Source organism: Ursus arctos, unplaced genomic scaffold, assembly GCF_023065955.2.
Source record: "Ursus arctos isolate Adak ecotype North America unplaced genomic scaffold, UrsArc2.0 scaffold_10, whole genome shotgun sequence".
Taxonomy (NCBI): domain Eukaryota; kingdom Metazoa; phylum Chordata; class Mammalia; order Carnivora; family Ursidae; genus Ursus; species Ursus arctos.
In genome coordinates, this window is record NW_026622764.1 from 45,958,042 (window position 1) to 46,102,220 (window position 144,179).

A 144,179-nucleotide genomic window follows, 5' to 3' on the forward strand; every position below is an offset into this window, starting at 1 on the left:
ACTGTCTCTTTAATAAGATGTTCTTCGGAAATGGCAAGGAAGCAGTAACAGGAGATCTAAATGAGAGTACTGACAGTGACATGTCAAGAACATTTGGTCCTTAAAGAAAGGAAGGCACAAGTATTCTGGGCGTCTCTGGAAGCCAGTGAGATGAGCAGTGGGCACACTGGGACCCATTATGTCCAAGAAAATCAGAGTGGAGAGCAATTTCTGTAGGCAATTTGTGGGTAAGGTTATCGAGTCCAGGAATAGCATTGAAAAAAGAACTATCAGTGCCAATTTGAGAAGAGGCGTAATTAACCATACAAGTAGAGTTGAACTGATGTACTAAGAAATACTTTTATAATGTGGAAAGTCAGAAAAATAAGCAAAATATGGGATTATGAATATTGTCTGCTTATTAAGATATTTCTAATTATTTTTGACAAGTTTCCTTGACAATGCATTTGGCATTGCATGTAAATCAAGGTTAACATTGAATCCTCTCAATTCATATCTTAAACAATTAGTTGTCTTCACAGCATTACTGATATGGAATAAGAATGTTGTTTGATTCAATATTGATTAATAAAATGTGTTTTTAACCTCTTTTAAGATTCAGCTACATGCTATATATGCTGTACATAGGTTCCTTTTCCTTCTTCTTCCTTTTTTAATCTGTAGTAGAGTCTGTTGGTCAGGTTTTGATTCTGGGCTCTTCAATTTCTTTGACTAGAGACATTGAAGAAGTCACTGTAAGTGACCTGGAGTAATTTTGCCAGAGATTCAATTGTCTTATACATAAAAAGTAGATAATCTAATCTGTCTTTAACCTCACAGGAGGGTAAGTACTGAATTAAAATATTTGGAAGAACTTTCTAAATATAAAATATATATGACCATTAGATGGTCATAAAACTTGTGCATATAATAATGCCATTGTCACTATTAGCACTAATAGTGAAGGCTCAACTTCAGACAAGCACCTCATAAAGATAATCATATCAAGTTCATATAGGAAAAAGCAGTTGTTTTACTTACTATCACCTCTCTTTAAAGAAGAAATAATTACATTTATAGTGTTCAAGTAAAATGTCCAAGGTCACAAAATTAATCTAACGGATTCTAAACACGATCTGCCAATCTCCATATCTGTGATCTCTAATTCCATAATATGATAATTAAATTGAATATTATATCTATAAATATGTACAATAAATATTTTGTTGAATATCCGTAGATTGCAGAGATCAGCAGTTTTCAACTTCCAATTATAATATCCAAGTACAACACTGTGGCAGTCATTATTGCTATTTGCCAAGTATCCCTAATTTTCCTTCTGGGCACATAATAAAATTGCAGTTCCTGGCCTCTTAGCGGTTGAATGGAATCATGTCCAAGTAGTTGTGAAAAACAGTCATTTCCAGGCTACGGTATTTACGTGCCATTGTAAGCTACTCTCTTCAGACAAGACTGACAACATTCAAGATGATAGTTTCTTCATCAGCTCATGTTTCATAGGGACTGCAATGGAACAGAAACCTCTCTAAACCTCATAAGGAGTTTAGCATGAGTTAGAAAAAGAGCTTATTAGGGGCGACTGAGTGGCTCAGTCGTTAGGCGTCTGCCTTTGGCTCAGGGTGTGATCCCTGCGTTCTGGGATCGAGCCCCGCATCAGGCTCCTCTGCTGGGAGCGGCTTCTTCCTCTCCCACTCCCCCTGCTTGTGTTCCCTCTCTCGCTGGCCTTTTCTCTCTCTCTCTCTCTGTTAAATAAATAAATAAAATCTTAAAAAAAAAAAAAAAAAAAAAAGGAAAAGAGCTTATTATAAGCCACTAATATTTTTGAGGGTTTTTCTCCTGTAGCCTATTTTGATGTTAGAAACACACTCCATTTACATATCCAATTCCATACAACATTTAAAAGTACTAGCTATAATTCTACCACTTCCTTTCGCATTCAAAAACAAATATTGAATCCGTGGGAGGAAGAGGAACGTTCCAACAGAGGAAATCCAGACCCTAATCTCATTTTTTTAGAAATAGATTATTCAAAATTATTCTTCTTTAATAATCCAACATATTGTGATAAACTTCAAAACTGATTAGGATAAACCAAGATATTGCAGTTGAGAAAAGTTGATATAAGTAATATAGTTCTACGTAGAACTGGTACTTTTGCTTTGGTTTTCAGCAACTTTTGTGTAAACATAACACATATATTGTCATTATAAAAGAATCAAGCTATACATAATAATTCAAAACAAAAAATGAAATTCCTCCTTCATTCCTTTTCCAGTCATCTTCTTCCTTCCAGTCCTCTTACTGTGTATTTATATATATATAAATATATTAAATATATATATATATTACAGATGCTTACAATTATTTTTCTTTATATAAATGCTGTGATTCTACCTGTGCTGCTGTTCTTGGACTTTCTTTTATCTCTTAAAAATATGCCTGAGAATTGTTACATGTTATTATTTATAGGTCTCTATCATTCTGCTAAACCTTGTGATAGTTTTCCATAGATTGGATGTACCATATTTTATTCAACCACTGTCATATTGATGAGATTTAAGAAGCTTTTACTCTTAGCATTATAAACAAAGCAATGCTGGGTTGCATATCCTCTAAATAAATCTTTGTCTGGTTTTATTCTGAGTTACTTTAACCTCATGAACCTCATGAGTTTTCAGGTTTCTGTTATGCCTTATCCTCTGAAACTTTTTTTTAATATAACATAGAATTTATATCTGAGTCACTTGGAGATTTGCCATATGCCCTTAGACACTCTGGACCTCTTGAGGTTTTTTTATTTTTTAAACTAGGTTGATTATTTTTAATTTCTTTTATCGTTATTGAATTATTCACATTTTCTTCTCCCTAGTTGAAACAAACTTAGTAAAATATTTTTTTTAAGTGGGTTGCCCATTTGTCTAGATTCTTAAGGTTGCCCTAAAGTTGTACATCCGATTCTGTTATAATTTATTTAACTTCCTCTCTATCAGTAGTATATTCTTATTATAATTTTTCATATTCTTTCTTATCTTTTCTTTTTTTAATATTTGAATATAGTTCGTGCACAGAACCTTGGGTTTTTATTGATGTTGGAATTCAACTGCTTTTAATTTATTTTGAACTTTGAACTGCGGTTGGATGCATTTAACTGAGAATGTTAAACACTTCTGACATCTGTGTTTTTGTAAGTGTTCTTCATACATAAATGAAAACTTTGCTCTCAGAGTAGCTTGGAATCACATTTTTTTTTTTAACCTTCACAATTCTTTAGCTACTGCAACATTAACTTTTTGGTGTTCAGTTTATCAGAAAAAAAGTGTGCTGATATTATTTTTGTCCCTGTGTTGGGTCTTATTTATTTCTCCATAAATTACATGTATTTTTATCTCTTCATTTAAAGTGATGAATTGAGAGGATTTAATTACTTTTACCTGAAAGAGTTAATTCTTTTAATTTGCAAATTCGGGATGTCTTCCAGCTTAGATACATTTTAATAGATTTTGATCTGGGTAATTTTCTCTGCTTCAATGTCCTAATTTCAACTACAGAAGGATCTTATTTTTCTGGTTTAGATTTTGCAACTTTTATCATCCATATATTTCTTACATTTACTAATCCATTTTAATTACTTCTTCTTGTGTTTTGTTTTCTTTCCTTTCTGGGACAGTAACTCAAGTTAAACCATCATAACAAGTATTTGATTTTCTCTTTTACTGGTTCTACTCTTCACTAATGAAAACACCAATTTCCTTTCTATTTATTCACTTAAGTTTCTTTGTACTTTATACTTTTCTGATTCAATTTCTTTTCATTTTTGTCTGTCTCTCTGTTTTTCTAGTATTCATTCTTGGAACTCAACTTTCTTATTCCTATAGAGACTGTCAAATATTCTTGCTAATCTCTTATTCCATTTTCTATAGCGAATAAATTCCTTAGATCTATCTGAGACTTTAGCATAATGTTAATTGTATACAAGGACAACCAACCACCTTTCTTACCGTTACACAAAACATTAGAATCTATTATAATATGGCATTATAATGTCAAAAGACTTTCAAAGGGATTATGCAATCTAGTTTTTACTCTAAGTATTTTTATGAAATAGCTCCCGTTTTATCAAGAACTATAAAAGCATTTATGGATAATTATATTTAATATTAATAATAGTGGAAATATATTTTTTCATAATTTATAGACAGGCAAACTATGGCTCAGAAAATTAAATGACTTGCTCAAGATCTCTTAGCCAGTATAATGAAAAAGTTCAGATTCATAAAACATAACCTTGTCTTTATTTTTTCTTTATATCTCATGAAGCTATTCAGTAAAAGTAATTTTATAGATTATTTTGAGCAAAAATGGGTGAATACAAAGTTAAATATTTTCTTTGCCATTTCAGGACAATAGTATTTGCATTTATATAACCATTCAACTTAGAATTTTATTTCTAATGTCTAAAAAGTTGGTCATTATTACTTTTATTATTATTTTTAGTGTTATATACTTGAATGTAAATATCAGGGGTAAATATTTTTCTTTGACCAGAATTCATGGAACTGAAAAAAAAATATTACCAAGGAATAAGGTTTTAATATTTTTAAAAACAATACTTCAATATTAATAGTGACTTAAAAATTTTAAATAAATGCTTAAAGGAAAAAGCAATGTAAAATAGTACAAATTAAAACCATGAAAAGACAATTTTGTATGAAGAAAATTGTGGTCATAATCAAAGCTGACCAATTGCTTTATTTTTAGAATGTTTTAAAGATTAATGCTCAAAATTATAAAGTGAATTAAGTATTAAGTATAATTCTAATATTGTAGTAAACCAAAACAACATACAAAACAAGTGGCCTTTAGATATTTTAGTGCATACTTTCTGGTTTTTATTTTATTTTTTTTATTTTTCTCATCTCCAAAATAATAATTCTTACTTCATAATGTATTGTGACCATTAAGTTAGTGCTTACTGGGTTTATAATATTATGAATTTCAGTAGGACCACTAGAATGCATATTTAAAAATTAATTATTATCAGTCAATAGCATAAAAAAGCTGTTAAATATAGGCAAGACCATGGTATGCTAAAATATCAACAGGGCTAAGTGTGGTGATGTGTTTATTTTTCATGTTTCTATTTAAAAGTGAATCAGATAATGAATAAGAATAAACTGTTGGCTTTTAGAATATTAGATTGATAGATTTTTCTTATTCTTACATATAATGCAAACAGGAGCAAATTATACCTTTAAGTTATTATACATTAAAATACTTGTACCTTAACGTAATAAGAATAACAAAAATCATTTATATATACATTATACTTATTGATTGATTATATAAATAAAACTATCTGAAGGTCATGGTGAGAGGCAAAATAAATATAATTATAACCTTTACAACAATTAGTTATTAAGGATTTCAAGATATATTGGTGAAATATGTTGACAATTTGTTATGATATGGAAACACCATTAAATGGCAGAACAGATGCTTTAGATGACTTTTTCCTTGAATGACATATGACACTGTCAGGAAAAAAGGTGAAATTTGCCTCCAGAACTGAGGGGGAAAACATTTTGCATGGAGTGAAAAAGATAAAATCATTTGAATGTATAACTGGTCAAGGTTAAATCTGAAAGCCAATTCTCCAAAGAGCTAAACTTAGGTCAATCTAATTTTTTATGTATAAAGGTGATGAAAAAATTATACGATATCTTCAAATGACTTTAAGCCATTACAAAATCAAAACATTCCTCTACCCTCCCCAAGTAGTGGATGCTCTGGAGATATATTGCAAAGCCATTGCTGAAGTGGGCCATCTTGGAATGCAGAACACAATTCTCCAGAATGGTTTCTATCTGGAAGAATACTAAATGATACCTTAATAGGCTGGGAAGTAATTAAAATCTATCCATGTTCATAGAAGCTATTCTACTGCATATGCCTTGCCTGCAACAGTTAGAGAATTTAAAATTTCTTGATTTCGAGATATTGTTTGACCACCACTACTTGCTCTAGTGTGTTTGATAATACGTTGCAACTCTGTTAGGTCAGTGTTTTTCAAGAGGTCATGAAACTTATTCCTTGGTTTAAAATAAGCATATCACCTAAAGAATTCTAGGCAGAACAAAATCTATCTGTTGGTTTGCAAGTTCCTTAGGAGCCTCCCAGGTATAATTTGCAATCAGCCCTTGTAGGTGGAGGATAGAAAGAGACAAGAAGGAGATTGGTAAGTGGCAGATTTAATAAGGAACAAAACTTACATACGAGGTTTGCTATGGCGGCCATAAGATGAGTACGTCTCCTACTCACCCACTTAATTTTAAAAGTTTATATTGTGGCCTTAACTGGGTTCAGTCATGTATACTGTCTGGATAGTTTCAAGGTCTCAAGTGATGCAATACCACATCATTATCTTAAGGCTATGTCCTTGGAGCAGGCTCTGGGAGCAGGGAAGGCAAGCAGAATGCATTTTCACTGATGGGGAGGTAAGGACCCCCAACTGCTGGGGTCCAGCTTATGGGTCAACCTATGGTCACAACTGTCTTGATGACCTCCCCAACACTATCTTATTTTACTAACTTTCAGGTTTTATTATGAGAGGGGAAGCCAATCAAATATTTTGAACACAGCATATACTTTAGTGAGTGTATCTGTTATCTATGGCTGCCTAATAAATCATGCCTAAACTCAGTAACTTAAATTGACAGTGACTATTTTTTATGATTCTGTGAGCTGACTGAGCTCAGGTTGGCTGATTTTCTGCTCCACATTGTATAGGATGAGATTACTTTGATTGAATCAGCTGGATTCCCAGCTGAGGCTGGAATGTCCACCTTGCTCCATGTGGCCTCTTAACAGTTTAGTTCTGGTGTGGACTTTCTCACTGCATGATGCCTAGCCTTCAAGATGGAGGGGTAGAAGCTTACAGTTCTCTTAAAGCTTGAACTCAGCTATTCCAAAACATCACTTTAGTTTCATTTTCTTGAACATAAGGCTGGCTCAGACTCTGCCACTTGATCTAAGTGGTGACATGCGTGTACGGAATTGGAAGGAATTACAGGTTACCCTGTTACAAGACTTCCTAGTGCTGAGCAGGTGCAAAAACAAAGAAGGAAGTTGCTGTCTTGGGCTTAGTTATTTTCAAATTATTTTTCTTTGGAGGCCTGACATGAAACATGAGGAAAATCTTAATTACATGAGTAATTAAGATTACTTTTAACCCTACTAATTATTCTGATTTTAAAATAATACCATCTAATGGAAAAATCTAATTAAAAAATGAAAAAGTATAAAGAAGAAATTTATCTGTAGTTCCATCATCTAATGGTAATCACTGTTAATTAGCATTTTATTAAATGCCACTCTAGAAATGGTAGTTACACTTTTTTCAATTATAGAATTATAATATGATTAAAATTAAATATAAAGATATAGAATATAATTAGATATTTTCTACTTTGCTGTCTCTAATTGTAATCATATTTAAGAATTTCACCTTGTTACATAAGCAACCATAGAAAAGAAATAAAAGTACAGCATTCATCTACTATGTATGATGAGGAAATTATCACCTTCTTAGAAACTTTAGAGTAATTTCATGCTTTTTCCCTTAAAAGGCTTATCAGCTGGACCATGATTGTATATTTTAACTTTTAAAAATCTAATTATTATTATTTTTGAGAGAGAGAGAGAGTGTATGTGCTTGGGAGGTCAGAGGGTGAGGGACAGAATCCCAAGCAGGCTCCAGGCCCAGCATGGAAACCAAAGTGGGCTCGATCTCACAACTCTGACATCATGACCTAAGAGGAAATCAAGAGTCCAATGGCTCAAACGACTGAACCACCCAGGCACCCCCTAAAATTATTTTTAGATATGCACGTTCAAATATTGTCATTCTTTTAATTTTAATTTTTCAAGTTTGCTTATAGGTTGCTTCTAAAAATTGAAAATCAATAGTGGGATTTATGATATTTTTGCAGAAACGAGTCAATTGTTTGGACCAATAGGAAGCAAATTCAATGTTAGTCACTATTTCTATGTAGGGTGAAAAATGATCCAAATCACAAAGTTGAATGGATTTTCTTTTCGTAGTCAACAAAACATTACCACGTTTTAGTTTTCTTTATTACTTGAAAACTTTTTCTTTTTTATATTTTTGTTATCTTTCTCACATTTTTCTAAATGCTTTTTTTCTTTTTGTGCATAGGAAAGGTATAGGTCTTCATCATACCATTATCTTCCAGGTTCAAAGTTGTAGCATATTTAAAATGGAATACACTTACTTCTTGAATAAATTTTTCATAGAATACACTTAAGTTCTTTGTTCAACTTGAACCTTTGTTGTTGCTCTCGTTATTTTTACCTGATGTCCAGCTGTCACTCTGGAATTTCTATTCAGCATATAGAGCAGGTATATGATGTGTTGGACTGCTTATCTTATTTTGGTTTTGTGTGGTCCTTTTCCATTGTGCCAGAGTATGTCCTCAAATGATACTTTTTTTTTTCTTCGCCAGAAAGAGTTGGTAAGATGTAAGTGTTCTGATCTCTTATGGTTTTTTATTTTAGTGTTACAGCTTTTTATTAGATTGGCAAGGTAAAGAAAGTATATGTTCAAAACATTTTTGTCTCAAATTTGAAAATTTTTCATCACCATAGTGAATAATAAATTCACTATTATTGATTAGATGGCTGATTCTAATCTGATAATTTTTCCATCCAGGCTCTGTATAAGCCATTGGATCTCCATAAAGTTAGGATACCCTTTATTGTGTATATGTGTGAAACAAGTAACTAGTCTCTAGGCATCTATAGTCTAAGGAGGATTGTCAGGTTATGGATCTGGATCTATTTTGAGAGTAGATCAAAGAATATTTGCTGACAAACTGGATGTGGAGTACAAGAGAAAACATCAGTTTTAACCTTATGCTTTTTGGCCTGAGCAGTTAGAAGAATCTATTTGCCCTTTATTCAGATATATATATTCTTTAAAGATTACATTAAGAGAAAAGAGGGAGCTATTCATTCATAGTCATTCATTTAGCAGTTATTTGTTGAGCATCTGCTGTTGGCTAAGCATTTTTTTTCTAGGCTCAATTTTGTCAATATTGTGTTGTCTCTTAGACATCCAAGTACAGTTGATGTAAAAGGCCTTGTTTTAAAATATAAATTTGTAAACCATCATCATTCACATGTATTAAAATCTGGCTGAATGTGATCCACTAAAGACTAAATATAACTAGAGAACAGGCCGAAGGACAGAGCCCTGAGTCACTCTGATACTTAGTGATTAGAGATATAAGAGACCAGCAAAAGAGATTGAAAACCAGTTGCCTGAGTGGTAGAAGTCGGGCATGTGACCTGAAAACCACATATTTTTGGAAAGGTGACCAGTTATCTCAAATGCTATTGATAGGTCAAACAATATGAATTTTGAAATATGATCATTAGATTTAACAATATGGAGCTGTTGAGATATTGATAAGAATAGTTTTCATGTAGAAATGGAAGTGAGGGGTGCCTGGGTGGCTCAGTAGGTTAAGCATCCAACTCTTGGATTTGACTTAGGTCCTGATCTCATGGCTCGTGAGATTGAGTCCCGCATCAGGTATCCTGCTCAGAGGGAGTCTGCTTTGACATTCTCTCCCTCTACCCCTTCACCCAGGCTCTCTTTCTCAAATAAATAAATAAATAAATAAATAAATAAATAAATAAATAAATCTTTTTTAAAGAAAAAATTGGGGTACCTGGGTGGCTCAGTCAGTTAAGTGTTTGCCTTTGGTCTAGGTCATGATCCCAGGGCCCTAGGATGGAGCCCCACATTGGGCTCCTTGCTCAGCAGGGAGTCTGATTCTCCTTCTCCCTCTGCCCTTTTCCCCACTCATGGCCACTCACACGCTCTCTCTCGTGTTCTCTTTCTCAAATAAATAAATAAATAAGTCTTTAAAAAACAAATTAATTAAAAATTTAAAAAATTTTTAAAAAGGAAATAAAGAAGTTCCTTAGAGAAACAAAAACAAATAATGTAAGATGAGAAATGAGATACCATATATAGATAACCATTTCAATAAAAATCTTTCAAGGAAGGAAAGTTATACTAGAAGGCATATCCTTCAACTCAACAATTTTGTCTGATCATTTTATTATAATTCAGACAGGTATATCTGTATAAGAGAGAGAAACACATTTCTCAGTAACTGAGCTTATAGTATCTGAGGAGAACAAAGCAAAAATTAGTATTTAAGTCTTTAATGATGAAGCTTATATCAACCCCAAGAAAAGGATCTGAAAAAAGTTAATGGCTCAAAGTAAACTCCATCCACTTGAGAATTATTCTGCTCTGAACTTCAGCAAGCTAATTTTAATCATAGGTCAATGATATGTTAGTACTATAAATTCATTTCTTGACAATGGAGGAAGAGTTCAAGACAAAATATTAGCCTATAATATGGCTGTATCATAAACATGTGGTGAAATTATGACATAGTGTAATATACACTATGGCATAATGTTTAAAAAGGCATTTTTCTGGGGCACCTGGGTGGCGTGATCCCGGTGTTCCGGGATCGAGTCCCACATCAGGCTCCTCTGCTGGGAGTCTGCTTCTTCCTCTCCCACTCCCCTGCTGTGTTCCCTCTCTCGCTGGCTGTCTCTCTGTCACATAAATAAAATCTTTAAAAAAATAAAAATAAAAATAAGTAAATAAAAAGGCATTTTTCTAATGGTTGTACAAGCCCATTTCAGATCATCTGAGGGAATATGGCAATATGGGATAAGATAGTGATTAGAGGGATGTGGTCTTGAAAAGGGCTTCCGCTCTCATGGCAGTTTATTAGATTTCCATTTAAATCGTGGTTAAAGAAATATTTTCATGGATAAACAAAGTTTAAAATAATTTGAAGTAGTGAAGAAACAAGTATTGCATTTAAGCTATAGAGAGTCACACAATGTAGGTTTAAAAATTGCAGAGGAACCATCTAGAACAAAGGCACTATGGTGGGAACAATCTTCTTCCTATATGGCTAGAGCACAGTGAGCATGGGGTTGGGGATTATAAGATGAGGGTTGTGAGATAATGAAGGGCCAAACGATGAGAACACTGTTTACCCTAACCTTACTGGTTGGTAGGTCTAAGTTCCAAGGGGTGGATTTGAACATGGGGAATAACATGATCTGATTGACAGTTCAAAAAGAGCAGTCTGACCTCTGCACAGAATGTGGGCAATTGACATAGACACAAAGATTAGTTAGGAGGGTATTCTGTCTCTCAATGGAGAGATAGCAAAGGTTTGGATCAATGCTGTCAAGTTTCATTAAGAGTGTGGAGTGAATGCCCCTTCCATATTCAGGCAGAGCTCTCAGGAAAAATGGCAGTGCCCAGGAAAAATGATGTCAGGACAAAGGAGAAAACCCTTTAAAAAGCAGGAGGAAGTGAAAAACTGGCTACATATACTAGAAAAGTAAAGAATATGAAGAAGTGATAAAATTATAAAATAGAGACATCAGATAGGTTTTCTTTCCCCTGTGAATTCTCAAGGAAGGGGCAGAGTAGAATATTCGCTTGGACATCAGGGATACTGTGCTCTCTGGACACGAAACTATGATGGCTCCTCATTGGCATGTTTCCTCGGGGGAAACTGGAGAGGTTACACAACTCAGGGGCAAAACTTTCTTCCAACCAAAGATGATGAGCTATTGGTAGGTCATCATCGGCATTATAAAAATACAGTAAAACAAAACAATACAAAATAAACTGCAAAGTCTTCATTGTGTTTTGAATACATGAGGCGATGAGTTTTGAACACATGTCTGCTAATATCTAGCTACATGTAAAAGATTACTTTCCTTTCCCTCAACCACATTGAACACTATCCTGCCCATCCAGCCCCAACATTAGCTTTGAACAGCAACAAAAGCATTCTGATAAATGATACTCGGGAGCCCCTGGACAAAGATGAACTACAGCTAAACATCCCTTGCTCATTTGCTTCCCTAACAAACTTCCTGGAGAAACACTGTCTCCAATATGATTTTATTCATTGCTGACAGTTGAATAAATTTACCTGAGGTACTCATTTTGTTGTCCTTTCTAACCTTCTCATTAGTTCTCTATCTTGCCCTCAGGATAATAATGAGCCAAAAACTTACTTAATTGTGGCTAAGTATAAGAGAAGTATGAGCAAAAGCAGTATATTCAGAAAGAAGAAAACCCACATATTGTCATGCAAAATTGAACATAATAATAAATCTGTAAAATTTTTGTTAGTTAAAAGCCTTTTTGAGAATATTTTCTAAAACATCCATCCACTCCCTTTTCTTAAAAATCTCTTGTCTTACTCAAACATTAGCATTCGGGATATATTAATAATCTATTTCTGCTTTAATTCAATAAATTCTGCTTGCTCTAGAAATAACTGAAGGTAACTAATCAATATCCCTTGATGTAGCAACTATATTTTAATAGTTTTATTTACTATATTAAAAAGCACAAATATCTCTTTTAGGTATAAAATTATTTTGTTTGTTTACAAAACTACCCTTCATATATGTTACTGTTCCTATGGAAACCTGCATACACAAATTGTACCAAAATAATTTTACAATATACTACTTTTATTTTTCTCTGTCATTCTACTTTTATTTTTATTTCTATATGTTCAGTATAGAAAATTGTTATGCCGCATGTTTGGTCTCCTAGTGATACAATTTTCCATGAGACAGTAGGAGCTTAACTTCACAGTAGAAGAGGAACAGAGCAACATATGGTCCAACACTTTCATGCTGGGAAAGGACAGCTTCACCCTGTGAGGAAAAGAATGGATGGAGAGCTTGAACTATGGTTTAGTCTAGGGTTTTCAAAGGTGAAAAGAAGAGATTCACTGAATACAAATATAGAGAAGCAACAGATTCAGTTTGAGCAAAGGAAAGCCACCATTTTAGTTGTTTGTTAGTCAGATTTTTTCCCATTGTTTTAACTAATTTCCTAGAGTAAGTCAGGACTTTTAGAAGCGCATCAATTTCTCCCATACACTGTCATTATATCTGAAACTATTTGAAAATGCTTTACTAATTATGCTGAGATTTTTTGTGGTTGGTATTCCTCTTGGGAAATAATGTAGGTACTGGGTAATAACCTGAACAGCAATTAGTATATTTAATTAAAATATTAAAAATATCTCAGGGGTGCCTGGATGGCAGAGTCGGTTGAATGTGGGACCCTTAGTTTCCACTCAGGTCATGATCTCAGGGTCCTGAGATCAAGCCCCGAGTCAACCTCCATGCTCACTGGGGAGTCTGCTTGAGATTCTGTCTCACCCTCTCCCTCTCCCTTTGCCCCTACCCCCACTCACACACACTCTCTCTCTCTCTAAAAAAAAAAAAAAGAAAGAAAGAAAAAGAAACCGATCTCTTTCCATTCTTTCTATGTACTCACTTTCTCCAATCTTCAAAAAAGAAAAAGTATCTCATATCAACTTTTTTCTTATAATAGGAATAAATAATAATGTATACTATAAAATATTGTGTAACTGTTAAATACAGTTGCAAATATAGATATGCTCATTGAAAAATATGCCATTTTATAACAGGCAAGGTTTAAGTAATTAGTTAAACAAAGGTTAACTTACTCATCAAGCACATATGGAGTAGGCTCTGTACATATTTTGCATTTAATTATCATAATTAATCCCACGAGTAATCCCAAAGTTTCATATTAATCGTACTCACTTTTTTGTAAGAAAACTGTGGCTAAATGAAGCTAAATGTCTTATTCCAAGTCAAAGAGCAACTAAGTGGTGGAGATAGTTTAGAACTATCTGAACCCAAAGTTCATTGATTTCTTTTTTTATGACACTGCTTAGTGAGTCACTGTGATACCTAATAGAAAGCCCCATTACATTGTTTTGAATGTGATAGCTCTAAAATAATTTACATTTTTTATAATGTGTATATGTATATACACACATATATGAATTGGGGCTGTGGATATATATTTATGTATATATATCACTTTATAAACTATATGTTTCTAACAAGGATATTAGGAATTACTCTTATTGTAATTTTTATTTTGTAGCATGTGATGATTATAATGATGAAAATTCTTTGGTGAACAAAATGTTCTAATTGTACTATATTCTTCATCTTGATTGTATCTGACTTCACATAATAAGTAATAGGAAATAAGGCAACAGTATGATGATAATTGTGTATAGAATTATATATTAGAATATTTAAATCGATTATATAATTAGTGGCAATTTATTTATATAAACAAATCATAATCAATATCTTCACAGAGAAATCTATTAACAGTCCTAACATGTGACCTCTGTTCAAGGAAAAGAATTTGGTCTTGGTCATTGTTTTCTAATCCTTTTTTCTCTTGACACATTGTAAAATAAAGTGAGCATAATTAATTAATTGGCCCTAGAAACCATTTGTAAGTAAAAAAGTTTGTATCTGGATAATTAATTTGACAGTGAAGCCTATTTTCCTTAGAGTGAGAATAATTTCCTCCTTTACATTCACAAGTGATTTGACAAAGACTGGCAGACGAACAACGGGATAGACCAGAAAATTATCCCATTTTTCTCTGCCTCATATGCAAACACTCGAGAAGCCTATTTAAAACCTCCACCTAGAGACAGAAACGGTGTCAATTGAAATGAATGGGAACATGGAGATCTTTACTTCAAAAAGATGAAGAATCTGTCAAAGGTAATTCTGATAGTTCACGTTGGTAGAGAGTTGCTTCAATGCAATACATTTCCACACGGTAGGAAAAGAGGGACATGAAGACTGCATTAAAGAATCACGAAGCAACTGCAAAGGCCGGGTGTGCAATGTCACTATTTAGCTTCTCCCCTGGCCTTTAACAGGGTTCTAAGGAAGGCTTGTCATTCTTGAAGAGTAGCAGACAGACAGAACTTGTAGCCCAGAAGCCTAGTCGGCAGCAGGTTGATCCACAGAGCTGTGCCCTGATGGGACACTGATGAGAGCTGGCAGGAGAAAGCAGCAGGCGGTGTCGATAAGCAGATTAGAACAGCCTGGCATGGAACAATTACCAAAGATGTGTTAATCACTCCCTCTTCGTTCTCCCTCAGAGTCCTGTGCAGTCCACAGAAATTAATACACCAGTATTAGGAGACATAATCTGGTTTCGGAAATACCTAATTTACAACTAGCCTGTGGGAGAATTTGCCTTACCACTTCACTCAATTCTCCACCTTTTGTTAGGAGGTATTAATATTATCACTGACACAGTGGAAGAAACTGCAGCTAAAGGACGTGCCATGTTCAATTAATAAACAAAATTGAATCTCTATTGTCTGCCTTATTAAAGATCATCTGAGCAATACTGTTTTATCCCAAAATGAAAACTTTCCTTCTACCTCAGGCCACAGTTGTTTTTTTTTTTTTTTTTTTTTCCTAATAAGATAAATATCCAGATCTATGTCTAAAGAGTCACGGTGTATCAAATAGCTCTCCTTTCTCTGACCGTGTCCCCAGAAGGATCTAATTCCCTTAGGTGATTACTCCATAATTACCGATTGCTACAACTTTTTTTTTTAAATATTGTATTTATTTATTTGAGAGAGAGAACGAGCAGTGGGGAGGGGGAGAGGGTGGGGGAGAGAGAAAGAAAAAGAGAGAGGGAGAGAGAGAGAGAGAGAGTAATTGCTACCACTTTTTGAGAAATTTCTCTTCCCTGTAAAATAACAGCTAATATTTGGAGTTTGTTACATGTTGTTTTAAATTGTATTTTAACTCATGTCATCTCCACAAGGACCTTATTACTTCCGGATTATAGATGAGAAAACTGAGGGCCAGGGTAGCATGCCTAAAATCACATCGAGAGTAAATGAAGGACTCGGACTCAAAGTCAGGCCATTTAGAATCTGAAGTCCGTTATCGTAATCACCGTATCATGCTAACTGTATGTTTGTCTTTGAGAGTTTGGACAGATTTTGCCAGTGCTGAAAGCCTCTTCATTATTCACCTCATGCTTGCCCTGCCCATGCTAATGTATGTTAAATTGATTCCAAAGAGATAACTGATTTCATAATCCTCTCCAAAATTTAAATTTATACCCAGGCTGTGCTTAAAAAGTTGGTCTCTTAATTAAACCTCTGTGTTAGTATGAAGCCTTGCCCGGACATCACCTCCTCAATGTGGCCCCAGCACCTCCCACCTCTGGCAATCCGGCAGTCCCCTTTACTCGCTCTGTTTATTCCCGAGAGCTGCCTTAACAAATTACCATAGATGTGGTGGCTTAAAAACAACAGAAATTTAAATTATCAGAGGAGTGAAGGCTACAAATTTGGAAAAAAAGGGTTTGTGGGGTATGCTCCCTCTGGAGCTTGCAGGAAATACCCTTCTTTGGCTCTTAGTTTATAGGGACTCCAGAGAGTCACTGGCTTGTGGCTGCAGAGCACCGATCTGTCCGTCTTCACATGGCTTTCTTCTCTGTGTATCTCTGGGTCTCGAATCTCCCTCTGCCCTTCTCCTACAAGGACACCTGTTATTGTTAGGGCCCAACCTAAGTCCAGGATGACTTTGTCCTGAGATCCTTAACTTAATTACACCAAAAAAGACTCTTTGCAAAGAAGGTCATGTTCACAGGTTCCTGGATTAGGACTGGGACATAACGTATTGGGGCCGCTATTCAACTCACTACACTCATCTTGTCTTTTCTATTATCAAATCACTTACTACTTTTTATTAAAATTCATACTTAATAGATTTATTGATTATTGTTTGTTTTTCCTTGATAGCATATAAACGACCTAAGTCAAGAATCTTTGTTTATACTGCATATAAAAAAGATAAAATCCAAGTTCCTAGAAAAAAAATGTATATTAATACATATTTAGAAAACATATTTTAGAGCTAGGATCCAAAGTACAGGCATGCTAAATCTCAATGAAAATCTATTCTTGGAGTCAAGTTTCTTCCTTCCCATAGTTTTCCACGGCTTCGACAGATCTGTATATTCCTAACAGAATGACAGAGCCTCTACTATGCATTGTTGACCCCCCTTAAGCCCTGATATTAGTATATATTTAGTCATGGAACAAGAGCTTAACAATGGTTACACAGAATATTTAAACCCTTTCTAAGGCAGAAATACCATGTTTACTGATTCTAGAAATATTATGGAGCACCTTTTATAAAGTAAATCTTGTGCTTGGGCCTAGGATAAGTCAGAAGAAGATGGGCTGATCACCAGCCTATCATATCCCCTTGAAGACACAGCAATGACATGGAGTGTTTCAAGCACTTAACAAAAAGTATTTTAACTAATGATCAGCAAAAGTTAATCCAAGGACGCTGGGTAGAGGCCTGGAAGATCTTTGGTCCCTCCTCCTGCTAGGGTTATTCTTGATTCTAACATAACCAGTACGAATTAAAAACCTGAGATCTAAGGAGTTGCACTGCTTTCATATGCACCTAAGGAGAGCTTCAGAGTTAAAACATAACTTCTTTTCCATATTCTTTCAGAAGCCATCAGCAAAAACCAGAGCTTGCTGAAAGCTCTGGTATCTTCTGAGAATTCAGCCTACTCTAATATTTAATCTTGAAACACTTAAATTATATGCAGTTCATCCATTCATTCAAAAGTATTTGTTGAGCACCTACTATGTATCATGCATTATTCCAAAATGCCAGGTATAGAGCAGAGAACAAAATAGATAACAATCATTGCTTTAAATGATCTGATGTCTATATAATAAAGGAGATAAGAAATAAATAAATAAAATATAGAGAACCATAAGTAGTGATAGATGCTGAGGATAAATAAAGAGAGAAAGGACAGGAAGTGTGAACATAAGGGGAAAAAGTTATAAACTTAGAACTAACGGCGGAGTCAAATGTTTTCTTTTATAATCCTTTTACAATATGAAATATAAAGAATTTTCACTGATTTTATTTAATAATAGTGACACTTTAAAATGCTACTTAAAGGCTATGGGAATAAAATAATCGAAGCATAATTATTGATCCAATACAAAGGCCTAAATATGGGAATGCTGCTTAGGTGGAAAATATCATTCTGCAAACTATCAGGACAAAACAAATATTTTCAAAATGTTGTTGTAGTATGTTTTTGAGTAAATCACTGGAATCAAGAGAGCTCATGCTAGATCCTTGAAATGATAAGCATGCAATTTCATTTGTATTAATTCACAGATGAGAAGCAATTTAGAGGCAGATGAACTTATTTCAAGGTTATTTTATGTTACATCCTCTTTTGACAAGAAGGGAAATCTCTCTTAAAAGAAGAAATATTAGATGCATGTGCTAAGCAAGGATTTCTAGTCCCCAGTTTCATCCATTTGCAATACTTAAGAGGTATATGTTGAGAGTTTAAATCAAAAGTGACCAAAAGAGATGATGGCTAGTATTTTTTTTCTAAGCAGAAAATGGCAATTACATTATAAGTATTTAGTTTCCAAGTTTATCACAATAATTTATAGTTATTTGCTCAAAAAGCAACAAACACATCTGTTATTTTCAAGACTCCATTCATATGCAATAGTAAAATGTACTAAATAAGAATTCATTGAGAACTAAGTGTAAGAGTTCTACTGACAGTTTGGAGATAGACATGGAATAGAAAATGATGTATCTTTTGTTTCAGTAAACATCTAATCTAGTGTAAGTGTCGAAAATTTTGTACATGCCTAATTTTTGTTTAATTTTTTTTTAAGATTTTGTTTATTTATTTGATAGAGACAGCCAGTGAGAGAGGGAACACAAGCATGGAGAGTGGGAGAGGAAGAGGCAGGCTCCCAGCGGAGGAGCCCGATGTGGGGCTCGATCCCAGAACCGGGATCACGCCCAGAGCCGAAGGCAAACACTTAACGACTGCGCTACCCAGGCGCCCCTGTTTAATTTTTAAAACTTTTTATTGACGCAAAATATCCATGCCAAAAAGTACACCTATTATAAGTATATAATTAGATTAATTATTACAAACTAAAGATATTCTGATCATCAGCATGCATATGAAGAGTTACCAGCCCGCCAGGCATCATCCTCATTCATGTCCCTTTCCCGTCATTAATTCCTCAACACATTCACTATCATGACCTTTATCACTGTCTATTATTTGCCTGAATTTGTTATGTAAATAGAATCATGCAGCATAGAGTCACTTGTACCTGGAGTCATTACTTTAACACACAGTTTATGAGATTAGATATATCATTGCATTCAGATCTAGATTTTTCAGTCTCAGTGTTGTATAGTGTTCCCTTGCAATGAACACACCCAAAATTATTTTTCTCATCTATTTTTTGGCACTTGCATTGTCCCCAGTTTGAGATATTGCAAAGGGTACTGCCAAAATCATTCTAGCACATATCTTGGATGACCATATTGACAAATTCCTTATAGGTTTATACATAAAGAAGATTCGCTGTCCATTGTATGGATGGACGTAGCTTCAGTGGATATCATCAGTTTTCCTAATGGAGTTATACTGATTTAACTGGCACCTGTGTAGTATTAGAGACTCAGTTGTTCCATGTCCCTGACAGTCCCTGGTAATTTCCTGTCTTTTTAAATCTTACCATTTTATTAATAACACACTGGATATTAATTTGCATCATCTAAGACATGATGTTTGAGTAGTATTTTTTCTAGCCATTCTTCAGTTCCCTCAGATTGCCTGAGGGAATGTGGGATAAGGGAGTAATGGGGGCTGGGCTGGTGGAAAGGACTCACTGACCTGTCAGTTCCTTAGTTTCCCATTTAAGCAATTGTTAAGGAATATTTCCATGTCTAATACCAATTTGAACGTCACTGATTTAGAGAATGAAGAAGAAGTGAGGTTTTTTGTTTTTTTTAGCAATACAAAGTCAGATAAAAGTATCCTTCCTTTGTCTTGATATTTTCTTGTCAGATGGAGCATAATTCCCTCCTAGTTTTTGTGCTTATGCCTTTACCCTCTCCTTTGTATCTACTTCAGTTTTTCTTCCTATTTGGTATTCAAAGGCCAGTTCACCTTCAAGTAACATGCTTAGCTACTTTTGTTTCTTCTTCTATGCTCTCTCTTTCTGCACAGTTCCTTCTCTGGTATCCATCACAGGACTTGAAATGTATGCTGTAATGAATGGCATAAAATATTCATGGCATGAATGAAGAAACGAAGAAAAGAGAATGAATGAGTGATGGCGTCCTCACCTAGCTTCACTTACCACCTGCAACCTGATGCCTCAAGCTCAGTCTCTAGACTGGACTTCTGAACATGGAAATGCCATGGAATGTTATTCTTCATTTTAATGTCAAAGTCTCCTCAAACTCTAAAATAATTTTTCCCCATTTTAAAAATTATATGCTCCCAATTTAGATCTCTTAAAATAAACTCAAATATGAGAATTGTTTTTTTCTAATTAAAAAGTAACAGGCTCATTTTGCAAATTTAGTGAATGGAAGAAAATGAAAAGGTGCTTAACAGTTTAAATTGGGAGACATCACTCTCCTCTCATTCACTTTGCCATTTGTTGCTGTTCTCCACTGAGGATGGTTCCACCATTCACTGAACTTTTTTTTTTAAGATTTTATTTTTATTTATTTATCCGACACACGGAGAGAGTGAGAGAGAGAGAGAGAGAGAGGCATCACAAGTAGGCAGAGCAGCATGCAGAGAGGGAGGGAGAAGCAGGCTCCCTGCTGAGCAGAGAGCCTGATGTGGGGCTCAATCCCAGGACCCTGGGATCATGACCTGAGCTGAAGGCAGACAGACACTAAACTGACAGAGCCACCCAGGCACCCCAACCACCATTCTTTGAATTAATGAAGTAAGAAATGAGAGGCTCTTCTGGGCCTTTCCTCTCACTTAATCAGCATCCTAAGAGATAGCATATTCTCTCAACACTCCTTCACAAATGTGACACTCCATCCCTTCTCTATCACAGCTTTGAAGTTCAGTCTTTCATTGTTTTTCTCCAATGTCACTATATATATAATACATCTAACATTATCTTCTCAAGAGTTGTCTCATTCTAATTTATGTTCTTCATTGGTAGCTGCTAAGATCTGAATGTCTGTGTCCCCTCCAAATTCATATGCTGAAATTCTAACGTATAGGAGGATCATATTTGAAAGTGGGGGCCTTTGAAAATGATTAGGTCATGAAAGTAGAGCCTTCGTGAGTGAGATTAGTGCCCGTACGAAGGAGCCCCAAACAAATCCCTCAGCCCTTGGTCATGTGAGGACACAGCACGAAGGTGCCTTCCATCAACCAGGAAGTGGGCTCTCACCAGATACTGTATCTACCAGTGCCTTAGTGCTTTGATCTTGTACTTCTCAGCCTCGAGAACTGTGAGAAATAAATTTCTGTTGTTTATAAGCCCCTAGTCTATGGTATTTTGTTAAAGCAGCCTGAACATGCTAAGACAGGGAGCTGAAAGTTCTTTCTTAACTTTTTTAACACTCTGATATGTGAAGTCCTATCATGTTGCAATTTTTTTCTTGAGGTTCAAATCTGACATCCTTCTCACTGGATTGTTTTTTTTGTTTTTTTTTTTTAACCACTCCTATCTTTATAGATAATAAACTACTTCTGGATCCTATCAGAAAACTGATAAAACATGATTTCTGGGTGTGTCTGTGAGGGTGTTTCCAGAAGAGATTGCCATTTGAATTAGCGGACTGAGTAAAATTTGCCCTCTCCTGTGCTCACGGGCATTATGTAATCTGTGGAAGGCCTGAGTAGAACAAAGAGACACAGGAAGGGTAAATTCTTTTTTTTTCTCTCTCTCTCTTCCTAAACTTGGACATCATATTCTCCTGCCCTGAACATCTGAGCTGCTGGTTCTCAGGTCTTAACAATCTGGGACTCACACCAGGGGCTCCTTGATTCTCAGGCTTTTGGGCTTGGACTGAATTATACCTCCAGCTTCCCTGGTTCTCTAGCGTTCAGGCAGCAGATTGTGGGATTTATTTGCCTCTGTAACTGTGTGAGCCAATTCTTATAATAAATCTCCTCATGCATATATCTATTTATCCTATGGGTTCTGTTTCTATGGAGAACCCTCATACGGGGATTATGTTACAACCAACACCAGTTTTATTTTGGAGAGATGATAGAGCTTGTAGATTCAAATTATCTACAAGCACCAAGAATTACTTGCTCATTTCCACTCTAAACTTGGATCAATTTATCCTGAGACAGAGACTGAATTTGAGGGGTAGAGAAAGAAGTGAGGGATTCTGGATCAGTACTGATCTAAGAATATTCAGGCGACCAAAACAAAAGACAAAGACAAACCTCACATAAGAGTGCTCTGTACTAAATTTGGAGTTTAGTCAAGTTTTGCTATGTAAATTTATGGCTTACAATACTAGCTTAGAGACAGGATATGCAGAGGGGGGACAAACTGTGATAAATAAAAATTTTTTTACAGCTGCTAATGTCTGATAACTGCGCATAATGAGCCTTTGCTTGTTTGAAGCAGATCTCCCTTTGCTCTACAATGAACTTTGGTCACGCTAATCCCATTGCTTAAGGCTGGGTTTACTAAATCCCAGAGGCCTAACTCAAACAAGAAGCACACATTTTTCCAAGTGGTATACAGATTGCAAATGCCTGTCATCATACATACGTTCGATAGGCATCTTGCAAGTGCTGAAACGCCTTGGCAGTGTTAGGACCTGCTCCAGTCTGCTGGGCTCCGCAACGGAATTGTTACCCCTACTCTGACAGCCAGACAGACTGAGCAGTCACTACCCAGAAGAGAAGCTGTGACAAAGTAAGCAATGGCTCTTGCAACTTCCACTCAGAAATGACATTTTCACTTGTATTTCATTAACAAAATAAAATAGAAACTGAAACTATGATAGTAGGAGATACACATGAAGATGTAGTAAAATGTATGTGAAAATAATTAACGGATGAAAATAGGAATTTTTAGTTCTTTTTGGTATTTCATAGCCCTTTATTACTCTTAGGATATATAGAAACGGCTTAGTATGTGTTCCGTCTCCTGTGTGATTTTTTTTCCTGGCAATAATGTGAGAATTTGCTCTTACCGCTCGTTTTTTTACCTTTGATATCTGTATTCCAGTGACTTAACTTTCAGGAATTTTCAAAAATCTCTGCACTTCCTTTTGCCTCTCAACCTTAATACTTGCTCTTCGCATAGATTGGAACATCCCGTTTAACCATTCATCTAATCAATGATACTCAAGATGGTGTTTAGCTGTCTCTGTATCAGAAAAAAAAATGCATGCAAATTCGTAATTCTACTGAAATGCCTTCTACTTTATAATTAGATTATAAAAACAAGTGCTGGATGGAGGCAGTCCTCTGATGACAGAAGGAGAGTGGTAAGAAGAAGAAAAAAATAAATCCAGAAAGGAAAGTAAATACTGAAGTTGAGATTATAAACTATACAGTGACTAAAATGCGCTATACATTTTAGGTTGAGATAGAACTGTAAATAGAAATACCCACAAATCCTAAGGTTTACAGATCAATTTTACTAGCACATAGATGAAGAAAAACAACATTCACAGAACCATAGAAGCAACCTTGTATCACCTCCCTGTCTTTCCACGCTCCCAATAGTCACTATCATGACTTTGACTGCCATCATTGCAAATAGTTTGCTTTTTCAGAACATTACGTAATTAGAATCACACAGTACGTAATTTTTTTATGTCTGGTCGTCTCTGTGTTACATTTTGTGTATGTGTGAAAGTCATCATACTTCTTTGTAGAGTTGTAGATTTTTTTTTCATTACAACATAACATCTGATTGCACGAACATCTCATAACTTACTGTCTATTTAATGATAGATATTTAGGTGGTTTTCATTTTGGTGTTACTGTGGAAGTACTGGGATGAACATTTCTGTGAGATCCATTTCAGATAACTGACCTCAAGAACTGAAAGATAATAAGTTTGTGTTGTTTGAAGCTCCTAAGCGTACAATCATTTGCTAATGGAGCATTAAGAAACTAATATCCTTGAAGTGACCAGACAATTTTATACTTGAAAGAAACCAGAAGTGATTAAAGATGCCTAAGATTGTATATATAATGGGTTAAAAAAGTCATTTTCTGCTTGTACCTACGAAGTTTCACAGAAAAGTGGCTTTATGTATCCTTACGTGTTGTATCAGAAATTTTATCTGAAAAATGTTAATAATTTCAGGCTATTTTATATCAGGTAGGGATTAAATGGGATATCTTACATAATGTATTTTGCATTACTAAACATAAATTATGTTTTACTGTTGAGTTAACTATGAGTTTAATGTATTTATTTTGTACTTTCTAACGCTATGCATTATATTTAGCACTCATTGTTTTTAACAAGATGCCTTTCATTAAGAATTCAGTCTTTCTGTAGAAGAATCATTTTATATCACATAATAATGCAGAATTTTATAAACATTTGAATTACAGACTGCACAAAAGGAAAAACTCATAATTGCAAATGAGGATTTCTAGAACCTCATTAGGGAAGATATTCTTGAGCTATAATATATGATGGATGCCCTTCATTTTATTAAAAAGTTAATACAGAGGTTTTTTAAGCTATTAGAAGACTACCAATAAAACAAGGGAAGAAGATATTTGTTACAGGTGTAATCAGTTTATTAGAGATTAATTAAAAAAAAAAACTTGAATAAAGTGGTTGAAAAATCTAGGACCTAGCAGATGATACAAAGAACTGTAGTATAGAAACAATGTCTTATAACCTTCATAATTGCTAGGGAATCATTCTTTTCTATAACAATGTGCCCTTATGTTTACATTGTTATTATTCCATGTTTTTCTAACCAAATTGTGTCATTGGATTTATCATATGACCAATTTGTAACTTAAAAAAAAAAATACTGATGTTTTCTAAAGAGTATGTGCCAACAGGAAAGAATTACTTAAACAAGCACTATCTTCTCAGTTTAATTAATCAAGCCTTTCACTTAGTCTTTGGAGTATAATTAAATCAGATAGCCTCAGAATGGACTGCTTGCTTGTGCTGCTTAGAAAATATGCTTAACCGCAACAATTTTGCCCATCTCTCAGCTCAACTGTTTTGATTAACAGCCCAACTAAGTTTCTAGCCTTTAATAAAAAACTTTGTTCATGAGAACCTGGGGTATTGGGCAAGAGCTTGAATAATCTTCCTAGATCATTTGCATTTGTCATTAATAACTTTGTGGCCATTATTCAAAATTATCCAGATCTGTAAAATAAACTTAAAATTACAAATAATTTAAAAATATTCAATAATCTCTAACAGTGGGTATTGGGCAAGCAAGTCATTGGCAAGCAAGCAAATCAATATTCCCAAAAGAAAACTCACCACACACACACATACACACACACACACACACACAGAGAAACCTACGCTGCCCACCTCCAACAAATATTTCATTTTTAAGCATACATATAAGCAGGATCTCAGTTTTCTCTAGGCTTAATTAGGTTTTCTTTCTTATTGCTTCTTAATACACCGTTGTTATAAATTGATGGCTACATTATATGCTTATAAAAGCTTTATCAAACTTATTCCAGAATTTTAGTTTCAATAACTTTAGTTCTGTTATTTTTTTTCCAATATTTTCATGGCATTTTTTTTTTTACTTTAGTGTACTTTATGAACATATTGACCTTAAGACATTCTCCTACATTTGGCATTTTCTTACTTACCAGATGGCACTCTTTTATTTTCCCCAAATGTTTACATGAATGTATAATAACTTGTATAAATAGTAGGCTAAAGGTGAAAAGTCATTAAAGGAAGAAGATGGCTGATAGAGCAAGAGCTAAGAGAAGACAGCAATGAGTGGCTGACAAAGCAAAAAAATACAGATGTGTAAAATAAGAGAGAGCCGTTCCTCTGAAACTAAGCAGAAGAAATTAAAATAGATATCTAGGTAGTGAGAAGGGTGTCAGGAAGTTTTAGGAGACCAGGTCAAACAAGCTCTAGGTCTGCAATTAAGCAGGTTTCAAGAGTAGGGGTCGGAATGAGAAAAATTAGGGAAGTGTTTGTAGCTACTGGATCCTTTTCTATTTGAAAAAGTTTGCAAAAGCTGCCAAGATTTAAAATCAGGTTATAGTGACCTAATCTGAATATTTATATTATTTCCGACAGTACCCGATGCATGTGTTTAAAAGTAATCAAAGTAAAATATAGCACAGATAAAAGGCTGGCATAATCTCGGGCGAGCATGGTGAAAAGAGAGGGGTGTAAGAGAATTAGTTTGCTTTCAGTGTAATTTTGATCTAGAGAACTAGGCAAGAGGATTGCAGAATAGGAGCTAATAAACTGAGGGATACTGAAATATGAAAGCATTAGGGATAGCCAGGGAACCAGGATAGGATAGCATTTAAGAATATTACTTGATATCAGTTCTTCCGTTCTATGTCTGCCACCTACTATAGAATATTTGGTTTATTTTCATTAACCGAATGGGAGGAATAATAAAATGTACTTCATAGAATTGAGATGATTAATTTTTTATAAAATGCTTAGTATAATACCTTGCAGAAAGTAGATGCTCAAAAACCCTTTACTATGATTATTACTACGATTTTCCTTTCACAAATTCTGCCGAATTGATTGCTCCCTTTGAGCGCCGTTGCTCCTGTGCGGTTCATTAGCTCCCAGCTAGACTACAGCCATTCGCACAGGTTAACCTCTTTCTTATTAGTCTCTCCCCGCTACAATTTTACGCTTCTGCAGCTATTTTAATCTTCTAAAGAAGACGTAGACTTATGAAAGTCTTCTGCTACAGGTATTTCACTTTGTTCTACTGACCAAAGAATATCCAAATTCCTTAATTAAATGCTAGTACAATCATGTCATTAGTTCATAAGTCATTTAAAAAGTCTAGTCTGTAAAAAAGTAAGTGCCTCAACTAATTCAGTAGTTGCTATATTTGTCCTTGACTATATATACATATATTTTTTTTAATTAGTAAGAATACTTAACATGCAGTTTACACTCTTAACATTTTTTGAGTGCACAATGCAGTATTACTAATTATACCACAATGTTGAACAGATCACTAGAATTTATTCATTTTGCAAAAATGAAATTTTGTATCTGTTGAACAACAACTGTCCATTCCTCTATTCCTCCCCCCGCCCCCAGCCCTGGGCCCTGGCAACTGATCTCTTAATCTCTGCTTCTATGAGTTTGGCTACTTGGGATAACTCATGGAAGTGGAATGATACAGTATTTGTCCTTCTGTGACAGGCTTGTTTCACTTTCCATATTGTGCTCCAGCTTTATACATGTTGCTGTATATCGCAGGATTTATTTCCTTTTTGAAACTGAATAATATTGCATTGTATGTTTATGCTACATTTTTATTTTCCATTCGTCTATTGATGGACACTTAGGTTATTTTCACATCTTAGCGTTTGTGAATAATGTTGCAATGAACATGGAAGCACAAGTATCTCTTTGAGATTTTAGGGGATGAAAACCCCTAAATGGGATTTCTAGTCCTATGGTGGCTCTATTTTTCTTTTCTTCTCTTCCCCTTCCTCTTTCTTTCTTTCTTTTTCTTTCTTTCTTAAATTCAAGTTAGTTAACATATAGTATATTATTCATTTCAGGGTACAGTTTAGTGATTCATCAATTGCATACAACATCCAGTGTTCTTTACATCTAGTGCCGTCCTTAATGCCCATCTCTCAATTACCCCATCCCTCTCACCCACCTCCCCTCCAGCAACCCTCAGTTTGTTTCCTATAGTTAAGAGTTTCTTATGGTTTGCCCCCCCTGTGATTTATTTCACTTGCATAATCCCCCCCCAGTTCCATCCATGTCAATACAAATGTTGACTATTCATCCTTTCTGATGGCTGAGTAATACCCTCTTACACTGTTGGTAGGAATGCAAGCTGGTACAGCTACTCTGGAAAACAGTATGGAGGTTCTTCAAAATGTTAAAAATAAGTGGCTGCACCAGTTTGCATTCCCTATTGTGGCTCTATTTTTAATTTTTTGAGGCACCCCCATACTATTTTCCCTAGGGGCTGTACCATTTTACCTTCTTACCAATTGTGCAAAAGAGTTAGAATTTCTCCACATTCTGGCCAACACTTGTCATCTTTTGTTATTTAAATAATAACCATCCTAACAGATGTGAAGTAATATCGTATTGTGGTTTTGATTTGTATGTCCATGATAGTGAGCATCTTTTCATATACTTGTTGGTCACTTCCAAGTCTTCTTTTAAGAAATGTCTATCTAAAAAAATCTTTTATTTGGTAATCTATTAATAAAAGTATATTTTCCTCTGCCTCTTAAATGTTGTTTTTCTCAATACCTTTTTATAAATGTTTAGAACACTCAATAAAATCCCCTACACAAGTAAAAATTGGCATGAGTGTAATGGTTATTCTTTTCATTATAAAAATACTTATTCTGATCAGCAACCATTAAGACATTCTGAAATGTGCAAGTTTTGTATAAAATTTTGTAGAAATTAAATTTTTCCTTTCAAATAAAAATACAAAGAAAATAAAATATGGAAGTGTTTTATTTGTAATACTTGAAAGGAATAAGAAAGGCATTTGTAAAGTTAAAATTAGTTAATATACACATCATGGCAGTGTGGTATGGTGGAAATGACCAAGGTTTGTGGTAAGAAATCCTTGGACTTATTTTCACTTTGTCTCTAACTAGATGTAGAAACATGTCAAATAATTTTACCTCTATCAGCTTCCTCTGAATCTAAGAAGTAAAGACTGTGAACTAGTAGGTATTTATAGCAGTTCCTTAAATCTCTATGACTTTGGCAATGTAAGCTTCTGTGTACTAATCACTCTACCTTGAAGACTTGTATCTATTTCACAGAGATTTGAGCAAATGAAATGTCTCACTGGGTACTTTAGTAGTTTCTTTCAAATAAGTGAACTATCACTTATCAAAACTTCATTAAGCTAGATAGACTATTCAAGTAGCTACTGACATTACCAGTGAGATGAACTGGCTTGAAGGGGATCAGAAGCACAGTAATATAAAAAGTGTAAAATGCTGAAGACAGCATCCATTTTGCATTGTTGGACCTTGACTGGATATTGCAACACTATTAGTTATTGACAGGATCTCTGTCATCTCTGCATTACAGAAAGATTTTTAATGGTATAATCAACAGCATTGCTAAATATGTTGCAACAGGGTAGTTATAATAATGTATAATTTTTCATTTGAAAAAAATAATGCAAAGCGTTTGAAGATTTCTGCCACTTTGATATCCTCTGTGTGCACTTTTTAATCTATTCTCACATTCTTTTATGCAATATTCAAAGACCTAAAATAGTGTTCCTTTGGTTAAACAGCCTTTCAAATATGTGTTACACATCATTCTTCCTTTGCTTGATTTTACTGTATGAATTAATTTTGCTTCTTTTTGATACTTTTATTATCTTTTCTCTCTTTCTTTATTCAAAATGGACTTTATACATTTTAAATGTTAACTGGTTTGTCCTTGGTAATTCCCTTTACATCAAAGCTTATCTACACCAGGCCAGACATTTCATCTGACATATGCCCTTTACAACACTGGTAGCTATACTCTATTAACACACACTAGGCCTTTGATGACCACAGCTTAAATTTTTGGTTTTAAGGGAAAGAAGGATGATAAAATAGTCTGATTTTAGTTATGTTGTACTAATCAAATCTTGAGGTCCTACAGAAATAATTTAAATTTCCTGCTTGGTATAAAACCACTTAATGAAAATAAGGGCTCTGATTAGAATTAAAATTTACATTTTCTTTTTTTTTTTTTTTTTAAAGATTTTATTTATTTATTTGACAGAGATAGAGACAGCCAGCGAGAGAGGGAACACAAGCAGGGGGAGTGGGAGAGGAAGAAGCAGGCTCATAGCGGAGGAGCCTGATGTGGGCCTCGATCCCGGAACACCGGGATCACGCCCTGAGCCGAAGGCAGGCGCTTAACCGCGGTGCCACCCAGGCGCCCTAAAATTTACATTTTCTAAACTGTCTAAAAACCATTTTCCTTTCTATCCTATGCTAAAACATCTGTACATTTTTTTATTGGAATTGCCCTCTGTTTTCACAATTACCATTGTATTCCATAGAAATTACAGAATAAATTCAAAATACAAATAGGTAAATTAGGAGTCTGATGGGATGGCAGAAAACTGTTAAAATTATTTTTACAACATATTGTGGGACATGTTCCTATGTATGCAGCATTTATTAGAATGAAAAAAAAATAATGCTAGTTACTATAAGGCAGATAGTCAGGTAGGTCAAATAAGAAGAGATGTATATCCCATGTTATTGCCAAATTGTCCCTACAAAATTTTCACCAATCATTCATGACTGCATTTACATACATTTAAATTTAATGGCATTGGTCCAAAGACAGAACTTTTTCATATATATTACAAAATATATTTTAAAAATATGTTAATCATATAATCACACCTACAAATTGTCTCTATTTTTTTATTAGCATAAAAATAATGATTTATTAGGAGCATGTCATGCACATTTTACTTCTGAAAATATATTATGGCACTCTTTGATAGTCAAAGTCACTGATGATAAAGAGATAAAAGATTCATTAAGGATTACTAGAAGAATATTGTTAAAATGTACATACTATCCAAAGCAATCTATATATTGAAGACAATCCTTACCTGAATTCAAATGGCATTTTTTGCATAAAAGGAACAAACAATCATGAAATTTGCATAGAACCACAAAAGATCCAAAATTGCCAAATCAATCTTAAGAAAGAAAAACAAAGCTGGAATCAGTTTCTGATTTCAAACTATATTACAAAGAATATACAGTGGGGAAAGTTTTTTTCACAAAAATGGTGTTGGGAAAACTGGACAGCTACATGTAAAATAATGAAACTGGACCTCTCTATTACACCATACACAAGAATCAACTTAAAATGAACTCTAATGTAAGACCTGAAACCATAAAACTAGAAGAAAACATAGGCAGTAAATTCTTTGACACTGTCTTGGCAATGACTTTTTTTTTTTTTAATTTGACCCAAAGCAAAGGCAACAAAAGCAAAAATCAACAAGTGGAACTAAATCAAACTAAACTCTTTAGCACAGTAAAGAAAACCATCAACAAAATGAAAAGGCAGTTTACTGAATGGGAGAAAATATTTTCAAAGCATACATCTGATAAGGGGTTAATATCTAAAATATATAAGGAACTTATAACTCAACAGCAAGAAGAAGAAGAAAAAGGAGAAGGAGAAGAAGGGGAAGAAGAGGGAGGAGGCAGGGAAGGAGGGGGCTAGGGAGGGAAGAAGTCAGGCTGTAAGGAAGAAATTTAATTTAAAAATTGGCACAGGAACTGAATAGACATTTTTCAAAGTAGACATACGGATGGTCAACAAGTACAGGAAAAGGTGCTCTACATCACTACTCACAAGGCTAATTAAAATTACAACTACAATGAGGTATTACTTCACACCTGTTAGAATGTCTATTATCAAAAACACAAATATTAACAAGTGTGGGTGAGGATGTAAAGAAAAGGAAACCACTGAGCATTGTTGGTGGGAAAGCAAATGATGCAGCCACTATGGAAAACAGTATGGTGGCTCCTGAAAAAATTAAAAATACAACAACCACATGTTCCAGCAATATCCAAAGGAAATGAAAACAGGTTATTGAAGAGATAGCTTTACTCCCACGTTCACTGCAGCATTAATCACAATAGCCGAGATATGGAAACAAACTAAATGTCAATCAATAGTTGAATAAAGAAGATAAGACATTAATATAGATAATAGAATATTATCCAGCTACAAAAAAGAAGAAATCCTATTTCTCATGACAACACTGAAGGACCTTGAGAGCATTATATGAAGTGAAATAAGCTAGACAAAGACAAATATTGTATACTACTACTTAGAATCTTTAAAAAAAAAAAAAAGTTAAACTCATAGAAACAGAGATAGAAAAGTGGTTGCCAGGGTCTGGGGGGTGGGAGAAATAGGGAGAGGTTGAGAAAGGGTACAAACTTCCAGCTATAAGATGAATAAGGTCTGAGGATCCAGTGTAAAGCATGGTAACTGTAATTGATAACACTATGTATGTACAATTGAAATTTTCTAAGAGAATAGAACTTAAATGTTCTCACCTAAATAAATAAATAAATAAGGTGGTGGCTGTGTAGATGTGTTAATTTACTAGATGAGGGGAATTCTTTCACAATATTTATATATTCAACATGATGTACACTTTAAATATCTGACAACTTTGTCAATTATATATCAATAAAGTTGAAGTTAAAATTATTAGCTTATAATATTAGAATTTTAGAAATACCATATTAAATTAAGATAAAATGTTAAAAAACTCTGAGTTAAATAAAGTTGTAAATATAAGTCAGTGAGCCTTGTTCTTGATGATAAATTACTCATAAAACAATATAACATCATATGTAAGAGTATTAATTTGTAGCATGAGACATTATTTGGTAAAAAAAATATTGATTTAAAAATTAATTCGTTGAAAAAAAAATAAGACAAAACCAGAGAGGGAGACAAACCATAAGAGACTCTTAATCATAGGAAACAAACTGAGGGTTGCTGGAGGGGAAGGGGGTGGAAGGTTGGGGTAACTGGGGGTTGGACATTAAGGAGGGCATGTGATGTAATGAGCACTGAGTATTATATAAGGTTAATGAATCACAGACCTGTACCTCTGAAACCAATAATACATTATATGTTAATTAATTGAATTAAAATAATTTTTAAAAAGTAAAACAAAAACAAAAAACAAAACCCTTACTTGGCTGAATAAATTTCCTAAGTGCTAGAATCCTGACACTGTTTGCTTTTGCTGCTTTAAAAAAAAAAAAAAAAATTTATTTGAGAGAGAGAGAGAACAAGCAGAGTGGAGGGAGGGGCAGAGGAAGAGGGAGAAGCAGGTTCTCTGCTGAGCAGGGAGCCCAACTTGGGCTCATTCATAGGACCCTGGGATCATGACCCTAGCCGAAGGCAGACACCCGACTGACTGAGCCACCTAGGTGCCCCTTTTGCTTCTCTTTTTGAGTAACCCTCTATGCTAATTCATTTCTTTCTGGATGCACTACATGATAGTAATTGAGTCCATTTTTCTAAATTTGAGGATTCTGCCCACCCCCCCACAATGATATTTTTCTTGCTCTAATTTTGATACAAAGGTTCAAAGCCTGCCTGGACTCTTAGTGGCTCAAAGACTTCCAAAACTCCTTGTCTGCTTTAAAGCTTGATTTTCTTTCTTATGGAAATTGAAAACAAATTTTACAGGTTGATAGTGCATTTCTTCTTCTTTTTTTTTTAATGCAAAGCAGAAAATCAAGGTAGCCATCAATCAGGTGGAAATGATTAGGTAACATTAATTACTATAATGTTTTACTGGCCTTGGAGGGAGATTTGTTCTCGGGGAGAGTATTGATATTTTGGGGATGGAGATCTAAGTATGAAATTCATCCAAACATGTTCATTAATTCATGTTTACTCCACAAGCATATTATTCAATGTTTGCAGTGTTCTATTTGCTCTGCTTAGGTCTGGGAATATGTACGTCTTGGAGATGTGATCTTCCCATAGGCCGTTTAGAGCCTACTAGCAATGATACACATACACAACAAACAAATGAAATAGAGTATGAGGACTGGAAGTATATAGGACACGAATGGTTTACGGGCATGCTTTTGGTTTAGACAACAAAACAAAACAAAAAACAAAACAAAACCCACTGCCTCTTGCCTTTCTCTCCTAGATCCTGCCAATCTATCATTACTGCAGCTTCAAATCTGGCAAGAAGTACAAATTAAGGATTGGGACTAGTATAGAGATTGAAGTTGATGATTGAACAACCAGAAATGTAAACACAGACTTTAAGGTCAGTAGACACTGGATCAACTCTAAATTGCTCAACTCTAAGCAATCGTATCTGAATGAAATGGGAAGAATTTACTCTGCTACGAACAGAGTAATATTTGATGTCAAGAAAATACATGAATTTGTATCTTAAAAAATTACAGAATCTTAACAAAATAATAGCAAACTGAATTTAGAAGCTTGAATTAAAAGGATTGTATACTGTAATCAAGTGGGATCTTTCCCTGGGATGCAAGGTTGGATAAGCATACATAAATCAATTAATGTAAGACACCATATTATAACAATGAAAGATAGAAATCATACGATCGTATCAATAGACACAGAAAAATCATTTGACAAAATTCAACACATTTTCATGATAAAAACTTAACAAATTAGGTATAGATAGAATTTATCACAACATAATAAAGTTCATATGCGACAAACCCACAGCTAACATCACACTCAATGGTGAAAAATGGAAAACTTTTCTTCTAATATCAGGAACAAGACAAGAATACCACTCTTGCCAACTCATTCAATATAGTACTAAAAGTCCCATTGTTGGAGCAATTTGCCAGGAAAAATAAATAAAAGTCATCCAAATCAGAAAGGATGACAGAAAATTGTCTCTTTTTGCAGATGACATGATTGTAAAGATCTCACCAAAGACTGAGTCCAGTAAAGTCGTAGGATACAAAATCAACATATAAAAATCAGTTGCATTTCTATACAGTAACAATTACAGTAACAATTAACTACCCCAAAACAATATATATATATATATATTTATTTATATTTATATTTATATTTATATTTATATTTATATTTATATTTTCAGGAGGGTATATTATTCATCCTTTGAAGAAAGGAAATGCTATTATTTTTGAAACATGAATGAACTTGGAGGATGTTATCCTGGGTGAAATAAGCCAGACACAGAAAGACAAAGACTGCATGATTTTATATGGAATCTAAAAAATTATACTTCATATAAGTAGAGAGTAGAATGGTGGTTGCTAGGGGCTGGGAGGTGGAGGAAATGGGAAAATATTGGTCAAAGGGTACAATGTCTCAGTTATGCAGGATTAACAGATTCTGGAGTGCATATTATTGTATTGCATACCTGAAATTCGCTAAAAGAGTTGTTCTTAGGTGTTCTTACAACATTGGCACAAAAGGTAACTATGTAAGCTGATGGACATGTTAATTAGCTTAATGTGGTAATCATTTTACAGAATATATGTATCTCAAAACATCATGTTGTGCATCATGAATGTATGAAAACTTTATTATAACTAAATGAAACGGGAATTTTTTAAAAGAAAAAAGCAAGGAAAAATGACAGAGCTAGGGAGGAATATTGAGAAATAATTTTATTTAAGCCTCTGACTGATAGGGACTTAGAACAATTGATTTTTACTGTATTATTTTATAGCTCTGAAGTCTTCTGAAAGTAAAAATAATAATGCAATTATTCCTTTCACACATATCACTTTTTATTTAATTGATATCTTGCTTTAACTTTCTGATTCATATCTCTCAAGCCGAAAACAAAAGACTTTGGAACAATTGTTTGACTCCCTCCAGTAATGATGTTCTCCTAAAATTCTTTTCTTTTATGCCCTCTGTATTAGGAACACTTACTCTTTCAAACTAGAAAAAGACCTCCGTTATTCTAATTCACAACATGAATAGGTTAATTTAATAACTGCAACACTCTATATGCCAACAGAATTTTTTTATTGTCTCCCAAAATAAGCTGATTTAATGACATTTTATTTTGCATAAGAGTCAATGTGTTATTATGTTTTTAAATATTTTTATCAAAGCATAATGTTTAGTTCATCTTTCTTAAAGGCAAAATACTTATGATTTTATGACTTCTTATTCTATTTTAACATGAGCATATAAATGTGGTCTCATTAGATTGTTTGTATAGTCTCTATGAGATACAATCAGTGTCACAGGCCAGAGTGTGGTACTATAAAGAATAAATAACATAAACAAATAAGGTGTAAAATCCACAAATGTCAAATAACAAATCTTAGAATGTTTGTATATAAAATGAAAATGTCTCCTCTTATCCCTATGGCAATTACTTTATGCCCTAAAGCATGAGATATGACTGTCCCCATATTAAAAGTTATGATATCAGTGGCTATAAATGCATTGAGTTATATTTTTTTAAAGATTTCATTTATTTATTTGTCAGAGAAAGAAAGGAAGAGAGCGCTCACAAGCAGGGAGAGCGGCAGACAGAAGGAAAGACAGGCTCCCCTCCTAGCAAGAAACCAGATGTGGGACTTGTTTTTTTAATCCTTCCTGAAATCTTTCCTCAACTGGGCAAAGAAAATCAAGTGAAATTGTTTCCTTTTAGAATTTTCAAATATATAAACTTTTTTGAATAAAAAATTTATATACACTTTTACTTTGGAAAAAATACATTTTTATGAGCAAATAGAAAATTCATTGGAAAGGAAAAAAAAAACAGACCTTTAACTGAGACCTCCAAGAATCTTTAAAAGTCAAATTTAAACAAATATGAGCTCAAAGATAGTAAAATTTCTCTGTAAAATGAATGTTGGCACTGGAACATGATTGAAATATTTTTTCAATTTATAAATTCACTCTTGGGACTGGATTGAAAGGGGCCATATGTTACCACAAATTTCTTTCCCTGACTTTAACTTGGATAGTACCTCAATTATTGGAGGATGATTTTTATAAAGGATTTTTTTCATACACTTTTAGTGAGGAAAGCGTTGTAACCACCCCGTATAACACATTCTAGTGGCTTAGGACACTCACAGTCAGGGAGTGCTTACTTTTTTCTACAATTTAAGCCTATTCCCTCTTGTCCTCTGTTCAGTGAATAGAGAGAAAAACTATTCACTGTTACTGTACAAGACCTTTTTCATATAACCTCAAACTAATGATCACTCTCCAAGCTTTTTCTTTCTTATTCTTAAATAAATTCACTTCTGTTTATTTATTCTCCATTATACATTTCAAGTAAAGCTTAATTCTTTTTCTTCTCATGTAGGCCTGCTCCAATTTCTTTAGATCTCATATCAACTTTCATTCATGTTTTTGGCTATAAAACATAACACTTGAACTTTCTTTGCCAAAAGATACATTTCTCTACCTTAGAGGCTGAGCTATTTTGAAATGGCAAGAGTAACTGAAAGGAGACAGCTCTGTAATTTACTATAATCTGTTCATGTTAATTAAATTCGGAATATCAGAGGAGAACAGTATTTCTTTAAACTACTTTGAGATGACAGAAAGCAGAACTGGCATATAGTATCTTTGTAATGCTTTTCCAATAGAACCATTTCAGTAGCACGCTAAACTGTCCTCAGATAGTTAGTGCTTCAATCCAAAGGACAATCTGTGAGTGTTTGCAATGGAAAATTGTTTTTATACCTATTATCACAGAGATTATTCATGCATCAACTCATAAAAAGACATATATAGATTATTTAATGAATATTTTGTTCACATCTAAGGGATTAAATTAACTTTGGGCCTCATGGCCCCTAATACTGTAATAAAGGAAATAAAGTTATAAAAAACGGTAACATGAATATGTATCATACAGGCACTATATAAATGCCATTGTCATTCTTAAGTGAGATAATGGCATTCAGAGCACACTAACGAAAGTTTTTGAAAAGCTTGAGCTATTAAATATAATTAAATTCTTACCTCCTGCAGGTAAAATAGGAATGCATGATATAGAAGAGCATTATAGGAAAAGTTTATAGCATAGACACAGAAAGGCTAGACTCCTCTGAAGTTCCACAGTCACTACAGCAGGGCCAGGAACATCACAGAGCTATGGGGCCTGTCTGCTTTCAACAGCAGCAATAAATGGCAAGTGTAATGGCCACAGAGTAGGGGGCCTGCTGGTTAGCTTTTAGATTCCCTCCATCTGAGATACTTTTAAGAAGAACTTCAGACCATTAAATCCCACATTTTCATGATTGTTGAGATGGAAGTCTCAGTGTATTCATTTCAAGCATTACATATTAAAAGATTAATTGACTGATTTTATACCATCACTCTACATGCCTAAGTTTCCTTTCTCTTCAACACTTGGTTAAAACTGCGTTCCTGGGGTGCCTGGGTGGCGCAGTCGTTAAGCATCTGCCTTCGGCTCAGGGCGTGATCCCGGCCCTGTGGGATCGAGCCCCACATCAGGCTCCTCTGCTATGAGCCTGCTTCTTCCTCTCCCCTGCCCCCCCCCCCCCCCCGCTTGTGTTCCCTCTCTCGCTGGCTGTCTCTATCTCTGTCAACTAAATAAATAAAATCTTAAAAAAAACAAAAACAAAAACAAACTGCCTTCCTACCATAAACCTGGAGTTTTCTTTTCAAACCTTCTTCATAGCAAAGGAGGCAATTTTACTCATAAGGGGTTTAGCAGATTACACCACTTAATATAGCCTAGAGTCCATTTCTAAGACACTGATTCAAAAATTAACAAAATTACAGATTTTTCTTAAGTTGAAAATATTTCTTATTACTAATGTGAGGATTCACATCAGTGATAACAAAGAACTTTGAAGAATTTTGAGAGTCAGCAAAATAAAATAATATAAAAGAAAAACTGTTAACTAGAGAACACTGAAGCTGCTAAAAATGGGTGAAACAAAGCTCTATTCTCTGTATAACCACAACATTGCAATGGAGTTATCTTGTGAAGATGCATATAAAAGAGAAACTTTTTTCAAATAGTTAAAAATCATATACATTGCAATTCCACAATATTTACTTATATAGTTTTATATTTAAAACAATCCTGATAATCAGATAGAAAATGTATTTTTATCTCCATTTGACAACTATGAAAATTATTTTTAATTTATTATTTTATTTTATTTATTTTTTAAAAGATTTATTTATTTGGCAGAGAGAGAGAGGGAGAGAGAGCATGAGTGGGGGGAGGGGCAGTAGGACAGGGACAAGCAGACTCCCTGCTAAGCAGGGAGCCCAATGACACGGGGGCTCAATCCCAGGACCCTGGGATCATGACCTGAGCTGAAGGCAGATGCTTAACCAACTGAGCCACCCAGGTGCCCCACAACTATGAAAGTTCTAAGGGCATTTTTTCACAGAAATAGAACAAGCAATTCTAAAATTTGTATGGAAGTACCCAAGACCCAAGGAGCCAAAGCAATCTTGGGAAAGACAAACAAAGCTGGAAGCAACACACTTCCTGATTTCAATCTATCTTTCAGAGCTATAGTAATAAAAACAGTGTGGTATTGACATAAAAACACAGATCAATGAAACAGAATAGAGAACCAGAAATAAACCCATATATAGATGGTCAATTAATTTACAACAAAGGAGCCAAGAATATACAATGGAGAAAGGACAGTCTCGTCAATAAATAGTGCTGGAAAATCTGGACAGCTACATGCAAAAGGGTGAAACTGGACCATTATCTTATACCATACACAAAATTAACTTAACCATAAGACATGAAACCATAAAAATCCTAGAAGAAAATAGGCATTAAGGTCTTTGACATAAGTTTTGGCAATGATTTTTTCTTTTTATCTGCCACCAACAGCAGGGAAACAAAAGCCAAAATAAACAAATGTATGACATCAAACTAAAAAGCATCCATTTGGCAAAGGAAACCATCAACAATGGAAAAAGGCAACCTATGGAATGAGAGAAAAATATATGCAAAAAATGTATCTGATAAGGAATTAATATTTCAAATATACAAAGAACTCACAATTCAGTAGCAAAAAAACCAAACAATCCAATTAAAAAAGGGTCAGGGGAGCCGAACAGACATTTATCCAAAGAATACACAGCTGAACAATAGGTATATGCAAAGATGTTCAACATTACTAATCATCAGGGAAATGCAAGCCAAAATCATAATTAATTGTCACCTCATACCCGTTAGAATGGCTATTATCAAAAAGATAGATAAAAAGTTTTGGTAAGGATAAGGAGAAAAGGGAACCCTTAAGCACTGTTGATGGGGATATAAATTGGTGCAGCCACTATGCAAAATGTGTGGAGATCCCTCAAAAATTAAAAATTGACTACTGTATGATCCAGCAATTCCAATTTTGGGTATTTATCTGAAGGAAATGAAAACACTACTTCAAAAAGGTATCTGCACCTTTATGCTCATTGCAGCATTACTTACAAAAGCCAAGACATGGAAACAACCTAAGTACCCATGGACCCATAAGTGAATAAAGAAAATGTAGTGTGTGTATGTATATATACATATATACGTTCACACACACACACACACACACACACACACACACAATGAATATTATTCAACCATAACAACAACCACCACCACAACAAGGAAATCTTGCCGTTTGTGACAACTTGGGTTGAACTTCAGGGCATCATGCTTTGTGAAATAAGTCACACAGAGAAAGACAAATACCACATCATCTCACTTATATGTATCATCTTAAAAAAAAAAAAGAAAGAAAGAAAAATTATAGATACAGAAAACAGGTTGATGGTTGCCAGAGGTGGGGGCAGGGGGTGGGTGGTGTAGGTGAAGTCAGACAAAAGTACAAACTTCTTCATTACAAAATGAATAAGTCCTGGGGATGTAACATACAGCACAGCAACTACAGTGTATTCAAAATTCTGTAATTCAAAAATTATAACTGTGTGTGGAGATGGATGTTAACTAGACTTATTGTGGTGATCATTTTGCCACATTTACGTATATCGGGTCATTCTGCTGTAAATCTGAAACTAATATATGTTATATGTCAACTATATCTCAATAAAAAACACAGAAAATTGAATTTCAGAGATAAAATAAGTCTCATATTTTGAAAGATACATTATGGTAAACACTGAAGCCTCCCAAATTCTGACTTTGCTCTTTTCTCTGTTGCAGTATTCACATGTACCACTAGAATTGTGCATGCAATTGTCACTGTGTGCCCTCCTTTTCAAAAAATTTGGAGGTTATATTAGTTTTCCTTTACCATGTAACAAATTACAAAACTTTAGTATCTTAAAAGAACAGATATTTATTATAATTTTTGTAGATTAGGAGCCAGGCTCAGCTAGAGTGAATTCTGTGATTATGGCAATAATCAATGTGGCGACTGGATTCTATTCTCATCTGAAGAATCCATTTTCAAGTTCACTCACTTTTGTGGACAGAATTCATTACCCTGTGGTTCTAGCACTGAGGATACCAACTTTTTGCTGACTGTCAGCTAGAGGCCACTGTCAGTTCCTAGAGATCACTGTCACTTGCCCTATGAGCCTCCCAACATGGCCACTTACTTCTCTAAAGACAGAGAAAGGTATCTTGAGTGAGTCTGTTAGCAGGACAGAAGCTTATGTAACATAATTACAGGGTGAGATAGTACATTACCTTTGCCATATTCTATTGGTGACAAGCACATCACAGGTACTGTCAACCCTCAAATGGAGGAAATTGTGCAAACATGAATCCTATGAAGTAGGTATCCTAAGAGGAGTAGCATAGGGTTTGTCTACTGCAGAAATACTCCTGATAGGATAAATTGATTAGGATTATTAATATGTTATATTAATGTTACTAGAAATTATTTTGTATGCCAATAGGCCAAAGGAGCTATTAAATTTAATTAAATCCTAGCCTCCAATCTCATCATAGTACATGGATCAAGAAATACTTTTTTAAAAAATAATATTCATTCAAGCCATGAAATGCTAGGTATGTGAGATTCTTTGACCATGTACTATAATGTAAATAGCAACCTTTCTGGACTGTCTGAAAGGATGGGAAATTTTTGAACCTCCTGTGTTAAAGAAGTCAATAACCTTAACAATTCAGTGGGATGTTTGGCAAAAATGAAGTTGCCTTATAGATAACTATAGTTTTTATATCATTTCCATTTCAGCTACAGAACAATAAGAAATACATACTGACCCATATCCAAGTATATTTTAAAGCTCCCTAATTAAAACAAAAAGGGAAAAAAAGCCCCAATCATCTTTATTTTCCTTAATGGTTTGCTTCATTTCATAATAGTGCACATGGCTTAATATTTTTCTTCTCTTTTGCCTACAAATCTTAGTACCATTTTTTTCCTTATATTTACAACATAACAATGACTTTTGGTTTTCAAATTATTTTTTGACAGGCTGGATGGGATCATTTGGTTCTAGGATGTGTTTCTATATCATATTTAATTTTGTATGAAGCCATTTGAGAAAACATAGGAAAAAGAAGTATATTGAAGATATTCAAATACACCCTGTAATTTCCCTAGAATTGGAAAAAGGAAATGTTGAAAAATTGCAGGAAAACCTTCCTTGTGAAATATTCTTGCCATTCCATGAACTGATACGTTTTCTATTAGGAAATTGAGAGCATTAAATAGTTTAAAATATAATTTGATTATTTTAATTAAGGTTATAGAACAACTTGAATTTAAAACATACTTTATGAATGTTTTATCGAATCAATAAATATGCTAAAGTATATAATGTGTTTTTATATTCTTTGATATTAAAAGAATCAACAAGGGTACATTTATTCATCTAGAATATGCAATACTAAAAAATTATTCCAACTAATGCAAAATCAAAATATGCTCTATCCCATGTAAAACATTGGCATGCAAATTAATGTGAAAATGGACTGGGCTGTAACCTCTTCACAAGTATTTTAATGAAGTAAAGATGAGAATGTTTTAACACATTTTTATACAAATTTACACTACATAATTCAAAATGTGGTAGAATGTAACTGGCAACCAGTCTCAAATATGCATTAACGTGACTTGGGGGGATTTGAATATAGTAGAGGAAATTAATATACTTAAACCTAGCAACCCTCTCCAATGATTTTAATATATTTTTCAATCAATAAAGGAGATCAATAACCAAAATCCTATATTTTGGTTTTTTTTATAACTTTTTTTTTAGAAAGGGAGAGAGAGGCTCCATGCCCAGTGGAGCCCTATGTAGGCTCGATCGCACCACCCTAAGATTATGACCTGAGCTGAAGTCAAGAGTCGGGTGCTTAACTGACTTGAGGCACTCGGGTACCCCTATGAGAAAATTTTTAACACTACATTTTTTCCCATCCTTTCCTTTCAATCTCATTTCCCTTCTAGCAGGAAAACCCAACAAACATGGAAGATCTCCCCTTCTCACCCCTTACAGAACATAAAGAATTGCCAGGGATCAAAAAAATTGAAATTCTCCTCTAGACTACTTCAAGGTTCCCTCTCTAATAACTTCTGGCAATATTAACCAGCCCCCCCCCCCCCCGCCGAGATATTTCAATAACAACTGTTCCTTTCTTTTGAAACAGTATTCATTTTATTAGTCATGGAGCTGCAATTATGGTCCCAGACCTCTCCTCTGCCTTACTCCCACCATGCCCTCAATTGTACCTTATCTCCCATCAATGTCTAAATGCCATGTGTTTCCAAGTGTTCATGTTCTTTAACCTCTGTTTCCTCTGCTTTCTCTTCTCTTTGCTTGGAATTGCAACATCTATTCATCTTTTAGAGCTCAGCACAAGACTGGTCCCTTGCGGGCATCTTTCCATGATATAAGAGCAGAGATAGGTGGTTTTTCTCTTTGCTATTTTTAAAATTTACTCTTTGTATTTTATAAAACTTACATATGTTTTCCCGCTAAGCTTTAATGTTGTAAAGGACATTAACTACATCTGTATTGTACTAATTTTATATACTAAAATCTTGCTAATAACTTCTTACATTTTAAATCCATGACAAAGAACAAAATAATTTAGTAGAAAGCAAATCAGATATATAAAAACAAAGAGATAGACTGCAAAACTTCCATGACATTGTTTTCATTGTGATAAATGGAAATAAAAGTAATGCCTTTGCCAAAGAGTTGCCCAGTATATTCTATGCAATATTACTGAATCATGCAAAATACACAATCTGTTACTAGCATATATAAAAATCTCAATATGTCTTAGTCCTTTTCCTTTTATATATCATAAATGGGCAGTATTGGTTATGTTGTCTAATTCTTCTATAAAATGCTATTTGTGTTAAGAGTACAGATTCACTTACCTATACTAGTTCTTAATACAGTGTTCATAATGAACTCAAAAAATATAGATTAAATGAATGAATGGACAAAACTCCTGCATGTGAACTGTGTACAACAGACATAGTCGAAGTTAAACCAAACAAGGATCTTTCATGCCTTGTAATTTCTAATACTATTTTCTCCAGAAAAATATTCAAAAGCTAAAAATTGAGAGGATCCCAATATAAGTTTCTTATCCAAATCTTTAAAATTATAACTTTATGAGGTGAGTCTTGAGAAATGAGACAAAATGAAAAGACCCCCATTTAATGAATTTAAAACACTCCTTGAAATATTTCACTTCATACATCATTTCATACTTAGCACACTACATCTTCTGATCCCACATGTATCGTATTCATATCAAAGTAGTTTTCCTCTTTTCTTTGTTTTTCAGAACTTAGATCTTTCTCTGCCTGTCTTTCTTGTTGATGTGGGAAACTTCTACTTATATCCTTCAAGATTTAGTAAATAATATTGTCTATATTTTTATTTTGTATTCCATCTATGCCTTCCAAAATAATTCTAGTAGACTGTACTGCATTTCTGATTTTTAATTTAATGATTTATATCTAAAATTGAGATCTAAATTCTTCTAAAGTAAGGACACATATTATTTCCTATTTATATTTGTTTAATTTCTGTCATGTGTTCCCAGAACAAGTTGTCTAGCAAGAGTATGTGATGAATGAGTAAATTATAGATAGAAAATACATAGAAATCTCCTATTTATTTTTAACTATATATATATATATATATGTGTGTGTGTGTGTGTGTGTGTGTGTGTGTGTGTATATATATATATATTTTTTTTTTTTCCCGATCTCAGAACATGGCTACATGTTTTCAACTTAAGGACGTAGATACTATTGTCTAATTTGAAAAAGTGACCTGGAAAATGATATCATTTATATTTCAAGTTCTCAATGAATATTCACTCTTTCAATTGTCTTTTATTTGTTCCTTATTATGTGCCAGATACTGTTCGTGGTACTAATACAGTGCAGAAAAAAATTGAATTAATCTGTTGCCTCGACAGGTCACAACTTTTGAACTAGAGGAAGGGCATGTGTGTATGCGTGCATGTAAAAATATAGTATTTCGTATGGTGATATGTACATAAAGGAAGTAAGCAGAAAGGAAATAAGGATTGTTGGAGTGAAGGTGAAGATAAGGGTTGAAATTTTACATAGAGCATGTCCGTGAAGGGGCATCTGGGTGGCTCAGTTGGTTAAGTGTCTGCTTTCGACTCAGATCATGATCCCTGGGTCCTGGGATCAAGCCCTGCATCAGGCTCCCTGCTCAGTGGGGAGTCTTCTTCTCCCTCTGCCCGTCCCTGCCTCATGCTCACATTCTCTCTCTCTCTCAAATAAATAAAAATAACATCTTAAAAAAATAATAATAATGTCAGTAATGACCTCATTGAAGTTCACTGGAATCCAAATCTTAAGGAAGTGATTGAGTGAAACTGATGGAAATCTGGGTTAAGAGCATTAAAAACAGGTTATTAGAAACATACAAAGATTCTGGTAGTGCAAACATGTTTCATGTGTTGGAATAACAGCAAGCGGGTTACTGTGGCTAAAGCAGAGCAAACTAGAAATAAAATAGAAGATGTAGTGGAGTTGTAGGAATAATTTAAGAGTAGTAGGAGTCTAGAAGTAGTCTAAATGTAGTGTGGGATCTAGTACACTAGAAAGAAGTGCTTTGGCTTCGGCTTTAAGTGGGAAAGGAAAACTTTGGAAGCTGAAGATCTAAGAATTGAAGTGATCTTCTCCATTTTTAAAAACTCCTCTGATTGCTTCATTGAGAAATGACTGTAAAGGGTTAGGGCCAGAAACCTAGAAACCATTTGGGAACAGCCATCATTAATCCACACAGTGACAACAGTGGATGGACTGAGGTTGTGCCAGTAGATTTGGTGACAAGTGACAAGATTCTGGGAATATTTTGAAGATAAAGTCAGCAAGAATTACAAATGAGTTGAATTTGGATAATGAAATAGGAAGTCATCAAGAGTGACTGTAAATACCATAGCACTAATTCAACAATATTGAAATCCAAGGTTTTGAAGATACATTTAATTTAATGCCTATGTACCTTACTTTAAGTAAACATCGGAAGTGTAACATAGAGGTGACATTAAAGGAAAGATGTAATTTTAAATTTCTTGAGGTACTACAAATCAGATTTATACAAGGGTCCTTTAGTACAAGGTTTATAATATTATTTTCTGTGTACATCTACAGAATTTAAAGGCAAGACTTTTGAGGGAAACTGAAGTCTGATTTTTGGAATGCTATTTAACCAAATAGTGCCTAGCTCTTCCTTATTTTTCAAGTTTTAACTTATTGTCATTTAATCAAGATAACCACAGAATAAAACACCTTGTTATGTGCTCCCAAAGCAATTCACATTTTACCCTATTGTGCTCCTCAACACATTGCATGGTTACTATTTGCCTGTCTTCTTTTTAGACAGGAAACTACAGAAGTAAAGGTATTCTATCTTTTTGACCACTAACTGCTCAATATCTAACACATTAGTAAGCACACAGAAGAGACTCGAAATTATTTGTGAAGGCATTTATGTGATTAATTCCACAAATATTTGTTGAGTCACTACTATAACCTAGGCATGATGCTTACATGCTGATGATTCAGATTGAGAAAGATTCCATCTAGCTTACCCTCTAACCAAGGAGACAGATACTCAAGTAGAGCCATTGGAAAGACAAATAACAGTAACATATGTGAGGCACATAAAAGATAAAAGAGGAGATAACCTTATATATGCCAGAATTTCAAGGAAGTTGTGAGAATAGGTAAAATCTATGCTGATTCTTAAATGACTTAGTATATGTTTTTTTCTTGATGTGTGACCTTGATGTAACATCTCTGTGTGTATATGTGTGTGTGTATACATGTATATACAAATATATACTGAATATTCATATTCTTGAATATATATTTGAACATGTACATATTGCTAAAACCACAAGCTTTCAAAGATCTCCTAGATTCACTCCTATTATTTAAATATGTTTTTGTTGGTTTTTTTTTGTTGTTTTAACTAGTAATAGTTAATTAATAGTAGTAGTAATTTAACTAGTTTTTTTGTTGTTTTAACTAGTAATAGTTAATCTGCCTTTTTACAAAATCTTAACTCTCTTCCTCCTCCTTTTCCTTTTCTTTATCTTGCACTTTCCCTTCCCCCTCTTCTTAGCCCTCCTTTTACTCTTTTCTTCTTTTCCTCCTAGTTCACATTTTCTTCCATTCTTCAATCTGTTTCTGTATTTTGAATAGAATTTAATATTTCCCATAGAATCACCTAAACTATGTCATGTTCAATTATTTGTACGTTCCAAATGGTAAATGTATTTAAAATATATTAATCTATTAATTTAGTGAATAACAATCCCAAATTCAAGAACATAGCTGAGAATGTTGCTTTATCAGAGCATATAATTCTTTAGCCTATGCTTTTCAGTAGACACATCCTGAATATGTAAGAAAAAATCAACAATAGATCAGCATACAATAGTACACAAAAATTACTTGGAAACAAACAGTAATACTATGTTTCGTATTTCCATATCTCAATGCATTGTCTTTGTTAATAACCTAAGAAGAGCTACTCCCTAGCTGTGTTGGCCTGAATGATCAATATGAAAGATGTAGAAAGGAATCCTCTGCCAATTTCCCCCCACAGAGCCTGAATATCAATGCATTTTTATACTTTATAAATATTTTCTGGGTTACAATTTGTGAAAACATCCAAACAAACTTGAGTAAAAACATGGAATATATTATAGAAAGTTGCTGGAAAAAATACAGGTTTCAGAGCATCTCTTCAGAACTCAGAGTACACCAATTGGTAATGTCTACTTTACATGACATCATTCTCTTAACTTCTCCAGTTAGTGGTCACATTCCTATTAAAATATCCAAGTGGACATTAGAGAATGTTCTCTACTCTAGTCAGAAAAAGTGTTGACAAGGTGTTGACTGTCTCACCGTGCACTAAGGATCTACTGAAGTGTTATTCAATGGAATACGCAATGGGAAAAAAACCTTTTTTTGATTGGGGAAAGAACTTTCAACATGGAGATGGCCAGATAACTCTTCAAAAATAAGCTTAATCTGGGTGGATATGCCCAACACTGCATTTTTGAAGTTGGTTGGTTTCCTTTATGGATTGAAGAGGGTAATATGCTAGATTATGTCCATAACTACCACTGTCAATAACTGAGTTGTCTAATATATTATCCTACTTACAACTAACCAGTTTGCTTGACAAAACTTCAAAGATGTTGCCAGAAGGCATGAGACTCCTGTGTTAGAGGCAAAGGACTCTTAGGCAAGCAGGCAGACAGAACTTCATGTTTCCACGAACTCTCCTGGTGAAGCAAAGGTGTGTGAGATGGATGCTGTAAAATCATTAGGTTTGTATTACAACTGAAAAACCCTAGTTTAAGAAAGGTTCAAATTTCTAAGGAAGCTACTAGCAAATCTGCTCAGCATTTGCCCCATTAGGGGAACATTATCCTTATTCTGGACAGCTAATCAATCTATATTTGCCCAGGAGAGAGACACACTCTCCATCTTCCAGGGCTGTTTACTATACAAAAATCCTTGAAAAAATAATCTGGGGAAAAAAGCTGTCATAAGACAAGTAGAAACACAAGAGACCCATAGAGAATTAGCTTCCAGTAATATCATCATCACTACCACCACCACACACCTCTATCCTTCTGGCTTGTGCTCAATAAGGCACACCTCCAATATAATCACACTTCTGCCCACTCATGGATGTGGTGCTCTCCCATCCTGAAGTGACCCCCAAAGTCTCAATAGTTTATTTGGCAAACCAAATTTAATAAGGCCCAAATTTGGAGATAAAATGTCAGGAACATTGGATGGCAGAATTTGGGCCCCAAATTTTAGAGCCTGAAGTAATAAACCAATGCTAATAAGATTAAACTTTAATAAGAAAACCTACAGTTCTATAGAAGCACTTGATAGGAAAGTATGACTTTGCATCATAGCGTACAGTGAAAGTTAGCAATCCCAACATGTAGTTGGCACATGAAGCAACTCAGTCTTCAGCTGTGTTTATTCAAATGAAATGCATAAGTTGAGAAAGTTGATTGTTTCACTGCCCTTTACTTTGCAAAATATTGTTTATTTGGTTTTAACTAAGGGCATTTCCAATTTTACATGTTTATGTTTATGCATTCTTAGAGATATTTCTTACTTCTTTCCGGAGAGAGAGACTTCTTATTATAGTGTCATATAGTTTCAGATAATATGTAAATCAACATTTTATATTATTAGTTTTCTCTTGATAACATCTTATAATTGTGACAGAAAAATATATTAGTAGTCTCATCATTGAAGTAAATTATCAATAAGCATCACTTGATGAAATTTAATTAAACCTAAATAAATAATTATTCTAAGGACACTTTCTGCAGAATTTCTAATTAACAGTGATTTTACTTCTCTCTAAAATTACTCTTTTAAACAAATGTTAGTCTAACAGATCTAAGAGCATATGGTTATTTCACAAGTTTAATCTTTAATCTTAATATACAATACATATGAACTCTACAATGACTACTGTAATACACTGACATCAGGCTATCAATGAGCTATTGAATGTAGGACAAGTCAAGCCAGTTCATATGAGATACTGATCTTACGTTAATTATACCGCAAAATTACAAAGATAGATACTCATCAGTCTTGTGATACATTTAGTTCATATCCACTAATTGTGTCCAATGAAAAATCATTGTTTTAGAAATTCATATTTCAGTATATTAATAGCATTATCTAATTTTATAACTTTAAATCTACTTCAAAATTTTGAAACTACATAACAAGACAGAATTTGGAATGTAGAGAAAAGATTCACAGTAAAGCCAAAATACAAATCCTGAGAGAAACAGATGCAGATGTGAAATATAAATGAACTGTAGGTACTATCAAAAGCCAACAAGTAAGCATATAAAGCTTTGCTATCTACATTTTACCTACATGTAAAATTTGAAACTCCTTTAGTTAAAACCAAATAAACAATATTTTGCAAAGTAAAGGGCAGTGAAACAATCATTGTACATTGTAATTACAACATATTTAAGAAAATTCCAGAAAAAATATATGGAAGTACATATATTCTCACTATGTTTATTACCTATAATATGTATGGCAACTGTTGGTTCATGGGTCTTCATATTCACTGGCTTTGATGACATTGTGCCACTGGGCATATTTCAGTTTCTTATATTTATATTCTTTCTCAAATATGATACTCTAAACTTCTTCTCTCTTGCTCTTGTTTTTGCTTTGTGTGTGTGTGTGTACATGTGTCTATATGTCTATGTACAGGCCACATATATTTAGTTTTTCTCTTCTAATACATATGCTTGTATGTATTTATGCATATATAAATACAGAGAGATTATATATAGACAGATACAGATAATAGGTAGATGGACTGGCATGCATATTCATTCTCATACTGTGAGCCTATAAAGATTAAATGAGCAGAGGATATAAAATATAACATCATGCATTTCAAAAATATTGTCCAAATACTTGCACTGAGGAAGCTCATTTATAAGCTATTATTTTTGTAACTGTTTTCGATTGCATCATTTACTTCAAAGGTAATTTTCAAATTATCCAGAAAATAATTTTGTGCTCAAAGGGATTCCAAGAAATCTGAAACAACACTTAAATTGCTTTTGGAGATATATATGCTCCGTCAGCCACTCATCAATTACAGTCAATATATTCGCACTATAGCTTAAAAGAGTATTTGGGTTCTTTCTGATTTATGCTACAGGACCAGCCAGAAAGCTAACAGCTGTGTTGGAAGGAAAATTGAATTGTGAGTTGTCTCTTTTTTTAAAACCAAGTCTGGATACAGTGTAGATATTGTCCCCACTTTTCCTCACCCACGTCGTAGAGATAACTTTAGTGATGGTATTAGAGTACATATGGAATTCCATCATGAAAAGAGAAAATTACCTGATTCTATATAACAAATTGAAATAATTTTAACTTATAGGGTATTATGTATATAATTGTATATATTATGTATCATAAATGTATCTATAATCCATGATATGTTAAGTGTTAGTATCAAAAAAGATAAATATATAGCAACCCAAAACTAAATAAAGCTTTATGGTTAGGGAAAATATCTGTTTATTAAAGTCATATAATTTTGTATAACAGTTGGTTATGGATCACTACATTTAAACGATATTCAGTTATAAGAATTATTTTACCTTATTTTATCATTGAAAAGTTTATCAAAACATTAAGTTTGATATGCTGATTAATAAAAACAAGGGCAAAAAAACAAACAAAATCTCCTGACATTAAGCCAGGACTAAATTTATGCAGAGGGAAAATCTATTAACATCTCTCTAGTCTGACTGTTAATGATTTACAGTTATACCTTCCCATATCATCCATTTTACATACTTTAAACACTCAGCTGGGGAAATATCTTTGTAAGCTATGATGATTTCATGAGCTTTTGTATGAATCAGGAAACTGTTCTTAGGGATTTAGTTCCTATATAGGAAATTATTGGACAAGGGGGTTAGAAAAAGTATTTTCCCAGGATGACTGGGTGGCTCAGTCGGTTAAGTGTCTGCCTTTGGCTCAGGTCATGATCCCTGGGTCCAGGAATCAAGCTCTGCAGTGGGCACCCTGCTCAGCAGAGAGTCTGCCTCTGCCCCTCCCACCCACTCGTGCTCTCTCTCTCTCTCAAAGAAATAAAATCTTAAAAAAAAAAAAAAAGTAGTAGTTTTCCTTGGAATTTTTTCTGGAATGTGTGCGTTAGATGCCTTTTCTTTATATCTGTCTCTTTTAAGAGTTCAAGAAAACAGAAGTGATAAGTGAATTAAGAGAGCAACTAAATGGATAGAAGTAACACAAAATAGCAGTTAGGCACATCACAGATGTGGTGAAAGTAAAAAGAAATTATGGACAAATTTCACAGTTTATAAAAAGAGGGCCATTCATATTTGTTTATTTCTTTAGTGCCTTCTATGTGATGGACACTTAACACAAATAATTTAATGTTTCTCTTCATATACACATTTATATGTGTGTATAACATACATGTGTACACATACAAATATTCAAATATTTAGATGGAAATATGGAGGCTTTGAGTGACTTCTTGATTTTGCCAAATTAGACATATGGCTATCAAACTTAAATACATTTGGCAGCAAATTTCAAATCCCACTTACAACCCCATGCTGTCTCACAAGGCTCTTGTCACATAACAATTCCTTAATTGTCAAAACAACTTTGCAGAATTAACTCTTATATTTTACTATTTTATTCAAAAAATGATATACATATACAGAATTAATATAAAATATTGTGACCTGTGAACTTCAGAGTCAATAATTTTTCCACTTCCACCAAGCACTCTTCCTACTGCACAATACAAGCATCTGCACTCTGGTTTAGCCATCCCTGTATGCACTTATAAATCATTCCCTGCAGCTTTTTAAACAGTTAATATACAGACTGTAGTGAGGTTAACTGGTAGATGTTCCCTTTCCCTTAACAGTTTACACTCATGATGTTAGGGTCCATGACTATATGTCTGTGGATGCCCAAAATCTATCAAACAACTTGGCAGTTACTCAGTAAGTACTGTTTTAAAGAAATTATACAATTCTGCAGTTGTCAGGCCTGGCTAAAAGTAGAACAAGTCTGATCGTCAGCTGAACTGGTGTGATGTGGACTGCAATTAATAATAATTTTCAAATTAATGAATGCATGAGTCATTTTCATTTAGTTAGAAATTTTATTGTGATAACTACAATAGCAAAAAGTTGATGGTTATCTGAATAATGAATTGAACAGTAATTCTGTCATAGTTCAATTGGAGTGAAATTGAAACACTTAATTGTGATTGACCTGTATGTATAAGAAACTAAGACTATCTGACACTGTGAGCCCTGATAAGAATATATGAGCCTAAGAAGAGTTTTTTCTTTAATAAAAGGAGATGTATCTGAACAGATAATGCTAGTATTTGGAATTAGGAAAACACAGTGAACTCAAATTTCTTGCTCTAAAAAACAGTGACCCCTCCTAAAATTTTGTCTTACTCATCCTAGGTAGTTAATAATTTAATTCATTTTTTACATTAATTAATCTATTGTCTCTCAATTCCTGTTATGACTGAACACATCTCTTTTATTTATAAAATTTCTGATCCCATAGGCATTGAAGATTTCCCCCTCCCCCAAACTGATGGAAAAAACGATATTGTGTGGGAATTGTGAGAATTTCTTGTCAATCACTGCAATGGTCCTTAGACAGTTAACCATCGTGAGTATAATAATCTTGGCCCGAAAAGATGTGTGTGTGTGTTGCTGATATAGAAGTGGATAACTAATTTAATAAAAGTTTTATGTGTTGGCTGGGGCACCTGGGTAGCGCAGTCGTTAAGCGTCTGCCTTCAGCTCAAGGCATGATCCCGGTGTTCCGGGATCGAGTCCCACATCGGGCTCCTCCACTGGGAGCCTGCTCCTTCCTCTCCCACTCCCCTGCTGTGTTCCCTCTCTCGCTGGCTGTCTCTCTGTCACATAAATAAATAAAATCTTAAAACAAAAAAGTTTTATGTGTTGGGACGCCTGGGTGGCTCAGTCGGTAAGCATTTGCCTTTGGCTCAGGTCATGATCCCAGGGTCCCACATCAGGCTGCTTGCTCAGCAGGGAGCCTGCTTCTCCCTCTGCCTCTCTCCCCTGCTCCTACTCTCTCTCTCTCTCTGACAAATAAATAATATCTTAAAAAAATAAAAAATAAATAAAATTTTAAAAAATAAAAGTTTTGTGTAGGAAGCTGATGTGGAGTGGATACTTACCTTATCCTTTCTTCAATCAGATGTTAAAGGTCTAATTTAATTTGGCTGTCAAGATGTGGGTGTCATGTGTCATGTGTCATAAGGAACACGGTGCTATAGAAGGAATGGCACAGTGTTCCCTGGGAATCAGCTTCAACTCTATTACATAGTATATTTTGACAGATTTAATTTTTTGAGGACTTAGTCTCCTTAACACAGTGTTTTGACCTGAACTCTGCAGGTGAGGATACCCAAAGGAATGCTTTAAAAAGCATCCTTTTTAAAAGAAAAAAATGTAAATGCCAATACATTTATTTAGCAAGTATTTAATGGCCATCTACTATGTACCAAGCCTGAGTTAGAGGCTTAAAACATTTCTTCCTTTGTTTCCTTTAAGTTTTATTAAAAAATCTGGCCACATTCGATGCTTCCTTTCCAAATTGTTAAAAAAAATAAATAAAAGAGATGGGAACATATCAAATATGTAAACATTGAGCTTGCAGTAGAGTGGCTGACCTGCCCAAAAATTAAAGGGTTATAAAGGTATCCCTCTGCTAATGCAACTTCAAATTAAATTACATTTGTGTCACATCACTAATTAAAGAAGTAAAGGAGTCAATCACTAATGTGCATTATTTCAGTAATTAGGCACAGTTAAATTGATGTACATATATATTTGAAATCAGTACTCAAAATGTTTGCTAAACTAAACAGAATTTAAAGACCCAGAAGAAAAAGCAATACTTTAAAAAAGTGAAGCTATATTTGTCTATTTATATAACTCCTGGCATATTTATAAATTTATATAAGTGAAGTGGGTTTATTAATCTAAAAATATAGGTAAATAATTTTAGGTGGTTATTTACATGAGAATTAAACCAATCCTCATATTAATAATATTACTTCAACAGGAAAGCATAGATCCAACTTATGGTATTAATCACATCTTTCTTTATACCTTTGTAGTATGGGAAAAAAGGCATATGTTAAAGAACTGCTTTCACTACGCTTGCACAATTATTTTGTTAAAATATATTAATAATCATTAAGTCACCTTTACTAGGTGAATACAGTTTGTGAATAAGATTTGAATGAGAAAGGAAGTATTGCTGAGATAACTTGCCTAGTAATGTTTGTTTTACCCTTGAAATAAAGGAAATAAATACATACAAAGTTATAAGCAGAATACATCCTATTAAATAGCAAGTGAAAGGTTCAAATTATTTACAAGTGTGTTTGTATTCAAAATTTGAAACAGAGTGTTCTCTTAAGACAGAATATCTGCACTTTAACATAAAATATAGAGCATGCTTTGTTTAATTATTTGCAAAGACTGGTTGTTTGGATATATATATGTATATATGTACACACACACACACTCTATACAAACACAATAATTACTGTAAGTTGACTTGAGAGATGACAGAAGAGAAGAATGAGTGTACAAAAACATTAATTAATATTGCCAAATGGTAAACCTATTGTGATTAAGAAAAAAATAGCTGTAACCCTACAATCAGAACCCTGTGAGGATAAAGAAAACCTGTGCATAGAACTTTACCAGTACATGATTTTTGGACAAAATTTGACTAATGTGGTTGGTTTTACAAACCCAACAAGAAAGAAACGCAGTTTGATGGTATAACTGCATTGCTATTGCTTTCTTTGTAAATATGTGAAATATTTTTTCATGATCAGGTTTAGCATGCGTTATCTAAAATATTTCATACCACCCAGGAAGAAAAACACTCTTTTTATGTTTCCTTAGCATTTAGGGTAAATCTCCATTATACCATCTATCGCATCCTCCAAATTCATTACTTGTTGTCTTGTTCTCCTGTTCTCTACACCTTGTCCAACAGAATTCTACCAATGTCCCCTTTTACCTTTGTAAATTAAATTGATTGGCTAAAAGGCATCGCAAAATAACATAGCCCAAACCTGATCCTTTTCATTCAAACCTGTTCCTAACTCAGTTTCCCAATCTCAGTTAATGTCCTCAAGATTGAGGAACTTTTATTCTTTATGTTTATATATATATATATATATATATATATATTTTTTTTTTTAAAGATTTATTTATTTGACAGAGAGAGACAGCCAGAGAGAGAGAGAACACAAGCAGGAGGAGTGGGAGGGGAAGAAGCAGGCTCCCAGCAGAGAAGCCTAATGTGGGGCTCGATCCCAGAACGCTGGGATCATGCCCTGAGACAAAGGCAGACACTTAACGACTGAACTACCCAGGCACCCCATATATTTATATATTTAAATGTATTCAATTATTCAGGAAATCCTTCCAATTAAATCTCAAATCTGTCACCAGCCGCTTCTCTATCACTATCACCCTAGTTCAAGACACCATTTTCTTCTAGCCAACAGACTATAAGGGCCTCCTATCTAATTTTCCTGCTTCTATTCTTGCAATCTTTTTTTTTTCTCAAGATTTTATGTATTTATTTGAAGAGAGAGAGAGCGTGCCTGAGAGCGTGAGCATGAGCAGAGGGGAGGAGGAGAGGGAGAAGGAGACGCAGACTCCCCACTGAGTGTGGAGCCCAGTGCAGGGCTCAATCCCAGAACCCTGGGATCCTGACCTGACCCAAAGGCAGACACCTGACCCACTGAGCCACCCAGGTGCCCCCTCTACTCTTGCAGTCTTACTCTGCATTCTTGTCATAGCAGCCACAGTGATCCTATTAACATTTACTCATATGATGTCACTTTATTTTCAACTTCAGCTCCTTCCATGGCACCACATGTCATAAAAGGTCCTATAAAATTTAGCCCTCTCTTAATTTTCTAACTTTACCCCCTAGTCCTTAGCCTTTGCTGATTCTACTCAGCCTCCTTGCTATCTCTGAGCTCTCCAAAGACCTCAAGGCCTTTACCTTACTTCCTTTCTCTAAAGTTTTCTTATGCAATCAGGCTGGCTCACTTCCTAAAATTCTTCAATTGTTTACTCAAATGTAATGCTCTCACTGAGACCTGATTTGACTGCCATACTTAGAATTATAACCACTCTCTCCAGCACACTCCATATTCCCTTCCTTCATTTGTTTGTTTGTTTGTTTGTTTTTTCCTCAAAGCACTTTATCACTTTGTAACTTACTACATGATTTACTTATTTATTTGGTTTAGTCTGTCTTCCTCCAATTGAGAAGAGATATTTTTGGTTTTGCTGTTCTTGTGTTGTTCCCTGATATATCCTCAGATAATGCCTGGAAAAGGCACTCAATAAATATTGATCAAATAAATGAATTCATTTAAATATATCCCTTAATACCCTACATCTTGAACCATTCCTTTCAACCACGTCTCCATATGGAACAACTGGGTCATCAGACATCACACTGAGATCATATTAGTTAGCGTTACCAAATGGATGATACAGAACATCCATGAGTCTGACTATGGACTTATCAATGTCAATGCTTACAGTGGTTTTGGGCAGCACACAATCAAGCATTTTTTCTTATGGGTTTATCATAATAATGTTATTCTTACTATAAGTCCTCAAACATCATTAAGGAAACAAATTTTGATATTCTTGAGTGGTTATACAGTCGACCAAAACCAGTGGTATAAAAAGACACAAGTTCTTTTATATCTATCTGCTTCCAGGTTGAAACATATTAGTCTTTTTGGATATTTTTAATTTGATAAGTTAAAAAGTTTCCCAAAATTCGGGGAGAGAAATATATTATTAATCCACAGTTTTCTTACCACCTCTTCAAAACAGTGTGTGTGATAGATGGGATAAGGCGCGCACTATTTGTTGCCTTGCTTCACTCCGGAGATAAATAATGGCTTTTGCACAGCACTTCTAACTCATCTAATTCAGTCTGATTTGATACTTCCATTGGGAAGTATAGATCATTTTGAATTGATTGCTTTGGGAAGTCTCAACAGATATTTCATATTCAGTGGATTAACATAAATAGCAGGCTGTGGTTTTACATCTTGTTCTAAAGGCCGACTATTATTTGGACCCAATGCTGCCCTATTTACCAGCAGAATGTAAAGCAGGATAGTCTGTAGAACACTGTGAAAACATAGGCGATAGGCTGTACTTATGAAAATTCTGATTTTATAGATCTGGCTATACACATCAATTTTAAAAGAAAACTAAAACTTCTTAGGTAATTAATTATAACCTATATTCTCAGTGAGGATCATAGAAGTAAGATAGGAATATAAACTTGGGAAAAATAATTTTGTATTGTCTGGCTCATTTCTATTTGTTCCTCCATCTATTTTTTGTTCCCTACTAGAGAAGTATCTGAAAGTTAAAATTTGTCCATGGTTTGATTAGGTAGAGCTAAACAGCAATCCTAGGTCATGACCATTTAGCTGAAAAAAAAAATGATACTCTTATATGGAATTTCTTAGAATAAAATTATTAGCTCGCAGGGAATCATTCTTATTTATATTATTTTATTTAATGAATATTTATATGTTATATACCATGTGTCAGGCTTTGTATTAAACTTGATGGATGAACAAGGAAGTCAGTTCCTAATTTCATTAATAGTAGTGGTAGAATGTTGGTTAACTTCGAGAAGTTAAAGAAGGGCCCTCTGAAGAGGTAATACATGTAGCCTGAATTGATTTATATCTTTAAATACATTTTACCTGTGATTTGGGAATGGATTTTTGGGGTCCAATAGGAAAAAACATGGAGAGTGAATAAAAGTTGTCTCTACTAGTGGACTAGAAAACACAAATACAGAGGGATAGGCATACATCCCTGACTTACCACTATAATAAATACGACAGGAACAATAGGAACTTACCACAATACAAACAGTAGGCCCCTTGAGACAAGTACTAGCAAGTGCTAACAGACCCAGAAACTATCATAAATGCTATAGTTTATAATTCATTTAATCCTTACTATACTCTTATTGTATAGATACTGTTTTTCTCTTTTTTTTTTTTTTAAGATTTTATTTATTTATTTGACAGAGAGGCAGCCAGCAAGAGAGGGAACACAAGCAGGGGGAGTGGGAGAGGAAGAAGCAGGCTCCCAGCAGAGGAGCCTGATGTGGGACTTGATCCCAGGACTCTGGGATCACGCCCTGGGCCGAAGGCAGACGCTTAACGACTGAGCCACCCAGGCACCCCTTTTCTCATTTTATACATAAGAACATTATGGCACAGAGAGTTTACCATTGAAAATTATATATCTAGTAACAGCATAGATATGAGCTCAGGAATGAAATAGAAAGCTAAGCTTTTAATGATGATAAAGCATCTATGATTTTACTATAATACTATGGAAGAAAACTAGCTAATTACAAGGTGTTTTGATCAAACTTTGCTTCATAGTGGACCCAATAGAATCTTGGAGTCATCTGTAATTATCTTCCCAGTTCCTGAGTATTTGCTGTATATCATTAATTCTAAAGTTGAAATGGAGAGGAAAAAGACCCAGTTTAGCCAACTCAATTGTGAAAGAGAAGTACAAAGTCAGAGGACTGACATTATTTCAAGAATTACTATACAGTTACAGTAATCAAGACACTGTGATATTGGCAAAAGAACAAATCAATGACATGTAATAAAGAGCCCAGAAATAGACAGATAGACAGCCCAGAAAGACAGATAACAGATCTTTGACAAAGGGGCAAAGGCTATAATACAATGGAGCAAGGATAGACTCTTCCACAAATGGTGCTGGAACAACTGGACATCCACATGCAAAAAAATGAATCTAGACACAGATCTTATACCTCACAAAAATAAACTCAAAATGAATCATAGACTTATATGTAAAATACATGACTATAAAACTCCTATAAGATAACAAAGGAGAAAACCTAAAGGACCATGGATTTGGTGATGTTCTTATAGACGCAAAATAAAAGGCTCCAACTACAAAATTAATTAGTTAATTAATTAATAAGCTGGACTTCAATAAAATTAAACTGTTCTGCAAGAGACAATGTCAAGAGAATGAAAAGATAAGTGTCATAATTGGAGAAAATATCAGCAAATGACATATCTAATAAAGCACTACTATAAAATATACAAAGAGCTCTTAAAAATAAGAAAATGAACAACTTAATTAAAAAATGGGTAAAAAACCTTAATAGACATCTCATCAAAGAGGATATACAAATGATAAATAAGCATATAAAATGTGATCAACATCTTATTACGCAATTCCAAATTTAAATAAATAAATGAATAAGTAAATGAATAAATGAATAAAATAACAACTACTACTACACACCTATCAGAATAGTCAAAATATGCAACTAAAATGATGCCAAATCCTGGCAGGATGTGGAGCAACAGGAAGTGTCATTCCCCGCTGAATTTTTGGTAGGTATGCAAATTGGCACAGTCACTTTATAAGACAATTTGTCAGTTTCTAGATAAGTAAATATGTGCTTACCACATGATCTAACAATTATACTCTTGGACTTTACCCAAGTGAACTGAAATTGATGTCCATCCAAAAACCTGAACATGAGTGCTTACAGAAACTTTATTCATAATTGTCAAGACTTAGAAGCAACCACGATGTCCTTCGGTAGGTAACTGGATAAAGTTGGTATATCCAGACAATGAAATATTACTCAGCACTGAAAAGATGGAAGCTATCAAGCCATGAAAAGACATGGAGAAAGCTTAAATGCTTGTTATTAAGTGAAAAAAGCCAATCTGAAAAATAACTACATACTATATGATTCTAAGTATGGGATTCTGGAAAAAGCAAAAGTATGGCTACAATGAAAAGATCAGTGGTTGCTAGAGGTTAATTGGAAGTAGGGAAGGAATACAGAGAACTTTTAAGCAGTAAAACTATTCAGTATGATACAACAATGGTAGATACATGTTCACTATAACTTTGTGGAAACCCATGGAAGTAAAACACCAAGAGTGAACCCTAATCAAACTGTGAATGTTGGGTGATAATGTGTCAGTGTAGGTTCATTGATTGTAACAAATGTAGCACCTTAGTGCTGGGTATCAGTAAGAAAAGCTGTATATGCTTGGGACCCCTGGGGTATGTTGGAAGACTCTGTACTTTTGGCTCAATTTTGCTGTGACCTAAGACTACTCCAAAAGAAATTAAGTTAATTATTATCTAAAAAAAAAAAAAAATCGTTCTGAATCCCATTTAACCACCAGGATGTTGATACATCACACAGACATACAGTGTTTCACTGTAAGTGCCCATATAGTATATCCTTTTATTGTCCTTAGAACATAAAAAAATATTTATAAAAGTACTCTGGTTTCATCCTCTTTTCCTATTTGGTTAGACCCATATCTACTTATTTTTTTCTTAACTGAATTACAAAGTATTTGAATAGAGCTCCTCTTAAAAATCAGCTGGAAAAAACTGACAGACAGATATTTGTACCATCTCATTTTCACAGCACATGACTTAGTTTAATTACACCCAACTCTGCGACTTTTAGCAATGTTTTGAGACATTTGGTAGTTTTTACTACCCTTGGTATCACTGCATGGTTCACGATAAATAAGCAATTTATGGTATATGTTTTTGGAACACTAGGGTGCAGGTTTTCTTTTTTTGTTATTATTTCTGGTTTTAAATAATCTTCCTTTTTAAAAAATATTATTTTTACTAAACAACAAACCATCTGAGGAAGTTTTCTCTCTCGAAAGTAACTTTTACTTTGCATAGAACAATTTAAGTTGAATAGATCTATGTCTGTTCTCCTCAGAACACACACTTTGTGTTGCAATGTCATATGAAAGTGCAGATTTTTTTCAGCTTAGTGACTCCTAGAACTCTAAGTTGCAGTTAACTTCTGATCTCATGTGGTGATATCAGTGCAGATAGCTAATGTGACAAACGAACAAAAAGGTTGAAGGTGTATGAAGTTTGATTTTATAGTTATAGCAATTAATATAATTCAACTGTTCAGAAATCAATTTTTTTCTAAAACAATGTAATTTCTGAATCTAAACCTTAGCTTTACTGATGGCAAGGGTTTCCATTAATTCGAAACAGGGTTCCTACTCAAATCCATTTGTTTCTCAGCAAATTTGACTCCATTATTTAACACAGAGTAAATTTTTTTGCCAATATTTCCCATCTTTACAATGATGAGATATTTCTATGAGTCTATCTGTCTTAATAGGCAAACCCCTTCAGCAATAGACAAGTGAGTTAACTCTCTGAGTTAAATACTGGCAGGCCAAATAGCACATCATCTTCCTAATTTACTCTCCCCAGTTCTGTGGATCCAATGAGATTCGGCCATTTGTTCCCTCAGATGAAGTTTATCATATCATTCTGGTAATATGCATCTTTTTGCACTCAGCAGACACTCACAATCTTTATTTCTTCTAACTTTTCTCTATCAAAAATTCCAGAAAAACCTTTGTTGCATCGCCACCTTGCCTTTTGGGTTCTGAGGGAAGCTTACTTATATGTAGACATATTATAATGCCCACCTTTCTCATAGATTGGAGGTGGAAAGAGAATGGTCTTTATATCATTTTTAATTCTCTTTTTGCCAAAACATTTATTTTCCTTGCATCTTGGAGTTGTTTTCTTCTTCCCTCAGGGCACAAAGACATAAAAACATAGTGCACAATGTTGTTTTACTAACCACATTTTTTTTTCTTTTTTGCATATAATTTTATGACAAGTTGACAAAAATTATTGTTTCAAACAAAAATTGCGTTTACTATACTGACTCTCATTAATAAATATTACAGAGATGATTATAAGCAGAAGAAAATTCATCTCATGGGAAGACTAGATTGCAAGAAGGACTAAGCAAATAAAATGATGAATATAAAGCATAAATGGTGATTGACAGGAAAAATAATAATTTCTTTTGAGTTTCAAAAGTTTTCAAACTAAAATTAATACACAGGAGGGGAGATGATGAGAATCAATTTGTTAAAATCTTTGTATTACTTGGAAATGAGAAGATAGATGCTGATTAACTTCAATTATTGAGAACAAAGAAAGCATTTAAAAATTTCTACAGTAAATATTTTTTAAATAGAATCATAGTGTTCAACTTTCAGGTGACTTGAATTAAAAAGTAAGTACAAAAAAATTCAATACAAAAAAATTAAAAAGAGCAGAAAAGAGGGAAAATATATATGGGAAGCCAGAGGGTGGGGGAAGTACAAATAAGATGGTAGACAAATAAGACAAACTCAGTCAAAGTAATACAAGTACATCTGTGTAAATACAAATAAATGTGTCAAAGAGGAAGGTATAACACATGTTTGAAAATATTACAAACTGATGGTGAAAATCTATAACCTGTGATCAGTGTAATTCATTCTGTTAACAAAAGAAAAAAGAACACATGATCATCTCAACAGATGTAGAATACACATTCAAAAAAAAGTCAACACTCACGCATGACTAAAATAAATCTCAGCAAACTAGGAATAGAATTTTTTTATTCTGATAACGTATCAGTGAAGGTCTACAGTACACCTTTTAATAAAATAGAGTTACTTTTCCCTGATTGAGAAATTAAGGATGCATAATATCACCTCAATACTTTCCTTGAGGTTCTAGCTAGTATATTAAGTTAACAAATATTAAGAGATAGAAGAGCCCGCAAATGAATAAAGTTATCTTTCAAAAATAATTTGATTATATTTTGTTAAAATTAACTAAAATTACCTAAGTAAATGGAGAACTACACCATACCCTAGCTATAAGATCTAATATAAATATATCAGTTCTCTCAACATTCATCAATAGGTTCTAAAAACCTAATGAAAATAGCACCGGCTAATGAGAATCTTAAAAGCTGGTTCTCAATTTATATGGCCTGGAGTAATCAAGACATTTTAAAAGACCATGAACAAGATGCAGTAAGAAATATAGTTTACCAGATATCAGACATTATCATAAAGCTACATTAAATAAGATAGTATCTTATGGGTACGGGGATAAATGATTTGATGAATGCATCAAAAATAGACCTATGTAATTAAATTTCTGATTTATGACAAAGCAGCAGGTCAGAGTGAAAAATATTTGCGATAAGATTCACTACATTTAAATTAAGTATATCTGGCTGTACAGAAGACATTTCAATACATACAGATAATAAGGAATAAAGAACTCCTAAACCAATGAAGAAAAAACACAATCCTCCTAATATAAAATGGGCAGATATTTTGAAAGGAATATTCCAAAACAAGAAACCTGTATGTCCTATAAGCCTGAAACTACTTGACATTAGTTATCAAGGACTTGCAAAGTAAACCCCATTAGAAATACACCAGCTTGGCATTTTAGAAGTTCAGTAATTTTAAGTGTTGGTGACAATGTGGAAAAACAGTAAACATCCACTGTAGAAAGTAGTGAATTTTCATAAATCCACTTTGGAACCCATTCTTGCGTTGTCTAGTAATTTTAAAAAATTAAATACTTTATAATGTATTTAATTCCATAGCTACATTTATTCCAAAGAATGACCTCTACATATGCACCAGAAAAAAAATATAAACAAAGTAGTAACCAAAACATCCATCAACAGCTATACAGAGAACAGATTGCAGATTGCAATACAATCATATATAGGATACCATATAGAATGAATTACTGCTTCATGAGACAATATTGATAAATCTCAGGAACATACTATTAACTAAAAAGAAAGTCTCAGAGTGCATATATACTCTAATTCTGTTTATCTAAATTTCAAAAGCATGCAAAATTAAATATTCTGTTGTTAAGGATATAAATATATATGGCAAAATCATGAAGAAGAAGAATACAGTGGCAAACACAAAAGAATGGTTTGCTCTGAGAAGGCAGAGAATGGACTGAATCTAGTACAGTATATAGGCTCTCCAATAGGATTAAAATATATTTTTTCTTAAGCTAGGTCATGAATACACTACTATATTTTACATCTTTTTCACCCTAATATCTAATTTAACAAATAAATGCATATCAATATAATATTAAATATTGGATATACATTTAATAATTATTCAATATTTAATAAAAATACTATTAAAACAATTTGGTTTTTTAAAATCAGTCAGAAAATTTGGCAGTGATAATCCAGGTTAGAAAAAACAAAACAAAACTAGCCTAATTTTTTTTTTTTTTTTTTTGAGAGACAGAGAGAGTGCACGTGTGTGTACAGGATGGGATGGAGCAGGAGAGAAGGGGCACAGGGAGAGGGAGAGAGAGAATCTTAAGCAGCCTTCAGCCTAACACAGAGTCTGAGGCTGGGCTCCATCTCACAACCCTCATGACCTGAGCTGAAGTCAAGAGTCAGATGCTTAATGAGATGCTTAACTGAGCCACCCAGTACCCATATCCTATATTTAATGGCAAGATTCAGTATTTCGTTTGGTTACATTGGTTAAAGTGAAGAATCTCTAAGAGGAAATAAAGAAGGATGATACAAGACCAACACAGTGTGTCAGATTGTACTGTGCTCAGACATCAAGGCTGGGAACTGTGACTTTGATTCTATAGGTGGTTGGAAACTGCATATTTTTCATCTACAGAGCTAATATGATACTAATGTATAATTTCTATTCAGAATATCAATAGTTAGGCTTAATCTTTTCAATGTTAATAAAAATGTTTAATAACAAAAGTCACCTAGCAGGGAAAAGAGGACTTGGTGGAATTGGAGATCAACTTTAGAAATTATTGGATTAAATTCTTTTAAATTCTTTTAAATCTTGCAAAATTGAACTCCAACCCCCCAACAGTCTCACAATTTCCACTGTGAGTAATCTTTGTTTTAGCAAGCAAGACTGGATGGGAAAAATAAACTGATGACGTTCAGTTACAGTGTAGAGTTCCCTTGGATCACAGTGTCTGCTGGTGGTCTTTTACCAAAGAGAAAAGGGAGAGCAATTCCCTCAGGCCAGTGGATAGTACCCTCCCAAGTGGTATTCTCGAAGGGCTCACATATGCATAGTAAAGATTACAGTACCTTGCCCTTGGCAAGAGCTTAATTCATTATGATTAAATTATATGTTATATCCTTTTCTGAACATTCAGGGATGAAATACACTATAGGCAAATCACGATAATTATTGACTATGTAATGAGTGGGAAAACTGCAGTCATAATAAATTATCCATCTCCAACTTCAGGAATTTATGATCTAAGAACTATATTATTTCAAAAATAATTTTAATGATGTATACAATATTGAGGAAATATATCATTTAAATGATGAATATAATTGTTTGCCCAGTTTAGAGGTCCTCTTCTCAGATTCCTCACCTAAACTATGGGGATCATACTCCCCAATCCAAAAGAGAATAACAAAACTGTTGACTCCAATATCCTTGAAGAATGAAAATGACAGTAAAATTCTTCAGATACAAACAATAGAATAGAAAAGAAAATCGCATGCTGCTTAAGCCGTAACTACAATAAAAGAATTCCTTAAAGAACCCTTCAGAAACACTAAAGTACAAATATCCATCTTTCAGTTCTTTAGTATTCTAGTCCTGACCAAGGACAAATAAAGACCAGAACATATTACCAACTGCTTTGTTAAAAGCTGAATCCCTCCCTTTTCTTTTGCCTGCCACAGTGCAGTCAGTTTCCTGAATGATAAACAAGTTTTTTTCACATGTGATCTGAATATATTTTAAAAGAAATTAAAAAAAAAATAAAAGTGTACTATTTGAAAAAAAAAATCCTGGTGATCATCATATTGCAGAAAAGTGTTATTTGTGATACTGTCTTGTTAGACATCGTAAGCATTAGAAATTAATTTTTTAGGCTTTTGTTCTCATTTAACTAATCAGAGAAAAAAATCCTATTTAATATTTAAACAAACTGTTTAAACATTAAACACCAAGTCTTTGTGTGTGTGTGTGTGTGTGTGTGTGTGTGTGTGTGTGATATATAACTGATATAAAGGCCCTGTGGGAATTGTTTTCAATTCTCCCATTCAATGTCCACATTGCCGATGCAGCAAGATGTAAAAATAATTTGTCAGCGTATGCCACTGCTAATTGGTAGAGGTAAAATCAATTGTAAATAACTCTTCATTTGTGTATATTTTGAAATACTATTGTATTTAAACAAATAAAAGTCATTCACACAACCATACACACACAATAATAATAACAGCAACAGAATCAGTGACAGTTAATTTTCCTACGGGGAATGCACTGCCAGATCTTCTTCTGGCTGCCTTCTGGTCTAGAAACTGACAGCATATTCATAGTCTTATTATACTAATCAGAAGTATCATCTCCTGGTTTTAGGAGCTATGTATCTATGATTCACTCACCAGATCTGGCCACACCATTGCTCAGCAGAGTACTAGAACCTGAACAGCCAGAAATTTTACTTTCTCCAGAGATCCTGCATAGAAATAATGTCTTTTTAGGTTTTAATTTTCTTTTCTTCAAAAATAGGGAATTTTGGGTTTGTTAGATTTCCCAAATAACACTAACTTTAAAATTTTCTTAGGGCTACATTCTACTTGTATTAATGTAACTCCATGTAAAAGCAGGGAGACCTTTTACAATCTCTTACTGATCTCACTAATTGATAGTAGAAGGAACTTTCTCAGGCCAGTAGTTGAAAGAAATGGTTAAAATGAGGTCGTTATGGGGATGCCTGGGTGACTCAGTTGGTTAAGCATCTGCCTTCAACTTCGGTCGTGATCCTGGGGTCCTGGGATCCAGTCCTGGGATCAGGTCCCACATAGGGCTCTCTGCTTGGCGGGGAGCTTGCTTCTCCCTCTGCCTGGAGCTTCCCGTGCTTGTGCTCACTCTCTCTCACTCTCTCTTTCTTTGACAAATAAATAAAATCTTCTAAAAAAAATGAGATCATTATGATATTCAGTATATGTTAAGTGTCACCGATACGCCAATTCCGAACTGTTTGGGGTCATGAAGCACATGGTTTTTAGAGCAAGCACATATTTGAGGAATGGACATTTTTATCACGTCATCCACAAAATGCTATTTACTTGTATTCACAATTGTCAACAGTCAATGTTATAAAACTATAAACAAAATTTCTACACTAAGAAAAAAGGAAAATCTTTTTTGTTAAATCTTAAATATTTTTATTTTTTGGTGCTTAGATTTTTAACTATGCATTTGATTGAGGTAAGTTAAAAGCATTTAAAATAAATTTAAGATTTTGCATTTCCTCCTCTAAACTATATAAGTTTGAAGCACAAATAACATGGATTGCCAGAGTTGCAGAGTTTTATTTTTGAGAGATTCAAAAGCATTCGTCAGGCACACGAAAATTAAAGTTGACCAAACGTATTTTGTCTCTAATCAGAGGTTATCAGTTAAATACTGGAGAATAAGGAAAGGATGAGGTAGGACTCCACCTCCGTGAGGTGAACAGATTGAGAACTGATAAAGCTAATTTAAAGTCAAGTATTATTTCTAATTCGATAAATATATGGAACAAATGATAACAAAGTGGGAGCAAGGAAAAGAAAAGAGGTTAAAATGTTAATACTACAATAAAAACAAAACAATAAAACAAATAAAGGAACAGAGAACAAATAGCTATCTCTTTGACTCTTTAATGAGCTATCAATGATAGGTTGTTATATCTACCATATGGAGGATATTTTCTTTATGTATAAAACATAATTATATTAATTTTTCAGCATTGCTATTATTAATTTCTAAACATTGACTAACACTACAAAACTGAGAAAAAGTTGAAGCTTAAATTTAAACATCAACAAAACAACATAGATTGGTACTAACAAATGGAGCACTTTAAACAAAGCCTTACTGACTTTAAATATTGTTTGTATCAGATCCTGTTAAATAATAAATAGCTTTCTATTGAGTCAAAGAGAAGTCCAGGTGTTTCTACCTTTCTTAAAAAGTGCTGCTAGAAAATTTTCCTTTTCATGGTACTAATGGATTCATATTGTGTAAAGAAGGCACTACTGTAAGTTAACTAGGTATTTGAATTTGATTCCAAATAGATAGGGTCTTAGCATTTGCAGCCAGATACGAAAATACAGCAATAACAAAATCTAGAAAGAGCACCAAAATCCATAAAAATTAGGTTTCACTATGAAAGTAAGTCAAGTGCATTTAAAGAAGTCAAATTTCCCTTTGGTAACTGCAATAATTTCATGTGATACAATTTATTAAAAATAATCATGTGAACAAGAACACTTTATCTACTACTCACCTATGTGAACTCAACTGAAATGATCAAAGGGATTTAATAATATTGCAAAAACCATAAATCAAGAAAAGTAGAAATAGGTATCTTCAGTCTTTGGCTAGATATAGCATAAATGGGAAACACGGAGATGTTACAAGAGGAAGTAAAAAGATGAGATAAAGGTGTAGGTCATTGAAGAAGAACAATCCCACTTCCTAGAAGGTATTGAATTATCTTCTGGAAAAAGCTCTTTAACATTCATTAAGTATCAGCATTATCCAGAATTGGGTGAGTCATTTCTTTTACAAGAGTTTGTTAGTTTGCATGTATTTGTGAATTTTCCAGCTTTCCTTCTGTTATTAATTTTTTGTTTCATGCCATTGTGGTTAAAAACATATATTTGGTATGACTTCAACTTTCTTAAATTTACTAAGAATTGTTTTGTGTCCTAACGTGTGATCTGTCCTGAAGAAGCTTCTGAGTGCACTTTAGAAGGTGTATGTTTGGTTGCTTTTCAATGGGATACTATGCATGTGTCTGTTAGGTCCACTGGATCCACAGTGTTGTTCAACTCCACTTTTTCCTGATTTTCTCTCCGAAAGTTCCATTATTGACAGTATGATATTAAAGTATCTTATTATTGAATTGTTGTCTATTTCTCCTTTCAGTTCTGTCAACATTTGTTTTACATTTTTAGCTGTTCTGATGTTTTGTGCGTATACATTTAGAATTGTTAGATCTTCCCGGTGATCTGAACTTTTGTCATTTTATAATGCCCTTTTTGTGTCTTTTGACAGTTTTTTGACTTAAGGTCTATTCTTTTAATTTAATTCTAGCCACCCCTGCTTTCTTTTGGTTACCATTTGCAGGGAATATATATATATATGCAGGGGTGTAAGCAGATAGGACAATTAAGACTATAGGGCAGCATTTAATATGATTTATACAAGCGTGATCACAGAGCAAAAGATACAGACCAGCAGAAGCAAATCCAAAATCTCTCTTGAGAATTCAAACTCAAGAAAATTCTTTTTTATAAACTAAAGCATGCTTCCCCCCTCCTATAATTTATAGTAAAGTTCTTAACTTCAAGACCACAAACTCCCATCTCATCTCTAGATGTTCTCAGAGCTGCCAAGCCCTACGCTAGTATTTACTTCATGTTTAGGATTTTTTTTTATTATAATGACATGATATAAAATGGCATTAGCATTGCTGGGGAATTTGTTGTGTATTATGTGCACTATAGCTTTGATGAAGATACTTAACAACTTTAAATGAGGTAATCTCTGTCAATTTCTCTTTTTGTTGGTATGGTTTAAATAAGCCCATCTCCATATAGCGCCATCTCTTTTTTTCCTCATTTGTCCCTCCCTACATGTTCTAGTAGACCTACATAGGAAATTTTCTTTAAATCAATTTATAACTTTAACTTCTTGAGGCCATTTCATCTATCATTAAAAGAAATCCTTACTCTGGTTAGTACTTCTTACTCAAAGGCCATAGTAATTAGTCGTACAAATATGATGATTAGCTTACTTTAAATTTTAGAATAGAAGTTATGTTCTAGAGGATGTATTTTTGCATATGCTGATACCAGAGTGTTTTGACTAGTCTTATAAATATTCTGATACCATGGAGAGCAGAGGTCAGCAAACTTGTTCTGTGAAGTGCTATATCCTCCACACCTTGGGCGTTTTTGAGCCATTTCATCATTGTTGCCACTACTCAACTCTGCCATTCCAAAGAGAAAGCTCCCATATATATTCTCAGTAGTGTTATTTCTAGTGAGGCAATTGTTAGTAACAATCAGTAAATTATTAGTAATATCTTAGCAAATATATTAACAAATATATAATATATAGCATCTGTGAATTAACAGAACATGGTAGAGCAAATAAATCCATCAGAAAATGGGGGAAATATATGGATAGGATGTCCATAATAGGAAACACGCAAAAGGCTAATAGTCATGTAGTGTAATATTCAACTTTACTAATGATCAGAAAAATACAAATCCAAATTAAAGTAACACTGAAGTAGCTCTTTTCCATAAAATTATGTTTTCTTTTCACTAAATTTAAAGATCAACCCTGTTCCCCAAACTGTATAATATTGGAGAAAAAAGATTATCATATATTTATTGTATTATATGAAACTGGAATAGCTTGTTTAGATGGCATTGCTAAAATAATGCAATTCTACTTAAGAATCCCATCCTATGAGAATAATATACAGAATATACAGAAACACACATACACACACACACAACACACTAATAAAACAACAAAAAAAAAAAATACCTATAATGTTTATCTGCATTAGTTTCCTAGGGCTGCCATAACAAAGTTACAGACTGCATGGTCTAAAGCAACAGAAATCCATAACCTCAGTTTTGAAGGCTAGATGTCCAAAATTAGGGCACTAGGAGGGCTATGCTCCCTGTCAAGCCTATATAGGAATATCCTTTCCTCATCCCAGCTTCTCATGCTGGCTGCCATTCTTTGGCGTTCTTGACTTATATCACTTTAATCTCTGCCTCTGTTGTCACATGTTTCCCCATGTATTTCTCTTCACATCATCTTTCTTTTTCTTGTAAGGACGCCAATCATATTGGAGTAAGAGCACACCCTACTCCAGTATGAATTCATCTTAACTAATTACATCTGCAATGACCCTATTTAAATAAGTTCGTACTCAGTGGGGGTTAGGACTTCTTTATCTTTGGGGGGAACAGGTTAGCCTATAACACCATTACTTACATATGTTCGATATGTCTAAAAGTGGAATACTATACAGCTAATAAAGTATGAGGCAAAGACAAGATATGCTAAAATGGAACAATGTTACCAATATATTCTTAACTTAGAAAGAAAGGAGTCATATATCATTATGTATAATTTGATCATTTTTCTTTAAAAATAAGTATATTCATATATTTTTACTTATGGATTTTATATAATTATGCATTATATGTATATAATGTTTAAAAATATACATATTTTCATAAACCTATTTATATATATGAAGGAAGACGCAATTTTTAAAATGCTTGAATATCATGCAACATGCTCTATTCAGTGTTTCATGAGTTGGGGGACGGGAAATCAAATGAAAGAGAACTTTCATTTTCAACTCTCCATAGACTGGGTTGGTCAGTTAAAATAAGCAACAAGTAGGGTGGATTACTTGATAATTTGAAACCACAAGCAATGAAAAAAGTAAATGTAACACCTATTATCAAAATGAGGCAATGTGTAAGTTAATTTCTTCCTCTCCCTCCAAAAGAAGGAAGGAAGGAAGGAAGGAAGGAAGGAAGGAAGGAAGGAAAGAGAGAGAGAAAGAAAAAGAAAGAAAGAAAGAAAGAAAGAAAGAAAGAAAGAAAGAGAAAGAAAGAAAGAAAACAGATGACAATAAATATATTGACAGAACAGTGGGCTTCAGTAGTAGCCAATGGTAGATTCCATTTATGCTTATCTAATTAAGAAACATTGATGTATTTGTTTATACAAAGTAGGAAGAAGAGCTTGAACATTTTTAATATTTCAAGAGTATAAATTGTGAAAAAAAAATTTAGATTCACAGTAGTCACCAAAAGCCCACCAGCTATTGATATCCTTTTACCTGTAATCTAGCCCTTTGACTAGGAAACTGACTCAAGGAAAAACTCAATAATATATGTAAAAATTGTATGTCTTTTGAGATTCATAGCAACATATAATCATGTGGGTATGTAACAATGAACACAGTAAATGGTGGTTGAAATATATAATCATTAAAATATTTTTCTGAATATATAATGATATAAGGACATTTATATGATATATTGTTAAGTGAAAAAATCATTTGGGGAAGTTTTATATTCAGCAACATATGCAGTACAAATACAGCACATTCAAACAATCTATCCATATCCGAAAAAATAGAAAAACAGACATAAAATATTAGCAATTATTACTGAAGGGATGGAAAATTGCTATTTTATGGTTTGTTCTTTGTTCAAACTACCCTTCTGTTACTCATTTTTTTAAAGCATGAAATACTCCTTACTTAATATGAAAAAATAAACACTACTTTTAAAGAAGAGCAAACTTGAAATGTTTTATTGATGGCTACCCCGTACAGATGTTCACTAGCAGCAAAGTAATAATGTATGTCTTTACTGCCATCCATATTTACCATTTATAAAAATAAATCAAAGCCCTCTACATTGTTGGATAAAATGAGTATCTTTTGATTTTGAGAGTCTATAATCTGGAAGTCAGTGCAGTTCTTGTTAAAATTGGCACTTCTGTAAGGCAAGGGCAGACTTGAGCAAAGCCAGGTCATGTTTTAATATGCATCAGGTTTCTCTCATCAATTCATTTTCTCATTAGTGAGTAAACACTTCTCTTTTCACATATTCTGCCAGATAACCTTTTAAGATTCATTAGCCATTTTATTTGTGTAATGAAGTTTCTCTACTGAATCATAAACTGCTTAGTTATAGATACTTTGCTTTCTACTAAAATTAAGAAGTTTAATAAATATTTAAGGATTATTAAAACTCTAGTCCTCTGCATAGTTGTGCCTTTGGCAGTCTCTGTTGAGAATGAACTTTTTTGCTCACGGTTTTCTGGACTTTTGTAATTTCTCTGGTTTTACATTTTACATTTCCTAAATTTTATCTAGGTGTAGAGTGCTTTCTACTTCCTTTTCTTGTGCTTAAGTATCTTCTTCAAGTAACTGAATAAATTTTCACTCTATTCTGAGACTCAGTTATGTAAACACAATGATTAGATGTGTTGAGAATAGATTTTAACCCATTTCCTAATTATGATCGAAAGTACTTGTATAGAAGAGTTCTATATACTTAAAAAACTTTTTAAGTCATTTTACTATTGTTTAATATGATAGGAAATATAGACAGATATGTAGAAATAAGATATATTTAAAAGTTTCTGCCCATTACTTCTTTGTTTTTATCTACTTCCATCAAAGATCCAAGAATCTTTTATCAAGATTTATTTACATGCACTATAGGGCCTTTTAAGAGGACAAACAATTGGGGTCACAGAGCTCATACTTTATCAGGCAGAGGAGGAGTTTTGTCTAGACCGGGTTTAAATGACTGAAGATGGTGGGTACCAGCAATTCCCCAGGGAAATTATTTCATGAACTAGCAGGTCTCACTAGCAGGAGGCACACTGCAAATAATGATTCTGATATTAATCTGTAGAAGAATTTATCTTGGTGAAGTGAGGGAAGATCCCTGGCTCAGGTCAAGTGAAAGTGTCTAGAAAAAAAACTTTAATCTATTTTAGGGGCCAATCCAAACGTTCCCAAGGAACAAATAAAATATCTCAGACGCTTTTCTGTCACTGGTGTCCATAACTTTAGCAGGGGAATTGCTACTCACGCTAGAGTTAAATTTACTTTTTACCTGTTTTATCTCTGCAAACTTTTGATTTTTTTCTGTAATCTTTTCTTTAAATACCTTGAGTAATTTTCCAAACAATTTTACATATAAACAGTGTTGATAAATGTTCAGTTTTTAGGGCAAATTATGTTTAAAAACTGAGACTTTGCCAATAATTTATTTAACACAGGTTCCCTGTGAGAATTATGATACAATATTTCATTAGCCAATAGCATACTGGATAATGTCTCTTACTGAGTCAATAAAGAACTAACATACTTCAAACCAATGATAAATTAATTATAGTATTCTAGGCAAAAGGGAGATGAAAGAAAAGTCCAAATTTAGTTGAGGTGTACCTTTCTATGAATTGGTTCTTGGTGGACTTGGTCATTTCAATTAAAAGCTGGGTTATTAGCTGGGGGCTTAGGTCCCTCACTGGTGGGGCATATCACTGGTGGGGAACTGCACTGGCATTAGCAAGCAAGGTGGGCTGCACTGAAGGTGATTACTCCACGGACCATTACAGAATTGCACCACTGCCTATGGGGAGTAGCCCTGTCAAGGCAGAAACAGATGTCCCTTCTCTTCCTAGACTGCCATTTAGTTTAACTACCTCTGTTAACCAAGAGTAGCCTGGCCACAGTGGGAGCAAGTTTCCCAGTAGCTGAACACTTGATTTGCTGGTTAAAGCTTTCAGTCTTTTATAGTTTAAAAGTCTGCCACTGCTGTTACAATGATGTCAATGACACAATGTATCTCTCTACTCCAGGTGCAAGAGTTTGATAAGAAAGTCCTCGCATCCAATTTCAGTACAATTTCACCAAAACAAGTTTAACTTGCAAACAGCTTTGTCCAAAACAAGCTTTCAAAACATGGATTTTAAATCATTAGCAAGTGAGTACACAACAATAAAAATTTCTTTGCAAAGTTAAATGTTTTGCTTCTGTGCTCTTAAGAAACCAGGACAATCATGGCTGCCAATAATTTGTTTTGTTTTTCTGTCCTCACTGCAAATTTGTCTTGCTATCTCTTTGCGATGGGTGGAAATGGATTTTCCTCAGTGTGGCACTTGAATATTTCACTAGACCAATTGTTGGAGCCTGAAAGTGTGAAGTAACAGCCATGCAGGGAGAAGCTGTTTTTAGGGCATTAGGAGACACATTGTCAAGAGCATCAGCAGAAGCAGACTGTGTTGCAGCTGTTCTCCTACATTATATAAGAGGATACCCATATTTTAACTCTTGGCTGTCACAAGCAATTAACAAGGAATGAAGAAAATAACTTCAAATATTCATAAATAACTAGGAACTTTCACACACTTTGAAATAGGCAATTATATACTTCACGTTTTCCTATCAAAATATTCAAAACTTTATACCATTTCAAGCAATATTTTTCAGACAATTTCTTTTCATTTATTTTTCCTGGTATACATTTCTATGCCTATGAAATATACTAGTAATTATTTTATTAGGAAATATATTTGTATTATTATAATATTTGATATACTGAGATATTTGTAGTAATTCCTCCATTGATAAGTAAGAGAAATAAGGAAGTGGATGTATAAAAAAGGTATTCAATCTTGCAAAATATACTGTTTATTAACTTTTACATTACTCATCAAATATAACCAATAGTGTTAGTGTGAAGCTCTTACAAGAGTCGAGAGTTGATGTTTGTAGGAAGCTGTGGATGCTATAAATCTAGTTTGTCGAAAAGGATATAATAGCATTTCAGCCAATGCACTAAAACTTAAACTTGTAGGTTTTGCCAAGCAAGCCATAAGACTTTTCAAGAATACAATCAGGTGATATTCATATGTAAAGAGAGATGTCAACAATATACTTTACTGTAACTAAAATTTTAGTTTACTGTGTCAAAATTTTAGAAAATTTTTCTAAAATTATAGAAAAATAAATATTTTGTAATAATTCATGGATTTTCAATTTTACTACTTTATTTTGGTTTAATGGCTGAGTATTGATTATATAGTTCTTCGCATTCTAAAGATGTATATACAACTATAGATTTTCATTTCTTCTTAGACTTAAAAATTATAAGAACAAAAGTAATTTAATCTTTCATTTTCATAACAACTAATTTTGTATGTAATTTTTTATAAAGACAATGAAATATTTTAAAACACATAACTTCTTCAGGTCTTTCTAGAGATCACTAACACAAGTGAAAATTTGTATAAATGCTCATATTGCAAAATATGGTCATTTTTTAATAAAAGGAAAATTGATTTGCTCAATTTTTTCAAGTTTAACATATTCAAGCAGCTTCTGACTAATATGGTAATATAAATTTACATAAATTTTACAGTTAAAAAAGAACATTAGAAAAAGCAAAAGCCAAAATTTTAATAGTGGAATAAGTGTAAGTTGATTTAGAAGAATGTTTTCCAGGGATAAAATAGCATATGAATGAATAATGTGTATCAGAGAAGAAATATTAGATGATCAGCTGATCTGAGATAAAGTAGGAAAATAATTTTTAAAGAATTGATTGGAGGGCGCCTGGGTGGCTCAGATGATTAAGTGTCTGCCTTCTGCTCAGTGATCTCAAGGTCCTGGGATCAAGCCCTGCATTGGTCTCCCTGCTCAGTGCGGAGGCTGCTTCTCCCTCTGCCCCTGCCCCTCCTGCTGGTGCTCTCTCCCTCTTAAATACATAAATAAAAATCTTAAAAAAAAAAAAAAAGAATTGATTGGAGCCAAGCTATGGAGGAATCTTTCAGTGAAGTTAGGGGCCTGATGTTTTAGTGTGATTAACCAAATGTTTAATGTATAAAATAATAGGAAGGATGCTGTTTAGACATGTATTTCAAGTGCCCATACATTTATTGATGATAGTTAAGAAGGTTGTTAAGAAGCTAACAAAATTATTAATAATCTTAACATTTATAAACTTGTGTAAGTACTCAAGGATTTTTATTGCATTTTGATTATTTATAGCCAAAAAGGAAAAAAAATAGCATTTCAGTTTAAATATATGTATAAAAATTGAATTTTGAAAAAAACAACTTTGAAATTTAATTTTTCTGAGAGGACAGAATTTAAAAAAATAATTTTGAAACCTCTGGTTTTTATTCAAGAAATAAAGTTTATTATACTCACAAGCCTAGATACAGGAGGCATGGCATGGCATGCCACACAAGGTCACTGGAAACACACTAGGGTAGTCAGCAGGCACAAGACAGTGGTGGGAGGAAGGTTAGGGGAGCCTTTTTTGGGTTTTCTTTGGTGCATAGTGAACAGATTAGTAGTGGCTAGTTTGAATAATTCCTTCAGCCACTTTGAACTACAGAGATGGTTTCTAGCTGCCTAGTACCTGGCCCTGAGATGATTAAAGCAGGAAAATACCTCCTCCCGGTGCTGGGGCCGGAGAGAAGAGGCGTGGCTCTGGATTGGTTAGTGTGTGTACCATGCTCCCAGCTGGGCTCTTTGGCATGTCTAGAATTGGCTAGTCTAGGGACAGGCAGTCTCTTCTGGCCAGAAAGGTTAAGATATCAAAGTATCATAATATTCCTATACACACACACACACACACACACACACACACACACACTACAATTGGTCCTCTGATATTTTGACATCATATTAAGGAAAGTTTGGGGTGATGATAGTGGAGATTTTTAGAAAGTAGGGTACAAGTTGCCCTAAAGAGCATAAAAAACATTTATGGTGTTTACAGTCTAGCCCATAACTAAGTTTCCCATTTATATGACATTAGCCAAGAAGAAAAGATTTGAAATTTTAGGGGTTTCTAAGAATATCTTGGTAGAATTGTAAGATGCGTTAGATCTTTATTTTAAAATTAGTATCAGGGCACCTGGGTGGCTCAGTTGGTTAAGCATCTGCCTTGGGCTCAGGTCATGATCCCAGGGTCCTGGATCTAGCCCCTCATGGGGCTCCCTGCTCAGAGGGGAGCCTCTTCGTCCTCTCCCTCTGCTGCTCCCCCTACTTATGCTCTTTCTCTCTCTAATAAATAAAATCTTAAAATTAAATTAAAATAAGTTAATATTAAACTGATGAAAATGGTTGGCACAGTGTCACGATTGATTTTTTTTCTGGATTCATGTTACATGTGTTTATGTATATGTCCTTGTTTGTGTCCTTTGTATTTTTCCACATATTTTTTATGGCTCATCTATTATTTCTTAAAATAATCTGTTTCTTAAAACTAAAGCTAGGTTATTTTTAGAGATATATTTGCCAGTTCTTTTCTTTTATAAAAGCCTTTATCCTTTGGTTTGGACTAACTGTGATGTCTTCTACACTAATGCAGTAGTTCAATACTATTATGAAACAGTAATCAATAAATGCTGGATTCTACTGAATTTTTTGTAAACTCTAGGAAATGTTCCTAGACATTTCTATGTTAAAGTTTCTTAGTATTAAAAATTGTTTTTGAATTTCAAAGATGGTCCTGTAGTGCCTACTAAGCTTTAAATCCTCTGTAAAGGAGCAGTTATACTGTGTCCTACTGAGATGTATTATTAAAGTCAGAATGCTTTCATACAAACTCTTTTAAGCAACGTGATTCCTTATTTCAGAAAATACAGTCATGGACTCTAAGGGCAATTGAAGTCCAGTCATGAGTTACTATGACATGTGTATATGTAAACATCTCTCTTGATGGAGAGAGTTGGGAAAAGACATACTTAAACTTCTTCAGCATCCCAACACAAAAATCCTCACATTTGTTTGAATAGAACCATTAAATTAATGTTTGATTTTAAAATATAACATGTTACATAGATTATTTGAGGACAACTTTAATAAAACAGACGGAAGTTTATGGAAGATGAAGAAGATTTAGGAATTGATTTTTTTCTTATAGAACTCTTTTTTTTCTCTCTCTCTCTCTCTCATGATATTTCTGCCTCATTTTGGGAATGTGCCCAATTTGCCATCTCTACTTTTTATATTTTATGTAAATTTTCTCTATACTATATCTTCTTTTAACTCTTAATTTCTACTTTCTTATAATTTAGAGTTTCCAAGAGACCTCATAATTACAACTCTGCACCAATTTCCTCTGACCCACACTACTTTTGTGACTCTTCTAATAGCCTATCCATTTCTGCTTTGATATTAACAGTTTCTTTACATCAGCAGTTTCTTTATATAACTCTTCAGGAAGATGGAGTGATTGACCCAATTCATTTTTTTTAAAAGATTTTGTTTATTTATCTGACAGAGAGAGAGAAAGTGCACAAGTAGGGAAAGAGGCAGAGGGAGAAGGAGACTCCCCATTGAGCAGGGAGCCTGATGTGGGGCCTGATCCCAGAAACCTGGAATCATGACCTGAGCCCAAGGCAGATGCTTAACCGACTAAGCCACCCAGGTGCCCCCATTTTTTTTTTTTTCAAGATACTATTCAACACAAAGCTTGGCTTAAGCATTCCATACTAATTAGTTACTTTTGGAATCAAAGAAGACATTTCATAATTTAAAACATAGCAATGTGTAGTGCGGAAGAAATACTCTTCACCTTAAAGAGGTTTGTCATAATACTTAGTGCTGTAATCAACATGTTTTTTAATCCATATTTAATTCTAAGTGGAATAATAAAATAGAAATGGTCACAAACCAAACTTGTGGCAAGAGACAAAACCACATGAGCTCTCAACAACCATTTACAGGGTAATACAGGCAATATATAAGATGTCATTTTTATCTGTGTATTGGAATGGCTGAAGTACTTACAGGAGTGTCTATAGAAGAATCAAGTAGTGAATCAAACATAAACACAATTACCAGAATTCTTCATTTAACCTTTTGCCCTTTGGGACCTGATAAATAGTCCTGGAAGACCACTAACTTCGTTCTTCAGGAACTCTGTTCGTTCTTCAGACTTAGCTTACATTTGGCCTCATTTAGGAAGTTCTCCTGAAACTTTCAAGGTTATGCTAGCCAAAAGTCATATGGAATGCCATTTCATGAGTCTGAAGCCTAGACTGAAGTTACTGAAGTCTGGAGACTTGGGAATTCTCCCTATCAAAGATAATATGCATCTCAAAGAAACGGGAAGGACAACTATTTATCTTCTTTTTCAAAAGAACTAAAAATCATCCATGTGTCTACAGTTAGGGAAAAATTAACAAGAACAGGGAAGAGAAATGTCTCACTTTTCTTAACACATTTATTATGTGGCATATGTATGAGAGAATAAACTGTTCTTATTCTTAAAAAAGTACCTTTATGTCAGTCATTTAAACAGAAAAGATGCAAATATTCATACTTAAATGTGAATTCATATATTTTTAAGATCCTAACTTAATCATGTTAAAAGGAATTATTTTAAGTCTCTGAGTCACTGAAATGATTTCCAATAATGAAAGTAATCAGCCCTTTATGTAATATATAACATGTTGAGGTGCCTGGGTGGCACAGCGGTTAAGTGTCTGCCTTCAGCTCAGGGCATGATCCCAGAATTATGGGATCGAGCCCCACATCAGGCTCCTCTGCTGTGAGCCTGCTTCTTCCTCTCCCACTCCCCCTGCTTGTGTTCTCTCTCTCGCTGGCTGTCTCTATCTCTGTCAAATAAATAAATAAAATCTTAAAAAAATAAAAAATATATATATATATAAAACATGAATATTTTTCTTAAAATATGAAATTTCAAAGTGCTGTTTTATTGTCTTTTATGCTTAATGGATTGAACTAGATCTTTTTTGTAGTGTAACATCAAGAATAAATAAATACTCAAATTATTCTAGAGAATAACTAGGCAGGAAAAATTAAACAGCTGATGACAGTTTAATTTTTCATCTATAATATAGCTGAAAAAATTGTATCAGGGGAATAAATATAGTTCCTAAAACAGAAAAACCCCTTTTCAAAAACACCAGCAATGATTCATTCAAGTATGAGGCAAGAGGTATGTTCAATATCAGCATTCCACAAGAATGCTACAGTAAATAGGGATCTGGCAGGAAGAGGAAAACTGAGGAAAGACAAATTACCATTTTGAAGAAATGTGGGAAATGGCATAAAGAGTTGAGGGAAGTGAGAAATGAAATATTCCCGGAAATGGAGGAACTATAAAAGAAAGATTGACATTTCAGGAAACATTTGAATTTTGATGTATCTCGACTATCACAGAATTCTTCCACAATGAGGAAGTATAAAAACTGGAAAGGCTCTTTAAATATACCAAGAATCTCATGGCTTAGGGCATGAAGATCTGGAGAAAAAGCTATTGAAGCGAGCCCTACTTTTACCATTGCTTTTTCCCCCCTTTCTCCCAATTAAGGAATTTGTCCATTCACAGCATGGGATATGGAGGTCTGACAAAAAACACCAGCCTAAAAATTATAGCCATCTCACTAGACAAGGATGGGAAAATGCTTACATTGAGGCTACTGAGTAAGCCAAAATTTAAGAGATCAAGTTCTTGAGGAAAGAGGCCTTAGATATATGCATTAGACTTTATCTATGCAATTGGTTTTCAAAGTTTTTTGCTGAGACCTAAGCTGACAGGTATCAAGTTAGGGGCAGAAACATAATATCAAAAGCAATTGCTAAGGTACTAAAAAACTAAGCTAAAATTTTGGAAGTCTCACAGTCAGGGAAGTCAAAACATAGAAATAAAGGCATGCCAAGGAGTGAGGTTTTAGTAGAAATACAGACTTTCCAATGTTACTGCTAAAGTTCCATGTTCGGGGCACTTGGGTGACTCAGTCGGTTTAGCGTCTGCCTTCAGCTCAGGTCATGATCTCAAGGTCCTGGGTGGAGCCCCCGTTCAATGGGGAGTCTGCTTCTCCTTTTCCCTCTCCCTGCGTCCCGCTCGTGTTCTCTCTTACTATCTCTCTCTCAAATAAATAAAATCTTAAAAAAAAAAAAAAAGTTCCATGTCAAAAGAATTAAGGTAAACCAGAAGTAATGTGACTTTCCAAAGTCTGAAACCCAGTGTTGATTTGATCAAACTTATTTGTCTGTACTCTACTTACCTGACAAAGAAAAATGAAAGGAGAAAAATACTATCTTCCAAAACTCTAAGTTTTCATACACCATACTCAACATTGAATTAGTTCAGTCATGCCAGGACACAGGATCATATAACTAAAATCCAATAGAAGAAAAGATGCAACAGAAATTGACCTAGAAGCATTCATATGTTGTAGTTTTAAGACACAGATTTAAAAATAGCTCGTATTAAAATACTGAATAAAACCAAAGAAGAGAAGAATTGTCAGGAAAGCAGAACAAGGGGAAATTCTAACACTGAAAAAAATACAATAATTGAAATCCAAAAATTAGGACTTAAGTTTGAAAGAATATTTGAAATGGAGAAAGAGAAGATAACTGACCTAGACAATGGCCAGTAGAGAACATCCAGTTTGAAACACAAGAGAAAATAAAAGAAAATACAGAAGAGAGGCTAAGTGACTGTAAAAAGCTCTGCTATGCTGATTACTATGTACACGCACTTGGTTTCTGATTTAAATGACACATCCTAGTCTCTATAGTATGTAGCCTCTATTTCTATTACTAATACTATTACTACTACTCTGTTGCAATGACCACATCACTATTAATGAGCCCAAACTCTAATGACATCTCCTACCATCAACCCCAGCCCATAGAGCTGAAGCACCATGAGAACTTCTTCATGCTGCTGGGGCCACTTCAGCAGTATATTCCTATTGATTTGGTAAGTGATAGGTATGTCACCTCAGGAACAAAGTCAGCTGGTGGGTTCGCTGGTCTTACAGAATCCACTCAACATAAAATACATAAAATTTTTTATGTTTACCTCAGTTTGTGCCTCATTTCTTTCATGACTCTTTACTTTATCCTGAGGCATGTTTATATAATTTTTCTTGCTGAAGCATGAATATAAGGAGTTGGATGTACGTATGATAAGTTCTTTATTATCAAAATTATATTCTAGCCCTCTAGGTCCTGCACATTCAGACTATGGACCCATATAGTCCAACAAAGGACTCGGCTGAACCTATAGGGAGCTCTGGAGTTAAAACACCCCTTGAGGGTTGTCCCTAGTTGTCATGATGGGGAGTTTCGAATACTTTGGTGTTGATCATTCACTGAATTGACCTCTTCTGGACAGACTGGTAACCTTGGATGAAGTATACTCCACTGTTGAGGCAATTGCCAATGATGGTTGACAGGCTAGCTCCACCTACCAGCAGTCATCTCAGCAGCTGGGGGAATTTGTCCTCACTTTCTGAATTTAGCAGTGTTTTTAACAGTGTTCACCGGAACTAATAAAAGTACTAAAACTAGCAATATTTTAAAGGAAAAAGATGAGACAAGGCCACAACTGTCAAATCAAATCTAAAAGAGGCATTCCTATAGATGTTTATAGTAATTTGAAAAGACTAGTGGGTATGTTATTTTAAAAATTTGTCTGTCATGAGGATAAACACTAAAAACAAAATATTATATAAAGAAATTATATTATACATTGAGAAAGGAAAATATCACAAGCAAGTTGAATTTGTAGCAAGATAAAATCATAATCTAGAGAACAATTTGGGGACTACGTTTATGATACTAAGGGAGTCAAAGTGATTTTTTTAAAAATCCAGGACACAGACGATACAAACCAAAATGGCTAAGTTTCATAAGATGGATTTCATTAATTTATGATCTTCCACTTATTAAAATATACTATTAAAATAGTGAAAAGACAAGCCATGGAAAGGGAGAATATATTTGTTGTGTGTCTGACAAAGGATTCTTACACATAATTCATAAATTACAGTTAATTTTTTTTTCAAAAAGATGGACAATCCACTTTAAACGTATTCTAAAGTTGAAAGGAATTTTACAAAGAAGATATCCTACATATCAACAAATGCATGGAAAGATTTTCAAATGACTAATCATTAGGAGAATGAATATTAAAACCACAGTGACATTTGCTACCCCCAATCAGAAAGTCTAGCACAAAAAATAACTGACAGTGTCAGTATTAGCGAGAGTGAGGTGGAACTGGAGCTCTCACACCAACTGTACAAGTTTATACAGTTTATTCTACAAAAGCCTTGATAACAAAGCCTGGTACAAAATGTTGGAAAGCCTTTGCTCTTGCTTACATGAGACTCATGGGAAACTGTCTCCCAACAATGACGTCATCTTGGAATCAATATTTTCTAATGATTTTTCCTTTTCAGATGAATTTTTCTGGAATCTATAAAAGTCTATCCTTCCTCTTAGACTTGAGGACAGCCCTATGCCTCATTTAAGGAAGGGAGGGGTTTTCTGTCGGGCACAAATTTTCCTTCCCATAAAGGTCACAAACACTGACCTCACAGGGTACAGTGTTAAGATTAAATGTGATAAATTTAGTGAAAGATCTAGCACAACATAAGAAGCATATTAGCACTCAGTAAATGGTAGTTTTCCTTCATGATATTTTCCAAGTCACACATATGGAATAACTAAGTAATAATAAAAAAATGTATGGAAATAAACTAAAATAATTTTTTAAAATAAATAATACTCTATCAGTTGCAACCATTATTATTATAAGGCAATATTATTATAAGGCAAAATTATAAGTCTCTTTTTACAGTCTTCTCCAAGCAAACTCCAGGCCTTGGTGACTTCACTGGCAAATTCTACCCAATACTCGAAGAAGCAAAGTCTTTATTATAGTAACTTTTTCAGAAAATAGAAAATAAGAGGACATGCTCCCTCAAAACTAAAACCCAGCAACTCCAAAAGGGGAAAAAATGGGTCTAGTTCACCAATGAATATGGATACAAAATCTAAACAAATAGTAGCCAGGGGAGCCCCTCAGAATTTTCTCTGTAAAAGGCACCTGCAATTGAAAGCAGAAACTAGAAAAGGTACATTCACACCCGTGTGAATAGCAGCGTTATACACAAATAATGAATCATTCAACACTACATCAAAACCTAATGTTGGCTAGCTGAACATTAAAAAAAAAAAAAAAAAAAAAAGGAAACAACCCAAATGTCCATCAATAGATGAATAGACAAACACAATGTGGTGTATCCATACAACGTATTCAGCCTTAAGAAGGAAGGAAACTCTGACGCATGCTACAACATGGATAAGCCTCGAGGACATTATGCTCAGTGAAAGGGGCTAGCCTCAAAAGGACAAATATTGTATGGTCCCCTTCCAGGGCGTCCCTAGAGTAGTCAAAGTCCTAGAGACAGAAAATAGAATGGTGGTTGCCAGGGCCTGGGGGAGAGGAAAATGGAGAGGTGTTGAATGGGAACAGAGTTTCAGTTTTGCAGAATGAAAAGTTTGGGAGTTCAGTTACTACTTCTCGACTGTACTTAAAATGGTTTAGATAGTAAATTTTATATCATGTGTATTTTACCACAATTAAACATGGTAAAATAATTTAAAAAAAGACTTTACAGTTTTTACATGATGAGGTAAAATTATAAAATGTAATCTGATTATTAGATCTTTTTTTTAAAAAGATTTTATTTATTTATTTGACAGAGATAGAGACAGCCAGCGAGAGAGGGAACACAAGCAGGGGGAGTGGGAGAGGAAGAAGCAGGCTCATAGCTGAGGAGCCTGATGGGGGCTCGATCCCATAACGCCGGGATCACGCCCTGAGCCGAAGGCAGACGCTTAACCGCTGTGCCACCCAGGCGTCCCCTGATTATTAGATCTTAAAAGGGCATTGCCATATTTAGTTGGTTTCAAATCTTACATGATGATTAAATAAAGAATAAATATTTCCCATTAGAAAGGCAGCTTAAATTATACAATATTTCAACAGCTAAAGACTTCAAAAATAGCACAGAAATACAGAATATCAGGGGCACCTGGGTGGCACAGCGGTTAAGCGTCTGCCTTCGGCTCAGGGCATGATCCCGGCGTTATGGGATCAAGCCCCACATCAGGCTTCTCTGCTAGGAGCCTGCTTCTTCCTCTCCCACTCCCCCTGCTTGTGTTCCCTCTCTCGCTGGCTGTCTCTCTCTGTCAAATAAATAAATAAATAAATCTTTAAAAAAAAAAAAAAGGAATACAGAATATCTTTTCTTTTTCTCTAAGCTCAGCTATAATATATGCATGCTGATATGTAGCACTGATCTTTTTCCTTACTTATGGCTATATTTTCAAAGTTCACACAGACAAATGTACACAGAAACAGCAAAATGAATAAGATCTTGTGTAGAAAGTTCCATTATGCTCTTTTCATTAATTTCTGCATTTTTAGAAACATCAATTTTTGCACTTCCTCATATGTTTACTTCCCTAGTTTTGTAATATTTGAAATATTTAAATGTACAACTTGTGTAAGTTCTGTAATTCAAATTTAATTCAAGATGAAAAAACTTTATTTTTCCAAGTCACATTTTATGGTCAGAATACCTGTAAGCAATCATACTTTTTATGTCACTTTTTCCCCGAAAATCTAAAACATAAACAGCCAGCAGCATCAGGCTTGATTGTTTATCTCTAATGCCACTATGTAGTGTTAATTCTCAATGTTACCAAAAGCAATACAATATAAATTATTCAACTGACTAAGAAATTTTCATCTTAGTATTTAAAATACTCATGAACAAATTCCTTAAAGATTCAACATGCATAACTTCTCCAGTATTGCCTGGTACATTTCTTGGAAATTTTCACTTGATCTTCTATCAAGAAGCTAAATTGGCTACTAACTTCAAACCTATATGTAAAGCAGACATTTCATTACCAGTGTGCACAGTTTCTGCTAATGGTATATTACAGATTTTGACTTTGCCAACCCTGTTCACCTTCCTTGAATGACTTTTCCATTCTAACCTATCTCAAAATGATAATAAAAAAAAAAAACTTCAAAATTCAGAACAGAAAACAATCACTCCTGTTCATTATTATTTGATTTCACTTTTCTCCAACTTCTTTTATGTGCTCTTTCTCTACATTTCATAACACCCAACCTTCTTCGGACATCATAATCTGTGGAAATTTGCCTCATGAATTTTCAAAGATTGTATTGATTCATGATGCTGTAAACATAGGGAATATAAGCCAGGAAATATCTTAAGCCCAGTTTCTTCTAGAAACTAACATATTCAGTTAAACCCTCCTCACATTGCTATTTCTTTTGCCAGTGTGGTAGATAGAGGGATACTCTGACCAGATCCCCCTTTAAAAGAAAGTTCTTCTTTAAAAGAAGAGTTGATGCCCAACTATAGGGACTATAATTAGTACTTAAACTCCATTTTCAGCACTTTCATGGTCTAACTCAACTTCAGAAACTAACAAACTCAACTTCAGAAACTAACGGACTCACGTGAGGTCATTTCCTGAGCAATTTGAAGCTATAAATGCCTGAACTTTTCAGTTCAACACAGAAACTATTTGCTCCAAAGAACCTAAATAATTTGCTCAAAGTTTTGGAAAGCCTAGATGATAGAGTAACCATTACTGTCTCTTTCACACATGAATCTTAGAAGATTTTATTAAAGTTCTCATCTTTACATCTTGGTGGTAGAGCCTAGTAACAAGTATAAGACCAAGCCCAGGATGTAAGAGGGAGAGGCTAAACATCATTTATGGTTAACTGTCCAAAGAAAGCAGGTTTTTTTTTTTTTTTTTTTTGCAAGGCCAGGGTTCCAGTTGGAAAAAATACAAACAAATGAAACAAAAGAGAACACTAGTTTCCATAGTCCCAAGACTATGTAGTACTGTAACAACTATAGACCTATAGCTCAATGGAATAGAATTAAGAGTCCAGAAATAAACCTAGATGTTCATGGTCAAATGATTTTGGCAAGGGTGGCAAGAAAATTCAGTGGGGGAAAAATATCTTTCAACAAATGGTTCTAGAACAAATGGAGATATATATATATATGTGTGTATATATATGTGTGTGTGTGTGTGTGTGTGTGTGTGTGTGTGTGTGTGTATTTATGCAGAGGAATGAAATTAGACTACTACCTCACACTATATACAAAAATTACCTCAAAATGTACCAGAGATGTAAAAGCAAGAGCTAAAGCTATAAAACTTTGACATTTATGTAAGAGTAATTCTTTATGATTTTGGATTTAGCTGTTTTTTTTAAGATATGACAAAGCATAGGAAACAATAAATTGTACTTCATCAAAATTTAAAAAAAATTGTACTGCAAAGGATACCATCAATAAAATGAAAAGATATCAAAATAATGGGAAATATATTTGCAATCATATAGCTTATATAGGTATAGAATCCAGAATATATAAAGAAGTCTTACAACTCAACCATAAAGAGAAAAATAGCACAAGTTTTTAAAAAGTGGGAGAATTTTAAATAGACATTTCTCCAAAGAAGATATACAAATAGCCAATAAGCACATGAAAAGATGCTCAATATTATCAGTTATTAGATAACTGTATATCAAAATCACAATGAGATGCTACTTCAAAATGTGGTACAAATGGATGTGTAATTGATATTAATTGGCTGCAAAAGAAATGGTGCATGGTACATGCTTTATATGTAGCACGGATATACCTTGAAAACATCATGTAAGTGAAATAAGACAGATATAAAAGGCCATATGTTGTATGATTCCATTCACTTGAAATGCTCAGAATATGCAAATCTATAGAATACAGAAACTTTATTAGTGATTGCCTAGGGCAAGGGGTATTGAGGGATGACAGTTACAGCATGTGGGCTTTCTTTTTGTAGTAATAAAAGTACTCCAGAGTTAGATAGTAGTGGTGATGGCATAGTCTTGTGTACTATAAATTACTAAATCATATGTTTTATAAGTGTTAATTTGTGGTATCTGAGTTATATCTTAATTTAAAAATAATTCACCAATAAGAAGACAAGCAACCTGATAATTAATGAGGACAGTTTCTATACACACTTAGCAACAGAATACTTTTGGATGGTAAATTAGGAAATTGTCAATATTATTAGTAACTAAAGAAAGCAAATTAAAGCCATAATGAGTTACCACTACTCACATACATTAAAACTGCAAAAACAATTTTAAAAATGAAGATGAAAAAAATCCAAATGCCGGTGAAGATGAGAGAGAACTTTAACTCTCTCATATTCCTGGAGAGAATGGTGCAGCAGTTCTGGAAAAGGGACCAGTAGTTTCTCAAAAAGTGACACCTATATTTATCAAATGACCAGTAGTGCCACTTCTAGGTATTTACCCAAGATAAATGAAATGCAACTGAAAATATTCAGAATTACTTAGCAAATTAAGAGGCAAAGAAAAACAGCATCTATAAAAAAAATTCTGCAAATAAAAGGAGAGAATAAAATGTTTAAAAATAAACAAAAAATGAATTAAAGAATGAAGAGAACTCCAAAATGTTAACAAATCACTTATACATTTATGTAGTCAGCAAATGCTCTATAGAGCCATGCACTGTTCCAGGTGCTTGACAGAAATTCCTGAGCAATAAATTAAAAAAAACCCAAAACCTAAAATTCAGCTTCTGGCTTCTGTAGATTATGTTCTAACAATTTAATATTATAGGTAACGTATTCAGTGATCTGGAAAGCAATTTTAATTCATGGAGTTCTCAAAGAAAAAAATGGAGGAAATAAATGGTTGTGGGAGACAATAATAGATATGGAAGATAGAATGAAAATAAACTAACAAATGATATTTTTTCATGCACAGACTAGTATAATTGAAACAAAAAGCGGTATTAAAGGTGATAAAAGTCTAACATTTTCCTGAGTTGCAAAAAGATTTATATATTCAAAAACATAAGAGTATCCATAATCCAAGAACATCTTAGAGCTTTACCTTCCTTCCTTTCATTTTCTCACTAAAATTAGTAAACAAATGAAAATATGTAAAAGGACATCAATGACAATTATAGGAGGGCTCTATTTGAAGATGAAAAATTCAGCATATTTTTGAAATACTGGTGGAGGGGAGGTAATGAGTAAAATAACGGTGAGAAAATACATGTACTTGGACATAGTGAAGAGCTATCTGAGAAGCTGAGCTGTGCAGCAGAAATCCTAAGAAGCTTGAGTTTAGTAAAAACAGGGGATAGTAAATGTGTGGGTCAGCTAAAGACAACTGGGTAAAATTTTGAATAGTAAGCACATGAACAAAGCACAAACATCCATTCCTTGGAATCTCAGATTTTCTAATAGGATTTTATCCCATTAATGGCATTAATGGCTTTTGGTTTTTTGCCCAAATGAGTTTTTTAAATTATTATTTTTTTTGGTCCATTGCATCCCTTGTTATTTAGCCATCTCCCATTGACTTTGGTTACTTGCCAGACCTCTAAATATAGGTGCATTTGTCTATGAAGTTATGTATATGGGATAAAAGCCAAATTGTGTTTCCCTCGACCTTTGGAAACAAAGACATCGTGTCAGAAAAAATTGAAGCACAATAAATTATTTTACATGTGAATTCAGAAGAGGAGCATATATATCCACATCTATTGAGTGACATCACAACAGAAAATGTGTCCAAAGTATTGTTTTCTATTTTAATTTCATAAAAATTACCTGACTTCAGATGTCATACTGGTATCAGAAGGTTCTAAGACCAAAACTATATTGAATGAATGATTGCATTTACGATACAAAGTTTATTGTAATTAGAATAACTACAGAGACTACGTCCACCTTTTGTCCACAAACTAATATACTTTCTCTTTATTGAAACCTGTTTCACTTGTGATCATTTTTTAAAAAATTTAGTTACCACTGCAAAGTTGTGTAACCCATTTTTTGCTTATAAATAATGTTAAATGTAACAGATGGCCTAGTTACGATACTTCGTACTCAGTGATACACCCAAATATTCTGGAGTAACCTTATTCATCTGGCATTTGATTCTGCACTTTAATTCCAAAATTAATGACCTCAAATATTTGCTGATAGAACATGTATTATTAGCATTCAGCACCTGTCATGGTTTGAAAGAAAATGAATAGCAAATTAGAATAAGATATTAATGAGGAGAAAAATATGTTGTTTGCCTACTGGGCTACATATTTTCATTTTTGAAATATTCTTCCTTCAAAGCTTAAGTAACTAATACACGTTTTGATCTGAAATTAGCTAAAATATTGAATATATATATATATATATATATATATATATATATTCATACAGCTGTAAAGTGCTAATAGAAATATGATAAGGAGGTGCCAATGGAGTGCTAACAAGTAACTCAGGCAGTGTGAGTATTCAGGTATTCAAGGAAAAAGTGATAATGAGGATCTTGTTAATGAGGCTTCATTAAATAGGTGTTGGAATTCATAAGATCTTTTTTCCTTTCATTTTAATAAGATAGGGAAATATGTATTTTTTGAGTGGAAAGGAATACAATACTTGTGATGGGCACAATAATGTCCACATCCTAATCCCCGGAATTTGTGAATATTTTTCCTTGAATAGCAAAAAACGACTTTGTAGATGTAATTAAGTTAAGGACCTCCAGATAAGAAGATTATTCTGGATTATTTGGGTTGGCCCAATTTATCACCAGGGTCCTTAAAAGTGTTATAAAAAGAGATGTGAAAACTAAAACAAAATCAGAGAGAAATTTGAAGATGCTTTTTCTGGCTTTGAAGATAGAAGAGGGACACGGTCCAAGAAATGCAGGCAGCCTCTAGAATCTGTAAAAGGCAAGGCAGTGGATTTTCTTCTAGAGCCTCTAGATTTTAGTCCAGTGAAATACACCTTGATTTTAGTCCAGTGAAATCCATTTTGTCCTTCTTACGTAAAGAATACAAAAATAACATTTCTTTGCTTAAAGCAACTAAGTGGGTGGCAATTTGTTACAACAGCAATAGGAATCAATAAAACGCTATTTCATTCCGCGAAAATGTGCCAATTTGCAATTCATCTCTAGTCTGGAAACTGAAGAGACATGAATGACACCTGCCTCTTCGTTTACATACGCTAAGTGAGGGTAAAGAGTCATACCATGAGCCAAGTTGTTACTTTTTTTCTCCTTTAAGAAACATCCAAGATTGCCTACAATAGACAGAACAGCCAGATCTCCAATTCTTCTTCTTCTTTTTTTTTTTTTAAGAAAGAGAAGGAGAGAGCACGCAGGCACACATGTTGGGGTTGGGAGGGGTGGGGCTAGGGGAGAGGGAGAGAGAGAGAGAGAAAGAATCCTAAGCAGGCTCCCTGGCCAGCTCAATGCAGGGCTCAATCTCACAACCCTGAGATCATGACCTGACCCGAAATCAAAAGTCATACACTCAACCGACTGAAGCACCCAGGTATCCCAGAGACCTCTACTTCTGATAGCCACCCTCATCTCATGTGCTAAAATGATTAAATCAGAGCTTCTAGTTTTCATACATCATATTAATAGACAGACTAGAATATTATTTTGTATCTCCTTAGATAGTTGTATCTATTTTTGTTTATTCCTGCAGTACAATAAACTAAAGCTAGATGTTAAGCTACAGGTATAAGAGAGGAAGAACGTGCAGTGTTGTAAAAGATATTCACTGACCTTCTGTTTCCAAGACACCATTTCATTAATCTTCACCATCAGATATAAATAGGATTCATTCATTATACTAAGTTTCCACCAGAACCAAAAGTATAAAATGTCAGGCAGGTTTTAACCTCAGAAACATGAGTAAGGACATTCAGTCCCTGAGTCCATGCTATCGAATTCTTTATAATCTCTACCTCCTCCTAAGAAAGACCCACGCAAAGTTCCTGTGGACCAGGAAGATTAACAAGTCACAAACTTCTATGAAGTTTTTCTTTTATTTTCTCTGTAAATAGTAAATAATAATTTTAATTGACAATCTAGATATGCATGTATCCAAGTCTATTAACTTCCCCAACTTTGGGAACACTTTGTTCCAGTTATGGTACCACATCCCTATACACCTGAACCCATGGCTCATATTAACAATTTATATTATTCCAAGGTTGGAGCCCCTCATAAATCTGAATATTTCCCAAGCTCAGAAACTTGAATCTTGTTTTGAAATTTAGCTTAGTGACAGGGTCTCTTCTATTTGCTTCAAGATAGCAACTGTTCTCCCAGACTTTGCCACAATTCTGCCATGGTCCAACTCATCCCCATTAGTCTATTGGATTTTCTATACGCTGAATATTTTCACAAGTAAACAACTTTTAATCTTGGTTTAAAAGCTCCAGATACTATATTCTATTATCTGGTTAGACATTCTTGTAGTTTAAAAAAAATTCTATCGAACTAAGTGATCAGCTGGCATGTGTTCAGTGTGACAGCAAGGCCAGATTAGTCGATCCCAACAGTATGTCTCACACCCTATCTTCTTGCCCTGTATCCTAACTGGCTAGGTCAACTCTTTCATTCTTTATTGTGTCATGAAACACAATCTATTTCTTAATGTTTTACTTTGGTTAGTATATTTTATTATGCATTGCCTACTGTTAATTTTCCCCTAGAAAAATTAATTCCTAATTTTTATTTGAAAGGAGAAAATAGGATAAACCTATGTAAAGCTGAGGTGATATTCAATACCAAAGGAAAATTGTACAGAATTGATATCACAGAATATTAAAAATTAAATTTGTCAAAAAAATTAAACTTGTCCACAAATGATTTAAAAAAAATTAATGCCGGGGGCGCCTGGGTGGCATAGCGGTTAAGCGTCTGCCTTCGGCTCAGGGCGTGGTCCTGGCGTTATGGGATCGAGCCCCACGTCAGGCTCCTCTGCTATGAGCCTGCTTCTTCCTCTCCCACTCCCCCTGCTTGTGTTCCCTCTCTCGCTGGCTGTCTCTATCTCTGTCAAATAAATAAAATCTTTAAAAAAATAAAAATAAAAATAAAAAAATTAATGCTCGTTATGTACTTCACAAATAAATAGGTAATATAAGATACTGTTATATTTAAGAGATAGTCCAAAAATTTGTGTGCAGGTATACACACACACACACACACACACATATATATTCATACACACATACATATATATATTCACATTTATATTCATTTATATAAATGTGGTATTAGCTTTGGGGAAATGCCACCTAAAATTTCATATTATAGGAATATAGTCAATAAATATGTGATTAAAAAGCAAAAGTCTAAACAAAGGCTACTTGGGTACTCAGAGTTACAATAATGGATCCTTCAGTATTCTGATATTTTATCAATTTTCCATAAAATGCTGTTATTCCCAGAAATAACATCTCCTGGACATGTTGATTATATTATAAATTGTATTAAGAATAGTACAAGTCATGTTACATTCGTTATTTAATGTGGGTTGCTAAAGCTAATAGTTAAATGCATATTTCACTAATGGGAAAAAAATAATGTAGTTTTAAATAAAACCTGACAAGTCAGAGGTACTGATTTGATTTTCCAACTCCCCAAAAGTTTCTCTTCCAGCACTTCCCATTTGTGATCTGTAACATCTATTCTAATGTTTAATCTTTGAAAATTACTACTGTCTTAATTTTAGAAAGTAAAGCCAGCATTATTAGAAAATGTCTTATCTATAGTGTTTTCTTGAATTTAAACTCTTTCTTTCAAACTGTTCTTCCATTCAACCTTTCCAGGATAGTTCTATTTCATCATCCTCCGTTCACTCATCAGTCCCCTCTGAAAAGGCTTTCCCTCTACCACTTTCTCAAAAAGCCTCATATAAATGTTATAGTTCACTGCCATGTCTCTAAAGCCAACAGACATTTTTCCTCTCTATTTATTTATTGTGGTTAGAACACTGGGCGTGATATCAGCCCCCTTAAACTTTTAAGTGTACAATACACTATTGTTAACTTTAAGCATAGTACTGTAGAACAGAACTCTAGAATGCATTCATCTTTTATAACTGAAACTTTATAACCACTAGATAACAACTCCCTATTAACCCCTCCTCCCTAGTCCTAGCAACCCTGATTCTACTCTTTGATCTTATGAGTTTGTCTATTTTAGATACATTGTATAAGATATCTCATTTAATTTATCCATCTGTGAAACAAACACTATTGACCCTTCTCCCTTCTTGAAATATTGTATTTCTTTGGCTTCTGTACCATGAAACTCTACTGGGGCTGCCCCTGCCCCCTTGGCCTCTCTTCTTTTCAGACTCCACCTCCTAGAGTTCCCCCAAGTCTTGGTACTAGAACCATTTCTCCTCTCTTTGCATGTTCCTGAAGTCCAATGTTTCAATATTTACCTCTATAAGATGACTCACAAATTTACCTAAAAGTTCTCCACTGAACCCTGGACTCTTTCACTCATGGTTTAATTTCATATTTGTTTTTAGATATTTTAAGGGGAAATAAAACATCAAAACCCAATTGTTGACTTTCTTCATTCCCTCTCCCGTTATCACCTTTTCCCCTCTCCACTTCAAAAGATAAACCTTGATTGGAAGATGACTCTTCTAATGTTATTTATCTCAGTGAATTTACTCAATTATATAAGCCAGAAACCTTGGAGTCTTATTTGACCTTTCTTTCTCCATAAGACATTCACCAAACTCATCACTAAGTTCTGATTTTTTTTTTTTTTTTTTAATCTCTCTTCACCACTGCCTCCTCCACTAGATGTCATCTCACATCGTCACTCCAGGCACACTGGCTATCTTTAAGTCTCTCAAGCCAGAGTGTCCTGCTCTTGCTGTTCTCTCTGAATGTAATGCTGTTTTCTCTTTCTCTTAGATAATGATTAAGTAATAAACTTGTTTTTACATTTCAAACGTCGGCTCAAATGTATCTTCCTAAAGGAAACATAATTGACCTCTCTAATATGATTAATCTCCTACAGTGTTCTAATGGAACTACGTACCACTGAGTCGAAGTACATATTCTGGCTGTACCTTTATGTTAATACCTGTGAATATTAAATAAATGATGCCTGTCTTTTCCAATTGGCTTTAATTATCCTAAGTGCAGGGTTCCAGTCTGATTTTTCACCATCCAACCCATCCCCCAAACCTCAACTAAGTAGATGGTCAATAAACATTTAATAAATAAACCACCATGTCATATGCCTTAGATAGATACAATTTCATTTGTAAATAAAGCTAAAAAATAAAAATAAACATAAAATGAGATCTGTTGACCAGAGTCTTTATATTTCTTCATACATCACACTCCTCATTCATAAAAATGATAATAAATAAAATGAATGTCATGTTTGATAAATCCTTAAATATTCATGTAATTTGGCATTCAAATGGAAAAATTTAGACAGAGCATGATTTTCTTTCTGCTAACTGTGAATCAATAATTAAAGTAGGGAAAGGGTCAAAAGAAGAGTGACCAGTGAATCAAAATTTGACAGTATATCAAATTTTCAAAGGTTATGAGACAAAATAAAAATAATAATAGAACTTGATGTTCTTATTTATTGGTAATAATTATCTTTTTGGTAATAATTTCCTGCAATCCACTGTCACTGAATTCTGGATTCCTCCTGCCACCCCAGGAAAACAGAGCAAAGGAATACCTAGATTGAAAAGGTGAAGTAGTAAGAATATGTGAATATGCTGGTTAACTATTTTTCCTACTTACTATTTGTACTTAAAATTCCATGTATATTGAATCGACTACTGTTATATTTTATAATTCCATGTAAAATACTTCTTCTATTATTTTCATTTTTTTCCATATAAGAGAGCAAAGGAATTTGTCATCAATTAATTGAAGGTCTAATTGAAATTATAAAGAAGTAAGGTTATGGGTTTTATATCCTATGAAAACAGCCAGAACAAATTACTTTAATTGCATAGATGCATAAAATCATCCTGTCATTTGCCTATTTCTCAATATTACTCAGAGATGCACCGCTTATGAATATTTAAAAGAAAATACTGCTTTAATTGGTACTATTGTAGATAAAAATAAATAAAAGAATTTCACTTGCAAATATTCTTCTAAATCATTTTAGAGAATCATCTTTTTAAAGGCAAATCTGTGAAAGCTCTTAAATGTGCATAAAGTTTAAGATCATTACACTCCATTAATTAGAAACTGAAATGTAAAGCATATCCTTCAAAGTAATTTTCTTTTGATGACTGATTACATAATATGGCTTATGGAGTTGTATTATATAATTGATTATCAAATTCATATTGTAAACCATCATTTTCAATTATACTAAAGAATGCACTGTGCATGCTAGAATTTTCAACTCCAGGGAAGGAACAGAGAAGACTCTAAGTATATCTATATTTAGCATATCAATATGTGTAACATATGTTGAGGCTTTTGTTTTGCAGTAAAGTAATACTGAATTTATGTAAACTAATTTTGGTTATGTCCAGAAGTATGTTTCATTGTATTGACCTTCCATTTTATGAAAACTGTGTTTTATATTGTTCTATTTTCTTAGGAGAAAGAAAAAAAATAAATGAAATATTTGTTGCATTTCAAGACACACAATTGAACACATATAATAGGAGTGAAATTGAAACTTGGAATTTGTTGTTTGTTATGCTGAATCTCAGGTAAATTAGAAGTTTAACCATGAAACAACTTTTGTTCTAGAAATGTAATAGAATTTTTTGCTGATCTGGAATCAAAAAAGAAAATGATGTGAAACAAATCTTTCAATTTCTCTTATTCTTAAAGAAGTTTTTCTACCATCTAGAAAATGCTAGAGTGCCCTTAATTTGTATTCGCAACAATTAAATTTAATATTTTGAATTGGCAACTATGAATAAGGCTATCCATTAAGCAATTGAATAAATGAAAAATATATATCACTGCATTTATAGGTTGCTTTACATCAGCAATTTTCTAAGGGCAGTTTGTTAACCTCTGTGGGAACCATACACTATTTCAGATGGTCCATGAGGTCAAAAGCACTTTCACACCAATACTAAGAAGCTAATTGCCTTTTTTTCTGTGGTGATATTTCCAGTCATGCTGATAAATAGTGACGGGTCTAACCCTTGATGACTGGATGAATATAAATGCAGTGGCACTGAACTACACTGATATATCCCCAGCATCTAGATATCTAAAATACATTTGCACATCATAGGAGCACACTAAATATTAAAGGATAAATGAACTCCTGTCCAAATTGTCCATGAAGACTTTCTTTTCCAGTTATCATAGTTAATAGAACCCATTCAAATCTGGAGAGGAACTGTGTCAATTATTTTATTCAATTATTTATCTATAATATGTTTTTTATATAGTACTTGTTATTTTAAATAAAATATTTTATATAAAAGTGTAAATATTTTTAAAAATAAATTAAATTAATATTAAATAAAATAATTTTATAAAATACTATATTTTTCTAATACTCATAAAGGTAGTTATCATCTAAGATCAATGTGAGTTTCCTGATGGATAGTGATTGAAATGTATGATCTGCTAGGACTTAAAAATGCTCAAATAAAGAATAGTTATGATTAGTTGTTGACTTATTTCTCCAAGTGCTTTAATACTCTCAAAATTATTTGCAATTTTTGCATTAGTAATTCAGAAATTCCATCTGATATCATCATACCTATAATCCAGTATACTTTCCATGGACACTTCACTGTTTAACACATTCTACATGGAATGCAATCTTTTTCCTGCTATATTGCTCTTTATTCTTTATTCTAAGTAATGATGAATTTGTGATATCACATCAAGATGTAAGTGACTTACTGATCCTTTTGATTATATTCTACTTCAGCCTTTGCTGAAGCCATGTGTGCAGGCAGAGGCAGAATTTCCCTGAAAATTGACACAACGCAGCTGACAAGATGGTATTTTCCAATATCTGACAGTGACAGATGCAAAAGATAGTGGATTAAGAAGGTAAAACATCAAACTCTTGATGTATTATTTTCCCAAAGAAAGCTCCAAAATGTGTGAAACCACAAAAGAAACAGAGATATCACAGGACATCTGCTTTCTTGGTTCTTGTTAAAACAGCAGATGTATCATTACAATGTACACCTGAAACTAACAGAACACTATGTTAATAATATTGGAATTAAAATTTACAAAGAGCAAACAAAAAATAAATAAGGACTAATGCTGAATCAAAATATATATAGAGAGAGATATCTATCTATATATAGAGAGATCTTTATATATATTTATATACATATTTTATATATTATATATCAGATGTAAAATATCAATATGTTAAATATTATAATTTCTAGAAACACTACAAAATAAGAAGTGTGAAGATATGATTCTCTTGCTTATTATCTGATCTTGGATAACACCCCTTAGGATTGCCTATTTTATTAACCATTGTTATTTCCAGAAGAGGTTTTTAAAAATCAGAATTACTTTACTTCTCTATGATTATTATCTGGAACAGATGACCAAAAATTGGTCAGTGCACTCTTGGCAATGTGAGCTGGCAGAGGATGAAATCCTAGTGAAGCCTAATGAGGAGTGTGTTGGTTAGGTAGCCACATGCAACAACAGACAGGCTTTGGGGTGAGATAGTCCCCCAGTTTTAGCTGAGTGGGACTGGGAAATAACCTCTGATACCCTGTACTCTTGTCTGAAAAGTAACATAACAATATTTACCTTTCAGCACTTTTTTTTTAAGAATTGAGGATTTATGTGATGTGTCCAATATGTCATTAGCAATTACATTTTTAAAGATTATAAATCTGAAGGCTAGAAAATCTCTTATTTCTATCCAGTCCAAGCTTATCAATGTCCAGTCTTACTTCAGAGAACAGCACAAACCAAACAGTTCGAAGCTTTATAGAGGGAAGGTGTGGTAATTCCAGAGGAGTTTGACCATGTAGATTAAATATTTATTCAGATATTCATTCAGGGATTTATCATTTCACTCATTAATTCATTCAACCAAAATTTACATAATACTTCTGGCATTATGTTAAAGCCTCCCTAGATGTTCACCAAAACTTTTTTTTCCCCCTCCTTGGGTACACAACTAGAGTCACTTTCAGAACCTTCCTTAAGTTAGTTGTAGCCATGTAACTAAGCCTTGTCCTGTGAAATCTCAGCAGACGGGAGGTACAGTACTTCAGGCTTGCCCATACAAACACCTGCACATAAATTGTCACCATATTCTTTCCCTGTCTGGTGGCTGGATGTCGATTCTAAGACACATAGTGAATATGGCATTTTCTCCAGCACCCAAGTTCTAAAGGACAATGTGCAGAAGAGAACACCCACCATCTATTATACTTTACATAAATAATAAACTTTGATTTTAAAAAGACTGCATCAGTTATTGTAGTTTTTATTAATAGTGACTAACATTTACTTACAAAAACTGTCCCTCTAAGTTCTGAACAGTTTCTGTTCTTCACCCAGTGGTAAACAAAACGGTCTTTGGGCAGAATGGTGCAGACTTATATAGAGAAAGCCCAAAATGCAATAAGTCACAAGCATTATACAATCAGAAGATGGAAATAAGATATATGCATAGCATATTATGGCAGGACAAAAGAGAGAGGCATCATTTCCTAACTGGGGATGAAGAGAAAGCACTTACAGAAAGAGGCTGTTTATTTTTTTTTTAATTTTTTAAAAGACTTTATTTATTTATTTGACACAGAGAGAGACTGCAAGAGAGGGAACATAAGCAGGGGGAGTGGAAGAGGGAGAAGCAGGCTTCCCACTGAGCAGGAAGCCCAATGTGGGGCTCGATGTGGGGCTCAATCCCAGGACCCTGGGATCATGACCTGAGCCGAAGGCAGACGCTTAATGACTGAGCCACCCAGGTGCCCCAAGAGACTGTTTATTGACATTTATTTTCAAGGAGTAGTTGGAGTGAGGAAGGTAGGAAGGAGATGTCTCAGACAATGGCATGAAAAAAGGTAGAGGGCAACTATATGTCTCCCTATCCACCTACCATCTATCTGTCATCTATCTACCCATTAGACCTTACCCAGCATGGCGCAAGTATTAATGGGTCAATCTTTTGTTTATCTTTCAAATATTGGTTATCCTACTGCATCCTGAAGGGAAGCAGAATTGTTATTAGTGAGCCTATCTGCTGGTTTGGGGATGAATGTGCTTCTTGTTTTCTTACCTTGTCTTAGTCTTAAATTTTTACTGTTTTTAATTCACCTTCTGGCCCATACCAATATCGAAGTACATTTCTCCTGGTAACAAATATATATATTAAATTTTACTTACTCCCAATCCTCCCTATTCTCTGGCGTTCAGGTGGAAATGAACACACGTTTTAGAGTCAGAGAAACGGAGCTCAATTTCTTTCTCTGTCACTAGCTGTGTGATTTTAATGGAAACTTCAACCTCACTGGTCTCAACTGTTTCCTAAGAAAGTGGGCTCTGTATCTTCTGGTATCTAACTTCTTCCATATTATCAACACTTGGCAGTGTGAATTATATTCTCCTTTCGACTGCTTGTTTGAATCTTACTATTATTCCTCTCTCCCAAGCAAGCCACTACTCTGGCTCTCTGAATGATACCATCCATATTTCTCTGGGTCAACTACAGACCCTCTCTACCTTCTCCTTCCTAACCTTGTTCCATCGCAAAGTTGTTTACTGGCTAGTCTAATAGTCCCCATATGAACCCTCCAATACAAAAAGTATGAAAGGGACTAAACCACTGTCAAAACCACAAAGTGTCTGGATGAGTTTTAAATGCCAATTCTGATGTGGGAAAAGAAGACCTTTCTCTTCTATTTCTCCAGTGATTGTATTTGTTTCTAAGTTGAGTGCATGAGGTAGGAAGGGGGATTGAAATACAAATATCTATGAAATATTACAAACTCCATTACCATTGTATAAATGCATTTATGCTCAACAATCCAGTTTTAAAATACATAGACTCCTCATATTTGAAAAGCACTTTAAAGCACTTCAGTGTTTTTAAATGGTTTGTTTCTCTCACAACTAAACATTTTAAATTAAAAATATGTCATATAACCCTTTAATAATACAGAGTATTCAAATTCTGTTTATAGAATTTCCTATTTGAGCCAAGCCCCTATGTGGAAAAGCAGATACAGTTACGGTTAATTCCTTATCATTCATCTTCTTTTATGCAATTTCACATTCTAATATCAACCTTCTATTTCCCTTGATGGCTCTCCTGCAATGCATATTAAATCAATGAATGATTACATGCATGGGTGGTATAAATGATGTACTCTACCTAATTCAAAATCTAATAACCAAAAGTAGTTTCCATATGAATTTTTTTCAGAGATAGATTTAGACATAACATGGCACTGTGTTTAGTATTCACTGGGGAACAAACAGGTTTCTGAAGCATTATAAAGACAACTATTTTTGCTAAATCCTGGTAAAGCTTTTGTTTTTATATTCTTAAATCAAAGTATTGAACCAGTGCAATTATTATTTGGGGTAGGAACTTAATTGATAAAATAAACTGGAGAATTGAGACAATTAATTGGATAATTCAGTCGTAAAGCTTTATTTGGTATAAAATGTGTTCCTGCTTTTCTATTTTTGTCAATTCGGAATATAATTGTTCAACTCTATTTTCCCCTACACATATCAACTGTATCAAAATGTGGTTATATATTTTATATATGATTTTTTACATGTTGGCAATATTTACTAAATATATTCACCCTACTCCCATGAATGTAATGATTATTATTGTAATAGTACCAATAACAATATCATATAGTGCTTACTGTGCCATATGGTGCTTACTCTAATAATTTTACATTGATTTATTAGTCTACCTAAAAACCCTATGAAGTAAAAATGTTATTTGCAGTATAGTATGGAGGTACAAAAAAGGATTAAGCTGTCTGCTCAAGTTTGTATAGGTGAAATCAATGTTTCATTGTTCAAAAGACAGATATTAATAGGACAGAAAGCAAAAGTTACAAGAGGAGAGAAAGATATATATATATATATATATATATATATATATATATATGGCATCTGTTTGTGAAACTAAATATATTGAAACATATTGAAACATATGCAGTCTATAGAACAGTTGAAAGGAAAAAAAAAAAGGTATTTCAGGAAGAGGTGGAGTGTCTTGAAGATACAAGGTGAAAAGCAGGGATTTGCCCTAAAATGAAGTCCCTTTGGATAGGATGGGAAAAAGGGATCCCATTTCTGTGGGATCAATATAAGAGGATGAGACCCAGGTTTAAGGCACCATCTTAGGACACAACCAAAACCAAGTGAGGAATGGCTGCAGAGCGCTTCTATGAAGACAGACCCACAGAGCCTCCTGTCCCACTGATGGCAGGGAACAACACTAAGGTCCAATCGTGAAAGTGTCATATGGACAATGGCAATGGATAACTCCCATGGCCTGTCAGATGACTGTCAAACACCTTCTCATCTCACTTTCTAAATTAACAGCCAACACTGATAAACATGATTCTATGCAAATAATATATCGGATGTTAAAATTTATATTATATAATAATTTATATCATAAATTATTTATTTTATAAATTTATAAAATTTATATAAAATGAGAGGAAGAATATTTTTCTAAAGAAGCCAACTGCCTTCTTAATCAGAAGTACCTGTTTATTGTTATTGTTATAAATTCAAATTGCCAAGGCTAATCCAATATTTACTGTGGAATTTTCATCTCTGGGAAGCAGAGCCCTGGATTCTATCATTGATCACAGAGGCTTGTCATTGTTTAATGCATAGATCTATGTTAGGATCATAGTTTGTTTTTTTAATATAAGGAGATTAGCATTTAATTATGGCAGACTTAATTACAAATTATAGGAGTATGAATTCTTAGAAATGGTATAAAAAACATTTATAATCTGGGTGAAGTGACTACTGAGTTTTCTATAATAGCCTATTAATAGTTTTAAAATATAAACCATATTCTAAAATTTAATATTAGCATAAAGAGTTCACAATTAAATAATTAGTATATTATTGGCAAATTAAAATAATTAGATCTAATTTCACTCCCCTCAAGAACCAAATTTGCTTGTTTGGTTTTTTTATTTTATGGTGAATACTTACAACTCTTAGATTCACAGGAAATGCTTAATAGTGTGCATTATTTTTATTATTATACTATGTATGTGATACAGGTACACCAAAATAAAATTGAGTTATGCCCTTAAATAGTTGAAAGCCTATCAGATATGCAAATGCAGGTAAAACTTGGTATTAAATGACAAGTGACATATGAAAGGTCCAAACAAAGCTATGGGAATTTGGCATAATGGCAGATAATAATGCTTACATTTCATATAGTCCTTATTATGTGCAGTAACTATGCTGAATGTATATACTCATGTATTTATGAGTATGTATGTATATAATCTTTTAAATTCTTAAAATATGAAGTGTATTTATGTACCAAAAATTCAAGTTCAGAAGCATTAATTTAGTTAACCGAATTCATCTATTATGTAGAGAGGATGATAACTGAAGCCAAATATCATTTTCTCCAAAGTGGGTGTTCCTAATCAAAAAGCAAATAAATTAGACCATTCTTATTCTTAGAAATATCCTACACAGTTTTTTAGACCTTGACCAACTGAATGACTCTATGCTGAACATTAAAGGAAAATGCTCTTCCAAGGGAATTAATCCAGGATAAAATTTTTCAGATTTTGGACTTTCTCTGGCAGATTCCACCCTATTTCATGTCAGAGATACTGCCAGCCTTAACATGGGAGATAGCAACATGCATGATATAATTTGTGGACCCTTACATGCCACTCTCCTTTGTCCCCTTCACATGTACCCCGTATTAATCTTACCAAAATGCTTGGCATCATGTTTTATTTTGCTGGTTTCAGGAGCACATCATTCAATTTAAATTTGATTTGGGAAATGCTATAAGATAGGGCACAAATGCCTAATAACAGAAATCATGTGGGACAGAGGTAGTCATGGAAATTGCTCCCGCTCCACTGCAGCCTGCAAAGTATAGATGACACAGTGTATCCCGAATATGAATAACAGCAGGACTGTAGTGGCTACAGTGCATGCAGAGAATTAAAGGATTTAATGGACTTTGTTAGTGTTCAGTATCGTGTCTCTGCAGTACAGCACAAGCATACTAGATGGAAGTCTGCTAATTGGGATTAGTTTGGGAACTGTGCTCATCTTTGTTTACTTCAGCTATAAATCCTAGAAATTATTTTGACTATCTTTTTTTTAATCATGAAAGTAGCAGTGAATATAAAGACTGTAGTCCAAATATCTCACCCGAGAAGAATTTAACTTTAAATTGTTCAAAATAAAGACATTGTTAAAAATAAAGCATTTACTGCAAAATAAAGGGAAATACATCAGCATTCTAAATTCTTAGAAGATAAACATGTCATTGTGTAATTGACTATTATATAAAAATAAGTGGTTATGTAGCAGTTACTATGTTTTCAAAACAATCAAGTTAAATGACCAAGTAAATATAATTTTTTATTAAGTTTTGAGATTTGATATATAAATTTGTTTTTTCTTCTTAAAGACATCACAAATTTAATAAGCATTTTCAATAAGATACCCTTCGGGAAAATAAACTCATAAACATTAAAATTTAGATAAATTTGTATATTCAATTTTTTTGTTGTCAATATTAATCATTAATGACAACATTAAAGATTTAATGACTTTTTTTTAAGGTTTCAAGACTTACAGTATTGTATATTGTAAGTATTGAGAGGCAATATCACATTGATTAAGAGTGTGAACTCTGGAATGAGATGTCTGGATGGAAATCCTAATTCAATCAGTTGACATATGTGTGGCACTGAGAAGACTTCTAACATTTTTGGGACACAGTTTCCACATGCGTTAAACAGGGAAAATAAAGATATCTCTCTCGTAAAATTTTGGGTAAACAAAAGCTAGGTAAACAAGAAGGTAAGACCAAACTGTTATTACTACCTAAATATCACTTATGCACAATAAATTCAACCTATAAATATAGTGAAATTCAAGTTTCCTTAAATATCCCACCAATATTTTGAAATTAATAAATTTTGCTATACTATTCTACTTAAAATAATAAGTTTAAATAAATTACTCAATCAAGCCATTCAATAATAGGCAAATTTGTTAATATTCTAACCCAATTTTCATAAAATTTTCAAGAATTTAAATGAGCAAATATTCATCAATTTCTAAACTATGCACGCAAAAGGAGCATTCTAATTTTAATTTACCTTTTTTCTTCTTAATGTTACCATGGCTTAAAATGGTGCACCCATTAAAGACAAAATGAAGGTTATTAAACAATGTTGGATTAACTTCTTAGTTGGATAAGGATTCCTACAAACCACGTTTTTTGGCCAGGATATAAGATCTGGAGCTGAAGAACTACTGCGTGTTTTTTCTCATGACTAAGACTACCATGCTAAACCATTTTATATTTTCATGCCAGTATTATGCCAATATGGTGCTATGGATTGAATTGTGTATGCCTAAAATTCATATGTTAAAGCCTTAACAACCAATGTCACTGGACTTAGAGATAGGGCCTATAAGGAGGTAATTAACATTGATGAGGTCACAAGGATAGGGCCCTGATATAATAGGATTCGTGTCATAAAAAGAAATACCAAAGCTCTCTCTCTTGTGTATATGCTCACTTTCTCTGTCTCTTCTTTTTCTCCCTGTCCATTACATGCACAAAAGAAAGTCATATGAGCACACAAGATGGTGGTTGCCTACAAGCCAGGAAGAGGGGCTTCACCAGAAAACAACAATGATGGCACCCTTATCTCAGACTTCAAATCTCCAGAACTGAGAAAATAAATGTCTGTTGTTTGAGCCACCCAGTATTTTGTTATAACAGCCCTGGCCAATAAAACATATAAAGTATTTTTTTTTTCATTTTTAACAACTGTATTGTCTAATTCGGGTAATATAAAATTATTTAATCTCAATTCAGGATTCTTACCAATTGGTTGGATCAAATCAAACTAATTACCACTTCATTCTATCTTGCAATATTTTCATATTTTTCTATCACACGAGCCCAAAATTCTTCTGGTTATTTAAGAAACATATGACTGCATTCTTCCTATCTTTGCTTTGACTGATTCTAATAACATGCTTTTGAAGTCATTCTTAAAAATAGATAATAAATGTTGAGCACCCCAGTATATTTAATCAAGAATGTATCTTTTAAATAAAATCAGAAATCCACATGGAAAGAAGATTAAATAGGCAAAAAATGAAAAACATATGGCTCACGGAAAACTACAAGAAAATAAAAAGTAATACAGAAGAAATAAAATACTCTTTGGACACAGAAAGGATAAGAATTTTCACTTGATAAGCTGAATTAACTTTGTGAAGAGCAAACTTGAAAACTTATCCCCAGAGATTTTAGAAAAGAACGCAGAGATAAACATGATGCAGCATGGGAGATATGAGAAACACAATGACTATTAAACTTGGGTATTAAGTGGCTTTAACTCTAATTAGGCCTTTAGCTTCTGGTTAGGATGTAGACAATCACTAGAGATCATCACTTTTAGACAAGGAACGAAAAACTGCAAAATTTCAGATTTAAAACCTACGTGAGAATAGTGGATATAAAGAAATCTCAAACAAATTCAAGAAAGTAATGAACTTTTCATAAGACAGAAGAGACACATTTTTGTTTTCTTTCCTGTTTGAGTGATACCATCAGGAGGTATCTGACGAGATGGGGTAAGAGCGACTACGATAACTTTAGTATACTGTTGACAGCTCCACATTGTCTAGAATGAAGGATTAAATCAAAAGTAGTTCCACCTGCCAACTTCTACCCATGGTTCATCTCATGTGATATATGTTTCTATGTCTTGTTTCAGATACTTACATGAGTATATGCAGTTGTTAAAAGTCAATCAACTAAATATTTATGATCTGATAATTTAACGTGTATAAACTATACTTTCATAAAAATTAAACAAAGATTACTTAATGTTTTGAAGCCTTCAACGGAAGGAAATATTTTATAATACAGACAAAATGAAAAGAAATAAGTGAAAGTTAAAAAAGAAAAATCCGGGACGTATAATACAGTAATAATGTAACAGTAGATCCCAAAAGCAAATCCAGAATATGTGGAGAAGGGATGATTACATAGAAAGAAAAATAAGTAAAGGACGGACTTTTATTACTCTGAGGAACAATGTACATCTTTAGGTATAAAGAATTTTCTTAGTCTTTGCTTGCTCAATTAATGAATATGTACTACAAACATACATAAATAGAAGACACAAACCTAAACATGATCTGGCAAATGACACAAATCCAAATATCAAATAAATAAATCTTATGATGTTTCATGTGGAAAGAACATATATATGGTAAAAGAAGCCAGAAAATAGCTTTGTATTTGTAACTATACTTTTTGATCAAGAAGATGATGATGAGAGATAATTAAACAAAATGACTATAACTCAAGGCATTTCTACCCATCATACAGCATACCACATTCCTTTATGACAGTATAATAAATATATCTAACGAGGTGCATAAAAACAGAGAGTAAACCTACCAGATAGATTTTCTGAGTAAATTAGTCTGGGTTGCATGTATCTTGGTGTAATGAAAAGTAATTCAGATTATAAATCTCAAGACAGGGAAAGTAAAGTGCTTAAAAAATTTTAAGTAACCACATGCAAATTTTACTTCAATAAATCTGACTTAATTTTTTTAAATTATGACCACACTTAGAACATAGTTATATCCAAAGATAAAATTAAATATATAGTTATTCTAAATTTAATACAATACTGTGTTGCGGGCAGTGATTGTGTTACTATTTACACAAAGAACAACTACAACTGCTAAAATAAAATTTAAAAATTTCACTGAAGTAAATACATAATACCATCTCAATAGAACAGGAATTTTGATGAAGTAACAACATTCTAAAAATGTCATCTAGTGAGAAGATTAAAGATCACAGAACATAAAATAAAATGCTTAGGTTGAGGGAAGAAGGGATATAAATAATTATGTTAAATAGTACTATTGAGAAAATTGAAAAGAAAACTTGCATATGGACATATTATTAGATGATATCATAGGTTTATGGATAATGTTGGAAGGTAGGAGAATAATATCGGAGTAATGTAAAAGGATAGCCTTATATTTCGCATATGTATATAGGAATACATACGTATGACTGAAGTGTCAAAGTATTTGTAATTTAATTGAAAATAAATAAAGTAGTACCTGAATTTATTTGGTTATATGAGGAGCAATTTGAAAAGTGTGGTATATGTCATAATTTTTTAAAGAAAAAATCTGTGTGTGTATAAATTTTCATAGAGAGGTAAGATAACTTCTCCATAACCATTATCAAGTATATAGACAGCATATTTCCAAATACATTATATTGGATTGATTTGGAAAATAAGATAATCCTGGCAACAAGAAGATCCTCCGTACCAATACAGAAAACAGAACAAACATAATTTATTATTGGATAGGCATTAATCATCAGATACATGTAAGGTAGTGAAAAAAAATGACTATGAATTAGAAAAAAAAAACCTCTCATAATTTATACTTTAAAGTAGGAAACAGAACAATAACTCCTTGTAGCTCCTGAAAAGACAGAGGCTATACCTTATGACAGTCTCCTATTCATCCTATGAGAGAAAATGCTGAGTTAATTTTAGAAGTACTTGTTTACCTATCTAAAAGTTAGTTAGCATTTGACTTTGGAAATATCTCTAAAGTAATAAAAAAAAGGGGGGGGGGTTTGGCCTTAATCTCTAGAGAGGTTTATTTATTTTCCAATGGTTAGAATGAGGACTGAGATACACTATGTCTCCAAGGAAATTAGAAAAGGCAGGGAGAATGATCTCTTTGCCCTTTATAAACAGAGAAGATAATTTTCATTCACACTTAAAATTAATTCTTCTTCCACTACTCTTTCATGGTAACATTACAATTTTCTCAAGGTTTCCATTGTCATGTTTATTTTCTCTGTGTATTACGTAGCCAGAGAAATATCTATCAAGTTCATAGCAAAATACAAAGCAATAAGAAATTCAGGAAAAAGAATATAACATCAAAGTAGTCTCAAAAATGGGCAGAATATCTTAATAAACATTTTTCCAAAGAAGACGTACAGAAGACCATTAGGTACTTGAAAAGATGCTCAACATCACTAATCATCAGAGAAATGCAAACTAAAGCCACAATGAAATATCACCACACATCTGTTAGAATGACTATAATCAAAAAGAAAAGAAATAGCAAGTGTTGGAAATGATGTAGAGAAAAGGAAACCCTCGTGAACTATTGCAAATTGATGTAACTACTATGGGAAATCCTTGAAACATTAAAAATAGAACTACCATATGATGCAACAATTCCACTTCTGAGTATTTATCCAAAGAAAATGAAAATACTAATTTGAAAGGATATGTATATATATAACCCCATGTTCACTGCAGCATTATTTACAACAGGCAAGATATGAAAACAACCTAAGTGTCCACTGATGACTAGAAAAAGAAAATGTGGTATATAAATATATACAGTAGAATATTGCCATTTGTAACAACATGAATGGACCTAGAAGGTATTAAGCTAAGTGAAATAAGACGAATACAGTAGAGAAAGACAAATACCGTATTACCTCACTTATTACATGGAACCTGAAACAAAACAAAAACAAAAAACAAGCTCATAGATACAGAGAACAGAGTGGTAATTGACAGAAATGGGGGGGAGCGAAATGGCTGAGAGAGGATAAAAGGGAAAAAATTAAGAAATATGAATATAAAGAGAAAGCCCTCGAAATATCTCCTTTTCAGTTTAGTGAATTTCAAGGTGTAGAAAACCGAAGTTTCAAGCAATTTGTCGGAGTCACAGTTTGGTCTTCTTGAGATGTCACCTTCACATGGGAAGCACAAGTTCAGTTGGGATTTGTCTCATTTTGATAGTATGTGTGATCAGCAGCTCCTGAATCATCAGTGGGATGATTTTTCACAGCACTTCATGTAGTAAGAGTCTCTTGGCCAGTTCGAATGGCAGACTTCTTTCAGTGAATTATTTCTAGCCCTTATAACTTGAGGTTCAAGAGGTTTTTTGGGGACGAGAAAATCCCTTTTAAATAGTATAAATAATTACAAGGGATTCAATTAAGTTGAGCATGGAGTATGGTGTAATGCCCAACTTTATAAACTTACACAACATAAACAATAATCATACCACGCTTTCTAAAGGAATTCCTCCTCCTCTTCTTCTCCTCCTCCTCCTCCCTTTCCTCCTTCCTATTTTTCCTTAAGGCTAATGGTAAGGACATTTTAACCCAGCAGATTTCTGAATCTTAGTCAATGAATTTTTAAGAGTTCTATTTATTTATTTAACCTGTTCTGAGGAATAAGGATGATATGGAATATGATTGTTCCTAAGATTCTGCAATACTTGTATAATTCCTGAGTAACAGTGGAAACAAAAGGAACTATTTTGCCTGATTCAATTTATTCTTGTCTTCCCTAAGTAAGAAATTTGACTGTCCAAAGAGCCATTGCCATTCTTTAGGAATCTGCCTTTGAGTAGGGGAAATTATCCAGTCATCCCAAATAGTAAGTAGGAACTGTTAGCTTCTGTAGTGTTAAAGTCTTTTGTCACCAGGTTTTGGATGAAGTTGATGTGTTAGTTTGACCTACCATAACAAAATATCATAAACTGGTGGTATACAAACAACAGAAATTTATTTCTACAGTTCTAGAGACTGGAAGTCTAAGATCATGGTGTAACATGGTCAGGCTCTGGTGAGAGCCTTCTTCTGGGTTGCAGACTGCCAACTTGTCCTTGTGTCCTCACAAGGGTGAGAGCAGAGAGAGAAAGCAAGTGCTCTCCTAACTCTCACAGGGGCAGTAACCCCGTTCATGAAGTTTCCACTTTTCTGACCTCATCTAATCCTAATTACATCCCAAAGGCTCTACTTTCTAATACTATCACATCAAGAAGTAGGGTTTTGACATATGAATTTTGGGAGGACACAAACATTCAGTCTGTAAGAGTTGAGCAGGAAAAATCTCTCAGTGAAGAATTTTGTTGACAAATAACACATCACTTTAATATGTTTTAAATAATTTTATATCTGTATTTTAACAAAACTCCATAAGTACATCTGAAGTCCATCTCTAATTGAAAACTACTGCCTTAGAAGAAGATACTAGATTCACGTTGAAGGTTAAGCTTGAAATCAAGTTGATGTTTTAGAAGAAATAGCTGAAAATGTGATTAATAACACTATATTGTTGTTGCCTAATATCAGCAGGCAAACGACCACTAGGAGTCTGTTAAATAGAAACATATCCCAGAAAGTAAGGATATTAAGAAACCTCCAGGAATTTTCCATACAGCATATGATGGCTTTATATTAATAATGTCATACTTCTGCTGGTTTAACACCTAGGGAAGTTAGGTATCCTTGGAGAACTGATAATTATTCCCCAATACTCATCAGTAGTAATGTATCAAATAAACCTAGTAGTAATATATCAAATAAACCTATTTTCTCTTTTACTAATGTGAGTGGGCAGATTTTTATGATTTTTTTCAGATGCTCTTTAAGAAACCGCACAGAGACATTTAGATATAAAAGATGTCCTGAAATTTTTTACTTAAATTTCTTCTAAATTTACAGTTCAAATTTAGAAATGCAAAATCAAAAAAGCTGCCTCAGAAGATGTGACACTTGATTAAGTAGGATCATAGGTTATTTAGAAACAATACTTGGTTATCTATTTAATTAAAGTGACAATAAAAATTTCAAAAGTAAGTAGAAGAGATAACATATTTATAAAGAATTAGCTCTTTCGAAAAATGAGACGACTTTGTTCTCAAATGAGTGGATGAAATTAACATAAAGCATAAGACATTTTTCTGGTAAAATAGAATCTTTGATATCTAGACAGATTATACAGAAGGTAAAGAAAACATTTTACAACTTCTTATTAAAAGTAGATCAATACTTCAAGAAAAATATCAATTTAACAAGGAGAAAAACAAATTCTATCTTTGCATCAATATAATATTTGATATCAAAGGAATCAGAGCTTTTTATGGAAAATCTTATAAATAAACTTATTAAATTTTATCCAGCATTGCCACTGGCAAATAAAATTCTCTTTCTTCAAGTTTTATGCAGCTTTCTATACCTACTCAGGTTTTCTCTTTCTTTCCTCTTTCTCATTCTGGAACAGCTGTCCATTTTACCTTACTATAAAACTGCTCTCTCTCTTTTTTTTTTCCTCTTAAAACACATCTTGCATACTTTTCACACAGTTATTTCTCTAGGTCAATATTACTCCTAGCAGAGTCTCATTCATGTATATTGATTATAACTGAGACAGGAAAACTACAGGGATCCCATGAAGAACTGCTTTTGTGCTGCTTCTATTCTTACTAGGCCCTTACACATACACCACCACCTTATACATGCCTTATAGTACAGATAACGCATGTCCTCCTTGTAAAGGTCAAAGACTTAATGATTTCTTTGGAGTCTTCCAGCACAATAGGTAACATGTAAGGAGTGACTGGGTGATGTGGTCTTGTACATTTTCTAGACTAATGACTCACCAATACCGCTGGTTCAAGGATATAAGTGACTGATGGAGGACACCTAAACACTCATCTTTGTTTTAACCAGTTCCTGGATACCCAGAAAGAAACGTACACCAGACCATAATCCTCAATAAAAACCCCAGACCCCAACCAGAACTACTTTTCTTTCCGAGTCTCCCAGATATTCTGTCTGTACCTACACTCTCTCTATACCTTCACTAAACTCTGCTCTCACCTCCTCTTGGCTCGTGTTTGATTTCTATCCTTCGTGAAGCCAAGAACCCTCTTGGCTGGTCCTGTGGGACTCAGCCAGCCTACATCATAATTTTTAATAAAAAATAACTCTATTAAAAAAAAATCATTCCATTTCAAAAAAAATCTAGAGGGTGGGTAATTTTGGACTGGCTGTCATATGCCAGCGTTTTGTAGATTAATAGAACTCATGGATACAGATCTCAGACTTTGTACAGCCCTACACATATATCTTTTATAATATAAATTCTCAGAGTGACAAAAATAAACTTTTATTTATAGACTCAAATGCATAGTTTCTCTTTATCATAAAAATATATAGTAAAGCATATAAAATTGTGCTTAGTGACTAATGTCTCAATAGTCTATCTTACTTAGAAATGACCTAGGCATTAACGAGCACCATTAACTTGATTTAATATTAGTCTGTGATTTTAAGTCACCTAAAACTCTTGGGATTTATCTTTAAATTTGCATATTTAAAAATACAACTACTACTGGATTAATGTTCATCAGAAGAATGTTTTGATATGGTTAACACAATTACAGTTTTTCTCATAATTTTAAACATTAAATGTAAATATTACATTGGAGTTGTTGATTAGTAAAATGAGCATATCCTAGTAGAATATAAATGTATGCTAGTGCTATAAATCACATTGATAACCAGAGATGACATAGTTGTTTTTATTAAACAAGTCTCAGTAGCCAAAATTTAACCTAAATTATGTGAATTCAGATTCTTACAATATTTATGAGTTATTTTTGTATTAATACTTTCATAGAACATCGTTGTATTTTAAGTTCAATTTTGTTATTTTCTGAGATTCAGTAATATTCAATTTATATAAGCACATATGTACCTCAATAAGCCAATCTGAATACAGCTTCTTTAAAATGTTTTATAATATAATTTATAAATATGATCAGGAAGTAGAAAAATATAGCACACACACACAATGGCTAATGACTTCCAAATTATGGACACAAAGAGACAAAGAAAACCTACTGCTTTAATTCTAAAATTTCAGCCATGAATCAAGTATAGACACAGAAACACAAAACTCACCAATGAGTTAATAGAATGAGTCCAGATATCTACTTCTTGATGGGCATGTAATTCTTAATTGATTTGAAATCAAAAGAGGCAAGTAGTCAAACAGTAAACTTAAAACACACACACACACACACACACACACACACACACACACATTCTGTCATTTCTCACCCAACAGAAAATAGACCTCTATAAACCATCATTTTACAGAGATCAAGTAACAGAATGACAAACATAATATAATAAAAAATTATTATAAAAAAAAGAATTTATAACCAGATTCTAAATGAAGAATAATTTATTGGATCATAACAAACAAAAAACAAAATTAGTGAGGTAGAAAATTAAAATTTGAAAAGCAGAGTATCATTAAAATCCTATTGTTGCTTTGGAATCAGGTCTAAGAAAATGAAAACAAGTCACACCTGGTTTTATAACACCCAGACAGTGCACTTCCCTGGTGACAAAGCTTACCAGGTTCTGGTAGGTGAATCCATTGGTCATCCCAATGGAAGACCTCTAAAACTGTTAAGAGATAACTTTCAGAAAAGAATTATGAGAATGAAAAAATGCTAAAGACTGTGTTTTATTTATGCGATATGAATGAATCAGCAGATGTTATAAGCTGTTCAAAGGAGAACTGAAAAAGCAGTTATATGGATTAAAAGACCTATTGAGATGAATTACACATTTATTTACTTCTCTAAGATCTTGTATCCCTTGTACTTTTAATTCTTTTCTAACCACTTTGATTCCCTCTAACTGAGCTCTTGAAACAGAATATTGTTTACATAAGGCTGTAGCTTATCCTTTTGATAAGCTATTTTATTGGCTCAGTATCTGTTTTTAAACCCATATTATCATTCCCTAGGGCCCAAAATAATGTTTTGGCTCGGAATGCATCCCAGATTGGAATGAGACTGTTACTGTCCCCTAATCCCCTTTTCTTTATGAAAGCACATAGTAACCAAATCAAGACTTGTGTTCTGACTGTGTACTGACTATGGTACCTTTTAATTTGCCCAGTAGGTCATTCCTCAGTAGATTTACAGGAGAATCAGGAGAAATTAAGAAAACATGTCCATTTTTCAGTAGCCCCACCTATCTGTACAGGGACCCAGAAAAAAGGAACAGACAGAAGGATAACCAGAAGTTAAGAACAACCTGTATTAATCTGTCATCAGATGGAAAAAGAGAGATATTTCAGTGGGAAAGTGGAAGTACCTACCAGAAAAGGCAAAGAAAGTCTAACCTGAAAAGTTATAGAAACATACAGTTCAGCAGTCCCTACCTTTAACACCTTCTCAAACTGTCAAATTTGAGCTATTTTCCAGTTACTTCCTACTGAGTGGTTCTGCCTCTCTGGGCTTTCCTCATTCCCTCCTTTCAGCGTCAGGCAGAGAGAGATAAAGAGCCTAGAGAACATAAGGGTGGAGATAGGAGAGAAAGGAACAAGGTCCCAGCCTTCAGAGAAAGAAGGTATGTTTTAATCTTTGTACTTCCTGCTCCACATTTTTCAACACATATATACCTGTTCCGAATATAACAGAGAAATATCAGCCGCTGAACAGAAAGAGCTGCAGGCAACATTTCCATATTTCCCCCCATTAAAACTAATGGTGATCCTGATGAGCCAGGATTAACATACATACTTAATAATAAAATTTAGAGTTTGGAGAAGCCTGTCATGTGGCTATCTGGATAATATTTCCTCAGGAATAGAAAATTAGAAGGGCTATTTTTATGTTATAATTCAGGATCTCTCACTGTTGAGCGAATGCATGAAAGTGACCACAAAATCAGGACAAAATGTCACATGATTTATACAGCAAACTAGAAGAGGAACAATAATTTCACTTATCTCCTCAGGAGACAAAGGCTACACTATGTGTTAGTCTCCTGTCCATCTCTGGAGACAAAGACCCCTGAGTTAGCTCTTGAGGTATGAGTTTACATATGTACAGGTTAACAGGACCATGACTTTGGAGATATCTCTACACCATAAAAATACGATCCAGTGCTGAAGCCATAGAGATCTCTCTATTTTCCAAAGGTTGGATCTAGATTTACTACATATCCAAGGAAACACTGAGAAAACAGGAAGGGGTGAAATGGTCTCTTTGCTCATACAAATTTAAAATAGCATAATAGGATTTATTGTTTCTAGCAAATAGAGTAGATATACTTTTCTCTTATCCTCCCACTAAATACAGTCAGGAATCCTGGACACTGTGTTACAGGATGTTTTTCTCCATCAGTGTCCGAAGTTCTCAGTCATGTCACTTTGAAGAATGAAGAGGTAGACCAGACAGAGTGGCAGGCAGCAAAGCAAGGTTTATTGAGCAATAGCAAAGTGATAGTGCAAAGCTTCTGAGGAGGGAGGGGAAACAAGAGGGGTGCCACTGGAGTTCCTAAGTCTAGGGAGTTTTACAGGCTTGTTGGTGGGCTGATTTAATCTGGTTAACCCTCCATGAGCCTGTCATCCCATCAGGTTTTTGTCATCTATCACACAGGAAAGGGTGGAGGGCTCCTTCCAGGGTGGGGTAAAATCCTTTTAAGGGTGGTTTCCGCTTGGGGAGGGGGGGTGCTGGTCCCTGCCGGCCTGCCTGCCTTCCACCTGTCCTTCATCAATTGTACCCAAAAAACCAACACACAAGACTCTCGAAGGTGGAGGTAAGAAGGAAAAATGGCTAGCGTTTCATCTCAGAGAATTGTAGATTCTTATATAGACGCTAAACGAAATGAAAGACTAAGTACACAATATTTTCAAGAAAACACCCCTCATATCCATCATACCATGCTGTATGTGCAGGTGACGCCTAATAAAAACTACCTTAAGATGCTTTTATTTCCCCCTCAAAACATACCTAGTCAACAAGTATAGAGTAATGAATCATTAATCTGCTTCTCTCTTAATCAGGTAACTCTTGTTTTTTTATTTCCCATTTTCAGGAAGAAGTTAAAAATACCACCTCTTTGTAATTTAAACTTCCATTTCCTACACTGTCCAGAAGACTCTTCTTGCTTTAAAAATCATGTCTGCTTTTTGAGATGCTTTAGGGCTTTTGTTATTACTACAAAGCTCAAACAAAGTGCTTAAGAAGGCTATTGTGTAGATTGCTTGCCTGACCATGGGTAACTTAATGCTTTTAAGAAGGTGTTACTTATCCTAGGGCCAGATGCAAAAAAACCAAAAAAACAAACCAAAAAAAAAAAAAAAAAAGGCTTTGAATCTTTTATTTCAAATCTGTTGGTAACTCTTGTGATCCTTGAAAACATGGGATTTTAATCTGTGTTCCAGTTTTTCTTCTCTTTGTAAACTTTATAGAATTTAAATCAGGTATTTCAGGGTTTCCTAAGAACCTACATTTTCATAAAAACTGGTAACCTGAAAAAATACATGGCCCATTCTATATGGTTTCAAGCAATCAAATTCAGTTATCAAATAAAGCATAACCTAAAATACACTGTTTCAATATTATCTTATACATTAGAGTTCTCCAGAGAAAGAGAAATGAGTGAATGAATATATATACACATTCTATAGGTTCTACTTATCCGGAGAAAGAGAGGGAGAAGTAGAGAGAGGGGGGGAGATTGACTTTAAGGAATTGGTTCAAGTGATTGGGAGGGCTGGCAAGTCTTCAGTTGTCCAGGCAGGTCAGTGGGCTGGAGATTCCAGTAAGAGTTGATGCTGTATTCTCAAATCCTCAGTATAGACATAGAATTTCTTCTTTTCAGAAACCTCAGCCTTTCTCTTAAGATAGTCAACTGATTGGATGAAGCCTACACACGTTATAGAGAATGATCTGCTACGCTTTAAGTCTATTGATATAAATGTTAGTAACATCTACACATGAAAAACTGTTCAACATCACTTGGCATCAGGGAAATACAAATCAAAACCACAATGAGATACCATTTCACACCAGTCAGAATGGCTAAAATGAACAAGCGAGGAAATGACAAATGTTGGGAGGATGTGGAGAAAGGGGAACCCTCTTACACTGTTGGTGGGAACTCAAGCTGGTACAGCCACCCTGGAAAACAGTATGGAGGTTCCTCAAAAAGTTGAAAATAGAGCTACCCTACAACCCAATAATTGCACTACTAGGTATTTACTCTAAAGATACAAATGTAGTGATCTGAAGGGGCACCTGCTCCCCAATGTTTATAGCAGCAATATCCGCAATATCCAAACTATGAAAAGAGCCCAGATGTCCATCAACAGATGAATGGATAAAGAAGAGGTGGTATATATATACAATGGAATATTATTCAGTGATCAAAAAAAAAAATGAAATCTTGCCATTTGCAGCAATGTGGTTGGAACTAGAGAGTATTATGCTAAGCTAAATAACTCAATCAGAGAAAAACAATTATCATACGATTTCATTCATATGTGGAATTTAAGAAACAAAACAAGAGGAACATAAGAGAAGGGAGGGAAAAATAAAACAAGACAAAAATCAGAGGAGACAAACTGTAAGAGACTCTTAATCATAGGAAACAAACTGAAGGTTGCTGGAGGGGTGGAGGGTGGGGAGATGGGGTAACTGGGTGATGGACATTAAGGAAGGCACGCGATGTAATGAGCACTGGGTGTTATGTAAGACTGATGAATCACTGAATTCTACCTCTGAAACTTAATAATGCACTGTATGTTAATTAATTGAATTTAAATAAAAAAAGAAATTAAAAAAAAATGTTAGTCACATCTTAAAAATATCTCACAGCAATAATTAGAGCGGTATTGGACCAAACAACTGGGCATTGTAGCTTAGATAAGTTGATAATTAATTTAATGATTACAATCTACTCTTGTTAACTTGCCAAACAGATATACCTCCTTATGCCATACTTAATCTCCACATAAAGATAACGTGGTAATATTTCTTCCAAAAATGGTACAACTGTCTTGTTTACAAGTGCACTAACTCTTTCCCCAGAAGCAGATACAAAGTGCTTGGGTGATGTTCACTCTTCTCCTTGATGTCCTATAATTTAAACATTATGATGTAAAGTTAACACATTATACAATAAAGTGATGAGAGGGAAGAAAGCACAGTAATCTGCTATATATACATGTATACATATACATAGTCATAATAAAGAAGAAATACTCATAATAATTATAGCCTTCCTTTCTGCAACTAGTCACATGGTTGCACCTGTTATTTATAACTTCCTTCTTTTGCTACCCATTCTATATTCTCTTTGTTCTCAGTAAGCACTCTACCTGGTGGGGTGACTCAAGCCTTTATTCTTGAGTCTGGGCCATTAGCAGTTCTGCTTAAATCAGTTTATTGTAGCTTATATTGACATTAATCTTACAGGGCGTGGTGGTACTAAGAAATGGCTGAATGTTTGTGCCTCCTTCCCAAACAAATTCACATGATTTGAATCCCTAATTCTTTTTTTTAAAGATTTTATTTATTTATTTGAGAGAAAGAGTGAGAGTGAGAGTGAGTATGATGGGGGGGAAGGGCAGAGGGAAAGGGTGAAGTTCAGCTCCCCGCTGAGCAGGTAGCCTGATGTGGGGCTCAATCCCAGGACCCTGGGATCATGACCTAAACTGAAGGCAGACATGAAGCTCTAACTCTTAATGTGATGATATTTGGAGTTGGGTCTTTGGGGGTGATAATTAATTTTAGATGAGTTCATAAGGGTAGAATTACCCATGATAGTGATGAGGGAAGAGAAGGCTGGCTGAAGACAAAGCAGAAGCTGACACCCTGCAACCCCTCTCCCCATGTATGCAACATTCCTCGGCACTCCTGGCTGCCCTAAAACTAAGGAAAGGATTTGCAGCTCATTGATAAGGACACAGTGATAGTGTGGACAGCCTTGGCTTGATGATGGCAGGGCCTCCAGTGTCCTGCAAGCCTTCTTTGACATATGAAAGTGCTTTCTCAGCCTCCCTTTTTCCTCACCTCCCCCACCCCCGTGGTATATAATCAGCCACCTCTCACAAGCTGGGGCAGCAGCTCTTTCTGCCCACGGGTCCTGTCCCTGTGCTTTAATAAACCACCATTTTGCACCAGAGACATCTCAAGAATTCTTTCTTGGCCGTTGCCTCTGGACTCCACCCCACTGAACCTCACCTGTATTCCACAACCTCATCAATAGGATTAATATCCTATAAGGAGAGACCAGAGCTTCCTAGCTTTCTCTCTTTCCTTTGTGAAGACATAGCAAGAAGGAGGTAATCTGTAAGCCAGGAAGAGGAAGAGGGTTCTCACCAGGAACCAAATCTGTCAGCCCTTGATCTTGGACATGCTAGAGTCCAGAACTGTGAGAAATGAGCATTGGTTGTTCAAGCCACCCAGGATATGGTATTTTGTTTTAGCTGCCTGAACTAAGACAGAAACCTTAAAGGATCACCTGTATTCCAGACATAGTCTAGTTCACTTCCACTATTCTCAAGTAGCCCTATATCCCAGTGGTAGTCAGACTCAGTCACTCCCACTGGTAAAGTAACTCCCTTCTTTGCCTATTGGTTCAGATGCATGAAAGGCCAGATGGCAATTCTAACTTCTAATTTGATGAAATCACTGTTGTGTCTCCCAGTGGAAGCACACCTCCTTTTGGAACTAAGACATCTAGACCTAGCAGAGCACAAGATTGTGAGAACAAGAAGCAAAAACTTTGCTAGAGAATCACTGAGAATAACTTTGAGTGGCATCCTGGCTATGGGAGAAATTTCCCTCAAGGTATTCCTATTGGTGGACAACAGGTCCTGCTCTTCCTCAATGAAGATTTTTAAAATAGTAACAAACCAGGAATATACAGGCTTTGTAACAAAAAAATATATATGGAAAATTTATTTGGATTTTTTCAAAGTTTACATTACTAAAAAAAAAATAATCCCCCAACAATATCAGATGATGAGATGAAGAAATCAAATTAGTGTTAGATGTCTTATCTTCAGTCAGCTATTATATTTTTCACTTCTGATACTTTCTAACAGTCTCCTTTCCTTTTATGAATATTTGGAGAGGGTATAGTTTTTAAACTTTTTTGCATTTTCCACAAAATTAGGCATTTACCTAAAGCAGACCCTATTTCCTATAATTTGTAAAGAATAGAATGACGCAGAAGAGAAATAAGATGGAAATGAGAGGGTAAAGTCATTTTATACAGTGCCCTAATTTCAGGTAACTCTAATATATAAATTAGATGCTGGAGAATTATGCTAACTTATCTGTTTCTCTTCTAATTAAACTGATGCTGTTTCAATAAGAGACTCAGTATCTTTCTGAAGTCATATTAAGTCCTAAAATCCTATATGTTAATATTATATTGGAGTTTGAGAGGGAACAAATAAATATTGACCACATTTCCTACCAAAATTTAGAACCAAAAAACAAATAGAAGATAAGGATAGCAGATATAAAAATATGAATGTTATTATTGCTGAAGCATAGGCTTGAGGACATGGTTAGGTATGTAGGTTTCCTATATGCTGAACACAATTATTAGTCTTTGAACACAAGCACAGACCTTGTGAGACAAATACAACCTTTCATACCACAAGGACAGAATATGCTCATAAAATCAACAGCATAAAAGATTTATGCAGAATTGTAGTAGAAAAGGCGAAGTGTGAGTGAGGTGGATGGAGTGGGGCCAAAAGTATTAATTTTGGCAGTGTTCCTCCTGAAAACACAAAGAGGTAGGGAGTCCTGCTTATGGCATATTTCTCAATTCTAGTGCACAAATCTAATAAAGGAAAGACACCATAACCAAGATGCAGTAAACGAATGGCTTAGAGTATTGAGTAGATACTTATTCATTCATTCACTGTCTTTCATCTGAACAACTCTGAGATACTATATAGAACTGGATAATTTTTTTACATAGTCTTTCATTTACTGCTCCCTAAATAAATTCTAAATAGATTAAATAGAAAAATGTAGATCTACCCCAAGTTTTACTAAAATATACCTAATACAAAAGGACCCTTCTTTGATTCTTTGTGATATTTATATGCATGCTGTATAACAAATTACTAGTTAATTACATAAATTGGAACTGAATATAAAAAATGTACTGATATTTATGTTTTCTTATGAAATATGTTTGCTAGCATTACAAAACTGTTTCAGATTGAGTCTTTTACATATATATGGAATTTATTTTTAATTTAAAATATTTTAAGTTTATTTTAATTAATGTGATTAGACCAATTAATTTCACAAGATTTTAATTCACTGCATTTGGATCAAAACTAGAAATGTCACCAGGCAAGTTAAAACAAATCCTACCAATTTAAGATTGGACTTGATAAACATTTTTGTAAATCCTATCTCCCTATTAATTTGAATATAAACATAATGAAGTGACTATGATTGATATTGATTGTAATAACTCATGCAAATCAATATCAACATTATATATATATATTTGGAAATCAAAGCTGGTTGTTACTTGAAACAAACAATGTAATCTTTCTGTAAGAAGAATTTAAGGTTTAAAATAGTTAATATAAAAAAATCAAAATAATTAAGAAATATTAGAACTATTAAATGAAATATGTGTTGAAAACATTGTTAAAATATTGACTCAGTTTGAAACTTTAAGTAATGGGCTAGAATTACTACCTTCCACTAAGTTTCAAGGCAATACTAATTATTGTTACATTCTATTAAGGCACTGCACACACTTTCATTTCCTGTTGTATTTCAGACTAAATACATGGATGATCCTCTTGCTAAAGTCCATTAAAAATCTTGGATAAACAACAACAACAAAAAGGTCTTAAAGAAATTGTTGAAAAGAAGGGAAAGAATGCTCAGCCACAAACCAAGTGAGGGCAGGGTCCCTCCCACAAGGCTCAGAGGCTAGGCTGCAAACGGGAAGAATGCTGATTTAGGTGTGTCAGCTACAAGAACCCTCCTCAAGCTAGTCTCCCAAGTGATTGAACCTCCCACAAGAGTGAATGAGGGGGGCACCTCAGTGGCTTAGTCAGTTAAGTGCCCAATTCTTGGGGTTATGATCTTGTGGTTGGGAGATTGAGCCCCTCAGGCTCTGTGCTCAGTGAGGGGTCTGCTTCAGATTCTTTCTCTCCTCTCCCTCTGCCCCTCCCTGCTCACACATATTCTCTCTCAAGTAAATAAATAAAATTTTAAGAACAACAACAAAGTGAATAAGGAATAAAATGTCCTACTAACTAGGGGCGCCTGGGTGGCTCAGTCGTTAAGCGTCTGCCTTCAGCTCAGGTCATGATCCCAGAATCCAGGGATCGAGCCCCACATCGAGCCCCACATCGAGCCCCACATCGGGCTCCTTGCTCCGCTGGGAACCTGCTTCTTCCTCTCCCACTCCCCCTGCTTGTGTTCCCTCTCTCGCTGGCTGTCTCTCTCTCTCTCTGTCAAATAAATAAATAAAATCTTTAAAAAAAAAAAAAAGTCCTACTAACTAAGCACTTCTAGAGGACTGGAATGAAAATTACTATTCTCAAAATGGAGAAATGGGTGAAAATAAATCAAATCTTCTCCCTGAGAATTTATATACACAATCTAGTTCTGATAAGGGTTTGTAGCGTAAATAAACACTGCTATTATGTTCTAAAATTCTCAAGATCAGAATTTATTTCATTTGGGTCCAGGAATGGTCAACTTGGCAGCTGATAAAAATATATGCAACCCCTGTGTGAAGATACTACCTCTGTTCTAAGACTCAAAGAAACCTAATAAGCAAAATTTCAAGATAAATAAGGATTCCATCATCAAAAATCACAAAATATGTAAGGAAAGACACACAAATTATCAATGACAAAGAACAGAGCAGCAGTGCAAAATTTCAGGTACTAGAATTACCAGTCCCAGAATGTAAAATATGTTTAGTATGCTGAAAATTATAAAGTAGACTTGAAATGTAACTATTTGGCAATATTGAAAAACAAAATGCCTAGAAATAAAAATAAAATAATTGAAATTAAAGTCAAATGTGATATATTCAGTAGCATATTTGGACTGAGATAGAGAATAATTTATAAGAAAGATCTAATGATACTGAGAAGAAATTATAGGTATCTAAAGAGATGAAAAATATATTAAAGAGAGGTGAGACCTGGGAGTGAAAGTGAGAAGGTTTATAGTGAAACATCCAGTAAGATGAATGAATTAGAGCTACTTTCAACATCGAGCTACCCCTAAGTAAAAGTTAAGATAATATTGAGTTAAAATTACAAGATTTAGGAGATTTAGCAGACATAAAATAGAATTCTGTGTTTTAAAATTGAACATTATAAAAACTAATACATGTAGTATTTACGGATAAAAAACCTATGCGGTTGTAAAATTCTGCTGCATCTGTCTGTCTTATGGTCTTGAAACCATGAAGAAGAAGATAAAAGACAGATGATAGCGCAGGAAAGGGAAATGAGAAGCTGAGGTTCCTAGTAGGTGGCATCTTTGAGCTGTCATACTGTGCTCAATAGCCTGACCTCAGTCTTTTTCTTGCATGAGACCTAATCCCCCAGGTGCTAACCTCTGGTGGTTGACTTTTCTGTTAGTCTCAGCTGAAAAAGACTGCAGATCAATCTTCCCACCAACTTCATAAAAGCACTCCTTTCACTACTCCATCAACACTGAGTATTATTTTTTAAATATTCAGGTTTTCAATAACTGAATGGTCCCATTTTAATTTTACTTAACTTTAATTTTTGCTACTACACATGAAGGAAAATCTATGTGCACCAGAGTCATTCCACATTTTATTACTATTGAATTTAAAAATGTCTTATATACTTATTAGCCTTCTTTTTTTTTTTGAATTTTTGGAAGGTAATTTTTATGTGTTTATATCTTAGAATATTCATATCATCAATTGAAAAATGTGTTTTATATGCTAAAAGTATTTAAATATTGGCTGTTTCAAATATTGTTTCAAATATCATCTACTGATTAAATTTATTTCACAAGACATCCAAATAACAGATCTAAGGTGCCTGAAAGCTGTATTGTTAATTATTTTTTACCCACCCAAATACAGGAGATAGATTTCTTCCATGCCCTCCCAGAGTCAATTGTCTTTTTTCATATATAAATGTACCCACATGATTCATTGGTTCTCATAGCCAGCATTATGCTATTTAATGGGTAAAATTTCGTCTTATTCCTTATAAAAAAAGGTGCTACTTTCATTTCTTTTGAAGTGATCAATAAAATATTAACGCAGTTTGGTAAGAATAGAACAAGACATATTAACATAGATTTTGCTGCAAAGTAAGAGAGAACTAAATTAAGGAAAAATATCATCTTTAGTGAATATTTTATCAAAGCATACCTACCGGAAAATATGCTTCTATATAAATCTGTCTTCCACAATTTACTATGTCCTGAAATGCCCTTCTTCATGCTATTGCTCTAAATAAAATATATTATTCCACATTTCTGACAATTCCTTTCCATCTTTTCCAATAGAAACTAATTCAAAACTTGCTTTCCTATGAAGGTTCTCTAACCAGCCTATTCATCTAATTCTTTCTTATCTATTCACAGATGTTTAATCTTTATAACCCTAGCTTAATTATAATGACTTCAATATGAGTACCATTTCCTCCTAGATCCCTACAATATTTAATCCAGTGTGCTGCTTATAGCAGATTCTCACAAAAAACTTGTTGAATATTACTCTGTGAAAAGAAAGAACCTCCTGTCAGAATAATTTGGCAGTCTCTGCTTACCCCATCCCAACCACCTATGAATCAGCAGTAACAAACTACTCAATTCTGCCCAAGAAGTCAGTTAAGATGAATCATACATAAGGTTGTATTACTTGTTTACAGTATAAGGTGTATAATACTTGTGTGTGTGTGTGTGTGTGTGTGTGTGTGTGTGTGTGTGTGTGTGTGTGTATTCTATTAATAATCTATCTGGTGTGGCTAGTGAAATAAACTTAATAGATAATACTTGAAATATACCACAAATAGTTTAATATTATTATATAAAACACACTTTGAAATTAATAATCATATGAATACTCTAAGGTTTTCACTCTTTTAAGACACTCTTAGTGAAAGATTGAGCCATACCATGAGAAGGATATCTAATTGTGACTCTGTTTTCTGTGTTGGATCCTGGGAAAGCAGGACAGTGAAAATTTTCTCAGCATAAATATTTACTCAGCTACTTCTTATGGGTATACCCATGGTTTAGGGCTCTGCCTGATCCAAGAACTGGGCATCACTAAGCCTCTATGACTATAGATGACAGTCCACCACTTGTGATAGATGGGCTGTCTACACCAAACAGGACTGTCACATAGAATGCTCAACATGGCAACAGTTTTAAAATGGAAGAGCTTATTGTATTTATTTTAAAAATATGTACTTAGTATCATTATTAACTATCACAGTGAATAAAGAGGGCATTCCATTTATTTGGCAAACGCTGCAGGTATAGAGCAGTGTTAGGATTTCTTCTAACCATGATAATCTGAGCCATGAAGATGCAGAAACCAGTTAGAGATGTTTATTGTATAGCAAACAGAGAACTGTGAAAAGGGAAAAAAATTAAGACATGCTTATGCAAATTGGAAGATAATGTTAGTGATGAAGTGCCTGTTGCTCAAGGATCTTCTATCTTAGGCAAGTGTTATACAAAAATATAGAAGAATGGGACAATGCGCTCATCCAAGTTGATGGAATGAGTGTTCCTTTTATCTCTTATAGATTCCCTGGGTTAGTGACTCCTTAGTATTATTCTCTGTGTCTCCAACAGGAATAGCACAGCAGCTACAGTCCTGTGTAAAACTCTAAATGCTCTATTTGAATTTAAGTAATACAGAGTTGCAAGCTTAGAGATACTGAGTTTGCTACTACACATGAAGAAAAGAAGGTTTAATTTCCTCTATGTGCACCAGAGTCATTCCGCATTTGATCCAGGCATTTGAAAAGTTTCAAAATCTGAGTGTCAAAAAAATGAAATCTTGAATGTTAGTTTAAGTATATAATTTACAATCCTGGAAAATGCAATCCCTCCCACCCAAGAAAAAAAGAAACAGAAAGTGTGCTACATCAAATGGCTACTTATTGTAAATACAGATTGGTACGCTGAGTCTGGTTAATCATGCTTACGTCCCACTCCCTAGTGTCCTAATTCTGGATGCTGAATAAGGGAGTTTGAGGGAGAGGGGGTTTCTGAGAAAGATCTATAGATACTCTATGAGACCTTTCCAAGTGTAGGCCAGAATCCCCTCCTGCTGTAAAGTTCTTTAACTAGAAAGGCTAGTTTACAACTCTGGTTTCAGGTACGGTAACTTGGCTCTGCTGATATGATTTCTTAGATTAAAAAAAAAAAAAGACTGAAAAAAAAGTAAAAATGAAGATTGAGATCTTTGAGACAATTTTTAAAGAATCTTATTGCTGATTATAGTAAAGATATGACATCCCTTAACACTTGTTACTAATAAACATTAAATACTTCCTACTGCTTGTAGTATACTAATACTTAGTACTATTTACTTTTACTGAATGTACAGGCATGCCATTAGAATTCCTTCAAATACATTATTTTTTATGCACTGAAAACTCTGTACTGAAATATTTGTTTGTCTACTTGTACTGAAGCTAACTATATAGGAATTCATTAAAATTTATTATATTTTGCTGCTTGCTTTGTATGAATTTTTACTCATATTTACCTTGTCTGCATGTGCTATATAGAAATTCATTCAAATTTATTGTATATTATGTCTTGCTTCCCAGTTACCATCATTACTCAAATATATTACAGTATTAGCTTATACAGGGCTTTGTAGCCTAGTATTTACCAGTACACAAATACATGCATTATTTCTGACTACATAACCTTAAATTATTTTTCAGTGCCAGTATAATATTAATGCTTATATAAAACTTACGCTTTACTGTAGAATTCCATTGTATATTATACTATATTTACATCAACAAAATGTTTTTACAACAAAATTACTTTAAAATTATCTTCAAGACCTGTTGCAAAAAAAATGCTGAAATTTAATTTTTTCCCAGAAATTTCCCTATACATATTTTACTGATTCTTTATGCCTATAGGTCCTTTTCAATGCTAGGAAATTTGGAGTTTCTGAGAATGTGGGAAAGAAAAAAAAAAAAGCCTCTCCTTTGGGAACGGTAAGGAAACCATGTTTTTAAAGGGTCCATCATCATGTCCCTATCTAAACAAAGTGGTCTGTTAGGGAAAAAGAGCAGTGTGCAAATGTGAGACTCTCCAAAGTGGCGGGTTCCACACCACCCTTCCAGGCTGGCTGCCTTCACAATACAGTGAATAAAGTCAGAATGACCAAAATATAACTTAGCACAAAGGCTCAAAAAGAGACACAGAGAAGACTGTCCAAGATTCTCATGGACTTAGCAGCTGAAGTTTTCTTTTTAGAAAAAAACTGGGTAATATTTTATTATATTTATTACATGTGCCTAAAATCACAGCTTGTATTTACATGATAAACCACAATATTATGAGAATTTAACATATGATAGCATTTGTGATTATCAGTTATTAGTTACATCACCATTAATCTCCTATTAATTCATAAACTCTGAATCAACTGTTACAACCCTGTCTGTTTTAGCCCCATATTAAATTAGTCACCAGAGCCTGCCATTTATAATTTGATACACTTGTTCTTTTATTTTTCCACATACCAGTCAAGTTCAACACCCCTTTTATTTTTAACATTGTTGTTTACAATGTATTTCAATCCTATATTATCTTTTATATGGACTACTGCAGATGCCTTCTAATTACTCTCCTGTATCTACATAAACTCTTTTATCCCTTCAATATCCTCCTCAAAACCAGTCCTTATTTGAGTGTTTGGACCTGTCAGAAATTTAACAATAGACTTTGATGGACATCTCTTTGTATGATGATTGTCTTTTCCTCAGTTGTACCATTAGCATCCACTTAAATGTAGTCATTTGGGGATCTGGGGAGATGGCTGGCTCTTAATGTTTTCCTTGTGCTATGTCCGTTTCTCCTAAACACAGACACACCCACACACCTACACACTCGTCAAAGCAAAACAAAATAAAACAACAACATATATTGAATGTTTTGGGTTCAGAGGTAAACAAGTATTCATTACTTAAGGGATTATCATCATACTGTTCCTGCTTATATTCCCCACTCCAGATACAATAACTACGTTGACTTGTTTATTCCTTCATAACCATACTTCATTATGTTGTCTCCTATACAGGGACTACTTCTTATTTCCATTACTGTCTTTTGAAATTAGCTCATTTCAAACCCAAATTGAAAGCTCAGTTTTGTTGCAAACAATCATAAAGTGTTCTGAAAATTAGAAGTTAATAATCTCTGAACTCTACAAGTCCATTCTTTCCCCTACTATGGCACATCACCTATTTTCTGACGTTATAATTCTGGTATGCCTCATTTCCCCTTTTACATCACAAACCTAAAAGAGCAGGTGTTTATGCCATTTTGTGCCCCCTACTGTATCTTCCTAGGAACCTACGTGTAACAGATACTCCATAAGCATTTATTTAATGAATGAAATGTTGTCACTAAAAAGCAGAGAATTTTGAAAAGCTCAGGCAGACCAACATAAACTATTAGTTGATTTTCCAGGTTGTCTTTTGATCCAACTAGCTAATGATTGAAAATATCTGATGTGAGAACACATGTTTTCTGGAAATAATAATATAATAATGCCACCCTTAAATATAGCCACTTAGTTTGCAGACATCAAGGCTTGCAAATCCCCTAGAGTCCCAAATTAAAAAACAAAATCCAATCTTGTGAATATCATTTTTCCATGATAATATATCATAAAGATGGGTGAAAAGATCAATTTAAGTTTCTCTAGACAGACATAAGATTACCTTTAAAATAGCTTATTCCATAAAAGTATGGAAAACATAAATCAAACAAGGCCCAGCATACTCTATTTCATCTCTCTCTGCTCCCAGATGTCCTTGCAAGTATTATATCAGAAGTTCTAACTTGCCAAGATGTCTGTGAGGAGAGACTAGAGTAGAGATATGGGTCTCTTTGTTATGTTTATGTTAATATCCAGTGCAGCATGCTATGTTCTCTGCTTGCAAAATGAAAGCATGTATGAGGGGACCAAATCTGCGATAACACTGTGCTGTTCTCTGTGACCTCTTCCCTCAGAAGAGGTCTGTGCAAGAGATTGAAATCAAACCTCCTAACCCCTGTGCCAGATGCTGGAGTAAAAGATCACATTGAAATCTTCTCTGAGAAAAATTAAAAGCAAGACAGCAACTCCTCTTAACTGGAAATAAACAGAACAAACAAACAGCAAAAACAACACCAGCCCACTGTAGGGACTTAAGGGTGGAGGAATGTAAACATGTGGGGGTCTGTAAGCTGTGTCAGGTGAGCACCATTCAAAATACAACAGTAAAAAGACGTAGACACTGGTTTTGTGTGGTGGGACTAAGACGTCAAACCATAAAGTGGGATTCCAAGCCTCATGAAAGAATAATGTGTGCCACGCTATTGGATACCTGAAAGGAATATCACACTGTATGTATATTAACTGGAATGAAAATAAAAACTTAGGGTCACCTGGGCGGCACAGCAGTTAAGCATCTGCCTTCGGCTCAGGGCGTGATCCCGGCGTTATGGGATCGAGCCCCACATCAGGCTCCTCCACTATGAGCCTGCTTCTTCCTCTGCCACTCCCCCTGCTTGTGTTCCCTCTCTCGCTGGCTGTCTCTATCTCTGTCGAATAAATAAATAAAATCTTAAAAAAAAAAAAGAAAATAAAATAAAAACTTTAAAAAAAAAAGGGTAATGTGTGCCAACAATGTTATGACAGGAACAGAATCAGAGAAGTGAAGTCACTCTGTAGACTAGCATGGATGAAAACATTAAAGATCCTGTCTTGTATCTTGGCAACATGTAGATTCAAGGTCTTTGCACTGCCTTGGTAAGCAATAACTCAGAATTTCTCCCAAAACCAACCAAATGAGATTTCACCATCAAAATATACCTAACTTGTGAAATATAAGGACAGTTGCTATTTTTTGTACACCTGAGGAAAAGGCTGAGATTCAGTGACTATGACAATATTATATAGTCTAATTCTTTTGCTTACTCTGTGGAGTTCAAAGCAACATGCAGGGCCTAATAAACATTTTCCTATGAATAAATGATAATGACTTTTATTATTTTAGAAGACAATCTAAATTACATCTAATAAAACAATAGGAAGGCAAGTAAAAAAGTGCATTTGCATTATTTGGAGCCCCTCATATACTGTTCAAAAGCTCCAAAATGTAACAGGAATTTGAAGATCAAGTTTCAAAACAATCTTACAAGATACTTTTTGTTAACACAATATGAAAGCTTGACTCTTGCTAAAAAAATATAAAAATAACTTCGATATTTAAAAAAATAATGCTTTTATAATTTGTGCCATTTTGCATAACATTTTCTTGTACTCATGAGACACAATAATCTGGAATTTTTCACTAATCTGGCTAAAGTCATTAAAGACTATTTGATTTTGATTTGATTTCTAGGACATTCTCTTTATCAGAAGGATATTATTTATGTAATACAAATAAAGTGAATACATACATTTCCAAAGCATATACAGCTTTATAATAATCCTCTTAATCATTCCATTGTAAAAACCCACAGAATGACTATAGGTCTCTAATTCTGGAGTTTATAATGTCTAATTGGATCTTAAGCAAACATTTTCAAATGTTTTCCTTTTTCCTTCTCCCACCACTAATAAGCATTTACTCCGTGCATTACATTTTACAAAGTACAATGCTTTACATGTTTCCATTTAATATTTTCAGATATCATACAATTTTTATAAACTTCGTCTTTGAAAATCTATCCCAGTAATTAATGAATAATAGCTTCATTCTGTGTATCAAACACATATTTGCTTTCCATATCCCATATTCTTTCCAACATACTATTGCTCATTCACTTCTCACGGAATAAAGTCCAGCATCCAAAACCTATATAGAGCTCACTGGTTTTCTCTTTTTTTATTTTTTTAAAGATTTTATGCATTTATTTGACAGAGATAGAGACAGCCAGTGAGAGAGGGAACACAAGCAGGGGGAGTGGGAGAGGAAGAAGCAGGCTCCCTGTGGAGGAGCCTGATACGGGGCTTGATCCCAGAACACCGGGATCACGCCCTGAGCCGAAGGCAGAGGCTTAACGACTGCGCCACCCAGGTGCCCCTGGTTTTCTCTTTAATATCTAATTTTTATATGCACTTGTAAATATGACATCACAATAGTACAGGACCAAATGAAGTCTTAACATGTTCAAGCAATTGGTTAAAATAAAAATAGTAATTGTTAGGCAGTTAGTTAGACATTAGAGAGAAGGGATAAAGCAGGTGCCGGCCACACCCTCTGAGCCACCCCAAGGGTAAACAGCCACACATGTTCAGAGCCACCTCTAAGGGCTAACAGAGCAGGAAAGGCCTAGCCACAGAGAGGGCTCAAAAGCCACAAGGGGACTTCTAAGAGCTGAACATGCACACAAGGGGTGCAACTTGACCTTAAGTACATTTAAGGTCACAACAACGCTCATTAAAAACCCATAAAGATGCAATACATAAGTAAATACAATTATAACAGAATGCATTATGAGTAGGCACATAAGCAGAGGCCAAAATGTTATAAAACCACCAGCTGTCAATCAAAAAACTGTCAAAGCCAAATTTACATGTACACAAAGCAGGCTTAAAAAGATCCTGCTAGAGCTTCTCAGGGCCATTGCCACTCTTACTTCAGCAGGGGCCTGCTTTCACTCTTTTCTTTTTAAAGATTTACTCATCTATTAAAGAGATCGAGAGAGAGAGAGAGAGAGAGAGAGAGAGAGAGCAAGCGAGAGTGGGGACGGGGAGAGGGAGAGAGAGAAAAGCTCAAGTGGACTCCAAACTGAGTGCAGAGTCCAACATAGGGCTCGATCTCATGACCCTGAAATCATGAACTGAACCGAAACCAAGAGTGGGTCCCCTAACTGACTATGCCACCCTTTGCAATGAACTCTATCTTAAAGTGTACTATACTGATACACTCAATAAACTATATCTCCCCAAACTGGTCTCAGGTCTTCAATTCTTTGGTGCATCTGGGACAAGAACCAAGTAACCCGGTGACAGTAATCATAAGTCTAGACCTGCACAGAAAGTCCCAATTACAACCGGCAGTAGCGGAGATTTTAATAGGCTCAATCCAAATTTATTTTGTATCTATACTCTAAGTAGCATGTTCTGATCCATTTGTGAGTATTAACATGATTAATTGTATCACTTACCTAATCTTATGGAAAAACTTCATGTTTTAGTAACCAGGGAAATCTACTGTATGTATCACTTATAACTGCTGGATTAAACTATCACTCATCTGAGTCCAAGAAACCTTCTGGCTCATGACCATTCTGTTCAAAATACTGAGTAATAGTGTCCATGATAATAAGATGATATTCATGAAGAGCTATGAAGCATAATAGTTCATTTTTGTCTTTTTGACGGCAATGAGCAATACACGAGGCTAAACAAGAAGATAAAATAATAGTGTGGGGAAAGCAAGGTAAGAACAAAAATACAAGAATAAGGAAATTATCAAAGGTGGAGAATACTAAAAAGTATTTTTATTTATTTATTTTATATATTATTTATTTCTTAGAGAGACAGCATGCTAGTGCCCATAGAAAGTATTTTTAAAAAGGAAAGTGGGAGAGATTAGGGGAAAAAAAAAAAAGAATAGCTCGCAGAATGAGAAAAGAGGACAAGAAGGCATCATGGGAAAGAGGAAGTTACAGAAAAAAAAATGGATCAGAAGGGAAAAAGAAAAGCAAGAATGGAAAAAGGCATGAGTAAAACAAAAATAAAGAAGGTTTTGTTTTGTTTTGTTTTGTTTTAGTGGAGAAAACAGACATGAAGAGCAAACCAAGATGGACAGAAAAAAAATAGAGAGGAGGCAAAAAAAAAAGAAAAAGTCCCATAAAAATGAGTAACTTACAGAAAAATGAAAGGAGAACCCAGACAAAGAAATGCATGCAGCTAACAAGAGAACAGACAGTTTGAAGAAAGAAAAGGTGCGGTGGTGCCCAAGGGATGCTTGTGCAGGCATCAGTTCCAGTTAGCCCATTAGAGCAGGTTTAACAGGAAAAGAGAACAAGTCACATAACAAATATTTCTACTTTATGTCTTTTGTGATAGACCCCGGCCTAGTCAGAATACCCTGAGAGGAAATTAAATTCGATGATTTCATTGGAAAGTGATGCAGAGGCAAAAAGCATAGTTTAGAACCTTTAAGAGCCAAGACCTGCTACAAATTAGGAGAAATATGTGATTACATAAAAAGAATACTACACAATAGAGTGTTTTCTATTTGTTTTTTTTAACTTTTTCCTTTCACTTTCTTTTCTTTGTAACAACGTATATGAGCCTAGTCAACGGGCTCCAATCCGCCTTAGGAGCCTGGCAATGACCTTAAGGCACCCACCTCTATTGAGTTTCTCAAATTAGACACTGCTATAAAATGCTTTCTGAGCTTGTACTTTCCTCTGATTGCATTCTTAACTGTCTGAATATGCATGTGTTCAATAGTATCCCGGGTGCCCCGCCAATTTTAATTATTGCGTAGTAAATAATTACTCATATATTCACTTTATGTAGTCTTGGGTTTTTGTTCCAGTAGTTGTTTGTTTTTTAATATTAGGAGAGTCTATGTATTTGACAAATTCACTTTTTTTCTTTGGTATGGCATCTCCCCTACTGATAATACATAGATCTTTTATTTTTATTAACAAACCAAAACCTGGGGGCACCTGGGTAGCGCAGTCGTTAAAGTGTCTGCCTTCGGCTCAGGGCGTGATCCCGGCGTTCCGGGATCGAGTCCCACATCGGGCTCCTCCGCTGGGAGCCTGCTTCTTCCTCTCTCACTCGCCTGCTGTGTTCCCTCTCTCGCTGGCTGTCTCTCTGTCACATAAATAAATAAAATCTTTAAAAAAAAAAAAACAAAAAAAACCAAAACCTGTTTCTGCGGAAAGCCAGATTTTTTGTAATTTAGAAAACAATAAGATTAGCCTTTTCCTGTGAATCAGTAAGATTAAACTAATTAACACTTCTAGGTTTCACTCCCCTGCTTTCAAGCCTTGCAGAAAAGCTTCCCTATCCTCACATGCAGAATCAATTACTTCTTAGAACTTTGGTAGAATTGGTACATCACTTATCATCTCTCATAATGGTCATTTTGATCAGTTTAATAGGCTAGATTTGCCTCATCTGTCAGAGCACAAACACCCTTAACCAGCTGAGCCACCCATGTGCCCCATAGGCCTGATCATTTTTTGTGGTGGGGAGACTCACAAGAAACTAGGACATTTAGCAGCATCCCCGACCTCTATCCACCAGAGGCAAGTAGCAACCATACACTTCCCCAAGCTGTAACAATCGAAAACGTCTGCGAACATGGCCTAACGTCTCCTGGGACACACAACTGCTACACTTGAGAACTGCCTGTCTCCTCTAATGGGAATCCAACAAATAGGTTCTCAATGATGCGCTCTCCAGTCTCTTGACCTGTTCGCTGATAGTCAGAGACAACAAATCCCAGTGACAGAGGTGGGGGAAAGCCCTGACAGACTGTGTGTAAGGAACGAAGAATCAGTCTACATGGACCAAGTTCATGCTACATGCCAGCAAAAAGAATATAGTTGCGTATTATACGGACTTTGTTCTGTAATTGGCATTTCCAATATTTGAAATTGCATAATTTGTACTCAGACTAAATAATGCAGGACTTAGGAGACTCTCACAGGGGCGGTGAGAATACAGTTTTTTGAATCGAAGAATTAAGGATTTGATTCCTGGTACACTCTCCTACAAACTGCAATTTTGGGAAAGTCGATTTAAGCCTCCGTTTCCTTGTCTGTAAAGTGAATATAATATACCAAGTTCATAAGGTCGATATGAGAAATGTAAGGCACAATGTACTTAAGGTTTCGGGGGAAATAATGAATGTTCAGAAACTTCGAACATTTATTATCATGTTTTATGGATGATCAAAAAATTTCCGGAGGTTTAGTGTAGGGGAAGCAACTCATAATATTCTGGTTGTAGCACTTCATAGTTCTAGAATAATTTTCAAATACTTCAATATTCAAAGCATAAATAATAAATTGAATCATATGAGGGCTTAGGTAAGAATTCCCCATAATCCTTTCACCAATAACTTTATTAATTTTTTACTCCATAAAAACAAGTAAGTAACAGTACTGTGGACAACTGTACTTTTACAACAAAACCTCAGGAATGATTATGAAATATAATGGAGAATTCTATAATGAAACAAAATAATGCCTTAGAAAATGCTGTAAGAGAAGAAATGTTTTCTTAATGTAGCAAACCTGATTAACTCTAAAATTTATATTGGTGAAACTGCATGCTATTATTATATCATAACTTTTCATTTTTGGTTACTGATTTTAGTAGCTCTGCTCTTTCTGTAAGAAGCCAAATTGCTAGCCAGTCTACAAATCCCCATCAAAATTTTGACAGCAACCAATTCCCAAACTCAGTATCACTCTGTAAGTCTGAATTCTTTCAAAAATTAGAGAGCAGTGTAAAAAAGTATTATCTAACAGGGCCATAAAGATTATATTATCTAACTAAACAGATGTAAGAAACAAATTTCAGAAATTTGTATGTATGTGACTGTCTACTTATCTTCCAGTTAGCTAGTTTTCTTGTTTCCACACATCTATTAACTACTTCGGTATGGATGACTGAGCCTTAATCTATAGCTTCTCAATAGCTTTTGATTAGCCATAGATTTATACCCTTTCTTTTCTGAGCTATTTAAAACAAATGCTCAAAGGAAGCATGAACATGTGATATCGAAATGACTTCTTCTGAGCTGACATCAACCTCAAATATGCCCTTTGCTCAAACAAGTTTATGAATGTTAAACTGCTTAAATAAAACCAACTTGAGGAGGCGGCCTGTAACAGCTAGGACAAGCTATCTGGTTTAAAATGGGGACCAATTTTCACGGCTTCAAACACTAGTAATCCCCTATTTTAGAGCATCTTGTCAGTGTAAACAAGTCTGAAATTGGAAGTGCTCAATTTGGTCTGTCATATTAAACTGAGTGACCTGAAGTAATGCATTCACTTCTACCGTGTAGAGCTGTGATATTCTCAAGGCTTCAAGCGCCCTCGGCAGCCAAGATGTGGGTGTCCCTGTGATCTTCCAATTGACTCCTCCTCCATTTCAGTAGTTATCCTTCCATAAATTGAACAATTGCACTTTCTGTCCCACCTTTAAGGAACCCACATTGCATACTGTCACACAGGGGAGGGTTTACATTTCAAATACTTATTTAAACTGAGTGATGATCAATACTGATGCTGTCTCCTCATGTACGTGAAGGAAATGACATGTGTAACTCACGACAGCATCCCAGGGTGCAGACTGTTTTAGAAATAGATCATAAAAGCACAGACAGGCTAAATGACACAAATCACCACATCACACCAGAATATAAAAATATTCAAGTAGTTTGGAGAGTTTAAGTTCATTTTTTTGAAGTATAATGTCTATTAAGGACTGTCCTTTAAGAACACAAATCTGTCAACTAAATCAAGAACATAGTGCAAATAAAATTTTAAGTTAATGTAATGTTCAAGGACAGAGTCTATGCAGAAATATTAAATTAGTCAGAAGGGCTTTATCCATCCAAGCCCTGTATAGGGAGAGAATGGCCTGCCAGACTGATGCCATCACCTGGTTTGCCTGCCAAATATAATCCGATGGCAGAGATGTGTACATTGGGCTTTCAAAGCCTGACATTATACTTTTGAGTTGCATTAGTAACTATATATATATTTTTCCAAATTCCATTATTACCAAGACAAATCATAAGTGTTTGGCTTTCCATGTAGCTTATGAACAGGAATAGACTGGGCTGATCAGGCTGAAGATCCTAGTAGGTCTCTTTGGAATGTTACATCTAGCATTCATAAAACTGATGTTTTTCTTTTATTTGCTAGTTTACTTGCATTTGTTTTGTTACCTGGTTTAATCACCTTGACTCTGGAAAATCCCTCGTTATCCTGAGAGGACCTAGCTAGCTAGATGTCTTTGTCTAGAATGTCTTTCTTTGAGCTTCTACATCAGCCATCAGCAATATGCACTTTTAGAACAAGAAATTTTGTAAATGTTTCCCCTACTCAACTTCTTAATTTAGAGAATTCCAGTAGTGAAGGAAACTGCTGAAAACTTCTAGCCCAGCCATGATGCTGATTCAGCACAGGGACTTCCTTGAATGTTCTCAGGAAACTGAGGAAGTGATTGCAGTTGAAGAAAAACCATGAGAGTCCTAAAAAACAATGTGTCTGAAACCTGTTCACTCTTACAGATATAGAATAGTAAATATTAATTAGAGTAATAAAGAATTGGTGTTTCACTTAGCATAATGTCCTCCATAGTCACCCATGTTGTTGCAAATGGCAGGATTTTCTCCTTTTTTAAGGCAATATATCCCATTATATATATATATATATATATATATTTTAAAGAAAATATATATTTTCTTTAACTATTCATCCATCAATAAACATTCAGGTTGTTTCCATATCTTGGCTATTGTGAAGAATGCTAAAATGAATATGGGAACGAAGATATCTCTTCAAGATACTGATTTCATTTCCTTTGGATATATATCCTGAAATGGGATTACTGCATCATAAAGTACTTCTCTTTGTAATGTTTGAGGAAGCTCCATGCTGCTTTCCATAATAGTTATACTAATTTACATTCTCACCAACAGAACTTGGAGAACATTAAGCTAAGTGAAATAAGCCAGACAGAGAAAGACAAATACTTCTTGATCTCACTTACATGTGGAATCTAAAATAGTCATAGAAACAGATAGAAGAATGGTAGTTACAAGGGGCTGGGGAGGAAAAATGGGGAGATGTTGGTCAAGAGTTATAAAGTTTCAGGGGTGCCTGGGTGGCACAGCGGTTAAGCATCTGCCTTCAGCTCAGGGCGTGATCCCGGCGTTGTGGGATCGAGCCCCACATCAGGCTCCTTCGCTATGAGCCTGCTGCTTCCTCTCCCACTCCCCCTGCTTGTGTTCCCTCTCTTGCTGGCTGTCTCTATCTCTGTCGAATAAATAAATAAAATCTTTTTGAAAAAAAGAGTTATAAAGTTTCAGTTATCCTAGGTAAATATGTTCTGGAGATCTAATACAAATAGTGTAACTATAACTAATATTGTATTTCATACTTGAAATTTGCAAAGAGTGTAGATTTTTAGTGTTCTCACTACAAAAAACCCCAGGAAAATATAGTAGTTATGTGAGGCAACAGATATGTTAAATAGCTTGATTGTTGTGACTATTTCATAATATATACATACATCAAACCATTAAATTGTACATCTTAAATATTAACAATTTTTTTTTTAAAAGTAGGCTCCATGCCCAGTGTGAGCCCAACACAGGGCTTGAATTCATGACCTTGAGATCAGGCTGAGACCAAGAGTCAGCCGCTTAACCAACTGAGTCACTCACACATCCCAAATATATACAACTTTCAATTGTCAACCATATCTCAATAAAATTCAGAAAATGAAGAATTTGTATAAGTTTTTATTTGGTGGATAAGAAATGTAACTGGATACTATGGATTAAAAACATGATCCAAGTATAAGCTGTCTACAAAAGACTTCATATCTAAAGATATAAATAAGTTAGGGGCACCTGGGTGGCTCAGTCAAACAACTGCCTTCGGCTCAGGTAATGATCCCAGGGTCCTGGGATGGAGCCCTGCATCGGGCTCCCTGCTCAGCGGAGAGCCTGCTTCTCCTGCCTGCTTCTCCTTCTCCCTCTGCTACTCTCCCTGCTTGTACTCTGTCAGATAAATAAAATCTTAAAAAAAAAAGTTATAAATAAGTTAAAAATGAAAGGACAGAAAATTTCTTGGATAGAATACTAAAGGCACAGACAACAAAAGAAAAACAGACTTCATGAAAATTAAAAACTTCCATGCATCAAAACACAACCCACAGAATGGAGATTATATTTGCAAATCATGTATCTGTTAAGGGATACATATCCAGAATATATAGGGAACTCTTAAAAGACAACAAGAAAACAAATGACCAGATTCAAAAATGGGCAAAATGGTTGAATATGCATTTCTCCAAGGAAGATGTACAAACGGCCAACGGATTATCAAAAGATGTTCAACATCACTAATCATTAGGGAAATGTAAATGAAAGCCACAATGAGATACCTCACACCTGTTAGGACAGCTACTATCAAAAACACAGGAAAGGATCAAGGATATGGAGAAATTGGAACCCTTGTGCACTGTTGGTAGAAATGTAAAATGGTACAGCACTGTGGAAACCAGTATGGTATATCTTTGATAAATTAGAAGTAGAATTACCACATGATCCAGCACTTCCACTTCTGATATGTACCTAAAAGATTTGAAAGCAAGGTCTCAAAGAGATATATGTACACCCATGTTCATGGCGACATTATTTCCAATAGCCAAAATAAGGAAGCAAACCAAGTGTCCATTGTGGATGACCAGATAAATAAAATGTGGTATAGACACACAATGGTATGTTACTCAGCCTTAAAAAGGAAGGGAATTCTGACAGATTCTATAACATGGATGAAACTTGAGGACATTATGATAAGTGAACTAAGCCAGTCACAAAAAGACAAACACATGGGATTTCACTTATGTAAGACAGCTAGAGTAGTCAAATTCCTAGAAATAGAAAGTAGAACAGTGGTTTCCAGGTGCTGGAAGGAGTGGGGGGTGGGGGAGTTATTGTTTGATGGTTATAGAGTTTGTTTTGCAATTTGAAAAGAGTTCTGGAGGTGAATGGTGGTGATGGTTCCACAACAATCTGAATGTTCTTACCACCACTGAACTTCACACTTAAAAACGGTTAATAAAGCACAGAGCATCACACTTCTGCCTATATCTGCAGAAATAAGTTACAGTTTTGAGAAACAGAAATTCATGAATTACCAAGGCATTTAAAGCTTCCACTAACCTAAAAAAATCCTCTGAAAACAGCAAGTGACTATAATTTTATTAGAGAGTAATTTAATAAGAGTTAACAAATCTGTTAACTAATAACTCTGTTTACTGTGAACACCATTTCCAAGTATATCATAGGACAAATACATTATGTTGCCCAGGACTGCTAAATAATGCAGTATGATTTAATGGAAAACAACTGGATTGAAAGTTAGAAAATTTGGCTATGCTCTTGCTTTGGCCCCAATTCAATAACGAAAAAAATAAAGACAAAATATGACCAGTATTTAGCAAAAAAAATCACTCACTTTGCATACTCCTTAGCTCTTTTACCACAGATAAGTTATTCAACTTGCCTGTGCCTTGACTTCCTTGTCTATACCTCAGTACAGCAATAGCATCTATATTATAGAATTCTTCAAAGTGTTACATAAAAACATACATAGAATTAGGTACATGGGCTACCATGGTACCATACATGGAATTCCAATACATGGAATTGCTTAATAAGGAAAACAAAACAAAACAAAGCTTTCAATAGAGTATGTGCTCAATGAGTTTACCTATTTTTTATTGTTGTTGAAACCTAAGTCCGTATGGTGCTGATTAAATGGCAGTCACAGTTCTAAGTGCTTTGTTTGTATTAATGCTTTCAATCCTATCAAGCCTATGTTGTACCTACTTTTATCATCCCTCTTCCCTATTTTACACCTGAGGAAAATGAAGCATAGGTATTAAATAATGTCATGTTTGGAATCCCAAAGTGTGATTCATATTATTATCACAATTATGTTAATCCATAATTCATTGACTTCAGTAGAACTTTCTATGCATGACATTTAGGGAAACAATGAGAAATTTCATGTAACAGAGAAATCGTGCACACAAACTGAACTGAAGGAATATGAGCCTAGAAAGTAGCTTATGACAAACTGGCTGTATACCTTGCTGACATGACAAGGAATTTGATATATTTCTTTTAGGGTAATATGGAATTAGTACAGAGTCTTTAAGCAACCAAGGGAAAATTTTTATTATAATTTTTATTTGAAAAATATTTGGACATTACAGAATGTTAGAAAATAGGAAAAATCATTAGTTCCACCAGGCTAACTTAGCTAATATTTTATTTTGTATGAGTCTCATTTCAGTATTTTATTATGCATATACATTCTTTGCAAAATTACCATAATAATGGACATTCATATATTATAATGCCTTTTTTCCCTTAACATATCATATTCATTTTTCTCAATAGTGCTTCATAATTTTTCTAATTACCATTTCTAATAGGCATATAGTTTTTCATTAAGAAGATGTACCATAATTTACAATTTAATTAACCATTCTTCTCCATGAACATTTCGATTGCTTTCAATAGTACTATAAGTAATACTTACATTCCGTTGCGCATAGAACACCCACACACTTTTATTAGAATTCCAAAGTTGTGACACCAGGGCAATATGAACTCTCTTTTGGCATGTGATATATGTTACTGCTGAATTTTTTTCCCTAAAATTCTTACCAGTTTTCACAGCTACTGATTTCCCCCACAACTTTGTCAATCAGTGCAAGTTTGTTTTTCTTAGAAAGTTATTCACAGAAATGTGGAGGAAGGACCACTGTGAAGAGAGGGAAAGGATGGGTCAATAGTTCAGAGCCAATGTTAAGATCTAATCAAAATGAAGGAAACTGGTGGTGGAGTTGATGGGAACAGCAAGAATTTCAGCTTACCAGTTACTAGGTACTTTCTCTATGCCAGATATGTCATGTTCTAGATTCCAAATGCTTTACATTAATTATCTAATTTAATCCAAAAATGACCTCTGTAAGTAGGTAGCATTATACATCCTTTTTTTGTAGATGGGGGGCTCTGAATCAGAAATGTTAATTTACTAGATAAGGTAAACAACTTTTGAGTAGCAGATTTCAGATGTAAAGAGTTATTAAATGAGGAACCAAGGAAAGAGCAGAGCCAAGTTTTCTGACTTTAGTCCAATTTTTTTCCCCATTATATTATACACTATTATTTTTCAGTCCTGGCTAAGAATATCACTAAATTTCTATGGTCATGATCTTCATTTTAAAA

At 34.1% G+C, this 144,179-nt stretch overlaps 1 long non-coding RNA gene across 3 annotated transcripts; it reads left to right on the top strand.

Annotated features, from left to right (window-relative positions):
- The first annotated feature begins 22,576 nt into the window (after positions 1 to 22,576).
- On the top strand, positions 22,577 to 106,991 carry LOC123000730 (uncharacterized). Of its 3 annotated transcripts, none has more exons than XR_008957928.1 (6): positions 22,577 to 22,766; positions 33,760 to 33,882; positions 53,216 to 53,323; positions 75,123 to 75,247; positions 97,619 to 97,733; positions 106,822 to 106,991. It is a non-coding gene; the product is annotated as an uncharacterized LOC123000730 (long non-coding RNA). The 3 variants fall into 3 exon arrangements; XR_008957929.1 differs by lacking the exon at positions 106,822 to 106,991 and adding an exon at positions 98,924 to 99,237; XR_006408919.3 differs by lacking the exon at positions 97,619 to 97,733 and having other exon boundaries at positions 22,579 to 22,766.
- The last annotated feature ends 37,188 nt before the right edge of the window (positions 106,992 to 144,179 follow it).